Genomic DNA, 114,813 nt, shown 5'->3' with positions numbered 1-114,813 from the left:
GAAACGATAGAAAAGTAAAAACGAAAAGATAAATAGGATTGTCCACGTGATTAAGCGATTTCTTTTTAAATGGCGATAATATTTTTCGTTATCTAATTTCGTTATCGTTTCTATATCGTTAAATTGTGTCCAGTAGGAATATTTTATTACACTACAAAGCCGGTTTATAGAAATTTTTATTAAATATTTTGATACTGTAAAATACTCAAATATTTTAGTTGAATTGAGATTGGTATTTCTAGACGATTGCACTCGGTGTAGATATTAGTATAATCTTGCCGTAAAATGCCATAATCACGTTGAAATTGTTCGAATTTATCTGAATTTCGAAGTACATAGGTAGAATGGACCTCAGGTCACAATCGGATTTTAATGAGTAGTATGAACATTTCCATATTTTTATGCGTACGTGTAAATTATTGATTAGTTGCAAAATATAATTGGAAAAGTTAAATATTATTTTCATTGCCGTAACTACTAGCTACATAGGTATAAATTGTTTTGTAAAGTGTTTTTATTCTTTGGAATAATAAATTCTTGCCACTTTTGTGTGCAATTGTAGGATGAGTGCTACGATGAGTGTAAATATGTGTATCAATGTAACGAGAACTAGTTTATAATAATGTTACCAATTTTACAATTTTGTGCACTATTCCATTGTGAGTTTACAGTACGTCTGATATCAAATGAATTATATTATTATAAACTCCTTAAGCCCACAAGGTAAAAGTATGTACATATTCTATCTACCTTATGTTGATAGTAAGCTGTGTAATAGTCCACCATAAGACTCTCCATAAGAGCGTACTAAATAGTCCACCAAAACGCTCTTATGTCAATGTTTTTATCTTCACCCAACATCAAAGTTTTTCATCGCCAAGGCCTGTCTTCGGGGCTCCGGTTCCTCCTCAAATTGAGGACGATAAAGGCTGTAGTCCACCTAGCGTTAGCTTTAGTCCTACTTCCTTGAATGTTTGAGTATTTCTCTCTATAAATGATATCACATTTTTTATCCGACGAACTCCGAGTTTCACATGCTAACCTACTTATTGTAACTTTTAGAAGTATTGCCTGTATTTTAAGCTTAATTTTTATTTTATTTATTAAATTGCTAACAAGTCTTCTATATATGTAGATTACATATTTTCTGAACTCGAATCACATTTTACCGTATATTTTATTATTTTAAGTATGATCTATTGGCTGAAGTTTGTGGGCTTAGTTCAATAAAAAGTTTATATGACTATGAGTTGAAAAATTCAACTTGATTTTATATCGTCTTCTAAAAATCTCAGTTTTATATCAGAATAAGAAAATAATAAGTATCTATTTTAACCTATTAAAGCAACGGCCAATAGACATTTTATAAATGACAAACTTCGGACCAAAACTTTAATATCTAGTTTTAAAAGAAACATATCTCAAGTAATGTCATATCTCTCTGCTAGCAATATATTAGTTGTTAATTTAATTAAGTGATGTTATTGTTTGCCCTGATTTATTAAGTGACGAACGACCAAATACCTTTTGAATGTATAATATCTTAGTCTAAGCATGCTGCTAATAGTAATTTTAAAATGTACCTATGTCTAAGTATGTATATCCAGAGAAGTTGATTCCTAGGCAGATAGCGGACCTACATAATTTGGTCGCTAAGATTCGCTAATATTGAATTGACATAAACCGACCAAATGATCTCTATCCGTCAACTGCCTAAGAATCAATTTCTTAGATAGTACTTTTACCTATTTTATCAGTAACGGAAGGTTTTTGTACATGATATTAAACAGGTATGTTATAATTTATAGATGTCGTATGAATGATCAAGACCATTATGTATAATATATATTATGTTATTATATATTTGGAATAAAAACTAAACAAATGCTAAAAGAGTAAGAACCTACGTAAGAACAGAAGTCTTATGTTGACAACGATTTCATTTGAGGCGCTAATTTTGTACACACTAAGCACTGGGTATCGACTATCGAATCATTATGAAATATTTAAAGTATTTTAATATAGGTTTTGCACAAACTTGCCCTTACCCTGAAGGATCTATCTCAATGATTTCGAATCGGCGTAGATAAAAATTGCCATCGCTATTTGCGATAACGAAGTTCGTTAACATTTGATTGAGATTTAACATGAGATGAGAGCAATATAAGACCTTTATATCAACAACATTCTGGCAATAAAGACATTTGAATTTGAATTTGAATATGTCGCTAAGCGATGCTTAAATGTCCAATCCCTAAAAAACTATTTTGTTTTTGAACTTCGCATGGCTTTGGGCTTTGACAATTTTTGTAATATTATGTCGAAACGATAACAAAGATTTCGGGTCTTTACTTTCTAAATTCGTTATCTTTCGATATGGGTATTAATGAAATTTTCTTAGATAAATTATTGGTCTCGCGCGCGCGCTCGACTAGATACCGCGCTGTATAGAAAACACAGATTCCCGAATGCGGCACCTCAATATTGTAGTGTGTGTAAAACAATGCACAAATATTGTTGTGTGCGTATATAATCGGGTTGCCAGATACGTGACTGGTGCTCAATCAATGGAGAAAAATTAGTTGCTGTGGTCTTGTAATTTATTATTATTGTATAGTAAGTGCTTATTTTTTAATCACCAGATAAACTTTACTTTGGAATTGGAATAAAGTCCATTCGAAAAGAATGCGATAAAATAACAACGTTGTTTAGGTCAACGAAATATAATGGGTACAATGTTGATGAGAAAACAATACAAAAACAATGGTAGGAAGTTTAACGAAAGTTAAGAATGAGTCATAAAAAAGGAAATGTTAAATTTGTTTTCTCATTTGTTACTGTATTGTGTAGGTACTTACATAAAATATAAACTGTATTTAAGATTTTTATTATAATATGATACTCATAATTCATATTTATTAGCACACATTCATGATCCAGGAACTTTGAAAACTTTTTGTTCCGTTGGCGGGATTCGAACCAGCTACCCTAGCTAGAGATTTTAATGCGCTCATCCACTCATCCACTATGTATATATAAAAAAATAAGATATAGTAAATAAATAAATAAAAATCACAATCTCAGAAAAATTTAGGAATTTTTAGTTTATGGTAATTGGCAACACTGAACATCGAGCGGTACTCCGATTCGAATTTTCAGGTTTATATTATTTTTCTGTGTTTATGACGATTTATATAATATTTACTGATAGTATGTGATGTCAGTACCTTTCTTGTTTCTTGTAGTGTTATTATTGCATAGTCTCACTACGCAAATTGGCATTTTGCTACAGACGTAACTTAAAATTTCGAAAATTATCGACACATCTACCTCACCCGAAGCTTGCGGCGCGACTGGCGCGGTTACGCCTGATGAGGCGTATTATTTGTTGCCGCATTTTTCAAGTACTCCGACGGTATCTAGTCGTAGCGCGAGCGCGAGAGTCCGCGAGACCAATCATTCATCTAAGGAAATTTTCTTAAAAACTTAACACTTTTAGCTAGATGATATCAAAGAGACGTCCCGAATTGTATTAACATGACAATATCAATATTGTGTTTTAATGAGTGTTAAAGTAGATGCTTAACCGACCTTCCAAAGAGGAGGTTATTTGTGTTTAGACTAGTATATACGCCATATCAATGCGCAATAAATATTAAACACGTTGCATATTTGAAGACGTAAGTACTAGATGAATATTTAACAATCTAAATATTGTTTTTTTTGCATAAATGAAGGCTTTAGGACCCGGAAGATGATTTGAAATAAAAAAGTGGTTTTTATGTGTAGCCTTATTAGTTATTAGCTAGAAGGTAAAGTGGGAAAGTTACGTGGTTTGTTAAAATTTTATGGGAAAAAATGAGCCCTTATTTGAAAAAATGTTAGTTATTCCACTTCATCCACTTACGTCTTTATTTATGTTTAGGTAATTTATGTTGTCGATGTTTTATATTAATTATAATAACTGTAGGAGAAGCTGGCGAACAAAACCAGATTAGTCCGCGAGAAAAAAAAATTACAAAGTGGTTAATAAACTAATATCTACTACTACTACTGAACTTATACAGTTTTGTTTGAAAATTGACTTTTTTAAAGCGTTTTTAACCGGTTTTGATTGAAATAATTAACACAAATTGACGCAGATGGCTCAAGAGAAGATTATTCGGAAAAAAATATACTTTTGCACTCTGGTGGCCTTGTCCGGTTTTGTTCGCCAGCTGGCAGCTCCTCAATTGTTAGTACGTATGTTAAGTCTCTAACTTCGTTTTTCAGAATTAAAATCTACCAAGATTTAAAATCAAATCAAATTCGAATTACAAGTTGATCTTGGAATATAATAATTTGAAATTCGAATGCAACCAGCACTGTGCACGTGCAATCCTAGAGATATTTTTAAAATAATTGTGCAAGCTTGCAATTAGCAAAAATTCGCCATTTTGTTTCTCGCCAGATCTCACATTACTTGTCTATTTGATGTTTTCACTAATATTTAAGGAGTAGAATAACTTAGTTATTGTAACGAACGTGTGTATGAATTGAATTAATGTTTTAAATATGTTTATCGAAATTAATTTCTAGTTAAATTTGTTATTTATTAAAAACTTTACAATATTCATGTTAGTACCCACTTTTGACATTCATTTTGAACTTGAACTTTCACATTTGACATTCATTTTGAAGTGAATGTTTAGTGCAATGACGCGTTTGTCATATTCGCAAATATGGGTGGGGGGTGGGAGGAGCAGCTGCCCCCCTACAAGAGCGATCGGACGCTAATGCTCACGAGTTTCATAGCTAAACGTGGAGCGGAGAGAGTTGCGGCGTGAGAGGGGAGGCATTAAATCCAGTTCGCTTGCTCATAAATTATTTTGTTTTTAATTTTTACCTCACCTTCAATACTATTGTGACATACTCATAGGATTTTCTTAAACCTCCCCTCCCTTAAAGACCTATCCCCCCCTATATGGAATCCTGGCTACACCCATGAATAGGGTATATAACGCAAAGGTCGGAGGGCGCTAGTACTAGCCCATACAGTAATAAATCTGACACCCGTTTTATCAGAACATTTTTGGCAGGAACGTTGTCAAACGTCGAACGAAACTTTTTGTCTACTGTCTGTGCTGGTGCTCTAGCGTGAAAACTTTGCAGTAATATGTCCTATAGAAGAAAAACTTGCAACGTTACCGCGTCATTACACATCGGTCAATTTGGACATTTCCATGATGTCCTCAATTCAAAATTACAGTCTTTTTTTTTCAGTTTTTCTTAGATTGATTTGAAAGTGATGACACTACGATGTTGCCACTTTTTAATTTCTTCACTATCTTGACAGCCTGCAATATAATAGGTAGTATTCATGCACACGTACGTATGTATATTCTCACTTAAGCTGTGTTATATGTTTAAGATTTGATATCAAATATACAATTGATAATAATATAATGCCGCTTTTTATTGTTTTTCCGTGGTAAATTGAAAAAATCTGCAATTTAATAGATGAAAGATACCAAACATTCAGAATAATATAAATTTTGCTCGACGTTATGGCTCGATCGAGCAAAACCGTATGTGAGTACTTAGCTTAATACATTCCTTTTAGTACAGTTATGCTCAAAATACCTAATAAATAGTTCTATATTAATAAAAAAAAAATTTGACAGCCGACTTAAGTCTTAAGAGGCCCGAAGACGATCAAACGGTTTGATTCAAACCTTACGTGTTTGATGCAACCGTTTGATGTCGGTTTGAACGGTTTGTCAAACGACACTGCGCAGTTTCATTCAATACGCGCTGTCGAGTACACGTCTTGTGATGCAGAAGATGCTCTAGATTCTAGAACGAGGATCGCGATTTTCTTATCTTATGTTTATAACGTTAATGTCCCCTGTCAGAAGAGATAAAAAAGATATACGTGGGAGAGCCATGCTTCTGCACGAATGGGCCGGCTCGACCGAAGAAATACCACGTTCTCACAGAAAACCGGCGTGAAACAGCGCTTGCGCTGTGTTTCGCCGAGTGAGTGAGTTTACCGGAGGCCCAATCCCCTAACCTATTCCCTTCCCTACCCTCCCCTATTCCCTTCCCATCCCTACCGTCCCCTATTACCCTATTCCCTCTTAAAACGCCTGCAACGCACCTACAGCTCTTCTGATGCTGCGAGTGTCCATGGGCGACGGAAGTTGCTTTCCATCAGGTGACCCGTTTGCTCGTTTGCCCCTTATTTCATTAAAAAAAAAACTGGTCCAAAGAATGGTATGGACTATGGACTAACATAATATCGTTTTACCCACGAACATCTACAGAAAGTGCTAGAAACTACAGCTTCTTTCTTTTTTCTTCTTCATAATCCAGCACTAAACTAAGCCGGGTTTGATCAAACCTTCAAACGCGTCGGAACACGATCAAACGGCGCGTCAAACACAACGAAAATATGAAATTTCATCAAACAAGCTTCAAACACGTAAATGTTTGACAAACCGTTCAAACTAGCTTTGTAAACGATCAAATCGGTTAGAGTCAAACCAAAATTTACGTGTTTGAGTCAAACCGTTTGATCGTCTTCGGGGCCCTTTACGACCAAACTAAACTGGCACAAGTGCCTACCTGTTGCCACTATTGACTCAAGATTATTACTACGCGGAAAACAACGCGAGCCCTCACAAAGCTCGGCTTTTAGCTAATGGTAGATTTAATAAACTGTCGTAGCAACTATCGTAGCACCCGCTACGGCTTGCGAAATTCACGTAGCGGGTATGGTTTTTTTTTTAATGAAATAAGGGGGCAAACGAGCAAACGGGTCACCTGATGGAAAGCAACTTCCGTCGCCCATGGACACTCGCAGCATCAGAGGAGCTGCAGGTGCGTTGCCGGCCTTTAAAGAGGGAATAGGGTAATAGGGGAGGGTAGGGAAGGGAAGGGAATAGGGGAGGGTAGGGAATAGGATAGGGGATTGGGCCTCCGGTAAACTCACTCACTGGGCGAAACATAGCGCAAGCGCTGTTTCACGCCGGTTTTCTGTGAGAACATAATATTTCTCCGGTCGAGCCGGCCCATTCGTGCCGAAGCATGGCTCTCCCACGTATAAACTTTTTTTAACTCATAACCTTTTTAATAGCTAACCGCTAACTACGTGTTCATTGCTATTTTTTTAATAAATAAAAATGTTAACGGGGAAAAATAAAACTAACAATTACTGTGAAAGCACCAGTCAATTTATTTACTAAACTTAGTATACAAACTTGATATTGGTGATGTGTCGTGCCGGGCTGTTTATCCAATCCCCCTTAAGTCGTACCGCATAAGACAAAATTATTAAACGATTTAAATCAATATTATATACAATTCAAATTATTATTCGAAAACTAAAATAAAATCATGAGAAATTCGAATGCGGTAACACTTAGGGCGGTCGTACAACGTTTGCTAAACTATAGCAGGAGACTAAGCGATAAAAAATACGAAAAAAATGTTCGTAACTTTTAAGTTTGTAAATCATTTGCTGTCACAGTAAAATGCAACTTGCCTCCTACGTATGTGCAGGATTCACAAACACATAGTCCACATTTTATTATTAGCGAATCTACTACGCGTTAACATTAACAAATTATAAAATGTAGTTAACAACTGAAGAGAAATCGTATCTTAAAATTAATACAATTAATTTTAGTAATATCGACTAAAATGTACCTAATATTCGTTATTTCGATGATATTTACAAATAGATTTTGGAATGTCTGAAGTATGGATACATCGAATATACAAGAAAATCGCTACACATTAAATGCACATTTACGAATTTCACATTGAGTTACTAAAATAATAAGCACGAGCCGGTGGTGCGTCGGTTAAATAAATACACATATACGAAATAGCTGCTAAGTGGTTCAATCACAGACTATATACTCGGGGTGTAAGACATAGGGCTGTGACAGTACATAAGGTATATAAGGTACGTGTGACTGCAAAGCTTCGTCGACGAGCCGTTATATATTCAATACATAGTTACTCTTATAACACTACTAGTATAAAATAGACTTTTCTCTAACCTAACATACGTTATGAAACTAATATTGTGAGTATCGCTCAGAATTCGCGATCGAGCCGCTATGAATTCTGAAATATAAGTTACCGATAAAAATCCTAAGTTTAAATGATTATCGATGATTTAAGAGATCTACTTCGCAAAATAACTTCTTTAGCATAAAATTTGACTGACAAAAATACACAGTATGATAATTGATAAGTAATGATTTAAATTTTTCTACTATCTACGAATATAATTTTCTTTTTACAATCCGAAATGTTTTACATTCAATTAATAAACATCGACGTGCTTATGATTTCGCTCGTTACGTAGTGTACTCGCTTATTGTAATATACGAATAATAACTTATGTAGTAGGTAGTTGAATTGTCTTACAATTAGATATGTGTAGGATCTGTTAAAGAATTTTGACGAAACACTGACTGCCTAAATTACCAGTAATACGAGTACCGTATTTATTGTATTGACCAGGCGCCCAGATGCTCTATATTTGTTATTTACGAAAAATAACTTTTTATTTTTATTTCGAGCACTCATAACCCATGGGGTAATATTTTATATTATGTTGGACAATACTTTCCGTTTGTAAATTATGCAAAATATATAAATTATTTAGTTAGCTAAATATTGTCAAGGAAAAGACGAATGCTGTAAAATATTTAAAGCTTCAATTGCACTGGACTGCAAACCTATATTTAAAAAAAAAAATTAATATTTTGTACTATTATCTCAAGCTTTTCGTTACTATACAAGACAAAGTAAAAATACTACCGTATCTGGTTTTGTAACGAAAAGTATTGCCAATGCATTTTAGGTGTTTCTCTACATTACCTACAAAATCTAACTTTGAGACAAGACTAACGGGCTTTGGAATGTGCGTTTGAAATAACACAATATAAAAGCAATATACAGCAACGATGTTATGAGTAGTTCTGTCATAAAATCAACTAAAATCTTGATTACTACATTTACAAGACATTTCTGCTTTCTCAGAATGAATTCTCTCGATCAATCAGCACCTTTACCTTATTAGGTAAAATGTTCATTGATCGAGACTCGAGAGAAATAATTCTTCAAACTGTGGTAAACAACATTTGTGGATAATAAATTAAAATGTCACAGGATTTTTCAGAAAAAAAAATCGTACCTAACCCCTTGATTGCCGCGCAAAAATATTACTGCACCTCGTTAATCGCTATGTGTCTGCTAGACCCGGTGCGGCGTTTTTTTTTTTCACATTTTGTTTATATTACATACATTAATTATATTATTAATGTAGAACATCAAATATTTAAAATTGATTATATCTCCAATATCTCAAGGGAAATTGAAAATATATTTTTGTAACCATAATTTACAACTACAAATAAAATTTAATTAGTTTTACTAAATCTATTTTTTACCAATTAAAGCTAAATCAAATTCGCCTGCTTCTGTACTTTGGCTTGTTATCCCAGTATTATTTTATAATCATTTTTTATTTTATTAGTTATTTATCATTTTAAACATTTTACATTCAATATTTTTTGAACAAAAATGCATAAAGTATGTAATATTTTGTCCTGTAAAATGTCGATAAGTATTTAGTGTTTGAAAAGATTCATTATGAAGCGTCGCATGTGACTTATGTAATGCACTGTGAATATGCAACGTCATGGAATGTCATTATATAAAAAACTTTTATCCTGTTCATATTCCTACATTAACATAAATTTCGATTTACTTCTAAGGGAATTGGGAATTGAGGTATTCGGAGAGTATTGCTCTTGTTCTGGGTTAATGTCTATGTGTGTTCGCGTGTTGGAATCTATGTAGGTATCAGTATGTCTGTTGTGTTGTGTGTGTATCTACAGGTATGTCTGTCCGTATGGTTGCCTTTTTGTCTATGTGTGTTTATTCGCGCAGCTTGTGCCAGTCGGCGATCTGGCGACGCGGCGCGTTCTGAACTTCACGCCAGTGGTGACGGGCACTGCCTGCACCCTCCGCGCCGAGTTCAAGCCGACCGATTACCTGCAAGAGAGTAAGATACAGTAAAATAATCTTAACACCTCCATCGTGGGTATCGCAGACACAATAGATTTTTAATTATCATGTGGTAGCCGGCTGCCGCTTGGGGATTGATGGATTAATAAAGAAAACTGGGAAGGTGTTGAGTTATTTTATATTTTATTTTCTTAATGGACTGACAACATTAAGACTGACGGTGTGTGTGATAATAAATAATCGCTGGCTGTGTACTAACTGAAATAAAAATGCGAACGGCATTCTCTTTTAATCCCAGAAGTTTTAGGAGCCTCACAATTTATGTCTTTAGGCATATTTAATATTTATTATTATTATGTTATCATTTATCTACCTTAAAGCAATGAGGATCAGCCTGGGTACGCTATGGTCCTTTCAACAGCTACCCTCTTTAATGCCGTGGTATAAATACCTCGTTCATGATAAACACGGTCCCAGTCGAGTACCAGCTCTAGCGCGACGTGGTCTACGTTTTGGTTGTTTCAACAACTACCCTCTAAGCTGGTGGTATAAATACCTCGTTCTTGGTAACACGGTCCCAGTCGAGCACCAGCAGCTCTAGCGCGACGTGGTCGAGCGCGGCGGCTGGCGCGGCCGGCACGTCGAACACGAACGACTCGTTAAACACCGGATTGAGGGTGCGCTTCTTCACGTGCGTCTTCTTCTTGGCTATGCGCTGCCCGTTGTACAGCAGGTACATCTTCACGTAACTGGAATTATTGAGTAGGTACCATATGTGGATATACCTTCAACATAGTTAACAATATTGTTTGTATTAGTAGCCATGATTAGGCAATGTTTTGTCTGTGACTATAAATGAGTAAGTGAGTGTCTACTATCCTTAAATCAGAGTGTCTATATTTTCGTTCACGAATTTAGCTTAGTTAGCTATGTATACAAATCTTTTTGAACTCGCGTCTTTAAGGTCGAAAGGGTCCAAAAAAGTCTTAAGTCTATCTTCAGGGTATTATTGCAACTCGTTATCGCAGGCGTTAACTTCCAAGCTACACTTAAAGCCCTCCACTTACGGGTCAGCTAATCCCGTGACGTCCATCTTGGGCAGGTTCCTGGCCTTGAGCAGCACGACAGTCAGCCGCGCTGCTGCCGGCTGCCAGCACAGCGACACCAGCAGCTCCCCGCGACCGGCCGTGCGCATCTGAAGATTGGAGGTTATTGTATAAACAATAACTCCAGTAACCGATTCGTTACTGGATAAGTAATATAGGATTATAGTTCCTTTTATGCAGAATCCGGCCTAATTTCCTAGCTGTTGTAATAGAACTATAGCATATTATTGTACATTTTTCTGTGAACCTAGGTCCATTTAATATTACTTACCAGTAATATTAAATTTAGTTTTCGGCTATGTGAAAAGCGTGGACCTAGGTTTATAGAAAAATGTACAATAATATGCTATAGTTCTATTACAATAGCTAGGAAATTAGGTACAATATAATACAGGTTGTATATTATGCAACAGTGTTATACGGTATACCACAGTCCACAAGTCTTTGTAATTATTAGTTTGCAGCTAACAAATCCTTCGATACTTAGGGCTTGTTTCACCACTTACTGATAAGGGCTGGATAGGCTATCCACGTCTTATCTGAGAGTTTAGAGTATCAGTCGGATAAGTTGTGGATAGCCTATCTGGCACTTATCAGTATTAAGTACAAGCCCTAAGTATCGAAGGATTTGTTAGCTGCAAACTAATAATTACAGAGACTTGTGGACTGTGGTATACCGTATAACACTGTTGCATAATATAGGCCCTTAGGAATCTGTGGTTCTACTAAAGTGTGGGCAATACCTTGAGGCTGCGCGGCTGTATCTCGCGGCAGAGCGCAGTGGGCTCGCCGGAGTGCAGCTGCAGCGCCGACAATGGCGCCACCACCTCGCCGATGATCTCATCACGCGAGTATCTGCATCATAGACAAATTAAGTGATAAATCACGAAAGTATATTAAGAAGCTATATTAGTCGCGACATCTGCACAGGCTTAGAGTAGAATTAAGAGAGTATAAGAAAAAGAGAGTTATGGATTTACATTTAAGCTCTTCAAGTCACTCATTGTAATTTTAAGTATACATACTTTAAAGGCGGGTCCAGTAATAACAGTCCCAAGAAAAAAGGCTATTTTACAAGCTTGCTCCTGGCAGGTATTCTACGAATTTTCTTTTCTGCATTCTAGTACATCACTAGCCTCCTACCTGTCAAAGCTGAGCACGACGAAGTGCAGCGTGATGGCGGCGAGCTGGTGCGGCGCGATGCCATAGAACGTGAAGTCCTCGTCGTACACCGGGCACCGGGTCTTGCGGACCACCCTGGAACGACAACGTTATATTTTGTTACTGTGTATTTGTATATAAGGATAAAGGTCAAAGATCGCTCTTCGTTTTCTTACTCCAGTTTCTGGGGTTTCTTGTTATTTTTTAATATAAAATAAGGGGGGCAAACAAGCAAACGGGTCACCTAATGGAAAGCAACTACTATCGCCCATAGACACTCGCAACATTAGAAGAACTACAGGTGCGTTGCCGGCATTTTATTGTTAACAGACCGTTCTGCGTTATTGATGTAAAATGTTAAGAAGTTCTACAAAAGAATATAATTTGTGAGGAATAACTTATAGCATTTATTTTACTGTGTTGCTCGTTGGGTGGAAAATCAATAGTTACCTAAAGGTCACATTATTATATTGTGAAAAAAATTTTAAGAAAATCACTTAACAACTCCAGACGCGAATCTTGCCAAGATTCAGGAACGCGGAGCAAAACAAAAGAAAACGGCTTGAATCTTTATCTCGTAAATTATTTTATTCATAACAAAATGATAAAGAATGCGAGATAAGCTCATTACTGATATTCATCTTCTTTAGATTGCATTTCAAGATTTATGAAAACAAAAGCTTTTGTTCTTTGTTTGTTTAAGATTATTGGGTCTCCAGAAAATGGGTCAAATCACAATATTATAACGTCGTCAAAGTAGACACGATAATAGAGAAACTAAAATAAATCTTATTATCTAGGGACCGGCCGCGACCGTCTGCGTCATTTTTTAAAATAGGTTTCCATTTTTAATACGACGCCACTCTGGGGATTGCAGCGAGAAATTATTATGCCGGGTTTTTCATATTTTGGTATCATCTATCAATTTAAATATTAATTTTCACATTACCATTGCAGCTGTTATCATAATATCTGGAGGCACGGCATAGTGCCACCCCGAGACGAGCCAAGCGATCAAATTTTGTAGGAGTGTCATTGGCAAATATTTATTTATAAAAGCAAATATATCATTCCACATAATTTTTTCAGACTGGAAGCTTAAAAATCAGTCTTTTCGAACTGGCCTCACCCCCCCACTATAATATAGAATCCTGGCTACGCCCATTGCACTATTAATTTCATACGCGAAAATTTGTTTGCAGCTAATATTACACATAATATCTGTCGCAAGAATCAAGATGCATATATATACATATCAAGTAATATTCATGGTCTCACCTGGTCTTAACCTTGTGCTGCTTGTCGGGCAGCAGCTGCAGCTTTACGTAGGGGTCTGGGCCGGCAGGCTCGCGGCCCGGCAGACCCTGGCACGACACCACCGATACTACTAGAGCGCTCTTCTCGTTCTCGTACCTGTGGGGTGTTAAGTTGGTTATAGTCATGGAAGAAGCATAATAATAATTAACCTTACACAATAAAAACGATAATATGACTTTTCGCTTTTTTCCAAGAATGATCCAATTTTCAAGGCCGAAATAACTTTCGTACAATTTTTGAACTCCACGTCCATAAATGCATGCTATTGACATCTTCTAAATTGACATCAACGGTCGTGTAGGTAAGCGGTAAAGATTAGTCTTATTTCTAAGTAAATTTAATAATATATCTTAGACCATAGGCCATTTCCTCCAGACTTAAAAATTATATCTAGACTTACAAAACAGACTTTACTCGTCCCTGAAGTAGCAAATTACGTTTGTACCATTTGTCGAGCTTGACAAGGGACAACTCACAAAGTCGGAAGACGAATAACAAATCCCAAAAGTTTTCAAACGGAACCTTTTCTCTGAGGTAAGAAATCAATCAAAGAATGTTTTCACTACCCGTGAATCAGGGGTGATATCTCTAAATAGTATAAAACAAAGTCGCTTTCCGCTGTCTGTATGTATGTGTGTATGTATGCTTAGATCTTTAAAACTACTCAACGGATTTTGATGCAGTTTTTTTTAATAGATTGAGTGTTTCAATAGGAAGGTTTATATGTATAACATATGCATAATATGGTAGAGAAACACTGATAATTTTAGAAGTTTCTAATGTTATGTCGTAAATAAATTAATTTTTTTGCGTTTATATTGCAAACGCTGGCTAAACCCTACGAGATAGATCAAAATAATGTACTACAGTATTGTACACCTTAATAAGGTAAACAAAAAAGTCCGCGATGGTATATGTCTATTTCTTAGGGATAACTCACAATAGCCATTTTTGTTCTTTACTTTTTACGAAAAATAATGGCTTATTTACGAAGCGATTTTAACAATTTACAACATTAACCCTTATCCAAATAAACATGTTTGGAAGCTAAGACATTAAATGTAGATTATAATTGTCTTTTACACTATACAATTTCGATCAATACTTTAGAAGTTTTCAAACGTATAAACTTACGCGGAATCAAAAAATATGTCGCGCGGCGGCGGCCGAGGGACATAGCGGTTACGGCGGAACCGGCCGGGGGCTCTCATAAGCTTCGGGCTTATGTTATTGTAGTAGATAGTGTATTTCGTCATTGTGTGGTTGTGCAGACGGTAACGCAGAGAAGCAACCACAGCGCTTTCTTTCAGATATTCATTGTTTCTGGTTCTTTGGTTTTTGAATTGTCGATAAAAATATATTTGACTTGGTTAGAAAAACGGACTTTTGTTTTTGCTTTGCGATTGGGTTATTTGTTGCTTTGTGGGTATTACTATACGATCATGCCTGGAAGACGTCGTCGTTCGAACATAGGTCGTAGTACAGTGAATGCCAAAAGAGCACGTTCAGCAAGAGATGAAGAATCGTCAACGGAACGTGAGACTCGCCTCAGCCAGAATAGTGATAGAAATCGGATACAGAGAGAAAGAGAATCGTCTGTAGAGCGTGAGGCTCGCCTCAGTCGGAAAAATGATAAAATTCGAATACAGAGAGAAAGAGAATCGTCTGTAGAGCGTGAGGCTCGCCTCAGCCAGAATAGTGATAGAAATCGAATACAGAGAGAAAGAGAATCGTCTGTAGAGCGTGAGGCTCGCCTCAGCCAGAATAGTGATAGAAATCGAATACAGAGAGAAAGAGAATCATCTGTAGAGCGTGAGGCTCGCCTCAGCCAGAATAGTGATAGAAATCGAATACAGAGAGAAAGAGAATCATCTGTAGAGCGTGAGGCTCGCCTCAGCCAGGATAGGGATAGGCATCGAATACAGAGAGCAAGAAAATCATCCGCACAGACACATAGCAACACCGAACAAAACGAACAACCAAACAGCCACAGACCCGAGAGAGTAACTAATTCATGGGTAAATAAAGAAAATTCTGCCAATTTTTGCGAAACTTTTATCGTTTACGCAGCACAATAGGAAAAATCACCCGATTTTGAAACATTCTTCATTGGTGCTCCGCTTCTATTGGTCTTAGCGTGATAATATATTATAGGCTACATCCTACTAATATTATAAAGGCGAAAGTTTGTTTGGATGTATGGATGTGTGGATGTATGGATGTTTGTTACTCTTTCACGCAAAAACTACTGAACGGATTTTAATGAAACTTTACAATAATATAGCTTATACATCAGAATAACACATAGGCTACAATTTTAACCGACTTTCAAAATGGGGGAGGTGTTATGTTCGTTTTCTTATATTCAACGATTACTCCGCCGTATGTTACCCGATTTTTATATCCACAAAAGTGGTGATCTGATGAAGGATCGAGGGAACTCCTCAAAACTTATAGGGAAACGTGTGGTGACTTCGGTTTCGTGAGAAGTATTCTAAGCATATGCTACCAACAAGTAAAAGTTTGCACCGAGATATACCTGGTATACCGTGGTTCGGAAGGTGCTGAGAGAACTCCTGATTCTTTATAGATACAAGTTTGGGAGTTTCGGCGTTGTTTTAAGAACAGGAACCATATGCTACTATGCAAATTACATTCATCATCATCATCATCATCATCACTACCATATTATACCATTTCATAGTCTTTTAGATCGAGACTCGAGTTTGTCAAGCGATAATTTAAAAAAAATCTTTATTTTATTTCTAAAAATAGTTTGACTACAGGCTATATTATATAATATATTATCACGCTTTGGTCGTATTAGTCTTAACTAATACGACCAAAGAAACTCAGGAAAATGCGGGAAAAACGGGGAAAATATTTTTTATGGGAAAATGTACGGTTTCTGTAAAATTCCTAATTTACGCGGGCGAAGCCGCGCGGGACATCTAGTATTATATAAGGTCAAAACAATTGAATCATTATTTTGATTACTTTGACCCTCGTTTTAAAAAGTTGCGACAGGATTAATCATGAGAGATTAAGATGCAGCTAGATACAGATAATTATTATGACTTTCTTTCAGAAGCGGTCTTCGCTTCTTTTTTCTTCTTTCTTCTCTCTAGAGAGTCTTACCTCTAGGTAAGAATAATAAGATCTAGTTTGTAGAAGGTAGACAATATATCACATAAGAGATGATAATAGGAGAGGAATTATTCTTACGCATAAAGTTTTTAATTGTCTCATCAGTCATCACACTTACTTAATGTAATCCAGAACATAAACACCAATATTCAACATTCCTTGAATGTCTAGTATATTGATAAAATATTCGTTTATCGTCTTTTATGAGTCGGGAACGAAGCCTTATTGATTTTGTCAGGGCTCCGTCTATATCGGGACTCGGGACTTGTTAACTCTCCTTATTCGTTGACTTACTTACATGTTTGTTATCGTGCTTAATGTCTACTAATTAAATTGTTATTTCGTGAGCTTAGCATAATTAAATTGTTTCATTTGATTTATAGTTTTAAGGTTAACCGGAAATACAGAAATGTAACTATTACAAATGCTACTTTAGTAGATGAATGTTGGATTAGTTTTACAATGTTTATTGTTAAGTATAAAATAAATCTTATTTTGTTGATTTAAATACGAAGGATTACGACGTACGTACAGAAAATTTGAAGAATAAAAAGCTACAATGTAGTTTTTATTATTCGTAGCATGCAACCCTCAAAGGAAAGGAGTTTTGGAGTAGTGTATACACAAATTTTGAATATGGGGCCCCCTCTATATTTACATGCGTATTTCGTTTTTACTCACTGTATTACAGGTCTTAACTATAATTTAAGCTGTAATAAGCTATATCACCCACTAAATTAGCCTTCTACGGGTAAAAACAAATAGAATCTAAAAACAGGCGACCGTCAGAGCCCCACAGCCATCATCAATAAGTTCCGCAGTAAAACATCGCCGCCGCTCGTAAAACTTATACGACTTGTATTTATCGTCCCCATCACTCTAACTGACCTTACAAGGTCATTCCAATATCCTCCTATGCCTTATTTGTTTTTTTTTTATCTTTTAAAAAGGTCAAATTACCTATTCTTAAATATTTGTTTTTTTTTCTAAAATTGGTTTTAATCCATGTGTGTGTGTGTAATCTTTTCTTCTTCCGTTGTTACTGCTGATCCACACTCGCGCGCGTCAGCGCGCCGCGAATCGCGGCGCGGATCGAGTATACAGCCAAATCTGCTGACCCACACTCGCGCGCTACAGCACGCCGCGAACCGCGGCGCGGATCGCGCATACTGCCAAATCTACACTAATCTACACTCGCAAAGTTCGCGACATGTCCGAAGTGTAGTTTGCGCTCTTGAGCCGTATTTATCTTACTTTATATTATAAACTAGATGGCCCGCGCGGCTTCGCTCGCGTAAATTATTAGGAATTTTACGAAAATCGTACATCTTTTTGCAACAAAATAGCTTATCTCTCTTCACGTAGTCTACTCTATATCTGTGCCAAATAACATACAAAATTGCTTTAGTAGTTCGTGAGATAAACCCTTGCTAATAATTTTCTATCTAACACAAATTTTTTTTTTTATCGGACCAATAGTTCCTGTGATTAACGTGTTTAATCAAAGAAATAAATATTTTTTAAATCGCTTGACAAAATCGAATCTTGATCTAAATGACTATGAAAAGTACCAATGGGTCATAATAGGCTCATAATCATGGGATGCATATAACTTTATAAGGTATAATATGGTAGTGATGATGAATGTAATTTGTATAGTACTTAGTAGCATATGCTTTCCGTTCTTAAAGCAATGCAAAGGAGTTCTCTCAGCACCTTCCCAACCTAATCATGGTATACCTTGGTGCAAAATCTTACTTGGTGATTGCATATTATGCTTAGACTACTTCCCACGAAACCGAAGTCACCTCATGTTTCCATATATATTTTGAGGAGTTCCCTCGATTAGTCATGGCTCCCAGGTTTAGATCACCACTTTTGTGAGTATTGTAACAAATTGGGATGATACTCTTTACGCCAAAAGAAAAAATTTGAAAATCGGTTCACAAACGGCGGAGTAATCGTTGAATATAAAAAAACGAACATAACACCTCTCCCATTTTGAAAGTCAGTTAAAATTGTAGTCTACGTGTTATTCTGATGTATAAGCTATAATATTATTATAAAGTTTCATTAAGATACATTACAGTAAATTTTGCGTGAAAGAGTAACAAACATCCATACATCCAAACAAACTTTCGCCTTTATAATATTATAAAGTATAAAGTAATAAAGTATACAAAGTAACAAAGTATTTAAAAGTAATAAAGTATAAAGTAGGATTAATTATCTGTTCACTAAACAATGCTGGCATGTCTTGTATGGCAAAAGCCCTTATTAAAATAAATATTTAAAAAAAATATCTTTGTCGCGGGACAGAAAACCGACAACAATCAGGGAACGGGCCGCGAAGTGCGAAACATATGCGAATCGGATCTCTCACTCATGCTTCGCAGGAATTTCGCGGCGCCGCGGCGTCGCGCACGGTTTGCGCGCGAGTGTGGATGAGGTCGGGGAACCAGCCGCGAAGTGCGAAAAATATGCGAATCGGATCCACACTCACGTTTCGCGGAAATTTCGCGGCGTCGCGCGCGGTTCGCGCGCGAGTGGGGATGGGGCCTTACAATCTACGTCATGCTGAATGGAATTCCATATTTGAATAACATTTAAATTATGTATTCCAAAAAGGGCACAGATTTTCGATCAATGTGAAATGTCATGCTATGGAACTCTACATTTAAATTTGGAAACTGATTCGTATTTTTTTTTTGCCAATGATGAACAACTCCAAAACAAAAAATGATTAAAATACAAACAAACACAAAGAGAAAAATAATTGAACAGCATCAAAGTGTTTCAAACAAGATCGATATCTCGTTAACTTGCAAAGCCTAGCTCCGACTAAACAAAGCTCTATTTTTCTCTTTTAGATACTTTCCCGGTAACATTTTCGCGGTAGACAAAAGAGTAACCTGGGTAGTTTTATATTTATAATAGAAAAGACAATATACAAAAGAACTAATTGCTTTTGCCTTTGCGCACTTAAATAATACCTACAATAATTACAACTGTCTAAGAACCAATAATAGTGCTTATATAGATGATAACATGGTTTCTAAAGTTTTCTAACAATCCATCTACTAAACGAAAAACCAAACATCGTCCTTCTCTATTCACACCCACGCCCGTCTTTCGTATGCCAGGTGAAAAAGGTGGACGCGGAATCATCGCCAAGTTAGTTTTACTATGAATAAAACACGAACTATAACGATTACGAAAAAAGTATTTTGAGCAAATTTAGGTTTTATCAATGCTTTTTTAGAACTATCGAGCATTTATTCAGTAATCGTGTTTTCGTTTTGAGCATTTAATCTTCATGAACTGAAGTTACTCGTGTAAAAAAATTAGTTTTCTAGACGTTACAGATTTTGAGATCTAGGTTTAAGTATGTATGATGTCAAGTTAGGGTCAGGTGCTTTGATTGGCATTATGTAAGAACCAATAAACAACTTTGTTGAATATTAGGTATATTTGTTTCACATTCTATTGCGAATGGGGGGGGAGTAGCAAAGATTCAGGGCCTAACTGTAGCATGCCGCCTCGCTTGGTCGAAATACCTTTCCTTACAGCCGTATTCTTGCATTGTTATTTACTGAGGCACAGTATAGCAATATTTAGGGATATGTCACATTGCTATACTTTGACTGAGGGTACCTGTCTAGGTTGTAAGGTAAGGGTGAGCAGCCCCTTTCCTGCAAATGACAAACTTAACAATAGAGGAGTTTCCATAGACTATTTTAGACTGCTGTCATGTTCGCTATTTTACCTGGAAGTGACGTCACAGTGCAACAATGGACAATGTACATAAGGGTATGTACACACAGTATTGATTTTCGCGGATGAATGGTGTCTGTACGTTTACAGTCATTAGACGTAACGTGTTGAGTAAACTAGGGCAGCGGGCACCGTTAAATGTTGAAAATATTTACTAATTTTACATTCTCTACCAGCTATTTTCGACGACCTCTGTGGCTCAGTGGTGAGGGCGTTGGTAGCTCAAGCCGGGGGTCGCGGGTTCGAATCCCGCCGACGGAACAAAAAGTTTTCGAAGTTCCTGGGTCATGGATGTGTATTAAATATGTGTATCTTATAATACAAATCTTAAATGTATGTATAGTATAAAAGTATTAAATATTATATTTCCGTTGTCTGGTACTCGTAACACAAGTCATTCAGGTACTTACCACGGGGCCAGACTGACGTGGTGTGAAGCGTACATAGATATTATTATTATTATTATTATTTAAAATAGATTTGTCTCGGCTTTAACCGGTAGAATGAAGCAGGTACGGGCGATTGCCAAGTATCCTGTTCATGTAGTGTGAAAAAAGTTTAATTGGTATGAGTTGAAGGGAAGGATGAAGATGAATTAAGGAAGCGGCGGACTATAGAGCAGGTATCTATAACGATTGACTTTTGTAACTGTATATATGTGTTTTTGTGAAGGTCAAGGGATTTAAGTGCAGCGGCAAGCGTTTTTGGAATAACACCGGTTGAGGAGATGACAATCGGGATTATTTTTACTGTGTTTTGATGCCACATTTGTTTGATCTCATCTGCGAGCGGTATGTATTTTTGGATTTTTTCTGTGTGTTTCTGTTTCAGGTTGTTGGTGTTTGGAACGGCGACGTCTATAAGGTAAGTGGTTTTTTCAGATTTAATTGTGAGGGTCATATCTGGTCTATTGCTTAGAATGGTGCGGTCTGTGACGATATCGCGATCCCAGTAGAGTTTTACGGAGTCATTTTCTAGAACGTTAGATGGTTTGTATTTGTAGTACGGTGTATGCGTATCTATAAGGTTAAACTTGATTGCTATTAATTGATGTATATGTTTGGCTACGTTATCGTGACGGTGAGTATATTCTTTATTTGCTAGTGAACTGCATCCTCCGGTAATATGGTCTATTGTCTCAGTGGTTTGGTGGCATAATCTACACTTATCAGTTTCTACGAATTCTTTGAGGATAAATTTGGAGTAGTTGCGAGTTTTGATAATTTGGTCCTGTATAGCTATTAAAAACCCTTCTGTTTCACTATAAATGTTGCCCTTAGTTAACCAACAGAATGACGCGGCTTGATCGATATGGTCCTGGCTTAACTGGTACGGAAATTTACCATGTAGAGCCTTGCTCTTCCATTTTTCTATTTTGTTGTCAATTTTAATTATTTTATTTTGAGGGTCAAATTGGTCATTATTAAACTGTAGCGGTGTTCCAGAATGAGGTAGACTTACAATGGCTTTATGGAGTGGGCTTGTGTTAGCTTTTGTCTTGAAATATTTTCGGAGGTTATCTATTTGTGTGTAATGTAGATTTTTTATGTCTATAAAGCCACGCCCTCCCTGCTTCCTCTTTATTGTAAATCTTTCAACTGCTGAATGGATGTGGTGAATATTGTGTTTGTAACAAGCGGTTCGGGTTGCGGTGTTGAGAGCTTCCAAATCAGTGTCAGACCACCTGATAATTCCAAATGAATATGTTAATATAGGGATCGCATAGGTATTTACAGCTTTAATTTTGTTTCGGCCTGACAATTGAGTTTTCAAAATTTTATTAAGTCTCTGTTTGTATTTAATTTTTAAAGTATTTTTTATTTCTTTATGATCTATAGCTGTATTTTGTATATAACCTAGGTACTTATATGTGTCTTTAGCTTGCATGCTGTCAATTGTTCCTTCTTGTAGTTCTAAGTTGAGTGGTTCTGTATGTGTATGTTTGCCCTTAAGAATGCAATTAATTTTACATTTATCAGTTCCAAATGTCATGTAAATATCAGCGCTAAATTTTTCCGTTAATTTTAATAGGTGTTCCAGTTGTTGCCTGTCAGGTGCGAACAGTTTTATGTCGTCCATGTAAAGAAGGTGAGTGATTTTGATTTTATTGGCTTTATCTATAATGTATCCTAAGTTTGACCTATTCAGAGTTTTAGATAGAGGGTTTAAAGCTAAGCAAAACCATAAGGGGCTAAGTGAGTCGCCTTGGAAAATGCCACGTTTAATTTTAATTGGTGAGGTACTGACGGTGGTATTGACTGTTCTTAGATTGAGTTTAGTAGACCATTTATGCATTATGTATTGTAAAAAGTGAATTAAAGTATTATTAATCTTATATATTTGTAGGACATGTATCAACCAAGAATGCGGGACACTATCAAAGGCTTTTTGGTAATCTATGTATGCGTAATAAAGGTTCTTATGATCTTTTTTAGTTTGATTGTGTATTTGGGCGTCGATGATAAGTTGTTCTTTACAGCCCATTGAGCCTTTAGCACAGCCTTTTTGTTCTTCAGGGATTATTTTATTATCAGTAATGTGCGTATTTAGTTTTTGTGTGATTATTGACGTAAGTAGTTTGTAAAGAGTTGGAAGGCAGGTGATTGGACGGTATTTAGTCGGATTTTTTGTATCATTTTTATCTTTAGGCTTTAGATATGTTATTCCTTGCATCATAAATAGCGGTACTAATTTGGGATCCTGGAGGGCTGAATTGAATGCTTTTGCGATGTAGTGATGTGTTGAAGTAAAATATTTTATCCAATAATTTTGAATTTTATCTGGTCCTGGTGCTTTCCAGTTCAGAGTCTTCTTTATGGCGTATGTGACATCATTATCATCTATTATGATTTCAGGCATTGGGTTAATATTGTGACATTCATTTATTTCGGTATCAAGCCATGAAGCGTGTAGGTTGTGATGGGCTGGTTTGGACCATAGGTTTTCCCAATAGTCCTTAAGTGCATCTGTACTAGGCGGTTGTGTGATTTTAATGTTTTCGGTGTTTAAATTTTGGTAAAAGAGCTTTTGGTTGTTAGTGAAAAGTAAATTATCCGTTCTTCTAGAGTTACTGATTTTAAGTCGGCGGAGTTTTTTTGATTGTGCTTGCAGTTTTTGTTTCAGAGTATCTAATAATTCTACTATTTGATCGTCAGTGAGATTGTTAGGGTTTAATTTTCGTTGTTTTGTGTGGCTAAGATTTCCTTTAAGGTACTGTGTAAGCTGTCCAATTTCTTTTCGTAGTTTCTTGACTCTGTTTTCAATTCGTAGTTGCCATTTTGGATTTTTCGGGTCTCTTGTTTTATTTGCTATATCTTTTTCAGGGGGGTTATTAAGTTTAGTGTGTAGAGTTGTAGTTGTTATTGCAGCGCAATAAATGGCACTGTGGATTTCCGCTATATCTGGTGTTTCTTTCGCTTCTAGATGTTCTCCTATTAACTTGTTAAGTAAATTTACCGTCTTTATTATGTTGCGTGTAATCTGGATTTTTGGTATTGCCGGTCTGAGTGTTGGATCTGTGTCGGCGTAATTAAGTAACATTTCTGTAAATACTTGACTAATTTTGTTATTCTGCGTTTGATCGGCGTCAGTTGTGAGTATGTCTGTCTGTGGTATTATTGCATTTTCTACAGTTTCAGAAGAGTTTGATAGAATTATGGGTTGATTATTATTTGTGGGTTGAATTGTAGAATGCTGTAGAGTTGGGTCGTCCGTTGCATTATGTGAGATTGTCAGAATATCGCAGGGGCTAAGCTGTGTGTCTATGCTACATATTGTATTGTTCTGGTCGTTGGAACAATCGAACGAATGCGCTACTGTATTTTTTATCTTGTCTCTTTCATGACTTGGTATTCTGTTATTGCGATGTATAACTCTGATTTGATCTGCTAATCGTTGCTCAGATATGTGTCTCAGTTCAGGGTAAGATTCTGTGAATTTTTTATGGAGTGATGGTCTGAATGCTGTGAGGTTGGCTTCGCATGATGTTACAATGTAGTAGCAACGGAGAAGTTCTTTGTTTATTTGATCAGTCCATTTCATCCGTTGTCTACTTTTTCCAGCGAGAGTGGTTGGAGGAAGCATTTCCTGCAAAACACTTCTTACTGGAGTGTTTATGATATGAGGCTGTGTAAGAGTATTATGATCTACGGTATTTGGATTAATGTTTTCAGAATTTTTTCTCGTAGACGGACTGATGTCAGGAATGGGCACAGGATTAGTAGCAATTGCTTCCTGTGTAACATCCTCTGACAATGGTGATAATGTAGTGGATCGTGATGAAAATGAGTTATTGAGCATGAATGACTGTGGTGAAGAGTGAAGCGATGGAAACAAGCTGACGGATGAGGTAGGAGATGAAGGATATGAATATGTGTTGCTTATTGTTTGGAAATTAGTATTCTCTGCAGCAGTACTAGACTGGGCAGTAGGATGCGATACGGTGCCCCCCCCAGAATACGAGGGACAGCCCGGGCCCGAAGGCCCGGGGCGGGATTCTCCATTGCTTTTCGCGCCGGTACCCGCCTGGGGTAATATATTTCTATTACGTAGTCGCATTTTTCATTATATTATTATATTAAAACAAAAATAGGAAGAGTTAACTAAAAAGGAAATATAGGTAGAGAAGAAAAAAAGGAGGGTGAAAATTAGACAAACCAAAAAAACAAAAAATTGCAAAAACAAGGAGTGATTAATAAAAAGGTGACGAAAAGATAGTGACGAGAAAGAAAGAACCGATGATCAGCCACGTGAGTACCTCACCCCGAAGAGAGTGGGGTGGCGCACCCAAGTGTTGCCCGGGGACACCAACTAGGAGGGACCGGCTTCACCCCCTTATTATTATTATTATTATTATTATTATTATATAGAGAAATAGTAGTCTCGGCTGTTTGCCGGAGAAATGACTCAGGTACGGGCATAAACCAAGTATCCTGATTCATGTTAATGATGTGTTATGATTGGAGTGTAGGGAAAGATGAGGATGGGTTAAAGAAACGGCGAACTAATGAACATGTATCTATGATTATGGATTTTTGAATTTGGATGTAAGTGTTTTTATGTAGGTCTAGAGTTTTCAGAGCAGCGGCGAGGGTTTTCGGTATTACTCCGGTTGATGAGATGATGATAGGGATAATTTTGACAACGTCTTGATGCCACATCTGTTTGATTTCATCTGCTAGTGGGATATATTTTTGTATTTTCTCATTGTGTTTCTGTTTTAGATTGTTCGTGTTGGGGACGGCGATATCTATGAGGTAAGTTGTTTTTTCTGGTTTTATTGTAAGGGTTATGTCTGGTCTATTGCTTAGGATGGTACGGTCAGTGACTATGTCACGATCCCAGTAGAGTTTAACAGTGCTATTTTCAAGGACATTGCGAGGTTTGTATTTATAGTATGGTGTGTGTGAATCTATGAGTTTGTATTTAATTGCTAGTAGTTGATGAATGTGTTTGGCTGCGTTGTCGTGGCGGTGTGTGTATTCTTTAGTAGCTAGTGTGCTGCATCTTCCGGTAATGTGATCTGTTGTTTCGGCGCTTAGGTGACATAGTCTACATTTATCAGTATCTAGTGGCTCTTTAAGAATAAACTTTGAATAGTTGCGTGTTTTTATAATTTGGTCTTGGATCGCTATTAGAAAACCTTCTGTCTCTGAATATAAGTTGCCTTTGCAAAGCCAGCTACATGAGGCTGATTGGTCGACATGTTCTTGTTCCAGGTGGTGAGGATATTTACCGTGTAGTGCTTTGCTTTTCCATTTTTGTATCTTATCGGAGTCTTTCAGTATCTTAAGTGTTGGGTTGAATTGGATGTTGCTTAGCTGTAGTGGTGTACCTTTATGGGGAAGTCTTACTATTGCATCATGTAATTGGCTGGTTTGAGCTTTGTTAAGGAAATAAGATCGCATGTTGTTTATTTGGTTATAATGTAAATTTTTTATATCTATAACACCTCGGCCTCCTAATTTTCTTTTAAGTGTGAATCTTTCAACTGCTGAGTGAATATGATGAATGTTATGTTTGTAGCTTAAAGTTCGAGTTTTGGTGTTTAAGTCATCAAGTTCCGAATCTGACCATTTAATTATTCCAAATGAATATGTTAAAATAGGTATAGCGTAGGTATTTATGGCTTTCACTTTATTTCGAGCAGATAGTTGTGTAGCTAGTATTTTGTTTAGTCTCTGTTTATATTTAGATTTAAGAGTATTTTTGATATCTTTGTGATTTATTGCTATGCTTTGTGAAAACCCTAAATATTTATAAGTCTCTTTTGCTTGCATGCTATCTATTATTCCATTTTGTTGTTCTAAATTTAGGGGTTCTGTTTGTGTATGCTTTCCTTTTATAATGCAGTTAATTTTACATTTTTCTATACCAAATGTCATTTTAATATCTATACTAAATTTTTCTGTCAATCTTATTAAGTGTTCTAGTTGCTGTCTGTCGCTAGCGTAGAGTTTAATATCATCCATGTAGAGCAAATGTGTTATTTTGGTATTGTTTGTTTTGTTTATTGTATATCCGTAGCCTGACTTATTGAGGATTTTAGTAAGTGGATTCAGAGCCAAACAAAACCATAAAGGACTCAGTGAATCTCCTTGAAATATACCGCGTTTAATTTTAATTGAAGATGAATTTAAGTCGCCATGTACAGTTCTTAAATTAAGCCTAGTAGACCATGTTGTCATTATATTTTGTAAGAAATGAATTAATTTACTATTTACCTTATACATTTTTAAAACATGTAGAAGCCACGAATGAGGAACACTGTCAAAAGCCTTTTGATAATCAATATATGAATAGTGTAGGTTTTTATGGTTTTGTTTGGCTTGATTATGTATCTCGGAGTCTATTATAACTTGCTCTTTACATCCCATTGATCCCTTAGCACATCCTTTTTGCTCTTCAGGTATGATATTATTTTGAGTTATATGTGTATTTAGTTTTTGTGCAATTATTGATGTAAGTAATTTATACAGCGTTGGGAGACAGGTGATCGGGCGGTACTTTGTAGGATTAGTTGTGTCAGTATCCTTCGGCTTTAAATATGTAATTCCTTGCGTAAGGAACGGAGGTATTGATTGTGGATCTTGTATAAATAAATTAAATAAATTGGCAATATAGCAATGTGTTGAAGTGAAATATTTAATCCAATAATTATGTATTTTGTCAGGTCCTGGGGACTTCCAATTTAAACTTTTCTTTATAGCGTGAGTAACATCTTCTCTGTGTATTATAATGTCTGGCATGATGTCAATATTTTGCCATTCTTCAGTTTCTGCATCAATCCAAGGAGATTGTTCTTCATGTAGGGCTGGATTTGACCATAGGTTCTCCCAATAGCTTTTAACCTTCTCTAAATCTGGTGGTTCTGTAATTTTTATATTTTCTGCACTAAGATTCTGGTAAAAGATTTTTTGATTATTAGTAAATAACATATTATGTCTTCTTCTTTCATTACTTATTTTAAGTCTTCTTAATCGTTTTGAATTGGCTTGTAATTTTTGTTTCAAATTATCTAGTTTATCTGCTAATTGGTCTATGGGGTAATTATTGGGATTGACTTTTTGTTGATTTCTTGTATTAAGATTGCCTTTCAGATATTGTGTTAGTTGCCCTATTTCTTTACGTAGTTGTTTTATTCGGTGTTCGATCCGTATTTGCCATTTTGGGTTGTTATAGTCTATTGTTTTATCGGTTGATTTGTTCGTGTTTGTTTTTCTTAACTTGACATGTAGAGTCGTAGCAGTAATAGCCGCGCAATATATTGCGCTTTGGACTTCTTCTATATCAGTTGTAACCTTTTCTTCGAGATATTTTCCGATGACATTATTTAATACCGTTATTGTTTTAATTACACTACGCGAGATTTGGAGTTTTGGGATTATGGGCCTTAGAGAGGGATCAGTACCAGAGTATTTGATTACCATTTCTTTAAAAACATTTTCAATTTTTTCATTATCTATTAGATTGGCCGATGGTGTGTTCGAGACGTTTATCTCTTGTGTGGTTGCATCTTCTACGGTATCACAAGAGTCTAAAGTATTTAACTGATATGAAGTTTGAGTAGGGGAATGGTGAGGAGCTGTGGCGTTTGTGTTTGGTTGGGTAGATTCTGTATATGGATTAGCAGGGCTTAAACATATTATATCTGTGCTTTGTGAGCTACTTTGAACGCTGAGAATGTCCGATGTTTGAGTTAAGTTAGCTACAGATTGTTTTATGAATTCTCTTTCATGGGGAGCAATTCTATTATTCCTATGGATAACTCTAATTTGATCTGCTAGTCTTTGTTCCGTTAAGTGTCTTAATTCCGGAAATTTTTCAATGAATTTTTGATGAAGTAATGATCTAAATGCTGTGAGATTAGTTTCGCATGATGTGACTGTGTAGTAACAACGGAGAAGTTCTCTATTTATTTGATCGGTCCATTTCATCCGTTGTCTACGTTTGCCAGCAAGAGTGGTTGGAGGAAGCATGCCCTGCAAAACACTTGTTACTGGTGTGTTGATGAGGTGTGATTGTGGAGTATGGTGGTCTACGGGTTGTATTTCAATATTTTGTGAGGTACTCGTAGACGAAATGGTGTCAGAGATGGGCATAGGGTAAATAGCAGATGCTTCCTGTGCAACAACGTCTGACATTGGGGAATGTGAAGTGGATCGTGATGATGAAGATGATTTATCAAACATGTAAGATCTCGGCGAAGAGTGAGGTGATGGAAACAAGCTGACAGATGAAGTGGGTGATGTAGGGTACGAGAGTGTGTTGCTCGTTGTTGAAACGATGTTTGCTGCAGCAGTACCAGACTGGGCAGAACGAGGCGATACGTTGTCCCCCCCAGAATACGTGGGACTGCCCGGGCCCGAAGGCCCGGGGCGGGATTCTCCATTGCATTTCGCGCCGGTACCCGCCTGGGGTATATTTCTATTACGTAGTCGCATGTCATAGGTTTTTATAAGTAAACACAGAATAAGAGTTAACAAAAAAGGAAAAATAGTACGAGATGAAACAAAAGAAGGTGAAAGATAGACAAAACACAAATAAAAACGTTGCAAAATAAAGATCGATTAATAAAAAGACGATGAAAAGATAGTGAAGACAGAGAAAGAACCGACGATCAGCCGCATGAGTACCTCACTCTGCAGTGGGCAGGATGGCGCACCCATGTGTTGCCCGGGGACACTAACTAGGAAGTATCGGCCTCACCCCCTTATTATTATTATTATTATTATTTTGTCGTAAAGGACCTCACTAATGTAAAGCGCTATTATAGCATATGACATGTACCTACTCGTTAAACGTCTACAACAGTAATATGTGCATAATGATATTTTCTAATTATTATAACTGTACCACTAGAGTGACTAGACATTAGTAAAAAAAACTGAACTATTTATTAGTCAAGTTCTACAATTTACGTAACATAAGCTGATGAGTGAGATAAGCCGTTTAAAAGCTCTATGTAGACTCTAGAGTCTAGAGTATTCTAGACTCTAGGGCATAGAAATTTTAGACACACTCGACAAACATAACCCTAGAACAACTCTGGCACAATCAGGTTAAAAAGCTTTTGATTTCTTCTCATAAAGTTTAAAATATGTTAGTAGCGGACAACCTAAAGTATCGCGTTGACACCACTGGTTTAAATAAATTTCCTTAGAAATTGCCTTGGTAGTTTTCGGCAAGAAGGTAGGCGCAGAAACCATAAATGCCATAAAGAATTAAAGAAACCAGAAATGTCACTGCGACGCTTCGTTGGTTGCAACTGTTCTGCTACTAATTTTCAGGCATATAAATTGGATATCTCCTATTCCTTTTACCTTTTTTCCGATTAATTTCGTTGCGGGTCCCAAGACAGATTTAGTATGTCCCTCGGGTACCTGAGATCATGTCAAAGGGTTTTCGTGGTTGGTTGATCCTGGCGACACAGGAGTTGCAGTGGTGGGAATGTGTGGCGGGCCATTTGCCCGGTATAAAAAAAATATACTTTTAAGACACTTACCGCAGCTTGAAATGCAGATCCCCCAGTCGTCCGTCCGTGGTGTCTGGCTCCGTGGGCTTGGGTTTCTCGGTGGCGGTGGCGTCCGCAAGCTCCTTGCTTAGCGGAGCCACCTCCGTCGTCGGCGTGTGCGGGCTGCTGCCTCCTGACACCTGATGATGATGAAAGTAAAGTCTTGGCGATTTGAAAAAATAATTAAAAAGTTCAAATGTCAAAATGACGGAACAACTTTTTAAATTGTGTTTGTAAGACTACGATTAAGTTAGTGAGTAAGTTTGTGGGTAAGATTAATATGCTTGTTGCTTGTTGAAGATTACGATAAACGCCGAGTTTGATAATTACTAATTAGATACAAGTAGACTATCGTCATACTAGACCGCTGTATCCGAAAAAAATACCATGCATAAAACTCATATTTTTGTGGATGTTGTTGAATGTTGAGCTAGTCTGATTTAAAAATTGAGGCTTGGTAGAATTAGTATGTGCGGGACTTTCCTTGTAAATAAGTTGCACGATGTGGAGCAGACAATAAAATAAAATTAATATGTCAAAATGATCAATTCCACAATTGAAAGTTCTTTACGCGAGCGAAGCCGCGGGCAAAAGCTTGTAATATATATTATACAATACTTAGTATTATAAAATATATAAGCTAGGTAGCGTACATCACGTCGTCTAATCCCATGCTAAGTAAAAACTTGTGTTATGGCATTCAGACAACGGATGCACGCCGAACAATTTTATCCTATTGTATATTATTTACACATTCACGCACACAATCACACTACACTTTATCACGTAAAGTCTCTTTCGGCTACGTGATGCGCGCTTCGTTCGGGAGCCTCCCCCGAAACCTCCGGTAAACTACACCGGCGGCGGGACAGAACCACCTCGAAGATGGATAAAACTTGAGTCGGCACTCTCACCACAAAGGAACTGAAATTCACTTTGTAGCGAGAGTGCAGACGCTTCACCCTCAAGGTGTAGGTGGTCTTCTCAAGATGTTTCACTTCAGAAGATAACACTTAAGACCAGGAAATTATATTCCAAACTGTACTTAATAGAATAAAGGTTGCTTGTTTCTTTATTATTCTGATCGATTTCATTAAACTAGAGATCGCCCAATGGTCGAAATTCGACCTTAATTTTAATGACATTAGGACTAACTACTACATATATATTTTGTAAAATATATTGACTTTATCATTTCAACCCTTGTCTCTGGGACTCAGCTGATCTCAGACTGGCCGTGTAAGCATTGTCTTTTAGTATCTTAGATTCAATAAAAAAAACTATAATCCATTTTCAATTTGTCAACTTGTTGTCAACAGACTTAACCATAAATAAAAGAGTATAATTCGTATGTATAGGCTTGTCACTCAAAAATCTGTCATTTCTCATGTGTGTGTGTTGTAGTGTGTGTAATGTTTTATTTGTTAAAAAAATGTATGATAAAAGTATAATTTCAAAATAATATTAGCTCGATGCACTCCTTCACCATATAAACTATAACTGTGCAAAATTTCATGCACCTACGTTTCCCCATTTTTCGTAAAAAGGGTTACAAAGTTTTTCGCTTGCGTATTAATATATAGATTTCGCACAAATATAAAGCCTACTCAAATCGCTAATTTAACTTACGTGATAACTATTTAGTTATCTGTAGTTTAACCCAGACGAACCCAAACTAATAAACCCGTCTACAGTTTACAGACTATAAAGCTATCAGTGACCGTAACTATGAAAACGTGTCGGGGGTGCTTTATCGCACTGACCGCCACATTTATTGTCCTCAGTAAATACTTGATTGATGTGACCTTAGATTATTGCCTATAGATACAGTGTCATCTCGACAAAAGTGTCAATCCTCGTTTTTTAAAGGTGCCTCTTCACAATGGACCATGCTGGCCTACAAGTCATCGCCATTGTGTAGACGGGGTAATGGTGTTTTGATGGCGGACGATGTTTAGGCGCGGCACGCAATGGCGTGGCCTGCAGTGGGCCATCGTGGGCCATCGTGTAATGGCTACTTTATATTGTAGTTTCCATAAAAAACGTTTGTCAAAACGAAAATTCTCGTGCCTACATACAATTTAACAGGTAATGATTTTATGAACCGGGAATTTTTGTATTGAACAATGTCAGAACCAAGAATTCCCAGAAACTTTGGGAATGTTATAACATGAAATTCAAGTGTATATGATATTGTATAGGGTCAAATGTAATGAGTTTAATTTAAAAACACAGTTGACAACCGTGTTGGGTCAGAGATTAGCCGGTTCGGTTATTAATTTTTTTTAATTGGAATTAACTCCATACCTACTTTTTCTGTCAAACTTTTTATTTCATTAATAACCGACTTACAAAAAAGGAGGAGGTTTCCCAATTCGACCGTATACAGGGTGTACTTAACAAAAATAAGTGATAATACTTTAGGCTGTGTACGTGTTCCTTGTAGAGAGTTCACTGTGAAAGTTGCAGCGCTGAAAGACCAAAAATTTTTTTCATTTTTGTATGGGGAAACTCGTGACGCTCGGGCCCTTGCCCATACAAAAGTGAAAAAAAAATTTCGTCTTTCAGAGCTGCTACTTTCAGAGTGAACTCTCTACAAGGAACACGTACACACCCTAAAGTGATATCACTTATTTTTGTTACACATTGTATATATAAAATTCTATTTTTTTTTAAGTTAAGCTTAAGTATATCATTAATTTATGTCACCGAGTGCGGCAGTCAGACACGTAAAATGATTCCAATAAGTTGAAGCAGTATATTTGTAGGAAAACATCAAAGATACCATAAAAGGGCTTGTTTTAATTCAATCTCGCGAAAAACGAAACTTGTTCCCGACGTGAAAGCTGTTAAGCGATTTCTCATGTTATCACAAATGCAGGAAACTTTTTAATAATACGTATAGCGTACACGGCGCATACCGTACATAATGTAATATTGTAATAATGTATGATATATCATAATGTTATCTATTTAAACAGAAAATCCTCTATAGTAACATACAATACAATACAACATTGAATACAACAGATAAAAGCAAACGTGAGCACTGAGCATTAAGTGCATTACTTATTAGGAGTTAGTAATATTATTTTCAGTGTCATCGACGTTACGTGAAAAGAAAAAAAATATTGACTGCAGGATGATCTAACTACGTACCTGTAGCAGTACTATTATATATTCTGTGCCTGTAGTTTAAATGTGTGTATGTGTGCGTGCATCCGATAACATCGTAAAACGTTTTTCGTCGTATGTGTCAACTGTCAAGCAACAACCTTCTAGGCCGATTACACTGAGTCACTGCCGCTGCTCCTGCAGGTGCCGGAAATATTGCCCTGAATACTTCTGCGGCAGTAATGGCAGTCGGGCAACGGCAGCGGCATGATGAGTGGCAGCGCGAGTAACTATTTACATTATCGCGTTGCCAGTCGGCAGGGAAGTGTCCTGCCCAACAGAGCTGAGTGTAAATTCTCTACCTGTTGCGGTGGCTGCGGATGCGGCGGCGATCCTGCGGGCGTGGTGGGTGCGGGTTGAGGCGCGGTCGGCGACGGCGATTTCCGCAGGTAGTGTGTGGCCGAACCCGGCGACCGTACCGCTGTAGCGCGACGAGGTGGCTGGAATACCAGCGCCTTGTCTGGACCGCGCTTGCCTCCTGTATGTTACATAGAATATGTTAACAGGTGTCTTAATGGACCAAGATTTCATGTGTCGTCTCTTGTTTCCAGAAAAATAATAAAAAATAGAGAAAAAATAATACAATCCCATAGTTTTTGTAAATACTGCTTTTAAACCACGGGCCACCAAAAGATCGTTTGGCAAAACTGGAGGGGAATGGATGGAATAGCTATTAATAACGTATTAATGATTGTGGGTGGCATACTAGGCCTTGTAAACTTTTGAGTCTACGTATGATTCCCGTTGACCCTTAGGCCATTAACTCGACAGGCTACTCGTCTCTCAACTCACCCAGCTTGTGTGCGAGCGAGTTGCGGCGGCGCGCGACCCAGCAGGCCAGCGCGGCTAGCACGATGACGGCGGCGCCAGCGGAACCCACTACCAGGACCCAGAATGTCGCGCTGTGCCAGCCGCCCGCTGGAAACGAAGTACATGTTAGTATAATGGGAAAGATGCAGTAGTTTTGTTACGGCTTAAATTAATTTTATTTCATGGAAGAAAAGTTTACTAGTCTAGTAAATATTATTTAAAAAAATAATAAAACAAAAACTTTAAAATAATGCAAAATGTGCCTTTAGGTGTCTTTATCTATTGATATTTTGTTTAAAAAAAAAATTAACTATTAAAACTTTTAACATTCAGTAGGTACCTACTATATAAAATTAAATTAAGAAATTTAAAAAAAACCCGCCAAAACAACTTTAAAAACTAACGAAATAATATTTACTGCCTTTAAGTTCAAATAATTCCTAACTTGTGTAAAGTAATATTTTAGTCCATAATTGTTGTCACGGTGTGTCGGGGGACCGCCAAGTAAACTACAACCTACAACCGCCAAGTCGCTGATTACCTATCTCGATTCAGATCGCTGTGAATTGATCCTTAAACTTGTTAAGTGAAATTAAACATCTACATTAGCGGTCCCCCGACACACCTTGACAACAATTATGGACTAAAATATTACTTTACACAAGTTAGGAATTATTTGAACTTAAAGGCAGTAAATATTATTTCATTACTTTTTAAAGTTGTTTTGGCGGGGTTTTTTTAAATTTCTTAATTTAATTTTATTTCATACTTTTTAAACTTGTGTTGGTTATAGTGCAAAATAATTCCTATCAACAGAATCATATTCTCATGATTACCATCTATCAATGTCCTTTTCCATGAGGCCGTTAAATGTGCCCAAACATGAAACCTCCGCTTTGGGTTCATACGAAGCTCGGTTCCTATATAATCCAGGTGATGCTGCAGCAGCAGCATGTAAATATTTACTGTTTATACTTTATCTACTTCTTACTGGTTGTCACAATTAAAATGAGCCCAAACACGAAACCTCTGCTCTTAGTTGGCGAGGAGTTGGATATCCTATTGATTACCAGGTGATGCTGCAGCACCAGGTCAACTTTCCATTATTATGTGTATACGTATATTGTATATTCACAAATATCACGAACAAGAAGGAAATATAAAACCCATCAAACGACTACAAGTTGCTAACTTGTTTTAACTAACGGTCTTTCATGAACCAGATAAACCCTGATTGTCCAACACTGAGCAGGCTGATGATGATGAATTATAGCTAAGAACACTCTCGATCATGTCAGCTTTCAAACAAAAAAAACTAAATCAAAATCGGTCCACCCGTTTGGATGCTACGATGCCACGGACAGATACACACACAGACAAACAGACAGACAGACAGACAGACAGACAGACACGTCAAACTTATAACACCCCTCTTTTTTGTCGGGAGTTAAAAAATGATCCATTGGTTAGAATTTTTCTTTAAAGCATTGAATGGATTTAAGAGCCATTACATCAAGAATCTTTTGGTTAAAGTTATTGAAGCAGCAACTAAGTGGCTTAGCGTGTGTACGACGTACGTGTTGGGTCACAAGGTCGGTGACGAGGGTCACAAACTCAGAGGTCGGGTTGATTACGGCGCGGGGTGACACTGAGGCGTGACACCTTGTAAGTCTTGTAACATGACGATAAATAATTAGGAATTTGGAGACAATCTGTAAATGTCCTAGGTGCTTTAGCTAGGGATATTTAGCTATAGCTAGTAAATTAGTAATTACTTAACTAGACTTAAGCAGTACTTATATTTTATGTAGATTGGACTGAACTTAAATAATCTATAGTTCAAACTATGATGTAGAGTGTTGAGACCATGAAGCTATTATAGAGCTTCATGGTTGAGACACTAATAATATTGTATGTCCATATTTTAATATTGTTTGTCCAAAAGTTCACAACCTTAATCCTCTAAGAATTTATTGAATGCAGAACAAGTTTGAGATAAATTCTTTATACATACAAGTAACGAAGTCAAATTTTTACTTGGCTTCAGCCCAGAGAGCTTAGTGTAAAATACGACGATCGCTGACAACCCAGACTCGGGAATAGAATACTAGAGTGATCTAGAATATTCTAGAAGAGAACTTGAAAGTTGAAACAAATACTTTTCATGAAAAGCGTTAAATATTAGTCAGCCGTCAGTTTAAATAGACCTGGGGGGTAAGCCAAAATCTTTTTGTTTTCGCTTCGTTATAGAATCGCCGATGAAAATGTATGGAATTGACATAAGCGTTCTTTAATATGACGTTGACGTTCGACTCGTCTTATGTCTTTTTTTTTATTTTTTTTTTATTTGCATAAATATGGTACAATAAGGTGTTACTATAATTCTAACAGTGCTTCACATATTTTGTCAATTTTCTCGACGTGCAAATGTTAATTTAGGATACATTCTTAAATATAATTTGTCATAATAATTATTAATAAATGCATGCCTAATAATTTCCATCTTACTTAATAATATGTCAAAATTATAAATATAAAGAACAAACGACATGACAAAGGAAAAGAAGAAGAAAAAAGAAAAATAATGTCAGCGGATGTGGATGCGTAAATAGTGTTCATGAAATCATAATAAACAACATTTGAACATATTTTTGGGCATGAAAACGATAATTAATATAAAATCATTGAGCTATTCCATCCCATACAATGATTCGTTTATAGCTCGACTTAGAGGTGCGCGTGATAGGTAAGGTACTACATATTTTTTAATAAGTTTATTTTTATGGTCCTTGGTGTTTCTCATCATTTACTAGGTATAGTCTATAAGTAATATTTTTAGCACCCAAACCATAGGAGAGCCATGTCGAGCTCATCAAAAAACCTTTTGAGTGACTTTGCATGTGGTGCAGACAATACAGGTAACCCTTAGAATTATCTGTAATCTTTAATTGTTTGAAGTACTAGGTACTTGATTTGTCAATTCCATACATTTTGATCGGCGATTCTATAACGAAGCGAAAACGAAAAAGTTTCGGCTAAATGGCCTTATTTGTTATTTAATAATATTTAGCTGACCAATGACGTTTGCTGGGTTAACCTAAAGTTATTTCAATATTATTTTTCTCTAAGAGTTGTTTATTTTGACAAAATATATTGTACGGATAGTCCATGCCGTTTTACTGCAAGTTTTAACTACGGCTAACGGCAAGTAGTAAAACGTTTTACGTTATGTGAAACGTTAAAATATTACTTTAATACAGCTACAAAATGTATTGAAGTATTTTATGATACCTGTAGTAAGCGTGTTCTAGAAATTTCTTTAATGTGGAGTCGATATTACATCCAATATCGTCGACCAAATAGGACCGTCTTTGAATTCCATACTACGGTGATACTACGTCATTGAGAACAGAATATTGTAAATTACTCTATTTGTTTTATCTTATAGAGCCTACTAGATGTCCCGCGCGGCTTCGCCCGCGTAAATTACGAATTTTACGGAAACCGTACAATATTTTCCCATAAAAAATAGCTTATGTCCCTACTCCCTTCACTTGGTCTACTCTTTATCTGTGCCAAATATTGCCATAAAAATTTATATTATATAGTTCGTAATTTCTAATATTTCCCCGTTTTTCCCACATTTTCCTGAGTTTCTTTGTTTGTATTAGTCTTAGCGTGATAATATTTGTATAGCCTTACTCGATAAATGAGCTATCTAACACTGAAATAAGTTTTTAAATCGGACCTGTAGTTCCTGAGATTAACGCGTTCAAGCAAACATACTTACTCTTCAGGTTTATAATATTAGGTAGGTACTTATGGATGTTTTTTAATTATCGCTTGACAAATTACTCGAACCTCGATCTTAAAGACTATGAGAAGTACCAATAACAGAGTCATTATAGGCTCATAAGTCATAAGTTCATAACCATGGGACGATGCATGGTATAATATGGTAGTGATGATGATGATGAATGTAATTTGTATAGTAGCATATGCTTTCCGTTCTGAAAACAACGCAGAAACTCCCAAACTTGTATCTATAAAGAATCAGGAGTTCTCTCAGCGCCTTCCGAACTACGGTATACCAGGTATACCTCGGTGCAAAATCTTACTTGTTGGTAGCATATGCTTAGAATACTTCTACGAAACCGAAGTCACCACATGTTTCCCTATAAATTTTGAGGAGTTCCCTCGATTACTTATGGATCCTTCATCAGATCACCACTTTTGTGAATATAATACCAAATTGGGATATTACCCTATATACCAAAAGAAAAATTTTGAAAATCGGTTAACAAACGGCGGAGTAATCATTGAACATAAGAAAACGAACATAACACCTCCCGCATTTTGAAAGTCGGTTAAAATTGTAACCTATGTGTTATTCTGATGTGCTATGATATTGTAAAGTTTCATTAAAATCCATTCAGTAGTTTTTGCGTGAAAGAGTAACAAACATCCATACATCCACAACTCCACACATCCATACATCTATATCTACATCCAAACAAACTTTCGCCTTTATAATATTAGTAGGAAGTAAGAAGTAGGATATGGCGCACTTGCCGGGTAGGCGCGCGCTTTGCCACACTCACTAAAGAACAATGTGGACAAAGTTGTCGTTATACCTCAGGGCGATAATAATATTTTATCTTGCGGTAACAGTGCAACATGCTTTTGACAAATAATATATTGTTCAATTTTCGCCTTTTCTGTCCCTACAAAATCACTTTAGTCCTTAAAATTTGCGTGTACACTAGGACACGACGCCTAAAATATTTAAACATCGAAATCTATACTTAATATTATAAATGCGAAAGTATCTCTGTCTGTCTGTCTGTCTGTCTGTCTGTCTGTCTCGCTTTCACGCCAAAACTACCGAACCGATTGTAATGAAATTTTGTATACAGATAGTCTAAAGCCTGAGAAAGGACATAGGCTACTTTTTTATTGGAAAAAAGGGTTGTAAGGGGGTGAAAATACGAAAATTTGTTCAAATTAAGTTAGTTCCAAAAAATCATACTAGATGGCGCCGTGCGTCTCTTACATCGCGCTAACGCTTGCCCAACATCTTTCTATAAGAGGGGTATCATTATACATTCGAGTTTCAATTTTTTTCGATTGTTATTTCTTTTTTACACGTTATTTAATAAGTCAGTACTTTATATTATATACAGTGACGTAACCTTAAACCTATCAATGATAAATAGTTTATGGGTAAAGTTATGTAATTGGGGGGCTAAATAAGCTTTAAAATTTGGCATAAAATATAAAGTTTAATTTTAAAAAATGAAATATTATGTGCACACTGCACAGCTGTTTTGATTTAAGGGGTACCAGGGTTTTTTTTATAAAAGCTTTTGACACCAATTTTGTTGACATCGAGCGCTATAAACTGAAGTCCACGCGGACGAAGTCGCGGGCAACAGCTAGTATTTTATAACATGTAACAAGTTTGTAAGAGGCAGTCCTACTGTCATGGGAGTTGGGACAAAAAATTGCACTCAAAGAATAATGCATAGTGACATAACCCATGACTTGATATTGTTATCAAAAGCCTTGATCTTCATGATTTATTGATATCAATGTCCAATCCATGACGGAAGCGTTTAAACGTAATCGGATATTGAGTAACGATTTTCAGTTACGTGTAATCTCATTACAGACCTGTCGAGCTGTCGAGGCACGCGAACTTATGTAACAAACATAATCGTACAAGTTATGGCCGCTACAGACAAATAAGGGCGTTTGTGCACTACACGGAATTTTACCGTCCGGCGTTCATAACTTTCACGTTTGCCATATAAATAAGGTAGGAAATCGAGATGCTGCGCCGCGCCGGATGGTAAAATTCCGTGTAGTGCACAAACGCCCTAACTCGACGGTTTGACCACGTTTTTACTTTGGCCATGATAGGTATCACGTTTTTACTTTGGCCATGATAGGCCTCTATCATGAGCTCTTAAATCCATTCACTTTACGTCCTTATACAGTAAGTATAAGGACGTAAAGTGAATGGATTTAAGAGCTCATGATAGAGGCCCAGGAATAAGAAGGGTGGCCGGTAAAGAAGATCTGCCGACCGAGCGAGGTGTTATGTTCGGTCAGGCCGAAGCCCACGTGATTGATTTCAGCTGACGCACACTTCGATAGTACGATTCACCGTATACCGTTTTGACAAAAATGTGATAAAATATGTAAACAATATTAAAGTATTCGTTTAAAATATACGTGGGAGAGCCATGCTTCGGCACGAATGGGCCGGCTCGACCGGAGAAATACCACGTTCTCACAGAAAACCGGCGTGAAACAGCGCTTACGCTGTGTTTCGCCGAGTTAGTGAGTTTACCGGAGGCCCAATCCCCTACCCTATTCCCTTCCCTACCCTCCCCTATTCCCTTCCCTTCCCTTCCCATCCCTACCCTCCCCTATTACCCTATTCCCTTTTAAAAGGCCGGCAACGCACCTGCAGCTCTTCTGATGCTGCAAGTGTCCATGGGCGACGGAAGTTGCTTTCCATCAGGTGACCCGTTTGCTCGTTTGCCCCCTTATTACATTAAAAAAAAAAAGTAGAGCGCTACCATAGTGTTATTTCTCATGTGACAAAAAATATTCTAATCTAATTTAATATTCTTGTCTGCTACGTTTAAATTTAATTTTAAATCTCAATAGAGAAGGCTTAATAATGATGTTATTGGATCCAGTAAATATAATTTTACTGAACTGGAGAATTATTCAAGATTTTACTCTAAAATTTACTTGAATAATTCTTCACTTAGAGTTTCAATTAAACATCTTTGAGCCAACTATTATATTTTATTTAAAAAGCGATCCCCAATAAACTCTCAATCAAATTTTCCAGGTAATTCGAAAACAAATCGTGTGGCTTCAATTTCCCTGACAATTTGCTGGCCATGTATTGACTGGCATCTAATGCCCGCGTCGGATAATAGGAAATGTTCGGGGAAATACGAACTATTTGCGGTTGTGGGGACGAAGCGACGTACGGTATTGCTGGTATTGCGTCGTTCCGGACTTCAGAGACAGGTGTATCTAGATGATATTATGACCTAGCAAATAAAGACTATACTCTTCACATTACAACGATGATCATCCATCCATACTTTCCTGACTTATATTATAAATGGGAAAGTGTGTGTCTGTCTGTTACCTCTTCACGCCCAAACCGCTGAACCAATTCAAACGAAAAGGGTTCGAACATTTTTGTATGGAGCCTGGCATATCTAGCCGCCGGCCATTTTGATTTTTTTTCAAAATTTCCGAGCACGATAAAAGTGGTATATTTGGATAGAATATATTTAGAAGTAAAGATAGCCATATGAGTACAAAGGACACAATATGGCGATCTTTACTTCCAAATATCTTGGAAACGTGACACTTTCGGATACCATGTTATTTAACATTTTTTGTTTGTATAAGTGTACTCTATCCAAATAAATATAATATAATGATATCGTAAAATTTAATAAGCATGGCCTTGTAATATTTAAGTGCAGAGGACCGAGCACTTTTATCGTGCTCGGAAATTTTGAAAAAAAAATCAAGATTATGGCCTATGCCACAAAGGTTCGTACCCCTTTGGTATGGATATATACTTTGAGTCCCGGGAAAGGACGTATAGGATACTTTTAATTCCGGAAAAAATGAACGGTTTCCGTGCGATAAACGAATTTTGGCGCAACGGAGTTGCGGGCATCGCATAATTGGTAATATAAGCACTAAGCAGCGCTATAGACTATGTAGATCGTGAACCCCGCAACACCGTCGTCTTAATCGCTTCAATTTGACCATCATGAAATATACCATCGAGGAAATTGATTCCTAGGCAGTTCACCAACGTCATTTGGTCGGATCAAACGGTTCGAATCGGTCGGTTGGGTTTGACGTAACGCGACTAAACTACGTAGGTCCCCCATCTGCCTAGGAATTAACATCTCTGATAGTATACATAATAAAAAGACTCCCAAATTCTTATTTGGCACTATCACACTCCATAGCAGCTAACATCTTATTCCTTAATAATGCGCCCAAGAGCTCATAATACGCACCCAATCTTATGAGAGTACAATATTGATCTTTATGATGTTGTCGATGGTAATCGCTGCAATTATACGACCCTGGACCCTAGTATAGACGAAGCACATTCGTGTAATAGGGTGGTGATTTACGTACATAATACGCAGATATTGTTCAAGAAATTGATTATAGGTACCTACTTAATATAAAACTGAATATTATATGTCATGAATTTTCCAATTTTTGGGTACGCATTAAATAGTGAGCTTGGTATTTTATTTTAGTTATTACTTATAACGAAAAAAAGTTGTAAAATATATTTTTATAGAAATAAAGTTAGCAGCGAAGAACTCTTGTATAAGCTTTTCAATTTTTTTAGTAGAGTTTTAGTCAAATCACTATGATATTTTTTCAGATATATTATTCGCCTTGCACCTTTACTTATTAAGTATCTGATTACTAACTATGCAATGTATCTATCAAAAGATTTTTTCAACTTAATGCAACATACAAAATTATTTATATTATTGAATAGCGTGTTCACGCTGCGATTGGGGTCTCTACGAACTCTCTCTAAACTACATGTAAACTTTTCATCCCATTTCCTACACCATAACAAATAACATAGGTCCGCACTCTGCACTCAATACATAACTGCACGTTGCAAACTGGGTGTCACGTTGTCGAAGCGTGCTCTCTATATTTAGATGACATGATAATGGGATATTGGATACAGGTGCTTAATAATTTTGACGACTTCATACTGCCTTTGTAGCTTGAAATACTTTTCTATAAATAACCAGAACTGATATATTCATTTTTAAAACGGCCTTTCTCGTTTGATCCAGTCCGTTTTTATTTAAAGCAAAATGGTTTTCTTAAAATATGGAAGAGGAAATGTAGCTCTGTAAAATGTTGGATTAAAATTAAACAGAGTATATAAAGCAATGATATTCTATGTTACTAACGATATAAAGGGTGACAACTGATAAGTATAGTAAGGAGTAAAGACCAACGAAAACTAACCGCAGGCGAAGCCATAATATAGAAAATAGATAGTACTATCATAATAATATATGATCTCTTCCTTAACTTTTACTATCTACTATCTAGTTATCTACTCATAATAATACGATGAGTTTCGCCAAAATTCGTTTATCGCCGGGAATTGCGCATTCGCTTCAATTCAGCGGTTACGGCGTGAAGAGGTAATAGACAGACAGACATGCTTTCATATTTATCGATAATAATATGCGAAATATAACGCCAACAAAGCTATCCTATCCTATCCTTCAAATTTTTGGCGTACCGAACTTAGTAAGTGTCCATAAGAATACTCGTATAAGTCCGTCTTGAACCGTCCAGGGGTAATACAAGCCGACTTGTTAAGTTAAAAGCCTGCAGGCTGACAAATTAATTTCCATTACCGCTCGCCGCCCGCCGCCCGCCGCCCGCCCACGACTGTGACGTTTCTACGAAGGCCCTCCATTTGGAACGTAAATTGATTTTACTAAATCAATTATTATTGGAATGTAAATTGATTATTATTAGAATGTCGGAAAAATCACCGGTAATTACTAATTACTAGAAAGATTGATTTTATGTTCGATGTAACTTTTCGAGAAGAGATTTTCAGAGAAGTTGATTCGTAGGCAGTTGACGGACCCATGACATTTGGTCAGATCATGTCAATTCAATGTCAATTGTGATCTGTCGGCTGGGTTTGACATAATGCGACCAAACTTCGTAGGTCTACCTATGAATCAACTTCCTGGAAGTACCATCCATACTAACATTATAAATGCGAAAGTGTGTCTGTCTGTCTGTCTGTTACCTCTTCACGCCCAAATCGCTGAACCGATTTGGCTGAAAATCTTTAAGTCACGGGAAAGGACATAGGATACTTTTTATCCCGGGAAAATGTACGGTTCCCACGCAATGAACGAGTTTTGGCGCAACGGAGTTGCGGGCGTCATCTAGGCGGATATATTCTTCCAAATTCTATACTCTTACTAAGTACTTTTTAAATTTTGTACCTACGTCAGTAACATAATACAGAAAATAACCAGCTTGTTTCCTTCATAATCCCTTCCCTGTCTTTTAAACACAGAACACGTTTCTTCCTTTTACTCAGTGCAAAGTATTCACGCAGACACGTCATAATAATATATTAGAAACACCTGTTTCCTTCGCATATTCACCCGGTTTTATGTCAACATATAAACCGTCAAATTACACACAGACACCCAAATTACAGATGTTACGACGCCAGATAAAATGTCTCATTTATACCGGCGTACATTTGCAAATCTCACTCAAACCTGTAAATAATGTTTGTGAAGTGAAATGGGGATTATGCAAATGAGGAAGCAGCCGGTATAAGTATACCCAAAACTGAATAGTAAATGACTAGTTTATATTTATATTATCTATATTATAATGTTTTAACATGATATTAGGACTTTTATTGGTAGCACACAGATTTTAAATAACATTGAAGAATTAAAAATTGTGTATCAGAATTGGGAAGAATACGATTTGCTAGAATTTCAAAGTTTAAACGTATCTACGTTCTACATAACTCAAGAATTGTTTATTCAGTAATCAGTGATGAAACCTAACTAAAAGCAAAATTTCATGAAACACAGCCGTTTCCAAAAAACTCAAATCCTTTAATAATTCCAATCTGTACATTAAGAGAAAATGAGAAAATATTTACTTACCAAAAAATATGGACGATTACATCGTTCATATTTTTTTTGGTATGTAAATAGTGAATCTTTGTACAGGAACCTAGGTAATTACTATCTTAAGCTAAATAATAACTCAAATATGGTAAATATTCTCGTATGGGAAATTATCTTGGTATTACGTTTGTATGAGAACTGCGATGGCACCCGGACTCTTAATCACAATAATTACATTTATCATTTACGAAATAAAATATGTTTTTACATTACATTTTCCAATAAAACGTAAACGACTGAAACCCAAAAAAACATAAAGCTAAATTCAATTTATTAATATCAAACGCTCTCGTGTATAAATCCATCCACAGCGGGTTGGCAGCTGGATCGAATTAAAATATTAATTAAACAGATGTTTTAGAAATTACAATATTATTATGTATTGTTACAATACGTGTTACTTGACATTTTGGTATAGATATAGATTCAAAGAGAATGAATATTATGATATTATACTGGAATTTGCCTTATCCATATTAATATAATAAAATATGCGAAAGTTTGTCTGTCTGTTACCTCTTTAAGCCCAAACCGCTGTACTATTTTGATATTATGTATGGAAATACTTTGAGTCCCGGGAAAGGACATTTGAAACTTTTAATCCCGGAAAAATGTACGGTTCCCGCGCGACAAACGAATTTTGGCGCAACGGGGTTGCGGGCGTCATCTATTAACAATATATTTATTATTTATAATTGCCATCTAACTATAGCGTTTATTATTTTAGGTACTTTCTTTTACTGTTATGGGTTTAAGTACCTATCAAAATAACGAGGCACAGAAATTGATACAAAATTACGACATTTAAAAAAATTGATTCGCTGTTTGGACTTTTCGTGAGGAAAATGAGACAAGAATCTTGTACATTGTGGGTTCCCAAACTTATTTTAATGTTTTAGCGCCCCCATTGTTTCAATTTAAAATGCATCCAGATGAAATAAATTACCTCTCAAGCCTCTATACAACGCCCCCATTTTTTTCTCGGTCCCACACCACCCCCCTTTAGACCTTCAGCACCCACAAGAAGGCGTTATCGCCCACTTTGGGAATGACTGTTGTATATGATTATAGCGACCATGTTTCTGCGACGAGGTTTTTTCATGTCGTTGTTTTTTTACTTCGTCCCGTAGAAAAACTAAGATTGTCGAGATATACTAACAAAAAACTCTGTACAGTACTTTCCATAAGCAATTTAAGTTGAAGAGACCAAGTTCTAAAGTCTAGACTCTAGTCTAGAGTCTAGACTCTAGAACTTGGTCTCTTGGTCTAGACTATTGACTAATTACTTCAAGTGCAAACATTAAAAGTACTTTTAATTACGAATTCGATGGCTGAACTTACTTTGTTTTATGTTTAAATTAAGTAATTGAATTACACGATAAGTTCAAATCAAAATAAACTTTTAAATTAACACAACCTAAACCTAAAATATTTTTATACAAAATGATTTAAAAATAATAAAAAATATGCGATACAATAATAACATGGCTAAATATATTTTAAAAAGGCTGTTTTTGTGTAGGCTGACCCTCGTAACTGAGAGAATAATTACATTACTTACTCTGTCTCCGTGTTGTTTCAACAATATAAATAAAGCGGTTATTATAATAAATACAATATTTACAAGTAAAGAATGAGATTTATTTTAGAACTAGATGACGCCTGCAACTCCGTTGCGCCAAAATTAATTTAAGTATCATTTGTCCTTTCCCGGGACTGAAATTTATAGCAAAATCGGTCAAGTGTTTTGGGCGTGAAGAGGTAACAGACAGGCGGACAGACACTTTCGTATTTGACGGCCTCTGTAGCTCAGTGGTTGAGCGTGTTGGCAGCGCTTAAGAGGAGTCCACACCGCCCTTTTTTCCATACAAACGTTGTCCCCTGTTTCCTCCCTGGATAATGCTAGTAGAGTTATAATTTTTTCCTGAATATCTACGGCCACTAATACAATGTCACTATGTTTTCATTTTTTTCATAATTTAATTATTAAATAAGATATGAACGTTCAAAAACCCAAAAAAATGGCCAGATTTTCCGCTGTGTTCAAACGTCCAGAAAACAGATTTGGCTAGATTATACAAAAAAAAAAGCAAAACATAGGAACACAGCTCAAGCCTTTCTTTAATCTTTAGTGAAAAAAGTACTTAAATCGGTTAAGTTTTGGAGAAGGAATCAGGGGACAACGAATCGTTGATTTTCTGGATTTTCTGCAGTTGTCTCTATCGCGTTCTGCGGTATAGGCTTGAGGTAAGGGAGACAGCTATAGATATTACAAGTACTTTTTATTTATTTCTCTAGCCCCTGGTGTATCCTCTTAAGCCGGGGGTCGCGGGTTCGAATCCTGCCGACGGAACAAAACATTTTCAATGTTTCTGGGTTATGGTTGTGTATAAAATATATGTATCGTATAAGTAATAAAAATCTTAAATATATGTATAGTATAAAAGTATTAAATATATTTCCGTTGTCTGGTACCCGTAACACAAGTCCGTCAGGTACTTAGCACGGGGCCAGACTGACGTGGTGTGAAGCGTCCATAGATATTATTATTATTATTTATAATATTAGTATAGATGTACTGTCCTTAATGTCTGTTATGTGACTTTTCCAGTATGCCAGACAAATATTAGTGGACCTTTGATCGCTGTGTCAACATTTTTACTAGAATGGGTGCTATCAATAAAAGTAAAACTCCAAAAGATGTAATCAATGTAAAATAAGTAAATATTTACGATTTATTATTCTTTATCTAAACTCTTTTTACGTATCTTGTATTGTCATAATATATTTGTGCAATAAACTGGCACACAGCTCAATTCTGTTCCCCGCTTGCCGGATTATCACCCTGATCTCGATATTTTGCTTACGGTTAAAGGTTATAAACATGAAATTCATCTCACACAATATCTCAATCACAAAATCTTAGAATATTGCTTTATTGAATTAGTATTGTTTTGTACTACGTTTGAAACGTAAATTAACATACTAATAAGTGCTAGTAACGTAAGTGGACATCAAAATCTCAAATTATAAAATTTACTAAATCTTTTATAACTCAGAGAACTACAATTTTTACTGAACTGTAACTTAACGTAGAGTTTGACATAAAAATATGGAGGTAATTTAAAAATCTTCATTAAATAATTATGTAACGTTAAGTGGTGATTAAATCTCTCTGAGTGCCGGCAATAGAATGCATGTAAATGACCTCTGCCAACTCAAAATTCTTGGAAAAGTTATTTGTTATGCCGACGACACTGCACTTACCTTTGTGGCGGAATCATGGACAGATCTGGAACGCAAAGCTCAAAATGGCTTTTCAGTAGCTGAAAGATGGCTCAAATCCCATACCCTTACGTTAAATTCTGCGAAAACTAATTTTATTACCTTCTCCGTAAATCCCAATTCCCAACCAACAGTTGGCTTATCTTTAAGATCACACATCTGCATGACTTCCCCCGGTGCACTCCAACCCCTTTGTAACTGCCCTACAATATCCTCCGTCGGCCATTATAAAATATCTAGGTGTGACGCTAGACAAATACCTCAATTTTAAAATCCATATAAACACGCTGATAGGCCGTATGCGTAAACTAATCTATATATTCAAAAATCTACGTCACATTGCAAACCAAGAAATAGTCCGCAAAGTCTATTACGACCTATGCCTACCCATAATCTCTTATTGTATCTCTTGCTGGGGCGGAGTGACAAAAAGTTCATTGAAGCCGCTCGAGATATCTCATAGGGCAATCCTGAAGGTTGCAACTTTTCGTCCAATCTTCTTTCCGACCACAGTATTATACAAAAACTGTAATGTGCTGAATATTCGACAATTATTCATTCGCCATGTAGTTCTCCTTCAACACCGAAACACTACTTTCATCGCGATTACGAAGCGTCGTAAGGACAAAATATGCCAAATACCCCAACCGCGACCGTCTTTTACAAAACGGTTCTTTTACTTTTTGGGCCCATATCTTTATAATAAGTTTAATCTAAAAGTACCAGTGTACGAATCCACATATAATATATGCAAGAAACTAGTCCGGAAATACCTACAAAATAAAAGTTACGATGAAACGGAATGCCTTATGCCATAACTTTTTATCAACCCTCGGTCACAATGCAAATATACACATATGCATGCCCTAGTATATAATATAATATTAACGTCTTGTTTAAATTTGGAAATATACGTCAGTAATTTTTAATTTGGAACATCTATAGGGAAAGGGACTGTTAACCCTTACTACAGGTTTTTCAACCTATCAAGGGTAACAGTGCTTCACCCACCAGTGACGAGATTGTAATTTTGTAAACTGTGATTAATTATTAGAAACATTGGTTGTAATCTCCATTTTCTGCACCGATAAAGTTATTATTATTTTGTACCCGTGCGATGCCGGGGCGGGTCGCTAGTCAAAATATAGAATATAAACTCGCTACCTCGCTTTATTATATACCGCGTAGCACCTCGTAGCCCGTAGCGTTTCGTAGCACGTCGTAGCTCGTAGCGCTACGATAAGCGTAGAACTACTACACAACCTCCAATAATAAGCGAAGGCTACATTTATCTTATCTTGATCATTTTATCATGATCATCTTATATTAAAAATCGTTTAGAGTTGATTTTTTATGGAAAAATTACGTTATTTTTCAGGCTTAAGCCAGTAACTTTAATAGTTACTTGTAGCATGCTGTGAGTTAAATATCATAAATATGTAGTTTTTGTACAGTTTTAAAGTGGTGTGGTTTTTTTTATGAAATAAGGGGGCAAGCGAGCAAACGGGTCACCTGATGGAAAGCAACTTCCGTCGCCCATGGACACTCGCAGGTTCAGACGAGCTGCAGGTGCGTTGCCGGCCTTTTAAGAGGGAATAGAGTAAGAGGTTAGGGGAGGGTAGGAAAAGGTATGGAAGGGAATAGGGTAGGGGATTGGGCCTCCGGTAAACTCACTGACACGGCGAAACACAGCGCAAGCGCTGTTTCACGCCGGTTTTCTGTGAGCCCGCGATATTTCTCCGGTCGAGCCGGCCTATTCGTGCATGGCTCTCCCACGTCTATACGATATGATTTATGGTACATAAATCATAAAAAATTGCGCAAAGCACAACATCGTACATAGTCTTATAATCATCGAAATACTACTGTAATGTTTTTATCATAGTATAAAAATCTAAGATTACTGTCAAAACCAATTTTGAGAACTTGACCTACAAGATATTATAAGATTAATCTTGATTCTTGGCGTATGAAATAGAAACTTAATCTGTTATGCAAAATGTATTTCAATCTTGAAATCGCTTTGACCTTTATGAAATTTCTGAGCGACGAGACGTAGTCACAATATAAGTTATATACAGTAGATGAACATCTTACTAGATTGCCAGAATCTGACGCACATTAGCGTGACTGCAGTAAACTTGATAGGAAATTCAGTGTTATGTCTCACACGCGTGAACCTTTTTGTCTGTCTGTAACGGGTTTGATAATATAACTCAATATCGCACATAGTGTCGCTAAAAGCCTTTCACCCTCGATATTATGAATTTGGCTTTTTCTAAACTACGTATAATTTTTCAAGTAAGAGTTTTTCAAGTATTTCATATCATAAAATAGAAAAAATATATTCTTCATGGTGTAAGTTCTGCCAATTAAAAAATATATAATTTTCATATGATATATTTTTTAATTGGTTGGTAACGTTGAAATATACATTTCAATACTCATTTTTTTTAATTATTGAACTAAGCACTAAAGGAATGTTATGTCACTTGTATATTGTATGTCAATCTGCGTAGATTTCAACTAATGAGTCTACTGTATAAAATTTATACTGTGATGTAGTTGTTACAGATTCGTTACGAGAGGTAACAGATGGCAGACGGATTAAATTATAAACCCTAAGCTGGAGATATATTAATCTGGCCTGAGCGAGGCTCCGTCCTTGTACAACTGAATAAATATAACTGACTGTGTTGTTTTATTGTTTAGTTATTTTATTCTCTTTGTAATTGGGAATTTAAGTCCTATTAAGACTATTTCGTGATTTGTTTATGCGTCAATTATTAAACCATAAAATGATATAGAAATCATAGTTAAAAGTATTACTTAGCATGGGATTAGTGACATGATACTACCTGGTTCTAACGTTTTTATTACAATTTACTATACTTTTGAAGTGAAAAATCAAAAGAAATGTTGATAATATATCACACTTAAGTTTTTTTTTTTATGAAATAAGGGGGCAAACGAGCAAACGGGTCACCTGATGGAAAGCAACTTCCGTCGCCCATGGACACTCGCAGCATCAGAAGAGCTGCATGTGCGTTGCCGGCCTTTTAAGAGGGAATAGGGTAATAGGGGAGGGTAGGGAAGGGAAGGGAATAGGGGAGGGTAGGAAAGGGAATAGGGTAGGGGATTGGGCCTCCGGTAAAGTCACTCACTCGGCGAAACACAGCGCAAGCGCTGTTTTACGCCGGTTTTCTGTGAGAACGTGGTATTTATCCGGTCGAGCCGGCCCATTCGTGCCAAAGCATGGCTCTCCCCCCGTATAAAGTGTGATATATTTATGTTATTAAAGAAAATTTGTGTGTTTTTATTAATTGTGTAAATATATCTGGTTCAAAAAGATTGTTGTGTCTCATTATTGTTGGAAGAATATTCACAAGAGTATCAATATTATAAAAAATATATATATAAACATATTTTATGACAGGGCTCATAAGGGCTTATTGACAGGGCTTATTAGGTACTGAAGGTCGAGTTGAGGTCCCTGTCCCTTTGACCTTTGCACGCCCTTATTCTTATTAGCTCGCACACGAGTACCATTGAGGAAATTGATTGCTAGGCAGTAGACGGACCTACGTCATGTGGTCGGCTTATGTCAATTCAATGTTAGCTGTGATCGGTCTGATGGGTTTGACTTAACGCGACCAAATTACTTAGGTCCGCCATCTGCCTAGGAATGAACTTCTCTGATAGTACTTACATCATGTCATAAGTTATAAAATTATAGGAGAGGAAGTATCAAAGTGTTTAAATTCTTGGATGGAATTTGTTCTGCACAATGTATAAATTATCATTTAAAATGAATTTGTTACTCAATGACAAAAAAGTTTTTTTATTCTTTATACTGTTATAGGATTCAAATTGTCTGCATCCTGAATTTCATCCGAATCAGTTGAGCTTAGGCGTGTATAGGCAAAAAAAATATAAATGAAAAAACATAGACATTAGACATACTTTCGCGTTTACACCTAATAAAATATAGATTGCTATAAAATATAAGCTATGAGAGTCTTACACGAGTAAATTGCAGTCAAGGCGGGGCGATTAGATCGCACATTATCGAGATTCTAGGCCAACCGTGTTAAATAAGATAATATTAATAGTTAATTTCACAAAAAAATCTGGATTAACATAGAGTCTCGTATATTTTAAGGTTTTATTTAAAATGGTTTTACGCCTACTCCTTGCTACGGCACTCGTGTAGAAAAGTTATTTTAATAGATATTCTTATATATAAAATTCTCGTGTCACAATGTTAGTCACCGCGTACTCCTCCGAAACGGCTATACTGATTTTAACCAAATTTTATATGCATATTCAGTGGGTCTGAGAATCGGCTACTGGGTACTTTTTATATTGATAAGTGCATTTGTTGAATAAATAATAGTAAATGATTACAACTCGAGGTTGACGGCGACCATTGTTTGTGCGACGGGATAGCGATGGTCGTTGCCTGCATTGTGACATACTTATTTAGTCACTTCAATAAAATAATACGGGTGAAATGTTTTATATGGCAAAGAAACGTTTGCCGGGACAGCTAGTAATATATATTACGTATAGAGCTCCCAACATCTCAGTACTAACAAATATAGCCTCTAGGCACCGCCATCGATCTTGTGAACTAATTTGGGAATACCTCCGTGAGAGCAGATCCATCTGTCAAGGGGATTAAACCGTATATATGATTTACAATAACAACCCATCTGTCAATGTCTGTATGATGTATTTATTGCTTAATAAATAGCTTAGGGCCTGTTTCACCACTTTCTGATAAAGTGCCGAATAACTATGTCCACACTATGCAATTTCATCTTCAATTTTCGTCATCATCTTTTTATTCAACTTTCGTTTGGCATATTCAATAATTGAATGCGTCAAAATCCACCCGCGTTGGAAAGAAAAGTATCAGCGTCGCGGGCACAATAGACATAACTACCAGTAGTTCGACTGCAAAGAAACGGACATGTTTCAATATCTGTCAAATTCGTCGGGTTTCACTAGGATTATGAACGGAATGTGCCTCGCGCTGGCTGATATAATTTATTTTTAAATATTTAAAATAAAGATTTCAAAATTGGATTCTGAGAATTTTAATCGCATGTGCCAAAGCACAAACAACAATACGACCAAAGAGGAACACATCCAGCGAATATGTCATAGTTTTAAATTCGTAGGTAACAATTTAACAACCCTAGCGACGATTTTCGTCATAATACGTCAAATTTAAAAATTTCAACATCAGTTCTAAGTCGGCATACTCTATAATTCTGTCTACTCTGTCGCGGGCATGCCTCACGTCGCTGTTGACTGCGCTATAACGCATGCCCTTGATGAACAAAAAAAGGCACAGTGTGGACAAAGCTTATAGGCTATTCACAACCTTTTCGACAGATTCTCCATACTTGATCTGTCAAGTTAATTGGTGGATAGCCTATTCGTCATTTATCAGGAAGTGGTGAAACATGCCCTTAATATTATAAAATATTCATACTAGATGACTCCCGCAACTCCGTTGCACCAAACTCGTTTATCGCACGGAAACCGTACATTTTTCCGGGATAAAAAGTATCCTATGTCCTTTTCCGGGACTCAAAGTATCTCAATACCGATTCAGCGGTTTGGGCGTGAAGAGGTAACAGACAGACAGGTAGACACACTTTCGCATTAATATTAGTGTGTAGCCCGCGTATTAATATTATAGTTTTCTGTATAATTGTATTCGCGATTATGTTTGCTCAAGTATGAGAGATGCCGAAAGAGCGAAGAAAAGAGAATTTTACAGCTCAATACTAATTTGACCCTGGGGAGGCCTTTGCTCAACAATGGAACTGCAGGCCAGGAAAAAATACTAATATAAAATATCCTATCGTTCAAATACAAACATATTAAAGATTAAATTTTGTAAGTGTGTGTACGTTTGTTTTTTCCATAAAGTTAATATACCTAGCGGAATAGAGCAACAATATCAAGCTGTCAAACGAAACCAAAATTGGTTTTCATCTGTGTGAAAAATGTGTATACGTATACACTTACACAAGCATGATTCATGATTGAACATGAATTCTATGAGATTAAATTGTCAACGTGCGGCACGTGCCGACTGGACGTCAAAAAAAGAGTGCTGGTGTCATGTATCACACGTCTCTTTTTACCACGCAGTGTTACTGATAGTGACATCTCTCTTGCTCAGGCCTTTGTTTCTCTATTCCGCTAGGTATATTAACTTTATGGTTTTTTCACGCAAAAGTTTTAAACGGACCGATACGACCTGCAAACCTTCAAGAAAAGAGCGTATACCCTCTTAAAAGGCCGGCAACGCACCTGCAGCTCTTCTGATGTTGCGAGTGTCCATGGGCGACGGTAGTTGCTTACCATCAGGTGACCCGTTTGCTCGTTTGCCCCCTTATTTAATAAAAAAAAAAACTTTGTTCAAAGTTGTGGTAGTTTAGGCTCTGTATAAAGTTATAGGTATTAACTTATTACTTAATATGCTTTTTATCCCACTTACCACAAAATTATTATAGCTACCAAAACATAGCCAATCAAAGGTTTTGGACAACTCAAAGATTATTTTTGTTAATTTCATTTCGCTTGTTATACGAAAACAAAAGTGTAATCACCAAATTGCGTTGTGATCGTTGGTGATGTGAAGTGGTGAAATCAACTCCAGCTTATCATGATATTGAGTAATTACTTGCTTTTTGATTAATGAGTTTCATACAACAAAATGAATAAGACAATATGTTTTGTCTACAATGTCTAGCTGACGAGTACCTCAATTTTTGAACAGCTTTAGGGCCGGTATAAATAGTCGGCACTCAAGATGCATCTCGGTCTCAAGACACGGTTCAGGCTCTGTGATTGGTTGGCTGTCAAAATTGGGACCAATCACATAGCCGAACCGCGTCTTGAGACCGGGTCGCATCTTGAGTACTGACTTATACCGGCAGCAACTAATATGTATTCTGTGCCGGCAGGATCGATTCATATGCGTCCGCCCGATGTAGAGGTTTGACCGCAGCTAACGAAATCACAAACAATTGTATGTTTGTAATATATTGTAATTTATAAGTTTGTAATAAATTGTTATATACAATTGCTTGTTGTCTTGATGTGTGAATGAATCGAGCTAAAAAGGAGGCGGTTATAAATATGCAACTCCTCGCCCTTAAGTGGCCGGACAATTAACTGTACTTGTACTCTGTATCCATTTCATTTTGACCGCGCGCTTGCTAGGGGACGCTGGTTTATATTTGCACACGGGTGCCACATGGGCTAGAGAGGGCCAGCCAGTTACCCAGCTTCTTTTTTTCTTCTGTGTCTTCTAAATATGCTTCGTAAATGCACAAAATTTTCAACGGTTCCATTGCACGACACAAACACCTGGTATATAAACGTTGGACAGCAACTGAATAAAATGCACTCGTCTGGCAGCCTAACAAATTTCTGCGACTCACAAGTCACAAAACTACGCTCGTGTGGCAGTCCAACAGAATTACTGATGAGCAAAATTTCTGCCAGCAGAATTTCTGCGACTCACAACTCACAAATTACGCTCGTTTGGCTTCACCCTTATAAGTTTTTTCGTTTCCCGCTGCAAGTTAGGCGACCATTATGAAATCATTTTAATCGGTGTAATAGTTTACTGAACTTTTAATAATTACTGAGCTCTACGTTAGGACGACAAATTATTATACACTATACTATACACTATACTATACTATACACTATACAGTCCTTTTGCAACCGTAGTCTGGTAATTAAATGCCTCACGACTTATTACAATAGATGTTATCTATGCTTGCCTCAAGATGGGGGATGTGCTTCAGTTAAGCTTGAAGCACCCCGGGGGTGTGTGGGACTGGCCGACGAGGAGGGCCAAACCTACCCACTAAAACCACCTGCGGTTTGCCATCAGCCGTATAACGGTGTGTCCTGGATCTTCGGACCACAGGACCAGCTTCACGCCCTATCGGTCTGCCTCATAATGGACCGGTCTTCCACCAAAGTAAGGGAATGTTTCGGCAAAATAATCAGACCTCCAGTAATAAGGTTAAATATAAATCTGGGTAAAGTTACGATGCCATTAGTAAGCTCCGCTTGATTCAATATACGACCAATTAACCGACCTGTTTGTTTAAGGTGGTATTAGATTTCATTAATTGTTTGTTGTGTGAATGTTTGTTAAAAATGTGGGACTTTTTGCGTCGTTTCAGAGTGAAAATGCAATAATGCAGGGTGAAAATGCGCATCTTAGTAGAAGTAATATATTATTAGTCTTTATATAAGTATTTTGAGTGACTGTCCGCAATTTTTTAAATGCTTTTATTTAACTTGCTCTGTATGTTGTAAGTATGTTAGTTCAGGTGGAATTCTTTAACTCAATTTTGAAGTACATACATTTTTTAAACGTTATGGTCGCCGACGGATCCGACATACCACTTTATTGTAGAGTCTGAAAGTGTAAAATGATATCATATTACGTTTCGTCCATTGCTGGAAGCAAACAAGAAGCAACCTTTTCTTCCATAAGCTTGATATTATTTGCCAGCAAGATTATATATTAAGGAGCAACAAAAATTAAATGACTGCCGGTCAAGAAAAACCTACCTACTTGGTTTTGGTAAAAAGTCATTTAAGTAGCATCAAATAAAAATTTATAAATAATATTTTTTTTATAAAAGGCAAAGGTTCGTTTCGTTACACACTATTAACTAATATTTTTAGTATTTTTATATAAGAATAAAAATTCTCAACCCTCTACGCAACTGGACAACAATAGATCTTTTATTATATCAGTTTCATTAATGTCAATTAAAGTTGAGTTGCTGGTGTAGTTACTAAAGTATAATTAAAATTCCATTACTCTAAGTACGTACTGCGTATCGACATAATATTAATTTGTTATAACATGAAAGGACGTTCTTAACGAATGTTTTAATTTTAGAACAAAATCAATAGTCTTATAATAAACCAGTGCTAAATTGCTACTGAATGTACTCATACATTTCATGTATGAAGGCAATGTGTCGTGTTTGATCATAATTTTCGGGTACACACAAAACTTCTGCGTCATAATATCATATTTTGTACAAAACACTAATTCAAAACCAATCTAACGTGTTTTACGTATTCCAACAATTATTTATTGGAATAAATGTCTTTTCCATTCCATTCTATTGATCACAAGAATATTTTGTATGTACTTAATGGGTTTCTATCAAAATATACTCACCAGAGTCGACGGGAGCGATGTCAGGTCCATCGTGCGGAGCCAGTATCTTCATCGTGATAGCCCCAGGCAGAACGCTACTTGCTACCGACACCTTGGCTACTTAGTATCCCAAAAACCACAATCTGCGTATATTTCCCGTCGGACCGCAAAAATAAGTCGAACCAAACAGGCTGTTTTCTGTACTGCACTATCGATTGTGTTCTGAGGGTAGGCGCGCATGCGGACTGCCCGTCAGCGCGCGCAGGCGGCCGCCATCTTGGCCGGAAAGACGTCACGTGACATATGTCAGCGCAGCCATTACGCTTGATGACGTCGTATAAAAAGGATTTATGGCCGAAATATATTGAAATATTTGATATTATGAGATTTAATATTTTGATGCGATGTGCAATAATAGTTTGGAATTCAATTGCAAGAATCATATGGCTTCAAATATGTTTTGAACAGGGTTTTATTACTGATAACTTTTAGTAGCACTATAAGAGGCGGGTATTACGAAAATAAAAAATACAAGTTATAAATAATTTTATTGAAAATCGTAAATAAATTTACATAATAATAAATATTAACACCACAAGCACGAAAAGTTTGTGTGGCGGCTGCAGCGGCGCTGCGTGTGTGTGAATGTGTTTGTGTGTGAGGGTAGTCTAGTATCCGGCCAACTCAGCGAAAGTAGAGTCCATCTCATCAGCCAAGCTCTTGTACCGATCCTTGTTGATGCCCAGTTCGTCTGTCGACCACATAAAGCGTGTAAATTAACAATTCCAAACTATATGAGCAGCCAAATCAGTCGTCTCTCTCCAACACTATATGTTAGAGAGAGAAAATAGCTTAACAGATAACACCCAAGAATTAAAACCCAATGAAGTAGCGGCTACTTTATAAGACACTTTAAAAATTAACAAAATACGATAGTCGTAATGATCTTGAGTACAATTAGAACATTATTGTTATTTAAGAAGTAATTTAGATTTTATAAAACATATTATAGCGCAAGCAGAAGAGAGCTTTATTTTATTATTTTATAAGATATTTATGTGATTAAAGTAGTACCTTGGAAGCATTGGCCCACGGTGGCAGCAGTAAAGCAAAAGATAGATTAGTCACAACATAGAAAGCGGGTAGTTTTAAGTAATAATAAAGAATTGTCAGAAATGCTAGATAACATACTATTATTTGTAGGTGCGACTAATGACAATCCCTTAAATATCACTAAAGGCACAGTCGATCAAACAAAAATAAAATAATTCGTCTACAATGTAAAATTTGACAGTTACTGGTCTTAGCCCGGCCGCACATTGTCCGAAATTTCTGATACGAAACAGTTGAACGTCCGCGCTGTCTCTTACATTTTGTACTGAGCCGAGTGAGCGCGAACTCGCCGGAAGGATATTTCGGATAGTGTGCGGGGTGGCGGTCCGGCGAAATTCAACTGTTTCTGATCAGAATTCGGACAATGTGCGGCCGGGCTAAGATGTCAAATTTCGAAATAGTCCTAGCGAATAAATTTCCTGTGTCGAATACGGCTTACATAACGTTAGTAAGATAGAAATTAATAAAAATTGAAAGAATAGCATAGGATTATTACGCTGAGGGTGGTTTTGAAAGTTGAAACGGTTCAGTCGAGAATGTGATGCGTAATAATCGTATGTATGGCTGGTATATACAGGCTGGTCCTAGACGATGATTGGATAACTTGGATATCGATGGACGGTATTGATTTAAACTAGATCTATGGGTGGGTTAGTATCCTGTAAGCTCGGCGAAGGTGCTATCCAAATCATCGCATATCGCCTTGTACTTCTCCTTCTCGTTGAATAATGCGTCTGCAAAATGGTTACTCGATAAGTCATGAATGACCCTATCCGATATTAATAAGAAAATTAGATTCATATTAAGTTTTTTTTATTATATTATTTTATAATTTATTAAAGCGAATGTTAGATATTATAAAGTTATTTTAATAATTGATTTATCCAGAAATATTATTTATAAAAGTTATGATTAGAAGAGAGACAATATTAAATTAGCAATTAACTCTTGATACCTGAAGAAACTGTCAATTTTGGACGGGCGGCAACTGTCAAACTTACCTTCGAGCCTGTCAACCTCCTTCTGGAGTTTCTTGACGGTCTTTTCGGCGTACTCGGCGCGGGCTTCAGCCTCCTTTAGTTTGGATGTGATAGTCTTGAGCTGCTTCTTGAATTCCTCTACTCTCTGGTTGGCCTTCTCTTCGGATACTTCGAGTGATTTAAGGGAATTACCTACAACCTAGAAAGTTAAAACAACATTAGTATACTTACACTTTTAAGATTAATGTGTATTTTTAACTTTCTGAAATATTTACATAAGTATTTTTGTTGAAACATATCGGGTAATAGGAGCTCCTTGTTTACCCCCTGTAGATCTCCTCCCTTTTATTTTCCCCGCAATTTATTTTTCGATTTGAATTATTTAACTTCTCTGCATACTTATTTTTTATCTATTATCTGTTTCTTCTTCTACTTTAAACTACTCTGCATATTTATTTTATGTATTATCTGTTTCTTCTTTTACTTTAAGCTACTCTGCAATTTTTATCTCTTATCTGTTTCTTCTTTCTTATCTCTTACCTTCAATTCTTCTTCAAGTTCTGAGATTTTGGCGTCTCCGGACTTGACACGGTCCTCAGCTACCTCCAGCTCGTCTTCAACGAACGCCAGCTTGCGTGATACCTGGTAGCAGAAGAGTTAGGTTTCCTTAATTTTGTATATATTGTTCACGAACCGGTGGTAGGCACCGTAGATTCTACGTTCTTCTGACTTTCAAAAAGTGTATTAATTTTTAAATAAAAAGATATTAATTAATTAATTTATTTATAACAAAGTTTTAAGGCTTCTAAGGCTTCTTACAGACGTTGGAGAGCCATGTTTCGGCACGAATGGGCCAGCTCGACCGCAGAAATACCACGGGCTCACAGAAAACCGACGTGAAACAGCGCTTGCGCTGTGTTTCGCCGAGTGAGTGAGTTTACCGGAGGCCCAATCCCCTACCCATTTCCCTTCTCTACCCTCCCCTATTACCCTATTCCCTCCTAAAAGGCCGGCAACGCACTTGCAGTTCTTCTGATGCTGCGAGTGTCCATGGGCGACGGGAAAGTTGCTTTCCCTCAGGTGACCGTTTGCTCGTTTGCCCCCTTATTTCATAAAAAAAAAAAGACGAACAGCACTTGTCAACGGCTGCAGTTGTATCTGCCGTTGGCAAGTGCCGTTCGTCTGAAAGAAGCGCTAAAAGTAAAGTGTGGATAGAGTGTGGATGTATAGACTTCTTTTCTGGTTTGGCCAGGTTTATTTATGCTTAGAACTAATTTAAAGAGTTCTCAGTAAAACTGTTGTATCCAGGGGTCATAACTTTGAGACATAATTTATTCGTAGCTGAATCAGTGCCAAAGTGGAATACGTGCAGTAAAAATTACATTGAACTAATTTCAAACTTAAATAAGCATGCCCAGAAAAGTATTTGAATGCACATTTTAGTAAAACTTTTACTAACACAAAAGTATTTCAACAATTTCTTCTTTTATACAACGTATATATCTAACAAAAATGTGTAAGAAATATAACTACAAATTATTATCAGAAAGTGTTGGCACAGTTAGGTCTATAAAACTAACGAGCTAAAGCAATGGCCGCTAATTTAGGCGTAGTACATAACACGGTCTAAGGACTCTAGGGGTGGGCTTGAACATCAAATGCCTCCTACACGAATACGTGTTTGTGAAGAAATTCAATGACGTATTATAGTAAACTGATTAATCTCCCTAATAAGTAGTTTATTATTCGTAGCTAATAAGCTAATATGGTATACACATATACTTTTGTTTTGGTTTTTTAATTGAACCATCGAAAGCCTTTTAAAATTATGTGTTTACATTGATGAAAAAGGGGCACTTATAAATGAAGTACGTGATACGTTTTTGAGGAATTATGACCCTCCTGTGTTCCCGGTTCAGTCAGATCCAGTTTTTTAAAGAAAATTATTATTTTTAACAAAAAATTAAAACCGACTTCCAAGGTAAAACAATAATAAATAATAATATGAACTAAAAAGTATTAAATAACTCTTACTCTATAATAGTGCCTTTTTTAGAATTCGTCTAAATATCAACTATTTCTGTACATACTACAGTCTTCATTATTTTTTGGTTTGACATAACGCGACCAAATTACGCAGGTCCACCAACTACCAATAAATCAACTTCTCTGACACATGGTAAGTGCTTACCTCATCAGACTTGCCGTCAGCGTCTTCGGCAAGCAGACGGGCTTCCTTCAGCTGGTTGGTGAGCTGGTCCATGCGCTCCTCGTCCTGTTGTGCTCTGTTCTCCAGTACTTTGCACATACTGAAAACAAATATTGTCAGTTACCTCTTAATCTTGAAAAAAAGAAACAGCGCATCTGTTTCTGCTTTTGAGAGGAAGTCGTGTCGGCACATGACTGGCAATAGATCTGGCGCACTGATCATATTTTTTGTCACTTGTTAAAGTTTGTCGCTTTGAAAACATTTTTTCAAAGCGAGATTCGAACTCAAAAAGTAAGTCCAGACAACTTCTAAGCAAGATCACAAACGCGATAAGGAGATTTTTATTGTTATGTAAGGTGTATGTACTCAATAGAACTTCTCATTATATTAATGTACGAGCAACGAATCCCTGCAAAAGCACCAAAATGCTTTTATTTAAAGGTTTCTTTTATAAACACGTCAGTCTTCAGTTAGTGACTTTAGGTTTTTATAAAAGCATTTCTAAGTCGCTCTTAATTTTAGAAGGCCGAGACCTTTATATTCGAACACACACGTTTACACTTGTGAATTCAATGCCCAAGTTCAATTTTAACCTTTACGAAGTTGCTAACTACAACTAGGTGAGTACTTGTTAAAGTTACTCTTAATAACTTTACGTTCCAGAAATATAGAGTTTAAATTTCAAGGTTTTAAGGTCAACTTGTTTCGAAGTTAGACGTTTCCGTACCTTTACACACAAAAGGAAAGTACAGAGAAACTCTACATTTTGTAGATACAGAAAGTAGTCCAAATCACTTACCATTCAAATAGCTCTATCTTAAAAAAATCTTAGTCTTGGAGATTTCACCGTACACATGGATACGGCCATTATGAAACGACTTTATAACGATGGGATTTTAGCCCTAATCCATACTTAATATTACAAATGCGAAGGTGTCTGTCTGTCTGTTACCTCTTCACGCCCAAACCGCTGAACCGATTTTGTCCCGGAAAAGGACATAAGATACTTTTTATCTCGAAAAATGTACGGTACTCGCGCGATAACAGAATTTTGGCGCAACGGAGTAGCGGGCATCATGTAGTAACAGTATAATTAAGGGCGACATTTACCGGTTGTTCTCGTCAGCGGACTGCTGCGCCTCCAGGAGTTTCTGTTGCGCGGTTCCGGACCTCTCCTCTGACTTCTCGAGGTCTTCCTCAATCTGCTGGACCTTCCTGTTGAGGGATGCCACCTCCGCCTCGGTCGCCGTCAGCTGCTTCTCCTTTTCCTCCAGGTCTTTGTTGGCCTGCTCCAGCTTGTTCTTGTTGAGGACTAAGTCTTCCTCGACCTGGGTGAGCTTCTTCTGGAGCTCGCGTACTTCCTCGTTCACCTGCAAGGAGAAACAGAAATTAAAGATAAGTGTAGATTTTAAGTTTTTTTTTATTCTCCTATCGTCTGATGCAGACGGTAACATATCACGAAGAGTATTGTGCTACCTTTCAGAAATAGTACATTACGCACCTAGGGCAGGTAAAGGAATATATCTCAGATCACATGTAATTGTTGGCCGAGGCGAAGCCGAAGTCAGCAAACATTTACTGCCCATGGTGCGTATACTATTTTTCTCATCGACGGAGGCGGAAAACCGCAACATCGGTAAGCGCAGCGGGAAGAAAGTTGACGTTTTCGGCCCGGAGGTGAGAAAAATAGTTTCCTCGGCAGACAAATCTAGACTCTAGAGAATCTGGTCGGGCTATACTATGTCGACGGATCATTACTAATCTTTAACTTCACAAACCGACCAAATTATGTAGGTGCCTATGAATCAATTTATCTACAATTATGTGTAACAAAACTAAGTAGGTACCTAAGTAACTAAGGTATGTGTTCCTTGTAGAGAGTTCACTGTGATAGCAGCAGCACTGAAAGACCAAAAATTTTTTTCACTTTTGTATGGGGAAACTCGTGACGCTGGGGCGCTTGCTCATACAAAAGTGAAAAAAAAAATGGTCTTATCAGCTCTGCTACTTTCACAGTGAACTCTTTACAAGGAACACGTACACACCCTTAAGTATTATCACTTAGTTTTGTTACACCCTGTATATTTAAGATTTAAATATGTAATTATTAATGAGTTTCTTAATATATTTTTTGTAACTATCGATTTCAGCGAAACAGGGGGCCTAAGAAAAGGTGGCGCGACAAACCAGACGCTGTATATAAAACGTGGCCTAACACAGCAAGGCATAGAGTCGTGTGGAAGGAAAAAAGGGAAGGCTTTGCCCAGCAGCAGCAGTGGGACACCAATGTCTAATAATAATAACTAGCTATGTGACCGAGCTTTGCTCGGTATTCGATAAAACACGAATTAAATGACATTTTCTAAAAATGATTCCTAGCTAGATCGATTTATCGCCCCCGAAATTTCATGAAAATCGTTGGAGCCGATTCCGAGATTCCAATTATATATTTATATACAAGAATTGCTCTTTTAAATATATAAGATAATCAATTTCAGCTGTTATTGCCAGTTGCCACCACAGATAATGTATTGGAAACATTTGTATTACCTTCTCAGCACGGAGGTTGGCATCCCTGGCCTGCTGTTCGCAGGTATCGGCCTTATCCATGGCATTGTCCTTCTCCAGCTTCATCGCCTGCATCTTCTTCTTGATCGCGTCCATGGTGGCGGCTTTTTGTTTTTACTGTCCGGTCGAAAAGAAATACGCCACTGGCCTGGAAAGAAGGCAGGAGTCGGTAATTTTTTATAGTTAATAATTGATATTACATTGATTACATAGAAATGCAGTGGACCAAAATGATGCAGCATGCTTTTATAAACATGGCTCTTTATAATAGTTGCGGAGGGGAAGAGGGGATTTCGGGAGTAGCTCGAGCGTGCCAGATTAAGAGGATACACCAGGGGCTAGAGAAATGAAAAAAAAGTACGTGTAATATCTATAGCTGTCTCCCTTACCTCAAGCCTATACCGCAGAACGCGATAGAGACAACTGCAGAAAATCCAGAAAATCAACGATTCGTTGTCCCCTGATTCCTTCTCCAAAACTTAACCGATTTAAGTACTTTTTTCATTAAAGATTAAAAAAAGGCTTGAGCTGTGTTCCTATGTTTTACTTTTTTTTGTATAATCTAGCCAAATCTGTTTTCTGGACGTTTGAACACAGCGGAAAATCTGGCCATTTTTTTAGGTTTTTGAACGTTCATATCTTATTTAATAATTAAATTATGAAAAAAAAGAAAACATAGGGACATTGTATTAGTGGCCGTAGATATTCAGGAAAAAAATTATAACTCTACTAGCATTATCCAGGGAGGAAACAGGGGACAACGTTTGTATGAAAAAAATGGCGGTGTGGAATCCTCTGTATAGGCTTCCGACATATTATGGTGTCTAGTTATCATGGCAAAGAAATCAGATTTCTCAGGTGGTGGATAATTTTTTTTTTTTTTTATATTGAATTGTCGTCGGATCTGTCAGATTAAGATAGGGGATGTTTAGTATAACCCAAAGAAGCTTCCATATAAAGCACTGACAATTCAAAGGTTAGGTATTAACATGTAGGGACATTTAAAAATATATAAAAATAAAGCTTCATACTTTCTTAACTAAGCTTCGCAGATATTTTATTTTGCTCTAAACTAAATGATTTAGTCCTCGTTGTCTAAAATATATTTATAATTTCCGGAAATCAGGCATGTAGTTATACAGTCAATGTTATCCACATTTGTGGCTGACAGTACAAGTAAAGTTAACGAGTGTACCACCAGTGTAAATGGCAGTATATAGCTAATGAATGCAGCACTTGTGTTGCTGACAGTACGTGTTTGGCATTCGGCCAGACCATCGCCAGAATGCCCATTAAACCGCTCATGAGCCTTGTAAATGATATTTGGCCACTCGTTTTCAGTGACCAGCCTCATTATAAACCTTGATTGTTTGATTCACTGATGTAATTTTCGTTTGTTTACAATGATTGGTACTCGGTTATTTCCGCATTGTATTTATATTGCATACGCATGGTCGAGTGTATCGGAAGTATTGCAATTTGTTTTGATATGACTTAAATAGGTTAGAAAGAGACAGCACTCTTTTTAACAAGCATAGAATTTTTAAAGTAAACCTAACTAACTATGAAACAATTCTAAAATCAGATAATATACCTAGAACATGTAAAGTTAATTACTTGAACATCTATCATTATTCATTAGTCATTACACTAGCAATAATAATGGTAGAGTAGAAGAGCCAAGAAAATTCTAGCGACTGCACCCGAAGCCATAAAAACATTCTATTCCCGCTAAAACAAACCGTAAAACATTCTATTCGCGTTTTAAATTTCGAACCAGTAAAGAGTGTGGGCAAATTCAAAAATAGAACATACGTAATCCGTGTAGTTTTAATATACACTATAGCGCTGTTTGTTTGGGCAGTAACGGGCAAAATGCATGACGCCTGCTATATATTTGGCCCGCTGTCAAGAGATATGTAATTTAATATTGAACAAAATGCAAACTAGAAACAATAGCTAACGATAAATACAAAAAAAATTACCTATGTACACATCTAAACTTCAATTAAAGATCTGTCTACGTTCCATTAGACGCAAAATGCGTCATCAATAGGTCTACTAATTTGAACAGTAATAGAACTTATTAAGAACTTTGTTTAATATCTAACTAAGGTAGCCTTTTAAGTAAGCATATAAAATTAAAATCTAAAAAGTAACTATTTGAACCTTACTCTATTATTAAAAACCGACGAACTTTCAGACATGAGAACGTTAAAGATTTTAAACTTCAGGTAAAATTCATAATATTTAGGTGCTGGAAGTCATAGCCTACAAAAATTGTTAAAAAAATATCAAATCAGCTGTGCCTAAGTTTGCATCATCATCATGATCAATGTTATGCATTAATTGAAGTTTTCGCCATCTACCCACTTGGCAAAGTACCTAAGTGGTAGGTTCAAGTTTTGTCCTTGACCTTGAGGTCAAGGTCAGCCTTTGAGCTGCATTGATGCCATGTGTGAGTTTGATGATGAGCTAATAACACAGTAAGCAGAAGTAACTCGATTTATTATCATTAATTTGGAGATCGCATACTACTTACTGTTAGTCCAAAAATGTTTGAATAATTGTAATTTTTTATGCATTTTATAAATGTTATTATCTATTTTTTTAAGAATATTGTTGACATAAATGTTAGGGTTTTAATAAATGTTAGTGTTTAAACTATAGAAGTTACAGCTAGGAATAAAATGTGTGTCCTGAAAATATTTCATGACGGAAGGTATAAGACTCGATCGACAAGTGCCAGGTAAGCTTTGAAATTATTTAATGTAGTTAACTTTGTATTGTTTGTTATAGTGTAAACCTGCCCATACTTTTGAAAAATAGTACTTGTAATAAATTCTTAGATTAATGAAGGATACTCCACTTCGTTATATACCTACTCATAAGTCACTCCACTTCGTTGTATGCTCAAAAGTCGTTTATGTAATAACTATGAACTATCATAAATACTTAAAATATGAAAAGAGACAAAATCCACTTGACTGCAGTCATATGATACGACTTTAGAACGTGTTAAAAATATCGAGTTATTTCGGATTTGAACTGGAAGGACACCTGCGCGTCCCAATTTCAAGCTATATACGGAGCATGTCAGCTAAATAAAAATCTGAGCCAAATTTCCTCATATCGCTAAATAAATACCGAACGCAAATAGGTACGCGCGGGCGCACTATTTTCAGCCGTGTAATCCGAATCCGGGCGGGCACGCCGATATCACATTACATCTATGTTAGCACAAACACCAAGCGTGGTCCACTGCACTGCACCGGGGTCCAGACCTCCGGGGGGGTCCGGGAGGTCCGGAGGGGTCTGGCACTCACCTAGCGGGCTGTTCACACGGCGGAGCGACACGCACTGAGCCGCCCTCGCGCGTTCCGCCGCCCGCCCGACTATTTTGGGCGCCAAAATCCAGGATTCCGCGCGACCGTCTGCGCCCACGCATGCCGCTCTTCTTGCGGATTCTTCAGCATTGTACACAAAATTTGTAGTAGTATTTCAGAAATGTGTTAAATAATGCACTTTGTAGATTTCGGGACAACCTAAAATGGTAATAGTATGGTAGGCGGTGAACAGATCCTTTGTAGTTTGATTGCCTATTTTCATAGGTATGTAGAGAATTTTACGACCATTTCCTTTTATGTTTAAAATAAAGCTGTTCAAAAATCCACTTTTGGTTTTAGATGATTGTTTTTATCATAGATGGGTTGCACAAGATGGGTTGGGTTCATTACTTTCTTACGTTTTTGGGTTAAGTGCCTAGTTAGATTATAGTTTTAGGTAATTTAATAAAACTTCACGGATTATTCTTCTTACTGCTCAGTTTTCTTGGCTTTTTTTGTTGTTTATTTATTCATTCATCTAATCTCCCTCTGGGGTCTGGCACAGCCTTTCCCAAAGTGGGCGATAACGCCCCCTTGTTGGCGCTGAAGGTCTAAAGGGGGGCGACGTGGGACCCAGAAAAAAATATGGGGACGTTGTGTAGAGGCTTGGGGGGTGATTTATTTTATCTGAATGGATTTTAAATTGGGCGACCGCCCCGGGTGCCGGATAAAAGGGGTGCTGAAGGCAAACAAAAGAGCCGCCAAATTTTTTCAGCACTATCAACAACCTGGGCGCCGAAGAAATCTGGCCCAGGGCGCTGGTAGTGCTAGAACCGGCCCTGTACCTAGGGGCGGCAAAATTAAAGTAGCGTATACTCATAATCCGGCCAAGTGCGTATCGGGCTATGCGCAATATAGGGTTCCGTAGTACCGCTAGTTATAACGCGTTTAACACTACTAACAACATCGTCTCAGTTACTTTCAAAGAAATTTGAATGAAAAGTTCCTTTATACTTCGCCGAATACATTTTTTTTAGTTGATCTACTATTACTCAATAACTAATGAAGTCATCTTAGCCGTGATAGTTTTCCTTTTAAATTCAGCAGATTTCCTACTGCCGTGAATTTTTTGACATTTCCAGAAACAACCGTTTAGCTCCGCTATCCCCAACCCGCGGCCCGCCGGGACATTTGAAATTCACGCCCACCGGCAAAATTACGCAAAGTCTACGTGATAGTCGTTAAATTTATTCCACTTTTAAATCGTTAATTTTGAAGAATGTTATTTTTTAACCCTAAAAAATTTTTGTTGCGGCTCGCGACACCAAGACCAAAACATGTGGCCCGCATGAAAAAAAGGTTGGGGCCACTGGTTTAGCTGGTAGAAGGGCGGGGGGACACTGGACTATAACGACTTTTTCCGATTTAAATCTTAATATTTCTCAAATGGATCCCTAAATCAGAAATTAATGATCTATATACCATAATATTTTTAAAAAGCCTATCCAACGATATCCCACACGATGGGATCGTCGCGAAAAAAAATTTTATCCCCGATTGATGTGTAGGGGAGGTACCATAAATTATTATTTTTAAGACTTTATATGTACCATTTTGTCGGCATCATAAATATGTGTATTCATGCCAAATTACAGCTTTGTAGGTCCTATAGTCTCTGAGCAAAACCGCGGTCAGACAGACGGACGGACAGATCGAAACTATAAAGGTTCCTTGTTGTCTACCCTAAAAATATAATCCGGCCCTGCGGCCAGTCCAGCATCCAAACGAATATCATTGATTCGAAAGACTATCTCTCTGTTAGTTACTATTCGCGCTTAAAATACTGATCAGATTTTGAGGAATTTCGATATGGAGATTCCAGATAAGGAGGTAATACAGTTTTATCGTGGCAAAATATACGGTGCCTACGTAATCAAGGCTTTACATTCTCACGTAGGCAATAAACCCGTTGCTATGAAACAAAATTTAACATCTAGTCTTTGAGTCGGCTATTATTTACGGAATTTTTGTTTATTACTATATTTTATTTTAATTACTTATATATCTTCTTCTTCTTTATATACATATAAAACTCAAAGGTGACTGACTGACATGGTGATCTATCAACGCACAGCCGGAACCACTGGACTGATCGGGCTGAAATTTGGCATGCAGGTAGATGATATGACGTAGGCATCCGCTAAGAAAGGATTTTGATCAATTCAACCTCCAAGGGGTAAAAATAGGGGATGAAAGTTTGTATATAATAATACTACTTAACGCGAGCGAAGCCGCGGACAAAAGCTCGTTATTATATATTGAGCCAAGATCTTTATATGTGTCGATCACTATTTGTTTGATTATATTCACAAAATAATTATCCCATGATTCACGATTTGTTGGACGTTATTTATTGGCAATCGGTCAATCAGTCTTCTAGCGTACCTAGGTAGATAGATATACAAATAACATATACAATAGACGACAAACATATTACTTTAGTACGTAGGTAGGTAGCCAGGTAGGTAGGTATTACTGATAGTCCACGAGGCTGCACCTTTCATCGTGAGCTTAATTTAGGTGTTATATTAATTATTTATATCCGGATAAAAATATCCAGTTGCATTTAAAATATTAATCATCTGATTGGAAAGTACCTACTTATATTTTATATTTTGATGTCGTGCCACATTCATTTTGTCCATTTTCATTCATCTATGATTGTTAAAAATATTGATTATGTTGACATTATAGTTCTTTTGTATCATTCAGTAGCATATTTTGTCGCGAGTAGACGGTTTGGCTAGTTAGAACTGTTTGCATTTGGCCGCGCGACATGGCTATGTAACACCTCGCTACTAATTTCATGCATTTTCTATTCCATCTTGCTATTTAAGGTTACAAGCATACAAGGTAAGTATTAAAAAAATAACAACTGTGTCTTAAGAAACGTATATTCACTTCGAAGTATTTCAAAGCTTTGGACACATTCCATAAAAAAGCTTACTGTTTATCATTAAAATTAAGCAGTCGTTATATTGAAAAAAGTCGAGAAAACTTAATAATATAGGTACACAGCTTAAAATAGGTATACTTTGTTACGCAAAATAGTTAACATAAAACAATTCGTGTTTTTTACAAAGTTACTGATAGGTATATAGGTAGTAGATACTACCACATTTAAGATACGTCTTATGGTTTATAATTGCCCTGCAAGGCTACAGTTACTTAATTCCAAATTTTGAACTTGTGGTATGAAAACTGTATTATAGTTATGTTAAGTATAGAAAATGTTTTACCAATTAAACAACCAAGAACTACGTGATAATGAATCAGAATTATCACAAAATGGTCTTCTAATGTAATTTAGAAATGAGAATAGCAGAAAACCTTAGCTGCTTGATTACCATCCAATTAAGTATAGGTGAACTTAAACACTTACATATATAGCAGACATTGATTGCAAACTCTTAAAGTTGATGCAAATATGGATTAGGTACCTATGTAATATTATATTGAATAGAACTGGAATGTTTAGTTATAAAACTACAATTAACTGCCCATACAAAAATATACAAGAGAGTATTATTCGAATGGAAATAGGTACGAATTCTAAATTATTAAACAATTAAAGTAATCGTTGATACATTATGGCCTGCATCGTTTTGCAAATTAAAGGCAGTGACGTTAAAACCATTCGAGAAATCTCGCACTATATCAGGTATCGTTATGTTCAAGAATTGCATTCTTATACTAAAAGAAACCCTTTTCAAATGAGTGAGATATTACAAACTTATGAAATTGAAATAGTGCCAAATTGCTATACATACAAACTTAAAAATAGATCGTTAATAGATTTTAATTATAGCAAGAGATTACATTATTCAAGTATGTTATAATTCTTGCGAAACAGGGCGCGTTCTCGTATGTCTTCAGAAAACTGCATTGCAATGCAGCGTTCAGCACGCTTTATGTTTTTTTACCCAATTCATGAAGCCCTAAGCGGACGCATCCGGCCGCGATAACAATAGATAAGCTATTGTGTCTCGTTATTCCACGATCGATGGGTTAAAATATTATTAAAAACTTTAAATACGGTGGCATAGGTGGTGAAGCAGGTGGGCAAAAACACCTCAAGTTGTGTTTTTACTCAGGTACATGCTTCTAAATAGTTTCAATTATTCCGATCCTTTCAGGAATATCACCTACTTTGTAATAGGCTCTGTTACAAATCACATAGTTTTGTGATTAGCTCTTTTACTGTAGGTAAGTATACCATTTTGGGTCTCTATACAATACATTCATAAGATACTTTTATTAAAAAGTAGACGTGGAGATAGACCTTAGGGTAGTACATAATATAATTAAATTTAGTTCCTCAGTAAACATCGAATTTCTTTCAAGACTAGCCTAGCTAGTCTAACTCTAGCGTAGCTCTGGCCTCATATTTTATATTGTGAGTTTTATGTTTGAATATTTTACATACTTCTATTTCAATAACCGTAGATATTTCTTACATCCACAAATATTATTCTATTCCATTTATTGCCTACACTTTTTAGCAGCAGACCAAACCTTTAAAAGGCACATTCATAATTAAAAATTTTTCATCATAACATTCAATAATGACTTTAAATAATACTTACTTAGAATTTTAGAGTATTTTATAGGGTTTCTAAAAGATTCAAATAATACAATGTGCAAAAAGCAAATCATACGAAGCAAATCTCCCTTCATTTTGTAGACTCTTCAACGCCATGTTGACAACAAGATGGCGCCCGTTAGTACCCGGATAAGTCAGCAAAAGTCTGGTCCACTTCCTCAGCTATCGCTTTGTACTTACTCCTCTCTTCTACGACCTCATCTGAATAAAATATTAGTAGGGTTAGTAATGTTTTGCTTATCGCCAGTTAGTAATGTTAATAGAAAGTATGAAATAATAGATTATCCAAAGGCTTTTGTATTCCCTATAGGCTTTATTATTAAAACTGTCAACTACACGCTTACACTCATTAAAGTTGAAGATAAACCTTAAATGACAGTAGTCAGTAACTTGGATAAAGGTAAGAATGGTTAGTTCCTATTCAGTGATTCCTTCACTGTGTAGGTATACTCAGAATCTCTTCGCAAATCTTTTTATACTTATTGCTATTTTTCGTTTCTGGGCTATTAGGATATTATACTTACATTAATAAAAACTTGTAAGACTGACAACAATTCGAACTTAAATTTATTAAGCACGAATGATTGGCAATCTATATCTACCACAGGAAAATCTTCTATTATCTTTCCTTTCCATTTAGTTTAATTCAAATTATAAACCTTCCTTCAAGTATGTAATTTGTTCTTATTTTCCTTCTATTATTCTTTATTTTCTTTAGCTTAGTGCTCTTGCTTAATTTTCTTATTTAAAACTTTATTCTGTCAATAATTCGATCTTAAGTAATTAGGATTGAATTATTGACGCTACTGAAAGCGTCTTCTAGGATCTTGCCTATTTCTTTAAACCTTCTTTTGTCCTCTAATATGAATTGCTTCATTAACTTCTCATGAAAATATTATTTCTTCTATACCTACTAAGTATATTTAATTACTTATCTAAGAGCAATTCTAAAGCTTAATCTTTCTTAAAACCTGGAAGCTGTACTGCAGGTTCAGCAGAAACAATTTCAAGCAAATCAAAATAAAAAGCTAAACTATAAATAGCAAGGCACTACACTAACTACATACATAGAAATAACTGATAGCAGCTAACTACTAATTTCATAAAAACTATAGTTAACACTCCGAACGCGAGCACCGAGTAATCGGAGGCTTGTTGACCGGCAATGAAAATGAAAAAAATTAACACAAAAGAGTGATAGGATCAAAACAAGGAGCATCGTTCAAAACAATTTCTAGAAGCTCGCGAGCGGAGTATAGGTGCGTAGGTACTTAGGTAGTCATAACAGCCATCACCAGGTGACAGAGAGGTTTTAATTTTTAAATATGCTGTGAAATTCAAACTCTTATAAATAATCAAATTTTGAACTGGATTCAAGAAAACTTCTCAGTCATCGCATTAAAAGTTCATTGTAGGAATAAAATAAATGCAACAACATCAATAATAAATTATTTATTAATAATAATTGAAAATAAATACCGCCATAACATAATGGATATTACTTTAAATTAGGAGTATAAAATATAAAGTAAATACATCTATACAGATAGTGAATCGCATGTGCCCGCGTTTGTACACTTGGAATTTTATTCTTTGAGGATGAGCTCCACAAAGGCGGTGTCGAGGTCGTCTCCAATGTCCTTGTATTTCTCCTTCTCGGCCACGAGTTCGTCTGCACATTCATCGGGTGTTTAACATCGACCAAGTGTACCAATAAATTCTACAATTTCAACTAGTCCTCTATCATTAAAGAATCTATACTCTTCCAAGTCAAGTTTTTTGAAGCGAATTAGTTCAGCGTAAACTTACATGTCGCTCTTCTGTTACTCCGAAGCCATGCGTCGGCTACAGCGTGTTTTAAAACTGCATGCAATTAAAAGCGTCCGTGTTCCTATGTATATGGGTGTGTTACGGTGTAAATGCGTGGTGAGTGACGCGAGGCGGCTCAGTGGCAGCAGGTGCACCGGTCGCACACCCGGCCGGTCGCGCCGGGCATCTCTAGGTCCTTGAAAGCCACGTCCAGCTCGCCGCCCATTTCGTGGAACAGCTCCTTGCCCGAGATCAGATCGTCTGCGGAGACCGACGCGTTCAGTACGTAACCCGACACTGTTAGTACGCTACACCCATGCAGTGTTAAAACGTCGAATTCCATCAGCTACGATCAATTATTGTTAAAATAGACTAATCTTTACATTTCTGGAATTTTTACGCGAATGATGATTGATGTTGAGAATATAAAAAACCGTACGACTATATTAGTTTTGTTCCCCTATTCGCCGATAGTAAGCACGAATGATGAATCGTTTTTTGGGAACAAAACGAACGAACTACATCTATTGTTTTAGGAGGCCGGGGCTTCGGCGGGCGGTGCGGCGTCGGGAGCGGGTGCCGCCGGCGGGGCCTCAGCTGGGGGCGCGGGAGCCGGGGCGTCGGCCGGTGGGGGCGCGGGGGCCTCCGCTGGGGCCGCATCGGCCGCCGGTGCCGGCGCCGCCGCGTCGGTCGGGGGGGCTGCGGGCGCAGCTCCCTCCGCCGGGGGCGCAGCGGCGTCTGCCGGAGGCGCAGCCGCGGGTGGTGCCGCTCCCTCCGCTGGGGGTGCTGCTGGAGCTCCCTCCGCGGGAGGAGCAGCGGGAGCACCCTCCGCCGGAGGGGCCGCACCCTCGGCAGGAGGAGCGGCAGGAGCCCCCTCCGCCGGTGGTGCGGCACCTTCGGCCGGTGGGGCTGCAGGTGCGGCTCCATCGGCAGCTGGCGCAGGAGCACCCTCCGCTGGGGGTGCAGCCGGAGCTCCTTCGGCGGGGGGAGCTCCTTCAGCCGGGGCGGCGGGCGCACCCTCGGCGGGAGGGGCCGGCGCGGGTGGTTGTGCAGCAGCCGCGGCCGCCGCTGCGGCAGCTTCGGCTTCCGCTGCCACCTTCTGTTTTTCAGCCTCTATTTTCTCGGCCTCCTTTCTTTCTGCCTCTAATTTCTCTTGCTCCTTCTTCTCGGCCGCCAATCTCTCCAGCTCCTTCTTCTCGGCCTCCTTCCTCGCGGCCTCCTGGGCCTTGCGCTCGGCCTCTCTCTTGGCGGCCTCCTTCTCCTCCTGCGCCTTCTTGATTTGGGCGATCTGTCTGGAGCTCATCTCGACGCCGGGTATGAGCTCGACCACGGTGTCGTCGATGTCGTCCCCGATGTCGTTGTACCTCTCCTGTTCGACGATGAGGTCATCTGCGACAGGCGACACGGTTAGAGGGCGCGCGGAGCCGGCCGCATGCTAACACTCCCACATCCATGCCTCGTCCGTTATTCACGAGGGACACTTCAAACCATCGCGGACCGTGATCATGCTTTACAGTTTCCATGCTTCTATGGGAGATCTCTATTTCGTGTCGTCGGATGTCTTCGGTCCGCATCGCCTTCGGCTTCTCGGGGGACATGCTTTAAAACTGGGCTAGGTGCTTCGTTAGAAACTCAGGTCCACCCCCGATTCAATGTCCCATGGTTTGATAATATGATGTATGATGTTTATTGATGATTCTGATAAATATATATATACATACAAGGACGAATATGACGCGATATTAATTTGAAAGTTTGATGAAATTTTAACTGCAATGATCGATGAATATTTTAAAATGGTGTATCGATAAACATAAAATAGCTGATGGAATCAGAATGAGACGGTAGGGGTAGTGATAGGTCAAACGAATTAGTAAAAACAACACAATAAAAATAATAATATAATATATTTATAAACACTTGTGTTAGAATACTCTAAAAATCATTAAATTAATTTTCACAAACTTATCTAATTTATTAATTGATAACATTTAAAAAAAACGGATTACCCTCGATTGTTCGTTTCATTTTCGTAATACAAAAATGCAATTTATTATGTGTTGCGCACGCGCCGGTGTGCTTTCGAGCGCGTGTTGCCAGCTCTACGACTTCGATAAACGTGTACAATTAACTCAACGATTTACTTACAAACGCGTTACGGAGAATTCAATAAATAACAACAATCTGCATTATGACACGAGACAAAGAATCATACTCGAAACGATATAAAATATTATTTCATATCAGCATATACTCATAAATATATCCAGTGTTACTATCACACATTAAATAAAAATCTAATCTTCTCTATAATTAAGTAAATAAAAAAGTTCATGATTGCAAAAAGTGAATTCCTCGAACATAAGAACGCTAAACGAATGAGTAAATTAATTCATAAAGAGGAATGTGTCGATGCAAATTATACACTAGTAACGAGTACACGAGTTGGTCCCCCTTAGTGGAATGTCGAATATTACAAGTAAAAGCCAGCCGTAACTAGAACTAATAATGACTTTTAGATTTCCTCTAAATAGTGAGCTTCATGAGGAATAACACTTGTGCCAGCTTATCGATAAAAAAATTATAATCGTGTAAGAATTAAAAAATTGCACATGGCAGTGGGCGTCCGTATGTACTTAATACTCATTCTATTACATAAAAGCAGCTGGCAATATTCTAACATCTAGATCCGCCCGGTACACTACGGTCAACTGATAAAATTTGAAAATCGAAGCGGTCGTCTATGGGAACACTGACATTGACAGTTATAGGGATGTAGCGCGTTGTGTTAACGATATCGATGGTTAGCGTAACGGGCGGGTGTTATAGGGCGTTCACATGTTCTGGATGTCGTGGAGCGTGGCCTCCATCTCCTCCTGAAGTATTTTGCTCTTTTCGCGCTCGACCACCAGATCGTCTGCAAGATCGGACGCGGCCACGGTGAGTCCACACACATTACAGCCACCGATACGAACATACTCAATATTTTGTCTATAGGTATTTAGAGTTTTTATGTAGATTACTCTATTTCAGAAAATAAAAATTAGAACTTCTTGACCGTCTTGTAAAAAATTAGAATGCTTGCACTTATTTTAATTATTTCAAAAGTATAAAAAGATAAAAATTTAAAACTTTATTTAAATAACTTTTACATTGAGTTAATTCGTATCGAGTGAGTTAGGCAAAAATAACAATCATGCAAAATCACATTTAAAAGGAATGCTACGACGAGAATCGAGCAACCAAACTAGCAGGACACATTTAAAATCCATGCTAACGAAAAAAATACAGATACGACTGTGAAGAATGCACCAACAATGAAAAACGAAGTTACATATACATTTTTTTAATATAATGCAACGTAGGCATTGAATAATGAATAATAAAAATCAGAATTGATAAGATCAAAAATAATCTCCAATCACATTTTGATGCGTCATCCACATTCGTGCGAAATAATAATTAAAAATATGTTACTATGAAAATAAGTAAAGAAAAAATTAAGCTAAAATTTAAGCGGAATGATATTAAATAAGCTTTCACATCTATAGTACAGCTTTGATTGAACACACAGCTCAGATGGCTGATAGATTTAGATGCGATGTTTAAGCGTTTGTTATTTCTCAAACGTGTTACAACTTGACTTCAGAGATTTTACTTAACCGAAATGCTGTACTGCAAAATTTTCGAATCTGTCGGAACTTAAAAACTCATATTAAATATTACTTTTAAATACTTTGATTCCTAAATCTGTGCCCTAAATATAATTGAGAAAATCAATTTCCAAGATTTCGTAGGACCGTATTGGATCTTCTTGGAAAGAGATTTTTGATAACCTTTTAGACCTAACTCTAAATTTGAACTGAGTATATTACCTTCAAGCCTGTCGACCTCCTTTTGGAGTTTCTGGACAGAGCGCTCGGCAAACTCAGCGCGAGCTTCAGCCTGAAAAGTTTTGAAGAACATTTTATAATCTGTCTTATGTCTGACCAACTTCTTTTCTTTATTCATCTTCAAGAATTTTTAAAATTTTGTTTAATTTTAAACAGTAAATTCATCGAAAAAAAAATCGATATAAACTAGACATCTGAATCATGAGATGTAACAACATCACAGAAAGAAAAGAAGTTGATCATAATTCAAAATTAAAGCCATGCAAAATGTTTAGTAAATTCAAACTCTGAATCTGAATTAAATTGAACATTTTAAAATTAAATATTTTGTGTATTAAACAAACCATATTTACATTTATACATGAACACAAAGCGACACAGCATGCTTTACCTTTACCAAATGCGGTGATGTGTCGTGTCCCACTAAATCTAAACAACAATACACCGTTACCCCGAGACAATACTAAAGCAATGACTTCTAATGTGCAATTTTTAGAAACTTTGGTCACTTCATTTGTAACTTCTCTGATGGTAGATAGATCTTCATGAGAATGTAATTTGTGACCAATGTTTTCAACTGTAGCCATACAGTGCAGTGTGCTAGTCATCTGTGTTGGTATGTGATATCAAGCACCATTGGGCGTTTTCACATCTGGCGACATATCGTCATTCAAGCAATATTTGCTACTATCGTCATCTAATGTGAAAAGGCCCTTCGACTAAAGGTGCACTGTACGCCCGTGATGTAAGCAACTTACTTGCGTCAGTTTCTCAGAGAGCGTGTGGATTTGATCTTCGACGTGTTCGCGTGACGCCATCGCCTAGCCACACAGGACTGATTACTTAATGGTAAGCCACCACATGCCAGTCTGTATTGTGATCCTACACGCTGTATCGATTACCGACAAGTATGGCAGAAAATATCCACCGTTATGGGGTCAAATCCTCCCAATTCAAAGTTATAGTCGAATGCACAAAAGACAAAACTCAAGCGGTACGAACACAACACAGACAAGAAATACACATAATATACAGTACAGAGATATATACGTAGAAGGATAAACCTATAATACAGTACATAGATGAAGCACCAACCGCTGACAGCCACTCGACTACACGAGCCTACACCAACGATCTAGCCCTGATGTTAGCACAAGAGCGCCTACAGTTATAGGACAGGTCCGAGGACTACATGAGCATGAGCGAGCCTACGACCGCACCTAGGAACCGCCTCCATACCTCTTTGAGCTGTGCGTCGAGTAGTTTTACTTGAACCTCGTATGTCTCTTCCCTTTGGGTTGCCTGTGATTTGTTAAATTATAAAATAACGACAACTCCATGCAGTATCGCAATGTTAAGCCGATGATTCGGCAACATAAAGATACTAGTAACTAAAACTTCAAACTGTTATACACAACATCTAGGATGTAAAATCATTAGGGGCTAAAATACTGAGGCTACGTTCCATATCTTTTTTATGAGAACCGGTCTATGCTGAATGACCTTATTGGGTGCTTAATATGTAATGGAAGTTCTTAAAAAAGACATGGACAATATCAAAGTGTGCGGCAATGCAGTTAGGCAAGCGTACAATCACTCGCACAAATGAACCGATCTCGTTCGCATCACACCTCCTTTAGTCGGGTGGTGAGGGTTTTGATCTGATTTTTGTACTCCTCCTCACGTTGGTTAGCCTGTTAGGAATAGCACATTATTACTCTATAACTAATATAACCTAGTTGTTCTATCCGATTACCGATAATGTTCATAAAACCGGTAGGTGCGTTCTGTCTAATATCTTTTGAGGAGACATTTAACTCGTTCGTGAATGATGGAACTAATTCGAATATCGTGTAAATTGTCGAAATATGATTGAGTCTGTGAACGGTCATGCCTTAAGCAATTTCTATGTGAAAGTTGTGATATCATTCCTCACATTACCTGTGTATATTGAGCACATCGGATAAAATAAACGCACAAACTCGCTAATTTCTTGAGTTCTCAATACTGGTTGGTGCTGCACTATCAAATGGATAAAACTTTAATGATATCTCGATTATTTTAGCCTATTTAGCTGTTGATTCTCATTTCAGTAATCTAGCTTCTCTTTTATCTTCGGTAGTTACTAAGGAATTAATATAAAATATACCTTCTCCTCGGAGACTTCCAGAGACTTCAAGTTGTTGCCGACAACACGGAGCTCTTCCTCAAGCTCGACGATTTTGCTGGAATATTACAAACTTACAATTAAATCGTGGAAAAGAAGGAAAACCGCAAACTACATTGGTTTTAACTTTTTGTTTAATATGAATCAAATTTATAATTTCATACATTGATGCATTATTCATTGAAATTTTAATAGAATTTAAGTGATGCAATTTAAAAAACATTGCAATTACAAAACAAGTTTCAGAGTAAAAATATGATTTTAATGTTTATCCATTGCTGGTAAAACTATCTGAGAATGTAGCCAGAAGGGCATTAAAATTTAAAACTAAGTTAGGTTTAATGAAAGCTTCTTAATTAAGTTTTTAAGCATGCTTATATTAATACTGTTATAAATTGTTATACAGTTTATAAAAGAGACGAAACATCTATTGCACATGGAAGACGTGACGAGTAGTCACGACTCACGACCCTCCTACGTCTATGGTTCGAAAAACAAAATTTAGACACGTTCTAGATTTGAATTTTTAAACTGAGATTCGAATTTGAATAACATTGTCACGATATTCCGTCTCTCTGGAAAGTTCTATTTCAAACAAGAATACGTCATTACGTTGCTGTTTACAATTTTATTTTCGGGATTTTTTGGCGTAACAGATCGGAAGTGGCTTGTGACGTCTTCTCGTTTGTTGACGGATATAAAAAGTAGAGTAAATTGTTCCTTCGTTTTATCAATCCCCAAGCGGCACCCGGCTATCGCATAACAATTATTAAAAATCTATTGTGTCTGCTATTCCCACGATCGAGATATTATAGAATCCAAAACTTTTTTACTCAAAACTAAAATTTTTATAGAAAAGAAATAACATTATCTTATTTGTTATTACCCCCATTCTGGCTTACTGCTACTCTACCCTTCAGTCTATAGACCATACCTGACTCTGGCCTGGAGACTTACCATTCGCTCTGTTCAGCCCGCTCCTCGGCGCGCTCTAGGTCCTGTTCCATTAGCACGAGCTTGCGCGCCACCTACCGCCGGCCGAGCGTTAGTACACACACGCACGCACACAACACTACCCGCCGCTCGTGACTTACGCTTGTGGTGCGTGCTAATGCCGCCTGATCTTAGTGCAAGTTTGAGGTTAGGATGGGGATTGGTTGAAGTTACGGATATAGATTTGCCATGACTAGTTTTAAATGTTGTAAAAGTCATGTATTCGCTTCGAACGCTTTTGTTGTTTTGCGACGAAGGTTTGTCTCGGTTTATACATATAGTACGTTCTGTATGCTTTGTAAAATGTTTTAGGAAGCATTAACAGATAAGAAAACAAAAGGGGTAGGACAATCAATAAACGATAGTTCTTTATTACAAAACATCTGGATCAGGCGGTTTCGCTAAAAGTGAAAAAGCAAACAGACACACATCAAAAGGAATACAAGCGGGGAGTCGAGAGCGGCGACATAACTCATGTTAAATATAAACGAGGGTTGTCCCAAAACATTTAGAATTAAAAAATATGTCGTTTAAATTTAAAAGAAAAAATCTAAGTGCTATCTAGTGCATTAAATTTATCGCTAAGTGATGTGTGCGCTTGCATATGTGCGGCACGCATACGGCCAGTAATTCTGGTGTAATGCGGTGCATATCTGAAAACGAAAAGTTCCCTATACCACACATATTTCCTAACGACCTAGCCTACGTGTAACCGGAGGACACACACTGAAGAGAGAAATTTAGTTGACACATGGACATGACAGTTATTATACATTACAATAGAATTCATGAGATGGGGCAACCCTTGTTTTTGAGGTACAAGAAAATAGCGTCTTTACACATCTAAATACCAAACTGAACGCTACTTTCCTGTACGAGTAAAATTAAAAATTAAATCATATCGATCTACCAGTTAATTAAAATAAACTTAAGCGATCTGGAACACAGCCGGCTCGCCCTTGTAGACCTAAAATGGGACATGCAAAAATAGCGGAGATACTATTTAGAAGACGTGGGTAAATCTGGTTACGGTGTAGCAATGTTAGGAATGCGAAACAACCATGCAAAACTGTGACGAAAACAAAACGAGCCTAAGGTACACTCGAACAATCAACGTCTTGGGGACCGCGGAGACTGAAATTTATGTGTCGCATTCATTTATATAAATCTGCAGCTTTGCCAAACATCCACGGATTTAATTACATTTGCGCTAAAGAAATGTCTTCGAACGGAGCCACTTCATTAACATAGATATGTAATTAAATTCCTAGGATGTTCATTGGGCGCTGGCGGAACTAAGCAACTTGCAGTGTATGCGAGACATTTGCAAGTCAATAGACGTTGATTGTTGCGATGACCGTCGGCGTAACGTCAAGGAAACCTACGATTCGCCGGCCTCCGCTCGCTCCTCAGCGCGCTCCAAGTCTGCTTCAACCATGGCCAGCTTACGGGCCACCTGGAGATTTCACATCGTTTAATATCCTGTTTAAAGGTACTAGCTAAACATAAAATATACACCTAATCGATGGACGGTATTCCTTGAAGAGGCAGCGAAAAAGCTACAAAAATTTTTAATGGGGGATTTCGAAAATGGAACTTGATAGGAATGATGACTAATTTTCTGATAGTTGCTTCACGATACTGCATGTCATTAGTAACACGTTATCATATTTGCAAATAACATGGATGCGGTAGAATATAATATTTAATTGCAGTGACCAAGCGCGTCCAATTAAATAATTGTCACTTTAAAAGTCAATCGCCTATATTGGGCAATCATGAGTCCTATAAGGCAGCATGACTTATGTAACTAAGTATGCCACACTTGAACTGGTTACTCCTTATAAGGCAAAGAAACGTACGGTCAAGCACGATACGACACCATTTAGGGCTCGACTGTAACTGCCTTCATTACACAGGGTCATATGTCAGGGGAAATAGGACAATTCAAGCCATATGTTGCACATGTTATTCAATACTTTACTTCAAACTTCGTACGTAAGATACCTTATCGATTTTTTATCAAGCGTATCTGTGACAACATCACTAATAAGACTACGTTCACTGCGCTAGTACACTTATCATTTCTTAGTACAAAAACAGGGAACACAAATACGGAGAAGTCAGAAGTCAGTTGGGAGTTTATTAGAATCAAATAAAACAATTAAAAGCCACTCTAAACATGTTAGTCTATTATATCGGCATATCACTCGGAACATCGCAAAGTTAACGGGGTATGTAATGATTTATGAAAAAGGCTGCTGCAGGCCTTGAATCTTTCGAACATACTTCATGGCATGTTCTATTATGGTAATTGGATAATCGAATGAATCTTTATGTAGCTATAAAAATACAGACTTATCAGCTCAGTAGATACCAAATCATGCGTGTTGCACTCAGAAGCGAACAGTAAAACAAACGACACTACAACTCAAAGACCTCATCGTATTTCTTGTCGGCTTCCTCTGCTAAGAATCTGGCTTCTTTGAGTTGGTTTTCAAGGGCGTCCATGCGTTCCTCATCAGCCAACGACCTGTTCTCCAGAACCTTGCGGGCACTGTATGCCGTAACAATCGAGTTCAATAAATTGTTCAAAGATTTAATCAAGGGTGACCCGAATTTTAGATTAGAAGACATGCAAACACGAACATAGAGTTTAAACATAAAAGCGACAATGATTTCGAAACCTGAAAGAGAAGGCAGCGTGCATCGATTGGACATTTTCTTGTTGAAAATGAAGAATCGATAAACATGCCGCTATTATATTCGCTTATAACTAATTCTGATGGGAAAATGACAACATTAAAACTTATAGCACAATGCCATAAATTATTACAAGTAAAAGATTTAGAAACAAAATCTTTAAAGAAACTTGTTTTGAAAAGCATTACATTTCATCATGACTGTCATTTTCTCTTCATGTGTGTATGCTTGAAATTAAACAGCAATTATAAGATCCGAACGAAGATGAATAGAAATAAAAGAACTCGTCTAAGATTCGTTACATTCTTACTAATTGTTGTATTATCTTCAAGCATACTACGTGTTACAAACAGGCGTTCACCTCTTCGTATTTTTTGTCAGACTCCTCAGCAATGAGTTTGGCCTGGGACAGCTGAGCCTCCAGGATGGCGACGCGGTCGTCCTCCATGTTCGTTCTGTTCTCGAGGGCCTTGCGTATTCTGGTTAGTGCAGGGCCAAACACATGCGGGTTAAAACATCGAATAGTATGAGGTCGAAATAACTATACCGAAAGTTAAAGACAGCGTTAAACACGAAAACGAAACTAGAATTGAAATAAAAGGATCAACTATTTTAAATGGTACGTAATTAAAAACAAAACAAGTGAAACAAAATAAAAGTGAAATAATGATGAAAATATAAACCAAAGAAACACACATGCCAAAAGTATTAACTAAGTAATTTTAGAAGTATAATAACCTTAAAAATGCATAGATTACAGTCCTAATGATTTTTTAATTATCATTAAAATATATTTTCAAATTATTTTACTTATAAATTTATATTAAAATCTAAATTTATCTGTAATATTTCTAGCGCTGTTTTATACTAGCGCTATAATATTTCAGCAATGCTTACAATTTTACAGGAAAACTTACATACTTAGTTGGACTATGCATCATTTTGTTATGCATATAAACATCTATTTATTATATTTCCTTATATTATCTTTGTCCAAATTCTTAATACGAAAGTGGTTAACCACAATTTTGAGACCATAAAGCCGGTCGCTAACAAAAGTGGAAAATAACAGATTAGTGGGTCAGCGTATGGCACTTACCGTTCAGACTCATCGGCAGCTTGGCTAGCCTCTGACAGCTTAGCTGTGGCGGTAGCGAGACGCTCCTCTGACCTTTCCAGGTCTTCTTCGAGGAGTTGGATACGTCTGTTGAGTGCAGCCACTTCTGATTCGGCCTGCAAATAAAAAACATCACATAAGTATACTCATCCAATAAAAACACAAGCAAATAACGTTTTAAAGTTCATCGATCTGAACCGAATAATTTAAGTCAGAAATACCGTTAGGTTCGAGAATCTAGGGTTAAAATCAGCACATGTGACAAGGTTCTTTCAGCTGACCCAGATTTACGCGAATCGACACGTAACTCGCAATTCCAGTTCTCGTATAATATAGGCGTTACGGAAATATACCTGATTCTAAGGAGTTTAATGAATTTTAAGACGAGCTGCTGATGAAACAGCCTACCATTAACATCCTCTCAATAAACCCATTTAAAGATTGCGGAAGGATTTGCAAATTATAAAGAGCTTTTAGAATTAATCGGGGTTATCTGAATGACTCATTTATTAAAATTAAATGTTATTCGGAGGTCATATTTTAAAAGTTTTAAGCATGACAGTTTATATTATACAAATTCTCTGGGCATATAAAGTAACTGATACTATTTTCAGTTACGCACTATAAATAGGTTTTGGAGAAAACAAGCTACGAAATAGGAGTTGCAAGAAAACAAGTCAATATACAACTGTACTTTCTTTCCTCCAGTGCTGGTTTCCAAATGCTAACTACTAGTATACCCTGGGAAATATGAGATTCAGATTGTAATTTAAACGTATGCCTATTTTACGCATGAGCTAAAACTAAAGCAATTTTATTGGTTGGTTAGAGTCAAATCAACCGCTAAATGATAAAACGAAAGAAACAAACGTTGAGGCAAACAATTCAATAACAATTGGAACAGAAACTTAAAAGATGGTTACCAAACCAAATACGCAACAAAGAATGGAACAATTAATATTTTATTTTAATTGTTAGGAATGCCGCATATTGCAATGAACAATTGTCAATTATTATTCTTCTAAAACAAAAAAATAAATTTGCGGCAGAGAAAATTAATTGAATATAAATTATACAAAGTTACAACAATATCTATATATTAATACGTGAGCCAAAAACTTTGTATCCCTTTTGACGCAAAATGGGGAAACGTAGGTGAATGAAATTTTGCACAGTTATAGTTTATATGGTGAATAGCGTCGAACTAATAAAAGTGCATCGAACTAATATTATATTGAAATTATGCTTTTATCATACATTTTTTTAACAAATAAAACATTACACACACTACAACACACACACATGAGAAATGACAGATTTTTGAGTGACAAGCCTATACATACGAATTGTACTCTTTTATTTATGGTTGAAGTCTGTTGACAACAAATTGACAAATTGAAAATGGATTATAGTTTTTTTATTGAATCTAAAATACTATTAGACAATGCTTACACGGCCAGTCTGAGATCAGCTAAGTCCCAGAGACAAGAGTTGAAAAAAAATGATATAGGTATTAGGTAGTAGTCCTAATGTCGTTGAAGCTAAGGTCGAATTTCGACCATTGGGCGATCTCTAGTTACAATTATTATATTGAACACTTCAGAAAATTGGTCACACGAAATCGCTAAGAATTTAAACGTCATTTTATGTTAAGTACATTATTTCATTGTAGAACTGGCTGCGTAACTATCTTGTACCATTAGTATGCCGACAACATTATGAAAATTATATTCAGACCAGTTTTAAATCGTAATGAAAATTGCCATTATGACACACTCATTATCAACATTACACAAGTTCTTAAAGATGCCAACGAACAGTCATCTAGTGACGGTTAACGAAAAAGCAATTAAGTTAGGGCGTACCAATTTAAACCTTGACGAATTACTCACGTAAACTCCAAATAAAGATGAGTACTTTTCAACCGTTACTCATCGTGTTTCTTAAAGCCGTCTTAAAACGAGATTCTTCCATCATACTCGATGGTGGCATTGTTGAACGTCGGCCCATAATACGTGGTAGGAATTCCTTTTGGAATGTTTCGCTACACTTTATATTCCGACGATACATGTTTATGACATCACGCGTCCTTGCCGCGAACGGACGAGTCCCAGTTGTCTTTTATCCTGTATCATTAGGGCGGTCTAATAATAAACATGAGTCTATAACAGCTTCTATCGTCAAATTTTCTGTCGCATAAAATGAACTATGGCCCTGGAGGTCCAGGGCCTAAATATCTATCTAATCAATCTAGGTAGATTTATTGTAAGTATAAGAATTTATATGGACTATTTCTTTAAAGTTTTAAGTTTACAATAGTATGAATATTTAAATGCATTTTAAGTTTAAAATAATTTACTCCATTTATCAATGGCAATCCTAGAAAAACTAGTTACAGTACAATGCAAATCAGTAAATTACTACACAATAAAGTGTGAAGAAGTTTAATTAACGATCTACTTACAAAACGAGTCACCTTGGACTTGGGGCGTTGAATTTACAAGTGTCAATGTAAGGCTTTGTAAAGCCTTTTCGGTTCGAAAGTAAGCTCCTTAATCAAAAGGGTCGTCAACTTTGAATCTAATTTTAATTCTGCAGCGTAAAGCGTTTCTATGGCTTCCCTTCGAATATTCTGAGGGCTAGTTTCAATGCATTGTATAGAAATATTTGACCAGCCCATATTACTATTCATTGATTCCGATGACAAAAGCATTAGCGAGTACCATTAGTGTACTACAGTCACGCAAGAGAGATATAAAATTTCCGACTGAATAACGATGCTTATGTGAAGCTTTACATCCTGGAAATCTGGTGAACCGTTCACAAAAGCTAAAAAACTGTTAACTAACTGTGAAAATTGAAACGTGATCATATAGTTTGCATCTATATGTATATTTAATTGCACAGGTAAATTAATTTGAATGATGTAGACAAAATTGGGGAGGCACAAGTTAAAATTGTCTAAGGTTATTAACTTAAACAGAATTGAAAGCAAAACTAATCCGTTATTGAGAACGTAGCATGTCTCAAATTTCATGGTAGAATCAATAACGACATACAATATAGAGCGGTTAACGAAAATTGTAGTGGCACCGGTTGTAAGTACCTGTATGTGGGCAGGTACTTAAGTTTTTTATCTTCTTCGCTACGACACATCAAAAATGATAGTTACATCGTACATTACTCCTAAAAATATTTCCATTTTGCCGCAGATTTATGATGTCATTACTTTTAATGCACACTTTAATTCCGTATTCACTGAGATATCAGTTTTAGATTGGTATAATTGTTATCACGGGAAGATTAGAGTTGTTGATAACGAGTACTTTGCATGGAATTAATTTCGATTTTCATTCAATTTTGTTGCTATTTTGTTTAATAAATCGCTGCAATAAGATCACAAATGTTATGTTTTGGTTAAATTACGTCATGTTCAATAAGGGTTGGACACGCCTATGTTCACCGGCGCGCATACTTCTAGGATGCCCGAAGACCATGCCAATGAGATTTAAATAGAGCCTAGCCACGATTTTACATTTCCGATCGGCGTGCCCACAATATCATGTGCCACAGAATCTCATACGCGACCTCTATACCAATAAAACCTGTTACATAAAACCGGCACGGGTCACTCGTGTTTTAGTCGAATATATTTTAAATGCCGTTAATTCTGGGTACCGAGCGACCATGTCAATTAGTAGGTAGCAGATTTTTTTATGAAACGAAACACTAGCCAGGGAGAGGACACGGGAGCATTGAAAAAAGAAATTCGCCGTCTCTTTCTCTCCGCGCACGGACGAACGGCACGAGAACGAGAGGCGAATATGCGTACGTCGCCGGCACACCTAACTATGGCCGGACATTACTCACTATAGGTAGATAGTAAAATTTATAAGGCGACTGATAACTCCCGTAACTAGTTCCTATCGTAGTTTCTCGAGCACGACGAAACACAAATATTATAATACACAATACACAACACATTCTTACTTCTTCTCGTCGCATTATCTCCACTTGTAAACGTTTGTGGTATTCTTCGCATTCATCCTTATATTTTTCCATTTCCTCTTTTGTCTGTCGCATTTTCTTCTTCAACACATCCAAAATGGTACCTTGCTGCATGTTCGCCGTCATTTTGCACACTTATAATGTATTCGGAGGTCTAAAAGCTAAAACTAAATACACCTTCGTCCCGCACGCGAATATGCCAACTGACTGGCCCGCTCGTTACTGCTTTGTAATTCGTATCGCAGACACCTCAGCACGAAACACAGCCGGCGAATAAAATGGCCGCCGAGACGATGCAACGTTATCAACACTAATGACGTTCACTCGACGCTATGGTCACTCGCACACGAACAAACGCTCAATTAAATGCAGGACGATTACGAGGATATTTAAATAGATCTTATTTTAATTCAACAAATGACGAATACTGTAAAATATTTTATCAGGAATGTAGCACGAGTAATAAATGTCAGCTAGACCCGTGTGGCGCCTGCTAGCTCCACCTATCGACTGCGCGTGGGACCTCTACGCCACAATGGGTACCAAAGTACATCCTGTGGGGTCAATACAACCTTTTCACAAAAAACACTCAAAATTGGGATTGGTGATATGGTTCACAGACTATTTACAATGGGACGAAACGGAAGTATATCAATCGCTATTATTATAGGCCAACAAGTGTTTAAATAGTGTAAATAGTTAGACATGGTAATAAAATTTAAACTTTTTGGGTCTGTATCACATGTAAACAACAAAAAAGGTTAAGAAACTAATAATTCTTCTAAAGTGTTGTTTTAATTTGGTGTCCAAAATAGTAAAAATACATTTTAATGCCCTAAAAGAATATATAAAAAGCGCCATCTATGTGACGCTAGCTGAACTGCAACCTCTCGAGGATGTTGACATAGAAACAGACGAGGATGACACATCTTCGCCTGAGCATCCAAAATTCAAGAATGCATGACGTAATTTAGAAAGTATGTATACCTGTTCTTCAGTCCGTTAATTTGACTACCCAATAGGAGTAATGCAGAACCATACCGAAACATTAGGCCACATTAACGCAAGAAACGTTAACATTAAAGTAGCAATTTTTGGCAGAATTAAAACCGAAAGTCAATTAAAGTTGTAATAGGAAACGATTAACTTTCATTGCTTCCGTTCTGCAGTTTGCTCTATATGCGTTATGAATTTAAATACACACAGTTTTTAAAGATTACGGCATGGGAATTACAAATTGTCATTTTTGATACCACCCAGAAAAAAATGCAATCTATGAAATATCATTCCTGTCGGTTCTACATTTCATTAATCTACATTCTGAGTACTGTCTACCTAATGAATTAGCCAGATGTATCCAGATTCTTCTTATTTTGGAGTACCTACTGACTGGCCAATAAAAAGAGATCCAATAAATGGCGGGCCAAATTAAGGGTACTATAAGTTTATTATAATACTATTCTATGGAGAAGATGAAAAACTTATTATACACAATAGGTATGATTTTTTTGTTAACTACAGTTTCCAGGTGTAATGGTCCAGAAAAATGCACTTAGATTTTATCTACTGTAATAAACCATTTTAATTACTCAATAAAAGTTAAAACAATCATTAGTTTAACTACTGACTTGATAAATATTCAATCTACTTCAGTTATCGTAAGCTATTTGGGCCACCGTTGTACCTAAAATAAGATTCCAATAGGAATCAATACACGTATGTCGGACATCCTATATATTATGTCATGATTCAGTTCTTATTAAGAGTTCGATGACTTCAATAACAAAAGACACTGGACTAAAGAGTTTGTTGTTTTATTCAAAGAATAAGAGTTTTTCAATATTTGAAGAGTGTTTCTTACTTTAAAACCAAGATTTTGAGGCTATGTTTTGTCTGATGATATAAAACTTCGTCGTGGGCATCGCAGACACAATAGATTTTCAAGGATTAAGTTTAAATTTCACTAACGTTATAAATGTTTAAATTATTACTTTTTTTTGTGTGCCTTTTCTTATATTGATGCAAAGAGCTAAAGAGATATTTAATGGACCAACAACTTTACAAATTACAAGCCTAGGTAGTATTGACACTTATTATTTGATTTCTCATTTAACTTAAAACAAGTTCATTAGGCTAAACAATCTTAGACCATAATCCTATAATCCCTATGGAGTATGGTGCCTCTACTTTCCATGGCTTTTTGGTTATTGCAACTTCGTTATTTTTTCCGCTTTGCTTGAGAGAGCTTAATTGTAAGTTTTTCGTATCCTAAGATACGTTTAGCTTGTCTCTCGAGCTGTCAGAGATTACTAAAGGGTTTTTGTATTTTGCTACTGATATCGATTCTTACTAACAAGAGTCGCAGTGAGGAACGTGTAGTGGCCCAATAAGCCTAACTAGGGAAGAATGGACAATCATACGCTGTATATGTACGTACAAACTATATCTATAGGGTTCAGTCGAGTGCTATCACAGATGTTATCACGCGGCATTGACCTTAATAGAGGCAGCCTTGCTCTACCTCTTGTCATATTTTAACCGCATATTTCATGACTTGTAAATTGTACAATACCATATACTGTCAATGAGGTAGATTCATTGGCAGTTGGCTGAACCATGTAATTTGGTCGGTTATGCCAAGCTCACCGGACAGAATATGAAGACTGACATTGACTTGACACAAACGACTTAATTAAGGGCTGTTTTACACGTATTAAGTTGATAAGTAGTTAACTACATTTTAACTTAATTTTAAGTTATTTATTGCATGTAAACACAAAATTTAGCCCATCGATCGTGGAATAACGAGACACAATAGCTTATCTATTGTGATCGCGGCCGGATGCGGCCGCTTAGGGCTTCATGAATTAGTAGCAAGTAGCAAGTTAAAATTTAGTTAAGTACTAAACAAGGAAATTAGAAATTTGACTATTTTCTATTATGTTTGCAGGCGGGGCTTGTTACTTGAGACATTTCGGGCAGGCACTTCAAATTAAGTTAAAAGTTTGTTACTACTTATCTACTTAATACGTGTAAACCAGCTATAAACGATAAACGAAGACCTGCCTATGAACCAATTTCTCTGATGGTACATGCTTTAATATTTTATTTTTTTAAGATCGATGGTACATGGTATGGACTATGATCTCTATGTGATATAGCTGAAGAAATCAGTCAGCTTTAGACAATGTGTGAATTGTGATGACTGATGCTATGTTGATTTAAAAAAAACGTGCTTTTTTTATCAGAAAGTCGTAGTAATTTCGAAATAGATTTATCGATTCCATCAAAGTTACATTTACTATTCAGTATGACTGAAATGTTTTCACATTTTAAAGGCTAGTGAGAACAAGACAAAGTCGGATTAAGCGTAGCTGAGAAACACGTAACTTAATTAGCATAAGTATTTAATGATCGTGTTTGCGGCTGCTAGACATACTTAGGTGGGAGTAATATTCGCTTTGAAGGGTAAATATTAATTAAATAAATTATGTGCGCAAACTACTTACAAGGAAACTACTATCGTAAATTAATAAATGCTAACTATTAACATTCAAATTATCGCTCTTTGGTCTGCTTTACAGTTTACTAGATTTTACTTTACCTGGATCTTGCAGCGACTTCATTGCGCCGAAAATCGAAATTAAATTATCGCGCCGTAATTTTTGCACCTCTTTTTTGTCCTTTCCCGGCGGGGCTAAAATGGTCGCTTAGGTGAATCATACAATGAATCATTTACGATTCATTTTTAAACTTCTCGTAACGTTTTACTTCATTATTGTAACAGAACTAATCATACCTACTTTATTATATTATTATATTGTTTTTTTCATATCTAGCTGTTGCCCGCGACTTCGTCCGCGTGGACTTTAGTTTATAGCGCGCGGTGTCAACAAAATTTGTGTCAAATTTAAAAACTTTTTAAAACCCTGGTAAGTGGTACCCCTCTTAGGGCCCCGCTACACCGGAATGGCAGCGCTGAAAGTGTCGCCTCGCCGCTGCCATTCCGGTGTAGCGCGGCCCTTAATTAATCAAAATACCCAAAAACAGCTGTGCAGTGTGCACATAATCTATACTAATATTACAAATGCGAAAGTATCTCTGTCTGTCTGTCTGTCAGTCTCGCTTTCACGCCAAACGCCAAAACTACCGAACCGATTGTAATGTAATTTTGTATACAGATAGTCTAAAGCCTGAGAAAGGACATAGGCTACTTTTTTACTGGAAAAAAGGGTTGTAAGGAGGTAAAAATGCGTAAATTTGTTCAAATTAAGTTAGTTCCAAAAATTCATAATAGATGGCGCCGTGAGTCTCGCTGAGATCGCGCTGACGCTTGCTCAAAAGTATTTCTATAAGAGGTGGTATCATCTTACATTTAAGTTTCGATTTTTTTCGATTGTTATATCTATTCCACGGTATTAATTAACTCAGTACTTTATCTGTGCAGTGACGTAACCTTAAACCTATCAATGATAAATAGTTTATGGGTAAAGTTGTGTAATTGGGGGGCTAAATAAGCTTTAAAATTTGGCATAAAATATAAAGTTTAATATAAAAAAATGAAATACTTATTGTGTGCACACTGTACAGCTGTATTGATTTAAGGGATACCAGGGTTTTTTTATAAAAGCTTTTGACACCAATTTTGTTGACATCGCGCGCTATAAACTGAAGTCCACGCGGACGAAGTCGCGGGCAACAGCTAGTCATAAATAAATGTAGAAACAAAACCGGTCATGTTCGTTTTTATTTTTTTTCAGAATGGCAATAGTTTCAATTATGAATCTGCTAATGAATTGAATTGCCGTTGACGTAGGACGTTATTTTACAAAATTAGATGAATCACCGACGATATTGCTCGTAATATCGTCGCTGAATTTATTGAGACGAATTTCTAAAAGTTACCATTTTAGCCCCGCGGGACTCTCGATTATCTCCAAAGCAAAATAGTTTCAGAGGTTTGAACGTTGTTACCTCTTCACGCCCAAGCCAGTAGCCACTGAACCGATTTTGCAGAAATTTTGTATGAAGATACTTTTTAGCACCGGGAAAAGACATAGGATACTTTTCGTCCCGGAAAATGTACAGTTCCCGCGCGATAAACGAATTTTAGCGTAAGGGTGAAGCTAAACAAGCGTAATTTTGTGAGTCGTGACTCGTGAGTCGTGAGTCGCAGAATTTCTGCCGCGTAAATATCTTTTTATACAAATCATGACTCACAAAATTACGCTCGTGTGAATCAAACAGGACTTTTGTATGAAACTGAATGCAGCAGAATTTCTGCCAGCCGAAGTTCTGCGACTCACAACTCACAAAATTACGCTCGTTTGGCTTCACCCTAACGGAGTTGCGGGCGTCGTCTAGTAGGTAATAGCCAATAGGATAACAGACGGGCAGATTTTTACAATATGACAAGTATGTCAAAATCTGCTCGGGGATTACAAAGGCAACTTGTTATTTACCTCTCTAACCGCCGTACTCAGAGACATTTAATTATGATTAACCTTCAATTTAATGAAGACTGACAGATAATGTATGGGGCTCATGTCAAAATTTTAAATTAATTACAATTAAGTAATTAATGTTCCACTTTGAGTGCGGCAGTAAATCTTGGTGCGTTTAATTTAAACTGAAATAGAACATTGAAGAAATAATGAGCTCTATCAGCAAACGAACATACACGTATAATATCAATTAAACAAATTGGTGCCGGGAGATTATGATCACAAAATATCACGCACGGAGACTCCTCCATGCGACTAAGATCACGTTCCGTCTACATTCTTACGAAAATATTGTATACCTAGTCGTACATGCTTCAATAATATGATCAACATTTAAATGACGAATGATACCTATTATATTGGATAGTTACCATGATTTCTGAAGGTACGACCTTTTGTTTTTTTTTAATAGTATCGACCAGACTTCTTTTAATTCAGATATTTATTAGTCAAGATTACTCTATGGAAGCTTTTTTTAAAATTAAAAGGGTAGCATAGGAGTTGAACCTAAGCCTACACTACGGACTACCTAACTTTCAAATTATCATAAAATTTTATTCAGTGCTTGTTACATGAAAGATAAACATCATACTCAGAAACTGAGATAAATTACCTATAATAATATGAAAGTCATGTAGAATAAAATACTATTACAACTACTAAGTACTACCTCATACTACCTGCTTTCATTACAGGTCAAGCATAAAATTATTAGGTCTCCCATTGCATTACAAGATAATATCTTTAACTTCCAGCTTTCTACTTTTTCTGTAGTATTTTCACTGAGTATTTTAGTTATGAATTTAGGAGGAATTGTGCTTATCTTAAATCAAAACTACATTATGGTAATAATTGTAGTTATTAGCGCATGGGAAAAATTCATGGTATGCAGTCAATAGGTTTAGCTTTCTATGTTACAAAGATTATTTTATTAGAGGATCAGATTTTTCAAGATCAAGGCTTTTGTTTAGACTTTAGAGTTTAGATGCCTGATTAAACCATCAATCCCCCAAGCGGCAGCCAGCTGCGACATAACAATTGAAAATCTATTGTGTCTGCGATACCCACGATGGAGGTGCTGCCTTAGTTGTGACATCGGGAATTTATTGACATAAAATTATTTAGTTTTAACATTAAATTTATGTATGTATGTGCCATAGGTATGTGCCAAGTGTGATAACTACATGCAGTTATGTATGTGTAATATGGTGTAATTTAGGAAGATAACTAAAGCATTGTACAGAAATGCAAATTAAAAACTTGATAAGTGATAACATTAAATATGTTTACTTTGAATTATGTAACCTAATATTTAAATATAAACTCTAAAATTCCCAAAAAAAAGTAAAAGGATTCTCAAATCGTGTTGAATGCTTATCAAGGTTCTGTCAAAATCCTTTATAGCATCAACAGGCGCCCCCCCCTGTCCCTACCTGGGTACGCCCATGCAGTAAGGGACTTTAGGGACTTTACAAATTAAGTGTTATGCAAAAATATGAAAGAAAATGAATAACTAAATAACTAAATTTCTCCTTCTATAACAATAAGAAAAAATCTTACATGATTGCTTGCAGATAGAACTGGTACTGGATTAATTTTAGATTATTTTGCTCAAAGAGTTGTGTGCTAAGACAAATTGATCAGGAAGGAAACTTATATTGCTGTATAGCAATTATAAATTTAGTGTGAAATGCAATTAAATCCATACTTAATATAAAATTAATGTAAAATGTGTTAAATCATTCTGTAAAGGTGGCAGATAGGTATTCGGAATATACTGCTAAATCCATTTTGGCGTTTGGCAACAATAGTTTTTACAACAGAAAAATCTATGGTGGACAGTCAGACAGATATTTGTTTATTATACAATAAACAAATACCTGTCTGAACAATGTTACCGACATCTAGTTTTATAAAACTGTGCACATGAACAAACTGCTAACTGAGTCACTGCGAACAGTTAATTGACCTTGGACAACCGCATAGTTTTGAAATTGAATTTTGTCTACAAACACAATTACCTGTCGCCGACAAAAATTTCAAACATACATTTGCATAGTTTCCTAATCTCATAATTATATTATCACATTGTGCTGAAATTCTCTTAGGGTCAATTTATAATAGAGCAGAGTCGAAGTGCAGCGAAGCGAATTCCCAAAAACTGTACTAGCTAAGAAAATTCAACCTTAACTCCAGAACGTAACGCACAAATTACTGCTGCGAGATTAACCAGCGTTGGTCAAGAGCATGCGCGCGAATTCGCGCAGAGGCGCCCGACGCGCGCGTGACTTTTAAAATTCTCAGATGTAATGTGTGTGTTAATGCTTTAGAGTTAAGGTTGGATTTGCTATGTTCAGTTTGATACTTTGCTTCAATGCGCTTCGACTCTGCGCTAATATAAATTGACCCTTAGTTGAATTCTTGTGAATACCTATACTAATTTTTACTATGTCCTGGCTATAACTCAAACTTAATGAAAACTTTGTAAAACCAGTGCTATGATCAGAAATCTCTGAAAGATCTCAGAAATACTTAACAAAGTTAACATAACCATCAATGAAAAGCAATACCTAGACAGTTGACACTTTCATATACAATATAAGTACAGTAATATTTCAAATAAATTATATTGCAATCAATTATTATTTATTAAGAAACTTAGTAGTTTTATAGGACATCTGAAGCTGTAAGCATCAAAACATATTTTTTAAATAAAACTGAGTCTAATAAGAAATCTTAATATAGCTAAATAATGAAATAAACTATACAGTAGTTATTGCCTCATTATACAATGTAAAATACAAAAATTAATTAAAATTTCAGTAAAGAATACTAAGCATGCACAATGTACATAATTATTTCTAACAATGTTTCATAGCTAATTAGTGGGCCAAGTTTTGAATAATATTGCTCAAAAGTAAACTACTTAATTAGATCAGTATTTGCTTATCAACACCGCACTGAAACTTAGGAGATGAAGATAAGGATGTTCTTATTAGATATTATCTCATAGGAAGATTCTGTTTATTGATTGATATATACTATTATTATTATAAAAAATATAAAATTGTATGGTTATTTTTCGTTAATTAAATAATTTTCAAGATATTTTCAAAGAGGAGCGGTGAGTGCGACATCTAGCGGCGACAATCCAAGTCGCCCACGTAAACAATTCCCAGTAAATGTCAATGGCTCAGCTGATCGCCACGCGCCGAATTCCCACAATAAAGAAATTTTCCGAAGGGAACGAGAATAAAATGAACTATTTTTAAACGCGCGTTTAGCCCCCGCCTGCCCGTCATACACACGCTCGCAGGAAAAGAATAGAATAGGACGTTACCCTTTTTAACGCCGTGTTCTTTATGTTCTGCAACTCGTTCTTGATGATGGAAAACTTCATCATCGTGTCGGAAGAAAATATGGAGCTGCCGAAAGCTAGGCCGGGGTAGTCGGCGCATCTTCTGCGTCTGTTCTCCCTGGCCGCAAGGACTTCCGTGCGTTCGCTGGGGCACCGCAGCTTGGCGAGCTCCGCCGTCTCCGGGTCCTCGTCGGAGGCATCCGTAGGAGCCACGGCGACCTCCGCGCCGTCCCCCGCCGACCGCTCCTCGTGGAACGAGAAGTCGTCGTCGGACGTGCCGTTCGACTCCGAGTCATTTTTGTCAGTCTGTTCGTTTACATTCGAGTTCGTATTTGGAATAGAAAGTGCATCGTCACTGCTCGTCCTTGCCACTTCTTGAGATTCACTAGCACTAACACAAGGCACAACATCGTCAATTTGACTGTCTAAGGTCACTTTCTTGGACGGAGAGGAGTTCGGAGTCGAGCCGGGGCCGGGGGCGGGGACGCGGTCGCCCCTCAGCCGCGGGTGGTGTTGATGCCCCCTACGCCTCACGGGGGTGCGCCCGTGGGCGTGGGGCGCGGGCGCGGACATCACTGTACGGCACCGCGCACTCCGACCGGCAGCGCAGAGCGCGCCGCCATGTTGACTGACAATTTCTCAAAAACAAACGTCAAACGTGGCGCTGCATTCGCGCGTCTAACGCCATCTATTGTTTACTTTGAGAACTGAAAGTTAACTGCTTTACCGTCATAACAGTCATTGTTTTTACCCATTGATCTGGAGGCGGCAAAGACGAATGTAGACGAAAATAGTTTAATTTTATTTACTTATTTTTCATACCCACGAGTATTATTAAATTAATATTGATTTTTAATCGACATCAAAAGAATTAATACGTAAGATATACCACGGATTGATTTTGTATAAACACGCGAGTAACCATGTGCATGTCGATGAGGCACACCCGGTTCTAATTATAACGAAACACTGGGCAGCGAGCCCATATTCGGTGTCAGAGGTTATAAATAAGCCTGTACGCGAAACACCGGCCAGCAAAACCCCCTACAGTGATTTCTAGAGAATATTATGACGAAACGCGCACGTCTACTTTACTCGCTTTAATTAGTTAACTTGTCATTAATCGCACTTTTTATTATAAATATTTTGTTCTTTAAACATAAAATACATCTATTTTAGGAAACTCTTACAGGTAATAAATTAATGTATTTTTTAAGCACCTACTTATAATTCATAAAGGTTTAGAACCATTCAAGAAATTAAAAATATTAGGAGTAAGTAGGTATATATTTACTTAATATTGATAGTACATTAATGTTGTTTTCCCGAATTCTAATATGTCCTCTAAGGGTTTGCATCTACCTCACATTCTCTGCAACACCCTAAGGTTTGGCTGGAAGATAATGCCACGAGGCATTAAGCCCGCCTTTGTACAGAAACGTGCAAAAGTTTTAAATAAATAAATAAATAAATAAATATTATGTATGTAAGTATTTAAATATCGATATTTAATCCATAAGATACAAGCAGATTACCGCATTTTTAGTTTGACAGATACATTTTGAGTATAGGTACCTATTGTACTTTTAATCCTTTACAGATCACTGGCAGAATGTTGCTAAAAAGCGATTGTTTGCCATTAATAAAAGAAGAAGAAGAATCCTTTACAGAATCATCAATCATATACCTCAGTAGTTACTCATCGCAAATCCTTCCGTAACATGTAACTTATGGCCCCATATTGAGAGCTATTCCTAAGAGTTTCATGATGTTCTGGTGGCTGGATAGGGAGTTTTATGGTCGGTGGAAACGTTATAGAGACCTCTAACACTCAGAATCATAAGGTACAATAACAGACGATGAAATGCAGTGCAGGGCATAATCGTGTATACTCTACAATAATGTCAATTGCGTGAAGTACCACTATCGTTGTTGTAATCGCGCATTCTGTGTCTGCTATAGCTGCCCAGTTAAAAAAAAAGTATGTTTAATTATTGTCCATAATGGCGGGAAAAAAAAGTAGGTACGTACGTTCTGGAGCGACTTCTCCTTCTCTTCAAGCTTGGCGTTGACCTGCATGAGAGCCTCCTGGGTCTGGTCCAGGTCGTTCTCAATGGTCTGGATCTTCTTCTGCAGCGCTCTGGCTTCCTCCTCGGCCTGTCACAATAAATACTTTTTTATTATCTAAGATTATTATTGTCAAAGCATTAAAAATGGTATTGTTTGTTTTGTTTCGGTTTGATAGTTAACCCAGTAGTTAATTATTTCTTTGTTTAAGATAGGACGCCAATGTCATTATAAGACCACGTTGCGATTGATTTTGATACCCTTGAATAGCCTATAGATTACTCGTAGTACTCAGCTGACTATACCTAAGTATTTTTTACGAAAATCAATATAACAAACCGTTACTGCACTTATGTTAATATCACTTAAGTTTTTACTGTTTTGGTAAAACATGATAAAAACAATAAAACAGTAACTCAGCCTTGTACTCAAACTAAATACATATATAACAACACATGTTTTTACTGGTTTCAATTGCGATGGTGGCCTTCTTATATTATAATTATCTGCTAAAATAAATGATAATAAGGTCGAAAAACTTTTATCGAGACCTCAAAAATGTACACAAGTTGTCCTTTTTTTTAATAATAATTACGTTTAATTAATTAGCAAAAATGAATGTTATAAGCAAGTAGAAAAACAAAGAAATATTACCTAGAGAATCAGCCATTTTAAAACGTGCCTACGTATTTTTTTTAAATTGATGTTTTTTGAACGGGCAAAAACAAATGGCAAACATTTTCCTATCCAATATACCTTGCTAAAATTTTTTCTACAAATTTTTTAATAAAATCAACAAAAGAAGAGACTAGATATTTTAATGATTGTCTTATTAGAGAAAAAGTAAGTAGAGACTTATTTCCGCACTCAGAGTGAAACATTAATAACTTAATTGTAATTAATTCAAAATTTTGGCATTAGCCCCATACATTATATTCTGTCAATCTCCTTATTAAATTGAAGGTTAATGGTAATTAAATGTCTCTGAGTACGGCGGTTATTCAGTAAGTAGATTCGCAGCTATTTTATAATATTTAATATAAGCGTGTGGATTCTATGAAGCAAAAGGCAATAACGCTTAACACCTAACCCGAGAATCGTATTACATGAGTAATTCAACTTTTATTACACTCCACTTTCGCTGATCTAATTACAGCAGGGCATTAAAGTAGTATTTACTGATTTAAATCCAATCAACCAGAAATGTTGACGGTTTTATAGTAAGTATTTAAATTGATGGCAACTCAACAATATTTAAGGCTCGTGGCATAGTCTCGCAATATATTTGAATACCTAAACCTTAAACTCTGTAAATTGTTATTTGAAGAGACGAGTACCAAAAATGCTGGGGGGTGTGCCAAAACCTTTTCGTTTTCACTTCGTTATAGAATCGCCGATAAAAATGTATGGAATTGACATACCTAAGCGTTTGTTAATATTATGACGTTGACGTTCGACTCGTCTTATGTCAATTCCATACATTTTGATCGGCGATTCTTTAACGAAGCGAATACGAAAAAGTTTCGGCTAAATGGCCGGGTTTCAATTATAGATAGACCGTACTATTATAGCAGACGTTAGCTGCAGGTATTATAAAATGTACACTGATATAATGCTAAGGTTCAAATCTGTCCAGCATTCATTGGATCCAATGTTTACAATATCCAGTGATAGTGCCGCTAGCACGGCATCATCACGGCTCCAAGAACTTACTGTGTAAATAGGACGCCTTAGGGTCAATTTCGACCGCATGCGAAGCGTAGATGAAGAAATGCATCTATGCGTCGCGTTGCAGTCTGATGCATTTCTAAAGTATGGATTTGACGGATTTGCAAGACGTCTCACGTCTCAAGAAATGCATCTACGCGTCGCGTTCCGTCTGATGCATTTCTTTTGTATGAATTTGACGGATTTGCAAGATATCTTACGAGTCACGTCTCAAGAAATGCATCTACGCGTCGCGTTGCAATCTGAATTGACCCGTAGACAGCACAAGCAAAAGATGTCGAGACATTACGGTTGTCGTTATTTGCCGTCGCTGCGGTCATGCTAAAACCTATAGTGACACAGATGCTCTTCAAGTGCCAAGTTTCCTAGGTTTTTTTGACATGAGTTTAAGTATTTAAGAGCGTATTTGATTGGTGAATATTTTGACGGTAGCCAATCCCAGCCGCTAACAAATAGAATATAGATCCTGACCTCAGAAACTGGGCAAAAGACATTATGTTAATTCAGCTACATCGCCTGCATCTTCTAGAACAGTTATTCTCAAAGTGGTCTACCGGATCCAGCCAAACTATGTGATCTATAAATAAAAGTGTTTGGGAACCTCTGTTCTAGAATATTCTGTTACCTTCTCAGCGCGCAGGTTGGCGTCCTTGGCCTGCTGCTCGCACATGGCGGCGCGGTCCAGCGCGTTGTCCTTCTCCAGCTTCATCGCCTGCATCTTCTTCTTGATCGCGTCCATGGTGGCGGCTTGTTGCTTCTGTGCTCCGGGTACAAAAACTGCAGGCAAAATGCATTATCAGTAAATGGCGAAACACTTGGACCATATGATTAAGAATTGGTTTCGCTTCAGAGCAACCAGTGATGTACCTACTAACTATACCAATCTAATCTATGAGTTAGATGAACGGAACAGCTTAAGACAAGAGGATTTGAGAAGGAAGAAAGGAAAATTTCTCTGTTAATGCTGGGGCTAGCTGCTTTTGTCACCTTTATGTCTGCCGTATTTAACTGCATTCTTACACGAGACCGCTACATTGAGAACCAAACAGGATTGGCCAATCGCATAATTAAAAGTAACAGACGGCTTTACTTTGTGACCTTAGTAAACTAAATAGCCTATTTAGATCCCATGGTATGCAGTCCTATTTAAAATAGGACTGCGTACCTTGGGATCATACTGTTCCCCTTAAGAGTATACGTCAAGGGCGAGAGAAATTGAAAATAGGTATATGACAATGTATTGCTGTCTCACCAATCTCAAGTCTCCCACCGCAGAGCGCGATAGAGACAACACGACAAAAGTTCTAATAAAAGAACAGAAAATCTTCGATTCGTTGTCCGCTGATTCCTTCTCCAAAACTTAACCGATTTAAGTACTTTTTTCATTAAGAATTAAAGCAAAGCTTAATCTGTGTTTCTATGTTTTTTTTTTTTTGTATATTTTAGCCTGTTTTGTTTTCTGGGTGTTTGAACACAGAGGAAAATCTGGCCATTTTTTTGGCTTTTTGGAAGTTCTTATCCTTTTTAATAATAAAATTATGAAAAAAAAGAAAACATAGGGACATGCTAATAGTGGCCATAGATATTGAGTAAAAAAATCATAACTCTACCGGCATTATCCAGGGAGGAAACAGGGGACAACGTTTGTATGGAAAAACGGCGGTGTGGACTCCTCTTAATTTGCCGCTAATGGCCTGTATTCACTTTCATTAGTACAAGTGCAAGTGACTAGTAATTGAGGCAGTGGAGTGTAGGTATGTAGTGCAAGTGGTGTCCAATTCATATTTAGTGATAATTTAGTGGCTCTATTTAGTAAATTCAGTAGTAGCTGTCAACCAGCGATTGTTTTTTTGTCAACCAGCGAGTACGGCCGAACATCGAGACGCGAGCTTGCAATTGCAAGAAGTACTCAAAGAAGTATTAAATGCGGTGCTGTCTGAAACGGGAACTCTTTTGAAAGCTTTTGTACTTTTAATATAATATAATAATAATATCATATCTATGGACGCTTCACACCACGTCAGTCTGGCCCCGTGCTAAGTACCTGAAGGACTTTTGTTACGGGTACCAGACAACGGAAATATAATTATACTAGACTAGATGACGGCCGCAACTCCGTTGCGCCAAAACTCGTTTATCGCGCGGGAACCGTACATTTTCCCGGGATAAAAAGTATCCAATGTCCTTTCCCGTGACTCAAAGTAGGTATATCCATACTAAATTTGAGCAAAATTGGTTTAACGGTTTGGGCGTGAAGTGGTAACAGACAGACATACAGATAGACAGAATATACATAGACAGACAGACACACTTTCGCATTTATAATATTAGTATGGATAGGTATACAATATACCTACATATTATATTGTTTAAGATTTTTATTATACTATATTATACCTACACTTAATATATTCATACACATCCAGTCTCCAGACCCGGGAACATTGAAAACTTTTTGTTCCGTCGGCGGGATTCGAACCCGCGGCTTGAGCTGCCACACTTTTGTATTAGCTTCATGCACTCAACTAATTGAGCCGCAGAGGTCGTCTCTTTATTTTGATAAATTAAAAACTTTCTTTAAATTGAAAGAAGAAATAAATTAGGTATAGTGATAATTATAATTAATTAGCCCCCACTATTTCCATTGTCTCCAGAATGAATTCAAAATTGATCAAAAAATTCAAAAATGATCCATCTTATTTACTGGACCAAGAGCCTGTGACCGCCAGGCCTTCCTCAGTTTCGGAAACCTGCATTTCAACATTCTGAAAACATTTGCTTCAAATTTATTCAGGAATAAAACAATGTTTTTTTTTTTTTTGTTTATCTGAAGGTCTACCTGATCTTTGAGAAAAAATAAAGCTCAATTTCATAGCTGGCAGGCACGCTGCGAATGAAGGGAGGAAGGGCGCGCGGGACACGGGTACTCGCACTTGCACTCGCAAAAAATAGAACACGCTTTTAATCACGTTACTACGCAGCTGACTAATCACTTGCACTGATTAGTCGTTGTCCACACTTACTTTCTCCTAATCACTAATGACCCGCACTAGTTACCTGCACTTAATCACTAATCAAAGTGAATACAGTTCTAATCACGTTTTTTTTGCACTTACTACTAATGAAAGTGAATACGGGCCTTAAGGGGGAGCCCGTAGCTTAGTGACAAATTAAGCACAACTGCGAATTCCCATCGCAATATCATTTTTATTATGCGTTTTGTCACGGCTATAATTGCGATGAGTATTGATCTAAGGACTGATTTGGTCAACTGAAATTTGAGTTTTTTGGACCATTGAGACGAAATCTACGAGACTATAATAACTGAATCTATCAGGAATGTGGAAATTAGTTTAATGTAGCTAATGTCCGGACTGTAGTCGGATGTTCGTTGTTTATAGAACCTAGGGCAATGCACTACTGACGCTGGGGGATCTAAGAGCGCACTTGAGTTTTCTATCCACGTGTGCTTCCATTTTGGTCACGATGGAGAGTTCTAGAGGCATATTATGCGTTTCCGATTTGGAAGTCGTCTTTATATTTTATAGCTTTTTAATAAGGATCTGAGCTGTTAAGACCATGCTTATAGGGCATATAGGCCCAACTCCCAAGTAAGTGCCAGCGGGGCTAAAATGGTCGCTTTGGAGAATCATAATACAGGGTGTAACAAAACTAAGTGATAATACTTTAGGGCGTGTACGTGTTTCTCGTAGAGAGTTCACTGTGAAAGTGGCAGCGCTGAAAGACCAAAATTTTTTTTCACTTTTGTATGGGGAAACTTGTGACGCTCGGGCCCTTGCCCATACAAAAGTGAAAAAAAAATTTCGTCTTTCAGAGCTGCTACTTTCACAGTGAACTCTCTACTAGGAACACGTACACACCCTAAAGTATTATCACTTATTTTTGTTACACACTGTATATTGAATCATAATATGATTCATTTTTAAACTCTACTTTGCGCGCAATTCATATAGTGATTCGCTCCGATTAATGATTGGTCGCCGCGCGCGAGCGCCGCGCGAGAGACCAATCATTAATGTAAGCGAATCACTATATGAATTGCATGCAAAGTGGAGTTTATAAGTGATTCGCTTCGATTAATGATTGGTCTCCGCGCGCGAGCGCCGCTTGCGGGACCAATCATTAATCTAAGCGAATCACTATATGAATTGCAGACGCACTTTTAACAATAATATTAGTATGGAAGTATGGATTTTATTCCAAATATTTGTAGAAAATTTTAACTACCTTTGTAGCAAATATTTTAATAATTTAAAGCACTGAACCAAATAGAATTAAGTAGGTACATTTTAGTAGATAACTAACTATAAGTGCACTGGCTGAAGTTAGACTTTAATCGCGAAAAAAGTTAAATATAAAATATTCAAATACCTTGAATTATTTTACGGTAATATTTAAAATAAAACTTTACTTTAATACTGTTATTTATTACGTACATGCTAATAAATTATTTTTATTAGATAAGTACTGAAAATAATAAAACACAACAATAGCTAAAAGTTTTTGTACTATTGACGATATAATAAAGGGGGTTGATGCAAAACACTAACTAGGAAGCTTAGAAAAAATCTCAAAGCAAATTAACTCTACGTAAAACGCTTAGTACAAAAGATTTTAACGCCATATCAGTCGCGTCGCGCGCCGAGTTGTTGAAAAATTAATTGATTGATTTTTTTATTCATTCCTCGATTTATCATTTATCCATCCTAAACAATATGATAAATAAATAATTAATTAGTGTCTAGGTACCGTATATTCAAAACGCTGGGTGCTCGTTTTGTTTGCGAAATATTATGACAATAAAATATATATTTTATATTTAAAGTATTTTATTGTAACCTAGCTAACCTAACCTGGTTTTTTTTTTTTGGTTTGTTTTGACGCTCAGGGGAAACCCATCATGGGTGCCCCGGGTTGGGGATGTGCCTCAGTTAGCTGAAGCACCCCGGGGGTATGTGGGACTCTTACCCACTAAAACCACCTGCGGTTTGCCTTCAGCCGTATACGGAGGGATGTCCTGGATCTGTCTAACACAGGACTAACCTAACCTAACCTAAAATATCTAGGCCTTTACATCCGTTGTGGATGATTTATACAGTATTTTTCAGAGCGAAATAACCACTCTTCAAATACTGTAGTGCCTGGGACAAGATTTTTAAATGTCCGTATTGGTTGCCCAAGCGCATACGGCATTCTCGCATCATAGTCGGCCTAGTCCAGAGGAAGGAACTAGTCAATACGTCTGGGACCAACTATGTGCGGGTTTCCTCACGATGTTTTCCTTCACCGTACGAGCGTCCGTATTATGTACTTGAGATCAGAAAATGTCTCATAGGTACACGTCTCCACCTGGGTTCGAACCTGCACCCTCTAAGAGTGTGAACCAAAGGTCTATCCATTAGGCCACGGACGCTCCTAACCTAACCTAACCTATATATTATCTAATAATGTTTATTCCACTTACGAATACAATACCTATAACAAAGATGTTTTGGCCGGCAAAGGCAATCAAAAACTGAATTTACCAATTTACTCTTGCACTAGGTATACCTAATGCAAGAGTAAATTGGTAAATTATATGACGACGCGCTTTTGCCCGCGGCTTTGCTCGCGTTAAGTATTATTATATACAAACTTTCTATCTCTATTTGAACCCCATGGGGTTAGAATTTATCAAAATCCTTTCTTAGCCTGATGCCTACGTCATAACATCTACATGCATGCATGCCTGCCAAATTTCAGCCCGATCCGTCCAGTGGTTTGGGCTGTGCATTGATAGATCACTATGTCAATCAAGTCAGTCACCTTTGAGTTTTATATATACTAGCCAGCCGACAGATCATGATTAATATTGAATAATAATAAAAATAATTATTGATATTTAACTCAACCCAATAACGCTTAACCCTCCCCATTTATCAATTTCTCGGATTTTAATTGGAAACATTCAAATTTCTTCTTTAACAGTTACTTTAACCCTGTTATTATCTGGACTATTAGGCCCCTTACCCCACCGTGATTGTTATGATTGATGGGAACATTCTAGCCCCAATGTTGATCATTGTGAGCATTCTCTCACGCCATCCATACTAGAATTAAGTCAATAAGTCAGATTGCAATTATCTACGAATGCGGCTTCTATGCTGATGAGTTCAGAGATTTGTTGGTGCAGTGGGTCAATAGAGGTGGAAGGTTATTAAACAGGAGTTTTAACCAGAGTGCAGGAGAGCTGGCGATATTATGTAGGTATATACTTACTAATTCATCAAGTATACGTAAGTACCATATACATAGATATCTATAGGTAGATTCCTTAAGCTTAGTTACATTAATAAAATAATTTTAACGTGGGAGAGTCATGCTTCGGCACGAATGGGCCGGCTCGACCGGAGAAATACCACGTTCTCAAAAAAAACCGGCGCGAACCATCGCTTGCGCTGTGTTTCGCCGAGTGAGTGAGTTTACCGGAGGCCCAATTCCCTATCCTATTCCCTTCCGTACACTCCCCTATTACCCTATTCCCTCTTAAAAGGCCGGCAATGCACCTGCAGCTCTTCTGATGCTACAAGTGTCCATGGGCGACGGAAGTTGCTTTCCATCAGGTGACCCGTTTGCTCGTTTGCCCCCTTATTTCATAAAAAAAGTCATATTATAAATGCGGAAACTTTTCTGTCAGCATTCTGTCTGTCCGTCCGTATGTCTGTCTGTTACCTCTTTACGTCCAAACCGCTAAACCGATTTTGCTAAAATTTGCTATGGAGACACTTTGAGTCCCAGAAAATCAATTAATTATACTTTGGGCACATGAATTACTGCTAATGTAAATATTAACTACGTCCTCGAAAAACTAAGGTTTGATCTTTTTCACCACGCTAAATGCCTCGTCATGCTATGTGTACAGTATTATGTAGGTACCTAATCTATGTGCATAGCAATAATAATAATTTTGAAAGAAGAATTTAGTACTCGTACCAAGTACCAACAATGTCCTTTTGTGTAACTGTCACCTATATCACAGTGCGGGAGAAGTCGGAATTGTGGAAACAGGTTGCAGTTCGATGACCGGTGTTGGTCCTGACTCCAACATACTTCCCTGCTGATTCACAATTGATTCATAACATTGGATTGCTAAAAATCGCTGACTCAGAAGTCTTGAATCTAGATTATGAAGAATGGACTTGTCAAATAAGCTTAATAGAGTACAGGCCCATGTCGAAAATGGATAGGTCATATGAACCACCTGTAGTGTTAGCACGGCGACCAGCGGAAATGCGAAAGTATGGACAAACTGTGGAAATAAACCTAAGGCCGTTCCGATCTTTTTCGTTCCGAAAAATTCAATTAAAATGCCACTTTATGACACACTATAGTATATGTAGGATATTATTTGAATTTTTAGAACTATAGTCTGTCATAAAGTGGCTTTTTAATTGAATTATTCGGAACTAAAAAAGATCGGAACGGCACCTTAAGTTTATCTCCACAGTTTGTGACTATAGTCTGTCATAAAGTGGCATTTTAATTGAATTTTTCGGAACGAAAAAAGATCGGAACGGCACCTTAGGTTTATTTCCACAGTTTGTCCATACTTTCGCATTTCCGCTGGTCGCCGTGCTAACACTACTGGTGACGTATATAGGACGATATTAGAGCATAATATAAAATAATAAGATTTAGCACTATGCCGTCACTTGTAAGCTGTCCAACTGAGTGCTGGTGAGAATTCAAAAGTGCATGTAGGGCATGTACATTTTGGTCATATGATTCTGTGCGGCATTTTTACCATTGATAGGCACATGAAAAATAATAAGAAAATAAGAAGTTTATTAAGATATTTTCAATATATAGATATATTATAGTTTTTAACTTATTGTAAAAGACAAGTTCGGACAATGAATCGAACTTTGTTCTTCCTTGTTAACTATTCTTCCTATAATTTGTCTTCCTTCTTCGTGCCATTCATAAAAATAAATGCAACTTTTCGGTCCGACGCGCTCATTGGCATAGGTTTTAGGCATGTCTTAGCGAAGTGCGAACACGACCAAACTTTTTTATTGAAAAATAATACATATACTTATTCTATTATTATTCCATTTATGAATTTAAATTTTAAATCAAACATTAACCAATCCGCAAAGAATATTGCAATTTTCATTTAACCAATAGGTAATAATTATTATTATCTGTACAAGAGGAGGACAAAGTAACGTAAAATGAAAATTTAAATTAATATAGACGTGGCATTATATCGATGCAAATAACAGGGCCCCATTTTTAAGTTGTTTTGGGGTCATTTTGGAATTTGAGATATTGATGTAGAATGTAGGTGGCTAATTTGCTTTCATGCATAGGTAGCCGGTAGGCTAACCTAATATGTTTCTTAATTTTGAACTATTAGTAGCTAGGAAGTACGTTTTACTATTATTAATTTACAATATGAGTTAGTGTGTCAATGTTATGCCCTATCAGAAACATGTGATATTGTAAATATGCGAAGAACAAAGGTAAAACATTTAAACAATGGAAGTTCCGTTGAAACTGACACAGCCTTACGTGATAAACTCAACAAGTATGTATGTATTTCAAAAGCACATATTGATCATGATTCATGACAATATTAAATACATAGTTCGTTGTGAGACGAGTTGTTTTACATGTAATGCCTCTCCATGCTCATGATGGACAAACACAGGCGATTTCGAAAGTGTTGATTATTAAGTATAATTAATAATTATAACTAATTATAAAGTTTACATATTCTGTGATCGCCAATGATCAATGACAATGTGTTCGCCCATGATCGTAGTCAATTGTGCGTGCTATTAAAATCTATAGACGGATAGACAGATTTGCTATCATGGTCACAATCATGGTTAACCATCATTGTCCAATATCATGAGGAGCCTTAAGTTTATGTACGAGAACGACACTAAATGTATATTAAAGTAGGTAAGTACGTAAAAGTGTGTAAAAGTTAATAATAGTAATAAAATAAAAAACCTAGGCTTAGCTAAGTATTCGGTCCAAGAATAATAATAATAATATTTAAATATGATTAATAGATTCTCGGTAGTGTCATGTAGTGTGTACCTACTGAAAATTTTTGACATCAATGCAAAAGCGTGTAAACCAAAAAATAAAATTTCTGTTTCTCACTTTTAAGCCTGTGGCTTTTGAAAAATGATTAAATTTTACTCTACTATTTCTATTAATAATTATTATACTTTGAACAAGACAATTAAAGTAAGTTAATTAATTCCAAATATTATATTTTTTAACGCGACAATTTTATCATAGCCGGTTAACCGTTGTTTATAGTTTTAGTTATAAACTATAAAAATATAATAACTTGCTTGCACACTACACAGTGCACACAATGTCAGATGATAAATGCGTAGACTTTCGTAGAACTATGTACTAATTTCTTTTCAAAGGATAGGTGATAGAAATGTCCAGCTATAACAAATAATGATAATACCACATCCTTGATTAATAAATAATCAGCAAGTTTAGCATTTATGTCCAAAATCAGGTTCTTGATATAAAAAATAACTGCTGACACCTACGTGTTAACACCTAGGTAAGTTAACACCTAAAATCTTTATAAGAATTATTATTATCATTAAAATATGAGATTTACAAAATAAAAAGCATCTTGTTACTAATTTAAAAATAGTAAAAAATCTGGGCTGAACATAAAAATTTAGCACATGCGTCCATTGCCTAAAACTCCCGCGCTGTTTCGCTATTGGTGGCAAGGTGCCAAAAACGCGGGAAATTCTGACACACAGCAATCCTATTGGCCATTAAAACTGAAACCGAGCACCGCGATATTTAAAAATAGAAACAGGGGGCCGATTACAAAATACTGGCGCGTATCCCGTTCGAATAGAGGACGACATAAATAAGTTATACTTATTAACTGTTCATAACTTGAAATGTCTTCTTTTACATTTAATTAATTTACTAACTGTTTATGATTAAACTTAAATGTTTGTCTCTACAGTCTATTTCATTCCAAGACACCAAACATTCGATTGAGTGTTTAAAATATTTTATTAAAAAACGCCAACATTTTTTGCAAAAAGCCCCCTCGATTTTTTTTAATTTTTCCACGTTCATTGGAATCTTAACTAGCTACTTACCTGTCAACTTATTACAACACTTTTATAAAAAAATATAAACACTACACAACACTACACTGGGATACTTACATGTCGAGTCGACGCGTGCTGTGGTGCGACTGATGCGCGATGCTCGAGCGCGGCGGGTGTCGCCTTACGGCCGCGTAAGGAGATGGAAACCACCCCGATTCGACTGCTGCTAGGAGGTTATGTTTTTCCAGCAAGAAGCTGGAGGCCCCAAGTTCAATTTACCAAGTTATCACCAACTTTTGATGCTATCCAGCCTTTGTTTATAGATTTTATGGTCTGTGATTAATCTTTTAGATAAATAGATAGATAAGAAGAGTGCAAATGCCAGTTAGAATTTTTGCGGAATAAAGAAAACTCTGGGGATGTTTGATTTGACTACAGGACTTTTACTCATCCATGCTGTGTAGTGTGTACATGCAGCATGGCTTCCTCTAAAGTTTTCCATCGCAACCATTTTGCAATCCGCCTTCAGTTTATACGGAGTCCCTGCATCCTTTCAGATGATCCATTTGACCAAACCTTTTTTTTAGACATAATATTATTCATAACCCTGTCATTGGTCTAAATTGTCTATAATGGTGACATAGAATGTCTAAACAGCCAAAATACTGTCAACTGCATTTCTCAGCCTATTGCTATTTTAACTTCCTAGTGCAAGTATTTAAAAGGAAGGAAAAGTGCCGATAGGCTTACAAAAGTTGATAAGCATTATTTAGATCTCAGAAGACAGAGCTACACTCCGAGAAGAGAAAGAAGAGAAGGAAGAATCTCTAATCTCTCTATGATTAGAGATTCTTTCCTTATTCTACTATCCCTAATTAACCTTACAGATTCTCACAGCCCAGATATTGTTAAATATAAATTTTATGAAAATAAACGAGGCTAAGCTTAATCTTTCTCGTGAACTGCCAATAAATAGAATTAATCAATAACAATTACTAATAGCTCCCAATAAATATTAGCGTCCATCGTTATTTACAAGAAACCTATCAAGTATCAACAGAAATTGGAACGAACTCAAATCACGACACTCATCAATTGTTCCTCAAATTGATGACCCATAATAATATTATGTCGTTTTGCAACAAATCATCATCATCGAAAACATGCAGCTACTGTGTAAAGAATTAAGTAAATTAGGTCATAGTTACAGGAAAACTATCATAATATTATGTTAAGTAAACAAATTCTGAAAGACTGAAGGTAAAGTTTGATTCTCATAATAAGTATGTAAATTCGTTTTCGTCATAAAAACAAATAATTGCAAATTTAATTTTCTAAATTATTATTCTCTATTTTTATTCATTCAAATTATTTAGTTAATACAAAGGCTATAATTTAATTATTTTTGGTTAAAAATGTAGTCAGAATAATTTTACTGAAAAATTGGGTTACGGCATTTTTCGTAAATTGCAATTAGGTGAAATGGATAGTTTACTGACTTTGTTTAACTTTGTGTAGTTATTTAATTATAATATTTTACTTAACGATACAGGTATTTACCTAAAATTAGAATACACGGAATAAAAGTAAGATACCCAAATTGGTAAAAAACTTAAGTGTCCCCAATTTCGACACAAAAATCTCTGAATCACTTAATTTGAAGAAAATAAATGTGATTCATTCTACAAACTCCGTTTTAGCATCCTTAAGATGTAACTTGGAGATAGGGTTGCCATCCGTCCGGATTTTCTCGGATTTGTCCTACTTGTTGTCCTAGTTTAAAGCGTCCGGGGTGCGTCCGGCCGGGTTTTTGAAAAGTGTCCGGTTGAAATCCGGACACTTTTGCTGAGAGAAATCCAACTTTTTAACCAGGCAGTAATTAACGAAAGATAAAAACTCGCTTAGCATACACACGGTTTCTAGCACGGACTTGAGTTAGTCAGATTTTACAAAATGTAACACACTTTTTTTGATAGGACGTATGCGTAATAGTCCGGGTTCCGTAAAACATTTTTTTTATTACTTACTTACTATCAAGCTAATTTTTTGTGAGTAGGTACTTAGTTTCATTTTGATAAGACGAACAACAATTTTATTTGCGAAAAATCTTGAAAGCGGTAGCTAACATAGGAAGGATTTAATACTTTGATTGATGACGAGTCCAAAAATATGGATTGTTCTATTTGTAGGACAATATTACTCTTAAATTTTGTAACTATTAACCTAAACGGAACGGAAAACGGAACCCTAACCAGCTGATTTTTTGTATAGTTAGTGTAACTATTAATTTAAGAGTAGGTAACATTGTCCTACAAATAGAACAATCCATATTTTAGGACCATCAAATCAAACTATTAAATCCTTTCGGCTTTCTATCTCTGTTAGGTACCACTTTCAAGATTTTTCGCAAATAAAACTGTTGTTCGTCTCATCAAAATGAAGCTGCTCACAAAAAATTAGCCTAATAGTAATAAAAAAATTGTTCTACGGACCCCGGACTATAAGTACCACGGTGTACGTTTGCATTAAACTTGCAGTCACTGCTGTTAATGACCACCCGACGCCCCATCAGTAACTACAGTAAACCATTTTGAGATTAAACTGCTGCAGATGTTTCCGTTAAGTAGTAAGTAGGTACCATATACATAGAGGTAGATT

At 36.8% G+C, this 114,813-nt stretch overlaps 3 protein-coding genes across 22 annotated transcripts; all 3 read right to left on the bottom strand.

The window, feature by feature from the left end:
* Positions 1 to 7,192: 7,192 nt before the first annotated feature.
* On the bottom strand, positions 7,193 to 58,071 carry LOC121734058 (synaptotagmin-4). Its single transcript, XM_042124466.1, has 10 exons — positions 57,853 to 58,071; positions 34,513 to 34,638; positions 34,023 to 34,198; positions 30,538 to 30,686; positions 13,575 to 13,709; positions 12,279 to 12,392; positions 11,879 to 11,990; positions 11,097 to 11,224; positions 10,586 to 10,778; positions 7,193 to 10,056 (listed from the first exon to the last, which is right to left on the bottom strand). The coding sequence occupies exons 1-10, from the start codon at positions 57,902 to 57,904 to the stop codon at positions 9,940 to 9,942; spliced, it is 1,302 nt and encodes a 433-aa protein (XP_041980400.1). The 5' UTR covers positions 57,905 to 58,071; the 3' UTR covers positions 7,193 to 9,939.
* A 289-nt stretch (positions 58,072 to 58,360) lies between these two features.
* Positions 58,361 to 68,168, bottom strand: LOC121734178 (tropomyosin-1). Of its 3 annotated transcripts, none has more exons than XM_042124646.1 (7): positions 68,028 to 68,168; positions 64,684 to 64,849; positions 63,244 to 63,503; positions 62,116 to 62,233; positions 60,465 to 60,566; positions 59,946 to 60,123; positions 58,361 to 58,582 (listed from the first exon to the last, which is right to left on the bottom strand). In XM_042124646.1, exons 2-7 carry the CDS (start codon positions 64,795 to 64,797, stop codon positions 58,500 to 58,502), a joined length of 855 nt encoding a protein of 284 aa, XP_041980580.1. In that variant the 5' UTR covers positions 64,798 to 64,849; positions 68,028 to 68,168; the 3' UTR covers positions 58,361 to 58,499. The 3 variants fall into 3 exon arrangements, with proteins under 3 accessions (XP_041980580.1, XP_041980582.1, XP_041980581.1); XM_042124648.1 differs by lacking the exon at positions 68,028 to 68,168 and adding an exon at positions 67,849 to 67,939; XM_042124647.1 differs by lacking the exon at positions 58,361 to 58,582 and adding an exon at positions 59,368 to 59,678.
* Positions 68,169 to 74,127: 5,959 nt separating this feature from the next.
* On the bottom strand, positions 74,128 to 112,377 carry LOC121734175 (tropomyosin-2). 18 transcript variants are annotated; one of them, XM_042124628.1, is made up of 11 exons: positions 112,273 to 112,345; positions 107,769 to 107,770; positions 102,663 to 102,814; positions 100,274 to 100,399; positions 85,355 to 85,488; positions 83,992 to 84,109; positions 82,938 to 83,008; positions 80,542 to 80,617; positions 80,024 to 80,086; positions 78,375 to 78,444; positions 74,479 to 75,888 (listed from the first exon to the last, which is right to left on the bottom strand). In XM_042124628.1, exons 3-11 carry the CDS (start codon positions 102,774 to 102,776, stop codon positions 75,032 to 75,034), a joined length of 1,629 nt encoding a protein of 542 aa, XP_041980562.1. In that variant the 5' UTR covers positions 102,777 to 102,814; positions 107,769 to 107,770; positions 112,273 to 112,345; the 3' UTR covers positions 74,479 to 75,031. The 18 variants fall into 18 exon arrangements, with proteins under 18 accessions (XP_041980574.1, XP_041980575.1, XP_041980573.1 ...); XM_042124640.1 differs by lacking the exons at positions 74,479 to 75,888; positions 83,992 to 84,109; positions 107,769 to 107,770 and adding exons at positions 74,128 to 74,362; positions 84,617 to 84,734 and having other exon boundaries at positions 112,273 to 112,375; XM_042124641.1 differs by lacking the exons at positions 74,479 to 75,888; positions 82,938 to 83,008; positions 83,992 to 84,109; positions 107,769 to 107,770 and adding exons at positions 74,128 to 74,362; positions 81,517 to 81,587; positions 84,617 to 84,734 and having other exon boundaries at positions 112,273 to 112,375.
* Positions 112,378 to 114,813: the final 2,436 nt, after the last annotated feature.

This window comes from Aricia agestis, chromosome 15, assembly GCF_905147365.1.
Source record: "Aricia agestis chromosome 15, ilAriAges1.1, whole genome shotgun sequence".
Taxonomy (NCBI): Eukaryota; Metazoa; Arthropoda; class Insecta; order Lepidoptera; family Lycaenidae; genus Aricia; species Aricia agestis.
The sequence above is the reverse complement of the archived record's forward strand: the minus strand, read 5'-3'. Positions and strand labels throughout refer to the sequence as shown.

What these genes read in the sequence shown, in the direction of transcription:
- LOC121734058 (XM_042124466.1), bottom strand. Translation starts at nt 57,904, where the DNA reads ATGAAGATACTGGCTCCGCACGATGGACCTGACATCGCTCCCGTCGAC. An exon ending in GATCTGCATTTCAAGCTGCG is followed by an intron (nt 13,710 to 30,537) that starts GTAAGTGTCTTA and finishes AACACCCCACAG; the next exon opens with GTACGAGAACGAGAAGAGCG. An exon ending in GTCGTGCTCAGCTTTGACAG is followed by an intron (nt 11,991 to 12,278) that starts GTAGGAGGCTAG and finishes TCTATGATGCAG; the next exon opens with ATACTCGCGTGATGAGATCA.
- LOC121734178 (XM_042124646.1), bottom strand. Translation starts at nt 64,797, where the DNA reads ATGGACGCGATCAAGAAGAAGATGCAGGCGATGAAGCTGGAGAAGGAC. An exon ending in CCAACCTCCGTGCTGAGAAG is followed by an intron (nt 63,504 to 64,683) that starts GTAATACAAATG and finishes TTCTCCTTGCAG; the next exon opens with GTGAACGAGGAAGTACGCGA. An exon ending in TCCGCTGACGAGAACAACCG is followed by an intron (nt 62,234 to 63,243) that starts GTAAATGTCGCC and finishes ATTTGTTTTCAG; the next exon opens with TATGTGCAAAGTACTGGAGA.
- LOC121734175 (XM_042124631.1), bottom strand. Translation starts at nt 102,776, where the DNA reads ATGGACGCGATCAAGAAGAAGATGCAGGCGATGAAGCTGGAGAAGGAC. An exon ending in AGGAGAAGTCGCTCCAGAAC is followed by an intron (nt 85,489 to 100,273) that starts GTACGTACCTAC and finishes TTTTATTTGCAG; the next exon opens with GCCGAATCAGAAGTGGCTGC. An exon ending in CGAGCGGAGGCCGGCGAATC is followed by an intron (nt 80,618 to 82,937) that starts GTAGGTTTCCTT and finishes GTAATATTCCAG; the next exon opens with CAAAATCGTCGAGCTTGAGG.